This window comes from Schistocerca americana, chromosome 5 (genome assembly GCF_021461395.2).
Source record: "Schistocerca americana isolate TAMUIC-IGC-003095 chromosome 5, iqSchAmer2.1, whole genome shotgun sequence".
Lineage (NCBI taxonomy): Eukaryota > Metazoa > Arthropoda > Insecta > Orthoptera > Acrididae > Schistocerca > Schistocerca americana.
The window spans coordinates 103100610-103244788 of record NC_060123.1 but is presented as its reverse complement, the minus strand read 5'-3'; the positions used below and the strand labels follow the sequence as shown (position 1 = coordinate 103244788).

The window sequence follows — 144179 nt, the reverse complement described above, 5'->3', positions numbered from 1 at the left end:
GTCGGACGCTGTGGAGAGCGATCTTGATAAGGGCCCGAAGCAGCTCTCCATTACCGCGAGCTTCGCCATTCACAAGGATCATTTGGGTGCATTATGCAAACTTCTACTCAGACGTGGAGCTCTTACTCTCACAGACACGTGAATGAGGCTCAGAGTTGGTCTGAGAGATAAGACAGACTTCGAGACAGACATTAGCCAGTCCGCCGTAACTACGCCTACCATGAGTACCCTGTTGCTTACGTACCTTGCAACCCTGTTTTCCAACAGCTGTAGCGCGGAAACTGTACGTTTACGGATATGGACTCTTACTAAAAATAAATCCGACTCCTAGAAGTTTGAAATGGGAATTTCCCAACGTCTGGTATAAAGTAAATGGGATATTCGCCATAGAATTCCTCCTGATTTCAACTTTTTCTTAATAAACAGTTTTTCAGCTTGCGATTGACATAAGCGGCTGCCACGTCCCGCCTGCTCTAAACATTTGATTTAACCGAGAACATTTGATTCTTTGTAAGGTACCAGCTATAGCCACTTCCCTTCAAATAATTCGCACTGTCTAAAATGGTTCCACTATCACTCTCCTCTAGCCTAACCAATAAATTCTTATCATTCCTGGTATCGTTTCCTTCATTATAAATCAGTGGGTACACACTAACTTTGTTACTGTGTACTAACGAAGATACGCCTTTCATATGTACGTAAATTTAAAACAAAGTGTTGGCTCTATCTGATTTCTGCGGCCCAGTTTCCCCCAATTTCTTATGTCACGACTACTTCTCATCTTCTTCGTCTATTCCCTCTCTTCTCCTTCACTTTCGTTTCCTCTTCTTCCTTACTAAAATATTCTTCTACCTAGAAACCACCTGCTTCTCTCTCGCTCTTTTCATCTTCTAATCTACATTGGTCCTCGTCATCTATATTTTCTTAGCATCTACTGCCACCTCTTCGCTCTCCACAATGAGACTTCTGATTTCGCAATATTGGCATCTTACCTCTATCCACCCTCCAGAAAAACAAGTTCCCCACCTTCCTCAGCACATTCCTTTCTCACGTGTTTCTCCTGTCCCTTATCAGCTACTGTGTCTCCTCGCAAACTACTTTATCTCTCCCTCAACTACCCTCTCCTTTTGCAACCTCTTCTTCTCTTTCCTGTTTATTGACTTCTCCAGTTTCTTTCTGATCCCAATCTTCAGCTCATTTTCGCTTTAGTGCTTTTTCTGATATATTGATTTCTTCAACTTCTCTCCTTTCCGATTCCTCATTGTGTCCGAATAGTTTCTCTCCTTCTTCCTCCTGCCCATCCTCCTCGCACTCATTTGCGTCAATTTATTTTTGTTCCTCAGATCACTCCCAGTTCCATCGTTTGTTTTCCTTCCATCACTTTCAGTCATGGACTGATTCTATGTCCTCTCCTCGTGTAATCAGGACTTTCATTATTCTAGGTGAAAATTCTTCTGTCGTTACAGCTATACTCTTCGCCTTTTTCTTTTCTTCTCCCATCATTACATATTTTGCCTGTTAATCTTCTCGTTGAACAACTGAGCTCTTCTAATTTGCTTCCAGACTTACTTCCTCAATCACTTCCTTGTTTTGTTTCTTCTGTCTTCTCCTGTGTATCCCCTAAAATTCACGTCTCTAATCAATCATTTTGTCATTGATTTACACGTAGGTGGCCATAGTTGTCAAGTTCCATTCAGCTTGGAATAACCTAGTTCCCTTACGTATTTCCTCTTTCCGTAACTGCCTTGTTTCTTTTCTTCTTTCATCTCTTCTTCTTTCTCTTGTTTTCTCCTTTCACACTTATTGTTTCCTAAAATGTCCAATTTAAGGATAGATCATCCCACAAGGGTTGCCATAAGGGTCAAATTCTATACAATCTGTCCCCTGTGCCAAATAACTGCATGTAGTGTCACCTAGGTCAGTATTTACGCTGATTATTTTGCCCCGCTGGATTGGTTCTCATGTTTCCTTAAAACTTTTTAAACTACCTGGAAAATAGTGTCCACAGTCCTTCTTTCGTTGGAGCATGCTGGCAAATAATTATTGTAATTTCTTCTTGGCATGTGGCGATTATTGATCCTGATCGTCGATTCACATATGTGTGGACTAACACACACGAACTCTTTCTTTCAAATGCTTTAACTGAATGCCTGGTTTGTGTCCATCGAACCTATAGCCCACCTGGACAGTTCAGTGATATTGCTAGACACACCTAAAGCAATTCTTTCAGCTAAACTAGATTGCTCCTGTATTGTAAATGTCATACGTCTACAGCCATCTTGTCTCTTCCTACTCATATTTATTTTCTTAACTTAGCCAAGATATTTGTTTTGTAAGTTTCAGTACTCAGTTTATGTACATTTCCTAGCAACGAAAGAGTGTCCTTATAGAAGCTGCAATACCTAATTTCCCTAAATAAAAAGCAATAATCATCAAGTTACTAAAATAACTACAACACGGCACCCGAAAGACTCTGGTATGAAAGAAATATTCGCTTCAGAGTGTACTTGATGTACAACTAGTTATTTTATGCACACATTTATTTTACGAAGTGAGAATAGAGCATCTCTTACATTATTATCGGTTGACGGCACTATGTGTGTAGCACATGGGAAGTACTACTACTACTACTACTACTACTAATAATAATAATAATAGCAATAATTATATTTATAATAAAAATAACAGCAGCAATAACAAAGGATGTACTAATCATAGTACATAGTAAAGATCACTACATCTTAAAAATACTGATCACACATAGTAATTACTACACGATATTTCAGAAAGTTCAATCCTCTTATCACTGCTTGAGGTAACTGTTCTTTAAGTTTGAAATTATTTCTAAGAAAATGTAAAACAGCAACATAAGATACATAAATATCGGGAGAACTTGTTCATTGGCCTCGAGAAGAATAATAAAGAACAGGGAAAATATAGGTAAGGTTACGAGATGAAACGCAGGAAAGAAAACACGCATGTATCGGGATGAGAGAGCATTGGTAGCTTTGAAAATGTGGCAGCAATTCAGGTTAGCTAGTGGGTGCTAGGAAGTCAGCTCAGACATTCTAAAAGGGAAGCGACGCTGAAGATAATGGGTAAAATGATCGTAAAAACAGTCGTAGGCTGTAGACTAGTATTTACACTCAACTTATTATAAGACTTCTGAATCAACCCACCACTATGGAGAGAAACGATTTTTATAACAGATAAAAATTCAATCTACACTCCTGGAAATGGAAAAATGAACACATTGACACCGGTGTGTCAGACCCACCATACTTGCTCCGGACACTGCGAGAGGGCTGTACAAGCAATGATCACACGCACGGCACAGCGGACACACCAGGAACCGCGGTGTTGGCCGTCGAATGGCGCTAGCTGCGCAGCATTTGTGCACCGCCGCCGTCAGTCTCAGCCAGTTTGCCGTGGCATACGGAGCTCCATCGCAGTCTTTAACACTGGGAGCATGCCGCGACAGCGTGGACGTGAACCGTATGTGCAGTTGACGGACTTTGAGCGAGGGCGTATAGTGGGCATGCGGGAGGCCGGGTGGACGTACCGCCGAATTGCTCAACACGTGGGGCGTGAGGTCTCCACAGTACATCGATGTTGTCGCCAGTGGTCGGCGGAAGGTGCACGTGCCCGTCGACCTGGGACCGGACCGCAGCGACGCACGGATGCACGCCAAGACCGTAGGATCCTACGCAGTGCCGTAGGGGACCGCACCGCCACTCCCCAGAAAATTAGGGACACTGTTGCTCCTGGGGTATCGGCGAGGACCATTCGCAACCGTCTCCATGAAGCTGGGCTACGGTCCCGCACACCGTTAGGCCGTCTTCCGCTCACGCCCCAACATCGTGCAGCCCGCCTCCAGTGGTGTCGCGACAGGCGTGAATGGAGGGACGAATGGAGACGTGTCGTCTTCAGCGATGAAAGTCGCTTCTGCCTTGGTGCCAATGATGGTCGTATGCGTGTTTGGCGCCGTGCAGGTGAGCGCCACAATCAGGACTGCATACGACCGAGTCACACAGGGCCAACACCCGGCATCATGGTGTGGGGAGCGATCTCCTACACTGGCCGTACACCACTGGTGATCGTTGAGGGGACACTGAATAGTGCACGGTACATCCAAACCGTCATCGAATCCATCGTTCTACCATTCCTAGACCGGCAAGGGAACTTGCTGTTCCAACAGGACAATGCACGTCCGCATGTATCCCGTGCCACCCAACGTGCTCTAGAAGGCTTAAGTCAACTACCCTGGCCAGCAAGATCTCCGGATCTGTCCCCCATTGAGCATGTTTGGGACTGGATGAAGCGTCGTCTCACGCGGTCTGCACGTCCAGCACGAACGCTGGTCCAACTGAGGCGCCAGGTGGAAATGGCATGGCAAGCCGTTCCACAGGACTACATCCAGCATCTCTACGATCGTCTCCATGGGAGAATAGCAGCCTGCATTGCCGCAAAAGGTGGATATACACTGTACTAGTGCCGACATTGTGCATGCTCTGTTGCCTGTGTCTATGTGCCTGTGGTTCTGTCAGTGTGATCATGTGATGTATCTGACCCCAGGAATGTGTCAATAAAGTTTCCCCTTCCTGGGACAATGAATTCACGGTGTTCTTATTTCAATTTCCAGGAGTGTATTTCCAAATGCAAAATAATACGTGGGGAGCTGTCAGTGGTTGCTTGGGGAGTGGAAGGACTGGGCAGTGGGTGCTGCAACTCTACAACACATTAAAAAACAATATAAAAAATCACAACAACACAGTAAGCAAAACAGGTAGCTTGATGGGCTATAGTTGGCCCAGTCCCCAGGGAGACGATGACGCGAAAGAAGTGCCATATCATTGTAAGAGGTACGGAGTTTAGCGAGTCTGCCGGTGGTTACCCCAGTTCACTACTATCAGCACCACGTCATCACGATAAGCCGGTGCTTAACATACAAAGGTTTCAACTATAATCTAGTATTGAAATTAAAAATTGAAATAACTTCTCCTAACCTTGTCAGTGCATGCTTCATTGTATTAATGTTGGCATTGTAAGGTCTCAGAAGATGAAATGAATACATTAAGCAAAATATACGAACATAAGAAAAAATAAGTTTCTCTAAATAACAAAAGCTCAAAGCTATAAATTAGTTAGAATATGCAAAAGTATGTCACAATGAAAACTTACAAGTTTCAGCGTGATCAGAGCAATATTTTAGCCAAAATCGGTGTTTCTACAAAAAAACTACAGACGCTAGGTATGAGACTCACAAAGATGAAAATTCCTGTGTGGTCTCTCTATGATATAAAACCATTAACTATGTGACTCCAATAAGCTTCTTTTATTAGTTTGAAGTTACTTAGTAAAAACCAAATTTAGATCCAAGACGTCAGTATTCATGATAGATTAAGTACAATTTGTAATAGAAATTTCGATTACAATAATACCACAATACAGCCGTAGGGAACTTCAAAAACGTATTGTAAATAACTATGAATATAAGGGACATTGAAGAGGCAGTTCAAAGGTCATGTTACACTGTCGGTTCCGTTCTAAAAATAATATCATATAATTTTATTCAAATGGTTATGTGGCACAAAGCTAGGACGGTGACGCCCCTCCCCTTTACAAATCAATTAATACATAATAAAAGTTCATAAAAAGCGAGATGGAGCCAAATATACACCAACTGTTTAAGGCAAACATTTTACCTATGGTAAGCAAAGCGAACTTAGGAGGGCGAATACTACACGAGAAAGCCCAGTTAACGTTTTCCACGCAATAATGATTTAAATAACGGTCTTAAAATCTTATTAATTACAGAGAAAAAGAACGAAACTTTTCAGCAAACGTACACATAGAGAAACTGAGCTGTACTGTTTATGCAGGCATTGACTATATGAACATTTGAAACCACCACGGGGCTAACCGAACAGCACATAGAGCCGCAGCTGAAAACAAAACGATATTCCCACTCAAGTAGATGGCTGAGCGTCCTCATTTCAGTCAAGTTGCTACAATGCAGCCTCGAAACCGCGATTTTAAAATAAATGCCAATACGTTCTAACCCAGGACAATCTTTTGAAGGGAATTTTGCCTGTGGTAATGGAATCTCATAGGAGTTGTAACCATCCTCTCAAGGAAGACGGTTCCCTCCTCTGTACGCTACTTTTCATACGGCATCCTCGACTGACGGGATCTGTGATCAGATTCAGACATATTTCGGGGCGCAAGTGTTATAGGCCGTGCTCCAACAACGTGTGCTACAGTCCTGAGCGTGTCCGACGACCCGGTAAGAAAAAATGCTAGCTCGGCTCCTAAAGCTCATCAGCTGAGTATGCTCTAGTCCAGACTGCCCAGTTTCGCGGTCTGCATTCAAGCTAAGAGACGTCGTTGTGCGGCATGCACGGCTCCTAGCGACAAACCCTAACGGGAGTAAAATCTGAGGAATCCGGCAGCGTGGCGCGAACTATCGATCTTCACAGAACGGGTCGCTGAGTTGTTTTAGATAATATAGTTAGTTTCATCCGTAGGTCTGTGTGCGCCACGGAGAAGGAAAAAGGTATTGCATTTAGCAACGGTTCAGCCGAGATACAGGGGTTAGAGTATGTTGTATTCGGACGATAAGAGGTATTTAATACGTGCGGAGAGCTTCTGAGAGGACACCAGCAAATACGAAACCGATGAAGATGACACAATGTGTGGAAATCACCTCACACCCTACCCAATACTATAAGAAAGGCTGACGTGACCAGACTCGTTGTTAAAAAAATACACTTATGAACGTAAACACTGTGCTACGTGGCGTCGTTGCGGGCATGTGACGCTGTAAGCAACATGAAGGGAGCAGAGAATAACGAGGAATAATTCTAGCGACGATACGGGCTGTAAGTTCTGAAATCCACTGCCGTAACCTACTCTGAAAAAGGACAGACTGTTTGGGCCCGGCAGCTGGGATCGAGCATCTCGCAGACGTCCGAATTGCTCAACTGTTCGTGTGCTAATGTCGTGAGCATCTACGGAAAGTGATGAGACCTCAGATAGGCGGCAACGTGTTCGGTGTCGATGCCCCACCATACTGAGTTCCTAGGCTCTTCCTACTGAATAAAGCAGGTCAGTTGGGGATCTGTGGAAGACCTGACAACGGTGTATATTGATGATGCAGACAAAAATTTGTTGCACGTGTTGAACAGGGGGCCCTGCAACAGAAGACCCCTACATGTCCCATGGTGTCGGTGCGACGTCGTCAGTTTAGGTTACAGTGGGCACGGTATCATCGAGATTGGACCCTGAGTCAATGGAAACGTGCCATCTGCTGCGAAGAACCACTGTCTCGTTATTCCAGGTCGAAAGTCATGGACAAATGTGAAACAGGAGAATGGCTGCTCGGAATATAATCTGCGCCACGGACATAGGTCTTTGCTAGCATTATTTTGCTGTGGGTGTACTTACCTAGATTCCATGTGATCTGTATAATAAAATACTTCTCCATAACGTTTGTGGAACACCTGTCGTTATTGCAGATCACCTGCATCCCTGCCGGCCGGGGTGGCCGAGCGGTTCTAGGCACTACAGTCTGGAACCGAGCCACCGCTACAGACGCAGGATCGAATCCTGCCTCGGGCATGGATTAGTATGATGTCCTTAGGTTGGTTAGGTTTAAGTAGTTCTACGTTCTAGGGCACTGATGACCTTAGAAGTTAAGTCCCGTTGTGCTCAGAGCCATTTGAACCATTTTTGAACCTGCATCCCTTGTTACTTGTTGTCTCTCTCGATTATGATGGCAACTCCTAAATGGGTAACTATGTGGCACAAGGTCAGGATCGTACTACAGCTACTTGAGGAGTATGATAGTGAACTCACATAGACGTCGCCAAATAGGGCAGATATGAAGCGGATGGATAAGTTTCAAACTCTTTCGTATCCCTGCTCGACATCCGAAACCCACAGACCAGTAATTTGCAGGATTTGTGCGACCTGTGGTTTGACATCTGGAGCCTCACACCTCTGAAACCAACAAACTTGTCACATAGATGTAACGTAAAATTGCTGCGGTATTAATTCCTAGAGGTGAAATAACATGCTATTAGACAGGAGATTATTATGTTTCGACTCGTTAATGTATCTTAAGCAATGATTCATACCTAGCTTGACACGTCAGGAGATTTCACTACTTATGCCGTACTGAAATACACTCCTGGAAATTGAAATAAGAACACCGTGAATTCATTGTCCCAGGAAGGGGAAACTTTATTGACACATTCCTGGGGTCAGATACATCACATGATCACACTGACAGAACCACAGGCACATATACACAGGCAACAGAGCATGCACAATGTCGGCACTAGTACAGTGTATATCCACCTTTCGCAGCAATGCAGGCTGCTATTCTCCCATGGAGAAGATCGTAGAGATGCTGGATGTAGTCCTGTGGAACGGCTTGCCATGCCATTTCCACCTGGCGGCTCAGTTGGACCAGCGTTCGTGCTGGACGTGCAGACCGCGTGAGACGACGCTTCATCCAGTCCCAAACATGCTCAATGGGGGACAGATCCGGAGATCTTGCTGGCCAGGGTAGTTGACGTACACCTTCTAGAGCACGTTGGGTGGCACGGGATACATGCGGACGTGCGTTGTCCTGTTGGAACAGCAAGTTCCCTTGCCGGTCAAGGAATGGTAGAACGATGGATTCGATGACGGTTTGGATGTACCGTGCACTATTCAGTGTCCCCTCGACGATCACCAGTGGTGTACGGCCAGTGTAGGAGATCGCTCCCCACACCATGATGCCGGGTGTTGGCCCTGTGTGCCTCGGTCGTATGCAGTCCTGATTGTGGCGCTCACCTGCACGGCGCCAAACACGCATACGACCATCATTGGCACCAAGGCAGAAGCGACTCTCATCGCTGAAGACGACACGTCTCCATTCGTCCCTCCATTCACGCCTGTCGAGACACCACTGGAGGCGGGCTGCACGATGTTGGGGCGTGAGCGGAAGACGGCCTAACGGTGTGCGGGACCGTAGCCCAGCTTCATGGAGACGGTTGCGAATGGTCCTCGCCGATACCCCAGGAGCAACAGTGTCCCTAATTTGCTGGGAAGTGGCGGTGCGGTCCCCTACGGCACTGCGTAGGATCCTACGGTCTTGGCGTGCATCCGTGCGTCGCTGCGGTCCGGTCCCAGGTCGACGGGCACGTGCACCTTTCGCCGACCACTGGCGACAACATCGATGTACTGTGGAGACCTCACGCCCCACGTGCTGAGCAATTCGGCGGTACGTCCACCCGGCCTCCCGCATGCCCACTATACGCCCTCGCTCAAAGTCCGTCATCTGCACATACGGTTCACGTCCACGCTGTCGCGGCATGCTACCAGTGTTAAAGACTGCGATGGAGCTCCGTATGCCACGGCAAACTGGCTGACACTGACGGCGGCGGTGCACAAATGCTGCGCAGCTAGCGCCATTCGACGGCCAACACCGCGGTTCCTGGTGTGTCCGCTGTGCCGTGCGTGTGATCATTGCTTGACACTGACGGCGGCGGTGCACAAATGCTGCGCAGCTAGCGCCATTCGACGGCCAACACCGCGGTTCCTGGTGTGTCCGCTGTGCCGTGCGTGTGATCATTGCTTGTACAGCCCTCTCGCAGTGTCCGGAGCAAGTATGGTGGGTCTGACACACCGGTGTCAATGTGTTCTTTTTTCCATTTCCAGGAGTGTATTTCACAGGAGTGAAACCTCGGCAGAACTAAATATTGGACCAGTTTTATTTTTGATGGAAGTATTTTTCTTACTATTTCAGCTGGATGTAGGCAATAACTTGATCATTTACATGCTGTGACTCTTTTCTCCGAGTTACGTATTCCAGTATAAGCCTGAGATCGTGTTCTTTGATGGAGCTTTAGGATGCAGTCAAGGGGCATAGAAGGAATCACAGTTCTACATTTCCACGTACATGGAAACTCTGCAAATTACATTTAAGTGCCTGGCAGAGGGCTCATCGAGGCACCTCCACAATAATTCTCTGTTATTCAAATCCCGAACAGAGGGCGAAGGAAGGATACCTACATCTTTCCGTGCGTGCTCGGATTTCCCTTATTTTATTATGACTATCGTTTCTTCCTATGTAGGTCGGCCTCAACAAAATAATTTCCCTTTCAGAGGAGAAAGTGGGTGATTGAAATTTCGTGACAAGATTTCGATGCAACACATAACGTCTTTGTTGTAATGATTTACACTCCAAACTCTGTGTCACGACCGTGACACTCTATCTCCTATTTCTTGATAATATGAAACGTATTGCTCTTCTTGAGCTTTCTCGATGTACTCCGTTAATCCTGTCTGATAAGGGCCCCACACCACGCAGCAGTACTCCAAAAGAGGACGGACAAGCGTAATGTAGGCACTCTCGTTAGAAGATCTGTTACATTTTCTAAGTATTCTGCCTATAAAACGCAGTCTTTTGTTTGACTTCCCCACAACATTGTCTATGAGCTCTTCCAAATTTGTCGTGTAAGCGAAGCTGAACGGATTCCTTTCAGGACTCATGTGGATGACGCCACACTTTTAATCATTTAGGGTCAATTGCCAATCTCCTCACTATATATCTTTTATAAATCGTTTTGCAATTTCTTTTGATCTTTTGTTGAATTTACTAGACGATAAACTACAGCATCATCTGCAAACGGTCTAAGAAGGCTGCTCAGATTTTCTCCTAAATTGTTTATACCGATAAAGTACACTAGATTGCCTACTTGCGGAACGCCAGAAAGTACTTTTGTCTTACTCGATGACCTTCCGTCAGTTACATCGAACTGTGACTTTTGTGACGGGAAAGTACGAACCCAGTCGCATAACGGAGAGGCTATTCAATAGGAATGCAATTTCACTACAAGCCGCTTGTGAGGTACAGTGTGAAATGAAACACGAGATGAATTTGAAATTCCTTATCAACTTTGGGTTTGAGATGAGGATCAGCTCTCACCTCTCAGAATTAAGTATAAGATATATGGTTCGTGTCCAATGTGATACCGAATAGAAAATTTCAGTCGTAGCTGATAAAGCCACACCAATTTTCTTAGTACTAACTCTTATATGTAACTTAATGTCATCAGGATAAAACAGTGGCTAGAAGAACATTGTACAGATGAAATGTCAGTCATATGCAGTGAGAAAGCAGAGGACCGTTGACCAAACCCTGAAGAAACCTCGAGATCTCATGTCTCCGTGACGACTTATATTTTTAAGGTAACTGTCGACCTGCAGCACTGCACTGCTCTAGAGGTTCAAATGTTTCATTTTCATAAGTGATATATAGAAATCAAGAACATCCATAGCCTTGCTGAAATCAAGCAGTGTCGCACTGGTCACGTCAGACTCGTTCATGGCATTTTTATGGTCATCAGTCAGATTCATGCAGTCTCTCGGCTATGCTGATTCGCGATACATGATTGATGTTTAACATGGACGTCATGTTTTAATGTAATCAGTCGGATATTCATGGGCAGTGTTCTTCAAGGCTTTAGAAGCTACAGGTTAGCTACGAGTCTCAGAACGTATCTTTGTGGAGTTACTTTCGGTCATATATGTCCCAGCTCTGCATTACACCAGTCACGCCTAGTAATAATACAGGGTGTTTCTCTGAAAAGTCATCTGAGTCTAGGACTACTTCCTCTATAACGAGAATAAAAGTGCACTATTTTTGCTTTTAACAGTGGTCTGCTACTTAATGACTCTCTCACAGGGATAAATTCGCTAGTGGAACACAGTTTTACGGGGACACAGTGAGGAAATTTGGAGCTAAGCATCGTGGAGTAGTGCCGTATGGTTGAGACCTGTAGCGTCCACTTAAATCGGTCAGGGGTCACATCATACGCTGCAAAATCAGAAGCCGCAAATTACGTGTCTGACTGTGTGTCGACTACACAGAAGATTTATTTTTGCATAGGTAACTCCCCATCCAGTATAGACAGTTGGATGAAACGGTTAATGTCCTTCTGATTAACTATACAAAGCATTCGCAACAAAGTCCCACAGATTGATGCATTCCTAAGGAGTAGTTAATACTTGGCACAGAGTGCTGTATGTGATTGTATATTGACAGTATAAAGATTTTTGAGGGAACTTTAAGCGGAGAAATAGGCAAATTGTAAATGGAAGTGGTGTATTTGTCGTTCTAGGTGAGAAACTAAACTATATTTTGAAGCTGCATCCCTGGGTGTTTCAGCAGTCGCTCAGTATAGGTACAAATGGCTCTAAGCACTATGGGACTTAAGATCTGAGGTCATCAGTCCCGTAGGACTTAGAACTACTTAACCTAACTCACCTAAGGACAACACACACAACCGTGCCCAAGGCAGGATTCGAACCAGCGACCGTAGCGGTCGCGCGGTTCCAGACTGAAGCGCTCAGTATTGGCGGTGGGCATAAACACTGGGAAAACTGTAGGAAAGTGTAGGACACTGCATATAGGACACTAGTACGGCACATTGTTGAACGCTGTTCACATGATCGAGAAAAACACCAGGTCGGTTTCAGGATAGACATCGAAGCAATTCAGAAGCGAGCTGCTGTCTTTATTACTGGTATGTTGGAACAGCAGATAGATATTATGGAAATGCTTCGGGAACGCAAATGGGAATCACTGGAGGAAGGCATCGTTCTTTTCGAGGAGCGCTATAGCGAAATTTTAGAGAACTGGCATTTGAGGCTGACTGCAGAATGATTCTGCTACCACCAACGTATAATTGCCGTAAGTATGATGAAGATAACATTGGAGAGGCTGGAAAGGTTAAGGCTCGTACAGAAGCGTATAGGGGTGTGTTTTAGGTGCGTCGTTGTTCATGACCTGGCAGACAGTATTAATGGTATTCTCATTCTTTCTGCAGATGATTCAGTTTTCTGTGCAATATGACAATATCTGCATAAATACACATTCAGATTTTGCTAAGATTTATAAGCTCAGATGATTGGTAACTTTATTTAAATATAAGACTGTGGACTTCACAAATCGCAGAAAAGTTATACCATATCTCTACAACGTTAGTGGGTCACAAAGGGAGTGGGTTTGCTGTCCATTCACGTAAGAGCAACTCTATCACTGAACTATTCACACTAACACACTCTCTGCTCTGCCTTCCTATTCATAACGAATCCTACGCCGGTTATACCATTTTCTGCTGCTGTTAATATTATCCTACACTCATAAGACCAGAAATCCTTGTATTCTTTCGATTTCACTTCACTGATCACTACTAATCTACATTGAGCCGTTGCATTTCCATTTTCGAATTTTTCTAGCTTCCCTACCACGTTCAAGCTTCTGACAGTCCACGCACAGACTCGTAGAAAGCTATCCTTTCGTTGAGGGTGACTTCTTGTGCCGAAAGTATTTGGCCCCCAACGCTGTTTCTTAATCAAAATTAAAGCGGTGGTGAGAGGTTTCTAACCTGCGAACGGTGGGGTTTTTGTTACGAATCAAAGACGCTGTCCCTAATCCACGAGAACTGTTGATGCTATGTTTGTATCCTCTGCCATGTGCTTCACTACTGTATCCTTTATTGTACGTTATAAGATAGCGGAACAAACACTAGTAACAGTTACTGCGGTAAAATATCTGGGAGTATGCCTACGGAACGATTTGAAGTGGAATGATGATATAAAATTAATTGTTGTTAAGGTGGGTGCCAGCTTGAGATTCATTGGGAGAGTCCATAGAGAATGTAGTCCATCAACAAAGGAGGTGGCTTACAAAACACTCGTTCCACCTATACTTGAGTATTGCTCATCAGTGTGTGTTCCGTACCAGGTCAAAGGAGATAGAGAAGATCCAAAGAAGAGCGGCGCGTTTCGTCACAGGGTTATATGGTAAGCGTGATAGCGTTATGGAGATGTTTAACAAACTCATGTGGCAGACTCTGCAAGAGAGGCGCTCTGCATCGCGGTGTAGCTTGCTGTCCAGGTTTCGAGAGGGTGCGTTTCTGGATGAGGGATCGAATATATTGCTTCCCCCTACTTATACCTCCCGAAGAGATCACTAATGTAAAATTAGAGAGATTCGAGCGCGCACGGAGGCTTTCCGGAAGTCGTTCTTCCCGCGAACCATACGCGACTGGGACAGAAAACGGAGGTAATGACAGTGGCACGTAAAGTGCCGTCCGCCACACACCGTTGGGTGACTTGCGGAGTATAAATGTCGATGTAGATTGTAGGCCCTGTTAACAGCTAAGATTTTGCTCCTAGTATCGTCCACTTTTGTCATGTCAGTTTTCACTGTTAATAATGATACACTCACTGCTTAATTTTCAGAAACGAAATAGATTACATTATTTGGCATTTAACATTTCTACACCTCCAGCAAAAGTACAGAACTTCTAATTCAACATATTTCCTCCCACGGGCTAAGATATTTTCTCACTATAAAGGTGAAACCGGAGAGAAAGAGCGGACTACAGCCATTAAGGACAGAGGAAACTCTGGAGTTGAGCCGGCGCTTTGTGTGTGGAATTTGCGCAGGTGGCGAAGTGGCGCGCTGGAGGCATCTCAGACACAGCTGCGGTCTCAGGTTGCGCGCCGTACGCTGGCCAAAGCTCCCTTTACGAGCGCCGCACAACGGTATCACCTCGCGGTAATCCCGGCACAGTGGCAGACACACGCCGCCTTTGTTTCCTGAGGCGGCGTCTCGCGGAAACTACTGCGTTGCCTGTTCTCACATTACAGCGAGCATTGGAATGCATGCGGGAGGCATCAGGTTAGGAGACAATCCATTCGATATCGCCACGCGTGTCAGCAACCGGATGTTGTTAACAAGAGATTGATCACACGAAGCTAATGTTTTTATCAGTCACCTGCACTTCTTAAAGAGGGTGTAAATTTTAAGTTGACAAACCATAATAACTCTAAAAATAAGCTACACACGAGAAAATGTGTAGAATCCAATGTTGATTATTTTCGAGGCGGGAGACCATGGCTGGTGCTAAAATTAGCCCGCCACCCCAGACCCTTGGGGGTGGGGCGGGAGGCAACTCTAAAATTTCAAATGGGAACCTCCATTTTTTATTGCCGGAATCAGACACTACATAAAAAACTACGTACATTTTGTCTTAAACGTTTGGTTAGATTCTTGGTAGCTGGAGCTGTAATTAAAGAAAATTCATGTTCTCATTTTTGCGTAGAAAATAGTTACAGATAAATAAAAAATACTTACTAACTTCGTAAATATTTATTCGCTAAAAGTAAAACTCTCCCTCTCTCCCCCATAGGGTGGGGTTTCAGGGAGAGGAATTATAGTTATAAAAATGTTGACCCTAGCCGAATCTGCTGAAAAAATTAATATTTCGGTCAACATCTGTAAAACTCTAATTTCTCTCTGTCAAACCCAACTATATGGGGAGAGTTTTAGTTTTAGCGAATTAAAATTTACGAAGTCAATACGTATTTTCTATTAACCCCTAACCATTTTCGAAGCAAAAATGGGAACATGGATTTTCTTGACTTACAGCACCAACTACCAAGATTCAAAACAAATGTTTAATGTAAATAAGTTATACACAACTGCAACCAGTCACTTTTTTTCAATAATAATGCTTTATTACATGAACCGGTTTTCGAACCTTTTCAGGTTCATCTTCAGATGGTTTCGGGAGGATCAGGGAAGTTACATCTTTACTGGTAGTAGCATTATGCTGGGTGCTGGTTCAATGGCGGAAATATGGGCCACACTTTAACGTACCGCCATGACTATAGCTTATCTGTCGATATGGATGTAAATTTGGTTTTTACTTACTGCGACAGTATAGGCGGCTTTTTTCGTATCTGTCTGCCTCCATATTGATGTCCAGAGCACTTTCACACAAACTATATTAGTTTACACTTTGACAGTGACACTTTACCAGCATCCAGTTTGCGCTTTGCAACTGTTGCTTGTAACAAAGATCTTGACAGAGAGATATGGCAGAAGCCTACTTTGTACAGAGATGCAATTTGTTGTTATTTACATGAGTTAAAGTCGATATAAGGGCAAGTATTTTAATCAGAATGGCGATAACATGAGAGCACAAGATAAAATAAATAACTACAAGAACAAATTTCAGATGATCTGGTTCACGGTTCAAAAATATCCGTAATGGATAAGCGTAACAAATGTTTAAGACAAAATATACGTAGTTTTTTATGTAGAATCTGATTCTGGCAATAAAAAAATATAGGTTCCCATTGGAAATTTTAAAGTTGCTTCCCGCCCCACTCTCAGGGGGCAGGGGTGGAGGGTTAACTTAGGCACCAACAGATGTCCCCCTCAAAAATATTGAACTTTCGATTCTACACATTTTTTGGTGTGAATTTATTCTAGTTTGTCAACTTAAAATTTACACCATGTATAAAAGGAGCATTCCGTTGAAGTCTAGCCTTTATTTCTTACTTCCTGAAATATTTTCATTTCATTTTACTTTCTCACCCAATTTACTCGTGCCTCTTGTAACGTAAAGCAAGGAAGAGGAACGAAGTCGAGTTGTTTATTTATATTTCTTATCGTTATATTCCGAAATATAAATGTAGAAGATAAAGAAGCAAATTGTAAATCAATAGTCTTAGAGGGAAAAAAACGGTTAACTGATTAAACGAAATGAGTACTGTATAAAAGGGAAACGTTTCTAGCAGTAATCTACAAGTCCTTGAAAAACGTTTCGATAGAACTGATGAAGCTTCCAGTGAGGAGAACGGAGCGGTCAGACAGCTCAACAACGACGTGCCCTGTCCAGAATTTAGAAGTTGGCAGAATATTGGATGCTGTCATATGCAAGAATGGAAATTATATTGAAGGACTGTTAGGTACTTCGTAAAATAAATTATTTTCTTCAAATTCATCATTAAAAAAAGTACAAATATGTATGAAATCTTATAGGACTTGATTGCTAAGATCATCAGTCCCTAAGCTTACACACTACTTAACCTAAATTATCCTAAGGATAAACACACACACCAATGCCCGAGGGAGGACACGAACCTCCGCCGGAACCAGCTGCACAGTCCATGACTGCAGCGCCTGAGACCGCTCGGCTAAACCCGCGCAGCAATTTTATCTTCCACTGTGCAGTAATTTCTAGAAAAGGTCGTCCTATGTCCAAGATTCAGCGAGATAAGGTACTTTGCAGTGACACATCATGTGAAAGCTAATTTCGACCTTAGAGTCTGTACAGCAATGTATTCAGCAATTGCGAAGAATTGCCGAGTTCACTAGATTAATGTGACGCTGAACCTGAAATATCTCTTACACAACATTCCACTTTCAAAGATCTATGTGTTTTAAAATTTGATAGCCAGTTAGTAGACTGTGCAGTAGCTTCCAAGACATCACCCGAATTTATGTCGAGTATATAGTCACAGTACGGAAACCTAAGATCATTTTCTTCGTGCTTCCGAGAGTTTTACTTAAGAGTTAAGGAAGCATAAATTTTTGAATAACTCTGCTGTTTCACACCTTTAACGTTTCTCTTCTTCCAGATACAAATTCCACGGTGTACGTTTAGCAAATGTAGCAACAACTACAAGACTAAAGAGGTATCTGTTTCCATAGTAGCAAGTTCCTTTCAAAGGACACTGCAGAGAAATTCACCAGCCCAAGATTGTGCTTCGTCTCTAATGACCTATTTGTTGACTGGACCGGAAACTTTAATGTTTCTTCCAGAGCCTACGAGAAACGTCTTTTGTCTTTTAGCCATCAGACTTCTGACTTCTTTGATGAGTCCCGTCACTAGTTCTTCTCCAGCGCTAACTTCTCCATTTCAGAGTAGCACTTGTATCCTACATCTTCAATTATTTGTTGGATGTATTCATATCTCTGCCGGCCCCTACAGTTTCTATCGTGTACTGCTCCTTCTAGTGCCACAGAGGTTGTTCCCAGATGTCGTAACACATATCTTATTATTCTGTCCCTTCTTCTACTCATATATTTCCATATTTTCCTTTCCTCGTTGATTCTGTGGAGAACCTCCTCGTTCTTCATGTTTTCAGTCCATCCAAGTCTCAACATTCTTCTACACCAACACATCTCAAACGCTTCCAAAATTTTTCGTTCCAGTTTTCCCACTGTTCATAATTCACTATCACATAATGTTGTTCTCGAAACGTACATTCTCGGAAGTTTATTCCTCAAATTAAGGCCTATGTTTGATATCAGTAGGCTTCCTTAACCCAATCTACTTCGCGATCACCAATTTTTATATGTTTCTGGCTATTTTCGTTTCTGCTCTGTCTCAGTAACTTTGCCTTTCTCCGGTTTTACTCTCAGTCTATGTTCTATTCTCATTAAACTGTTGATGCCGTCTAACGTACTCTGCAGGTCTTCTTAACTTACGGTCTCATACTGGCGGATCACGTTGTGTTTACGAATTTTAATATAAATAACATTACTTCACTTTGGCAGAATGAAAAAAAGAAGAACAGAAGCAATATATTCGTAGCCGAGTTCAGCCGTAGTAATTAAGTTTTATCGCTAGCCTGTAATGTGATTTAGATGTAAAAAGAAAATCTAGTAGTATACAAGCAAAAGATTCTGACATTTATGTTCAAAATAGTTCAAATGGCTCTGAGCACTATGCGGCCTAACTTCTGAGGTCATCAGTCGCCTAGAACTTAGAACTAATTAAACCTAAATAACCTACGGACATCACACACATCCATTCCCCAGGCAGGATTCGACACTGCGACCGTAGCGGTCGCTCGGTTCCAGACTGTAGCGCCTAGAACCGCACGGCCACTCCGACCGGCGGCATTTATGTCTAGCGATATTTAATGTGTTTGCGTAGTGGAAGTAATGTTACACAATAGTCACTGTGGAAAAACTTCCACAAAATGTATCAAGAAGATAGGGAGAAGAGAGACATAAACTATATATAAGGAAACCTACAATAGCTCAAATGTAATCTATAACTGAGACATAACAGTATATACGTGACTAAGAAGGGATATGTGCAGAATGGCTTTATGCACTGAAGAGGCAAAGAAATTGGTACACCTGCGTAATATCGTGTACGACCCCAGTGAGCACGCAGAAGTGCCGCAACACGACGTGGCAGTGTGCTCCCTGTCGCCGTTAGATGAGCAGCTGGCAGCAGAAAGTCGCATACTCCTAGCTCACTTATTTGTTACATAGTTTAATGCTTAATTTCTTTGCTTGTTTTTGGTCCTTGCATTGTTTAATTCATAAATTTCGGGCGTAATTTAGTATTTGAGAGTTGTAGCATCGCGTTTTAGTACCTGAATAGTGTAAATTCGCATAGTCGTCTGTATTCTGTTTTTGTTTTGAACGTCCAGTGTCGGTTGGTCACAGCCATTGTGCTCTCTGCCGCCGTTGGATAAGTAGCTGCCAGCAGAAAGTCGTATACTCCCAGCACACTTATTTGTTACATAGTTTAATTAATTTCTTTGCGTGTTTTTGGTACTTGCATTGTTTAATTCATAAATTTCGGGCGTATTATAGTATTTGAGAGTTGTGGCATCGCGTTTTAGTACCTGAATAGTGTAAAATCGCGTAGTCCCCTTCTGCCGCCGAGCAGTGTGTCAGCAGTGCGCAAGTAGCAGCATTACTGCATTTACTAGGCAATCTTGTATTTTAATAACCATTTCAATTTTGTGTCGAATTGTTTGTGCTCTCTGTAGATTAGTTCAGACGTTCTTTGCACAACAGTTTTTACCATGGATAGGGACTGCAACCTGTGTTCGGATGCAGGCTGAGTTGGCATCCCTTCGCTCCCAGCTTCAGGCAGTGTTGGCTTCGGTCACACAGCTTGAGGCTCTTGCCAATGGGCGTCACTGTGGGGGTCCGGATGGGGGTTGGTCGGGGACGGCCAGCTCGTCCCACGCATCCCCTGATCGGACTACGACTGTGTCTGCCCGGGAAACTGCCCACATTGAGGCTGATCCCTCACATGTGGTAGAGTGGGAGGTCATCTCGAGGTGTGGCAGTGGGCGAAAGACATTCTGGAGGGCTGATCGGAATGCCTCTCCAGTTTGTCTGACGAACCGGTTTCAGGCTCTGTCTCAGGCTGATACTGATCTTTGGCCGGACATGGCAGCTTGTCCTGTTCCAGAGGTTGCCTTCCGTCTGCAAGATCCGGGCGGTCGCAGAGGGTGGGCTTACTGGTAGTTGAGAGCTCCAACGTCAGGTGCGTAATGGGGCCCCTTATGGATATGGCAGCCAGAGAGGGTAAGAAAACCAATGTGCACTCTGTATGAATACCGGGGGAGTCATTCCAGATGTGTAAAGGGTCCTTCCGGATGCCATGAAGGGTACAGGGTGCCCCCATCTGCAGGTGGTCGCTCATGTTGGCACCAATGATGTATGTCGCTATGGATCGGACGAAATCCTCTCTGGCTTCCGGCGGCTATCTGATGTGGTGAAGACTGCCAGTCTCGCTAGCGGGATGAAAGCAGAGCTCACCATCTGCAGCATCGTCGACAGGACTGACTGCGGACCTTTGGTACAGAGCCGAGTGGAGGGTCTGAATCAGAGACTCAGACCGTGTGGGCTGCAGATTGCTTGACTTGCGCCATAGGGTGGTGGGGTTTCGGGTTCCGCTGTATATGTCAGGAGACCACTACACGCAGCAAGCGGCTACACGGGTAGCAGGGGTTGTATGGCGTGGACTGGGCGATTTTTTAGGTTAGATGGCCTTGAGCAAGTACAGAAAGGGCAACAGCCTCAAAGGGTGCGGGGCAAAGTCAGGACATGCGGGGACCAAGCAGCAATCGGTATTGTAATTGTAAACTGTCGAAGCTGCATTGGTAAAGTACCGGAACTTCAAGCGCTGATAGAAAGCACCGAAGCTGAAATCGTTATAGGTACAGAAAGCTGGCTGAAGCCAGAGATAAATTATGCCGAAATTTTTACAAAGGCACAGGCGGTGTTTAGAAAGGATGGATTGCATGCGACCGGTGGTGGCGTGTTTGTCGCTGTTAGTAGTAGTTTATCCTGTAGTGAAGTAGAAGTGGATAGTTCATGTGAATTATTATGGGTGGAGGCTACACTCAACAACCGAAATAGGTTAATAATTGGCTCCTTTTACCGACCTCCCGACTCAACAGCATTAGTGGCAGAACAACTGAGAGAAAATTTGGAATACATTCCACATAAATTTTCTCAGCATGTTATAGTCTTAGGTGGAGATTTCAATATACCAGATATAGACTGGGACATTCAGATGTGTATTACGGGTGGTAGGGACAGAGCATCGAGTGACATTATACTGAGTGCACTATCCGAAAATTACCTCGAGCAATTAAACAGAGAACCGACTCGTGGAGATGACATCTTGGACATACTGATAACAAACAGACCCGAACTTTTCGACTCTGTAAGTGCAGAACAGGGAATCAGTGATCATAAGACCGTTGCAGCATCTCTGAATATGGAAGTTAATAGGAATATAAAAAAAAGGGAGGAAGATTTATCTGTTTAGCAAGAGTAATAGAAGGCAGATTTCAGGCTACCTAACAGATCAAAACGAAAATTTCTATTCGGACACTGACAATGTTGAGTGTTTATGGAAAAAGTTCAAGGCAATCGTAAAATGCGTTTTAGACGGGTACGTGCCGAGTAAAACTGTGAGGGACGGGAAAAACCCACCGTGGTTCAACAAGAAAGTTAGGAAACTACTGCGAAAGCAAAGAGAGCTTCACTGCAAGTTTAAACGCAGCCAAAACCTCTCAGACAAACAGAAGCTAAAAGATGTCAAAGTTAGCGTAACGAGGGCTATGCGTGAAGCGTTCAGTAAATTCGAAAGTAAAATTCTATGTACCGACTTGACAGAAAATCCTAGGATGTTCTGGTCTTACGTTAAATCAGTAAGTGGCTCGAAACAGCATATCCAGACACTACGGGATGATGATGGCATTGAAACAGAGGATGACACGCATAAAGCTAAAATACGAAACACCTTTTTCCAAAGCTATTTCACAGAGGAAGACTGCACTGCAGTTCCTTCTCTAAATCCTCGCATGAACGAAAAAATGGCTGACATCGAAATAAGTGTCCAAGGAATAGAAAAGCAACTGGAATCACTCCACAGAGGAAAGTCCACTGGACCTGACCGGATACCAATTCGATTCTACACAGAGCACGCGAAAGAACTTGCCACCCTTCTAACAGCCGTGTACCGCAAGTCTCTTGAGGAACGGAAGGTTCCAAATGATTGGAAAAGAGCACAGGTAGTCCCAGTCTTCAAGAAGGGTCGTCGAGCAGATGCGCAAAACTATAGACCTATATCCTTGACGTCGATATGTTGTATAGAATTTTAGCACATGTTTTTTGCTCGAGTATCATGTCGTTTTTGGAAACCCAGAATCTACTCTGTAGGAATCAACATGGATTTCGGAAACAGCGATCGTGTGAGACCCAACTCGCTTTATTTGTTCATGAGACCCAGAAAATATTAGATACAGGTTCCCAGGTAGATGCTATTTTCCTTGACTTCTGGAAGGCGTTCGATACAGTTCCGCAGTGTCGCCTGATAAACAAAGTAAGAGCCTACGGAATATCAGACCAGCTGTGTGGCTGGATTGAAGAATTTTTAACAAACAGAACACAGCATGTTGTTATCAATGGAGAGACGTCTACAGACGTTAAAGTAACTTCTGGCGTGCCACAGGGGAGTGTTACGGGACCATTACTTTTCACAATATATATAAATGAACTGGTAGATAGTGTCGGAAGTTGCATGCGGCTTTTCGCGGATGATGCTGTAGTATACAGAGAAGTTGCAGCATTAGAAAATAGTAGCGAAATGCAGGAAGATCTGCAGCGGATAGGCTCTTGGTGCAGGGAGTGGCAACTGACCCTTAACATAGACAAATGTAATGTATTGCGAATACATAGAAAGAAGGATCCTTTATTGTACGATTACATTATAGCGGAACAAACACTGGTAGCAGTTACATCTGTAAAATTTCTGGTAGTATGCGTGCGGAACGATTGGAAATGGAATGATCATACAAAATTAATTGTTGGTAAGGCGAGTAACAGATTGAGATCTATTGGGAGAGTCCTTAGAAAATGTAGTCCATCAACAAAGGAGGTGGCTTACAAAACACTCGTTCGACCTATACTTGAGTATTGCTCATCAGTGTGGGATCCATACCAGATCGGGTTGACGGAAGAGACAGAGAAGATCCAAAGAAGAGCGGCGCGTTTCGTCACAGCGTTATTTGGTAACCGTGATAGAGTTACGGAGATGTTTAGCAAACTAAAGTGGCAGACTCTGCAAGAGAGGCGCTCTGTATCGCGGTGTAGCTTGCTCGCCAGGTTTCGAGAGGGTGCGTTTCTGGATGAGGTATCGAATACACTCCTGGAAATTGAAATAAGAACACCGTGAATTCATTGTCCCAGGAAGAGGAAACTTTATTGACACATTCCTGGGGTCAGATACATCACATGATCACACTGACAGAACCACAGGCACATAGACACAGGCAACAGAGCATGCACAATGTCGGCACTAGTACAGTGTATATCCACCTTTCGCAGCAATGCAGGCTGCTATTCTCCCATGGAGACGATCGTAGAGATGCTGGATGTAGTCCTGTGGAACGGCTTGCCATGCCATTTCCACCTGGCACCTCAGTTGGACCAGCGTTCGTGCTGGACGTGCAGACCGCGTGAGACGACGCTTCATCCAGTCCCAAACATGCTCAATGGGGGACAGATCCGGAGATCTTGCTCGCCAGGGTAGTTGACTTACACCTTCTAGAGCACGTTGGGTGGCACGGGATACATGCGGACGTGCATTGTCCTGTTGGAACAGCAAGTTCCCTTGCCGATCTAGGAATGGTAGAACGATGGGTTCGATGACGGTTTGGAAGTACCGTGCACTATTCAGTGTCCCCTCGACGATCACCAGTGGTGTACGGCCAGTGTAGGAGATCGCTCCCCACACCATGATGACGGGTGTTGGCCCTGTGTGCCTCGGTCGTATGCAGTCCTGATTGTGGCGCTCACCTGCGCCAAACACGCTTACGACCATCATTGGCACCAAGGCAGAAGTGACTCTCATCGCTGAAGACGACACGTCTCCATTCGTCCATCCATTCACGCCTGTCGCGACACCACTGGAGGCGGGCTGCACGATGTTGGGGCGTGAGCGGAAGACGGCGTAACGGTGTGCGGGACCGTAGCCCAGCTTCGTGGAGACGGTTGCGAATGGTCCTCGCCGATACCCCAGGAGCAACAGTGTCCCTAATTTGCTGGGAAGTGGCGGTGCGGTCCCCTACGGCACTGCGTAGGATCCTACGGTCTTGGCGTGCATCCGTGCGTCGCTGCGGTCCGGTCCCAGGTCGACGGGCACGTGCACCTTCCGCCGACCACTGGCGACAACATCGATGTACTGTGGAGACCTCACGCCCCACGTGTTGAGCAATTCGGCGGTACGTCCACCCGGCCTCCCGCATCCCCACTATACGCCCTCGCTCAAAGTCCGTCAACTGCACATACGGTTCACGTCCACGCTGTCGCGGCATGCTACCAGTGTTAAAGACTGCGGTGGAGCTCCGTATGCCACGGCAAACTGGCTGACACTGACGGCGGCAGTGCACAAATGCTGCGCAGCTAGCGCCATTCGACGGCCAACACCGCGGTTCCTGGTGTGTCCGCTGTGCCGTGCGTGTGATCATTGCTTGTACAGCCCTCTCGCAGTGTCCGGAGCAAGTATGGTAGGTCTGACACACCGGTGACAATGTGTTCTTTTTTTCCATTTCCAGGAGTGTATATTGCTTCCTCCTACTTATACCTAGCGAAGAGATCACGAATGTAAAATTAGAGAGATTCAAGCGCGCACGGAGGCTTTCAGACAGTCGTTCTTCCCGCGAACCATACGCGACTGGAACAGAATAGGGAGGTAATGATAGTGGCACGTAAAGTGCCCTCCGCCACACACCGTTGGGTGGCTTGCGGAGTATAAATGTAGATGTAGATGTAGACTAGACTAATGTCTGAAGTACTGTTGGAGGGAACTGACATCATGACCCGGCAGGACTGTCCATAAACCCGCAAGAGTAAGAGGGTCGGAAACCTCTTCTGAACAACACGTTGCAAGGGATATGCTCATTAATATTCATGTCTGGAGATTTCGGTGGCCAGCGGATTTATTTAAGCTCAGAAGAGTGTTCCAGGAGCCACTCTGTAGCAATTCTGGACATGTGGGGTGTCGCATTGTTCTGCTGGAATTACCCAAGTCCGTCGGAATGCAATTGGACATGATTCGATGCAGGTGATCAGACAGGATGCTTATGTACGTGTCACATGTCAGAGTCGTATCTAGACATATCATTGGTCCCATATCACTCCAACTGCACACGTCCTACACCATTACAGAGCCTCCACTATCTTGAACAGTGCCCTGCTGACATGCGGAATTCATGCATTCATGAGGTTGTTTCCATACCCGTACACGTCCATTCCCTCGATACAATTTGAAACGGGATTCGTCCGACCAGGCAACATGTTTCCGGTCATCAACAGTCAAAAGTCGGTGTTGACGGGCTCAAGCTAGGCGTATAACTTTGCATCCTGCAGTCATCAAGGTACAGGAGGGGGTCTTCGGCACCGAAAGCCCATATCGATGTTGTTTCGTTGAATGGTTAGCACGACGATGGCCAAGCATTGAAATCTGCAGCAATTTGCGGAATTGTTGCACTTCTGTCGCGTTGAGCGTTTCTCTTCATTCGTCGTTGGCCCCGTTGTTGTGGGATCTTTTTCAGCCACTCCGATGTCGGAGATTTGATGTTTTACCGGATTCGTGATATTCACGGTTCACTTGCGAACAGGCCATAATGGAAAATCCCCCCTTCGTCGCTACCTCGGAGATACTGTATCCCATTGCCAGTGCGCTGACCATAGTACCACGTTCAAACTCATTTAAATCTTAAAATTTTACCATTGTAGCCTCAGCATCTGATCTGACAATTGCGCCAGACACATGTCTTATATAGGCGTTTCCAACCGTAGCGAGGTAGTCTGCCTGTTTACATTTCTCTGTACTTGAATACACATGTCTATAGCAGCTTGTCTGGCGCTTCATTTTAATTTTATAAGAGAGGGGCGTTCAATAAAATTCAATACATTCTTGTCTGCCAGCTTAGTTTGAAAAAATTCGGAATTTTGCTGTGGGACATTGCGGAGGACTCCCGCTTCAGCCTCTATAGTTTCACTAAATTCCGATAGGTGGCAGCCCTACACTTAGCCTTCAACATGACATCTGTAACGGAGGTGCGTTCCATGCAGAGAGTTGCCGTAGAGATTTTTGGCGTCAAACGAGAGCATCGCGAAATTCATAGGTTCTTGCAGAATGTCTATGGAGACGTGTCAATGAACAAAAGCACAATGAATAGTTAGGCGAGGCATCTGTCATCATCATAATAAGTTCCCGCTAACCAGTCCGATCTCCAGCCCGTAACTCCTGCAACGTTTGAGCGAGGTGCTCAACTTGACGTTTCTGATGGTAGTGTTTACACACTCGTCCACTAGTTGGCGTGCTGAATGGTGTGCTCCCGCTGGGTTCCTCGGTTCCCAACAAAAGACTAAAGAAATAATGTTGCAGTGAAGGACCATTTGAGCAAAATTGCTTGGTTATTTCGAGAATAATCGTGATTATTTTCTGTCTAACATCTTTGCAGAGAATGACTCGTGGGTTCATCAATTCGAATGGGAGAAAAACTTCAATCCATGGAGAGACGCCACACCACTTCTCCTCCGAATAAAGGCTCAAAGCCCCGCCCTTATCCAATGCAGTAATGGCGACGGACTTCTGGGACTCTGGAGGGATTATTCCGTTTGATATCTTCCATCATGGTGCAGTTATCAGCTCTGAAGTATATTGTGCTCCCCTCAGGAAATTGAAGAATCACCGCAAAAATATAAGCAAACGTCTGATTCTTCATGGCAACTCAAGACCTCAGACAAGTCTCAGCACCCGAGAGGAACTTTCTAAACTTCATTGGACTGTTCTCTCATCCACCCTAATGCCCGGATCTCGTACCTTCCGATTTGAATTTGGCTCAAGAATGGACGCAATCCTTAAAATGAAAATCTATTGCCCGACGAAACCACTGCTTGAAATTAAGAGAAGTATTGATGGCGAAAGTTTTAATACTTTACTGGCTGTGAAAAAAATGGGACCTCCGTTCTGGTAGACTCTACAAACAGCTTTCAATGCTTCGCATTGATTCATTTCGTGGTCGTCTCACTGACGACGTAAAAGGTAAGATCCACAGTCTAGCCAGTGACCATGTTGTGTTACAACCAGTTACAAAAATTACGTTCAGGAACAGTATGTGAAATGGTTTCGCAATCCAAACCGTGGAATGACTCACATAGAAAAAGTACATTACTGCAGACTGCGTTTCGGCTGCCTATAAAAGCATGAAAGTACCAATGTCCGTAAAACCATGCAATAAATTCTGTACAGGGTGATCAAAAAGGCAGTATAAATTTCAAAACTTAATAAACCACGAAATAATGAAGATAGGGAGGTAAAAATTGACACACATGTTTGGAATAACATAGGATTTTATTAGAAACAAATAAAAGAAACAAAGTATTCCTAGACGCTTCAAAGATCTCTGGCGCGCGTCGTTTGGTGATGATCGTGTGCTCAGCCGCCACTTTCGTCATGCTTGGCCTCCTAGGTCCCCAGACCTCAGTCCGTGCGATTATTGGCTTTGGGGTTACCTGAAGTTGCAAGTGTATCGTGATCGACCGACATCTCTAGGGATGCTGAAAGACAACATCCGACGCCAATGTCTCACCCATAACACCGGACATGCTTTACAGTGCTGTTCGCAGCATTATTCCTCGACTACAGCTATTGTTGAGGAATGATGGTGGACATATTGTGCATTTCCTGTAAAGAACATCCTCTTTGTGTGGTCTTACTTTTTTATGCTAATTATTGCTATTCTGATCAAATGAAGCGCCATCTGTCGGACATTTTGTGACATTTTGTATTTTTTTGGTTCTAATAAAACCCCATGTCATTCCAAGCATGTGTGTCAATTTGTACCTCTCTATCGACATTATTCCGTGATTTATTCTGACTTTTTGATCACCCGGTATATGAAGTGCTCTGGACGGCAGTGAAGATGATGTACTCTGGAATGACACTGAGAAGACGTGAAAAGAGAAAAGTAATCTGTTTTTGGTGTAAACTCATCAGAGGATACCAGTAATCATGGTATTAGTGAATAATGATGGGTAACGGCTGTAATCTGCAGTGTGTTTGTTTGCGTGCCATGTAGGTGATCGTCAGACATTCTTTTTTGTTAACGATTGTGTCACTTGTGAATGAACTGTTTAACATTATTTTTGTTCTGACAAAAGATGTATACATCCATTGCTGTGTAAAATAAATCCAACCCACCGGTGGCGCGCCAACCATATTCTTTTATGATTTAATTTTTAGGACTGCGGACGTGCGTTACACTCCGTGTGCGTTGGATGCGCGCGGTTTTGATTAATGTAATTTCGTATTCATGCACACTGCTATCGCGGTAGCTACAATCATAACACGTGAAAATACGTCTTTTACGTTCCTTTCTGCTTCTGTGTGTGTGTGTGTGTGTGTGTGTGTGTGTGTGTGTTTGATTTATCGAACATTGCCTTAGAACACCGTACTAGTGGCATAAAGTTATCTCGGCAGTTCGAAATATGTACTAACATACCGCCTTTCACGAAGAATCCTGGTAGCTCTAAACTGAGATGTTATAAAGTTTTAATGCATTGTATTCTACTAATGTGATAAATATTAACGAAATTATCTGGAGGTGAGCCGAAATATAGTGCTTGCGGTCTGATGAGAACTGTGTATCAAGAATACTTCTATCTCTCTGCTGCTGTCATATAAACGCACTCTACGAGGCATAATCAGGAAACCTTACTTTTTACGGATTATGCTGTTATCGATGCACAACCGGCCCGTGACGTTTTATTTAAGCCAGTACATACATCGTTCTTTTCGGACTTCAAAATGCTTCTCCAATTTACCTTGCGGGACTATCAGTGCTAGGAGAAATCGAAGTTCTGTATAGGTTGTGAAGCAGGAGATATGTAGTGGAGTAAGTAAATGGTCCCCGCCCGGCTGGGAGTGTCCTTGTCCCCGGCACGAATCCGCCCGGTGGATTTGTGTCCATTTCCTCAGCGAATGCGGGTTGGTTCCCCTTATTCCGCCTCAGTTACACTATCTGGGCGATTGCTGCGCAAACAAGTTCTCCACGTACGCGTACAACACCATTGCTCTACCACGCAAACATGGGGGTCACTCTCGTCTGGTGTGAGACGTTCCCCGAGGGGTCCACCGGGGGCCGAACCGCGCAATAACCCTGGGTTCGGTGTGGGGCGGCGGAGGGGTGAAGTGGACCACTGCGGCTGCAGCGGGGACGGAGCCTCTCCATCGTTTCTAGGTCCCCGGTTAACATACAACATACAAGTAAATGGTGCAAGCGTGGATATGTAAAGTTAGATTCCCAGTTAGAGTCTTTGTTACAGATCTCCAGGACATTTTATAAATGTTCATTTCAGGACAAAATAACGCCTCACAAAGGTGGAGGAGTGGAATAAAGGACTCTAAAGTACGTACCGATCGAATCCAACGGTGGTTAACCATCTGCTACTTTCCGTAGCGCTTTTTATAGTAAATAGTACAGTGCATTTAATTACAACAAGCGGGCCTGAATAATCTGAGATTGCAGCCGTGTCCTCCAATCATCTTCTCTCCAAATTCTGAGTCAGAGAAGCAAAATCAAACCATTTACTACGCTAGCGGTAGTCAGGATTCGCGGATAAGGTCCACGGAGCCACCCAAATAGATATCGTTCAGAGGCGTACAACGTTCCCGTTTCTCTGGCGGGATCTGAAACAGCAATTTCTCGCTCCCTTCGGAAACGCTTTCGCCGAGCAGAGCCGGGGCTGGTGCGCGGCGGGCTAGTGAGGATTTTAGGGGCCTCGCCCGGCGAGAAATACGGCGCGGCGCGCGCTGAAACGCGCGTACACGAATTTATAGCGGCGCGGTCGTAACGCGCGGGAAACTCAGATTTATGAGAGCAGACGTGCCGTCTGGATGGCTGCGTCCGCGGCAGCCGCGGCCCTCGGCGGGCGGGCCGGCCGGCTCGGCCGTGGGTGGGCGGCGGCGATTCACTTGCACCACGCCCACCCCTGCCCGATCGGCAGGCCTCGGGATCTACGGCGCCGGCGCTTACTTGCCCTTTATCTTAACGCCTGTGCTGATGTAGGAGCTGATCCGTCGCACAATGGCTACAGATATACTGCCGAGGGAGTAATGCAGCAGGTGAAGAAAATGCCATTGTAGGCTGGATGACTGGTCCGATGCAGGTCTTTTGCACTAACACTCGGCGCATAGATCCTATCATCTCTGCGTATCGACTGCAACTTACATCCAGCTCAGTGTGCTTGTTGTATAAAAGACTGGGTATCTCGCTACGGTATCCCTCTTCCTTTCCTCTTTTTTCCTCTGGGTAGAAAATTTTCCGCATGGTTTTTAGTGGCCCGCCACGAATTACTCTCATGTGTCAACAATTCATCTCCAGCACTACCAGGATCCTCTGTTCTTGTTGCATACAATGTCTCAAACATTTTCGATCAACAAGCTGCGACATTGTCGAGAATAAAACAGTGACCCTTATATAGAATAAATTTCCTTAATTTACGTTTATGGTCACAAAAATTTTGTTCACAGATTACCCCCGCCGGGGTGGCCGAGCGGTTCTAGGCACTACAGTCTGGAACCGAGCCACCGCTACGGTCGCAGGTTCGAATCCTGCATCGGGCATGGATGTATGTGATGTCCTTAGGTTAGTTAGGTTTAAGTAGCTCTAAGTTCTAGGGGACTAATGACCTCAGAAGCTAGGTCCCATAGTGCTCAGAGCTATTTGAACCATATTTCACAGATTACCGGTTTCGGTCGATAATGACCCTCTTCAGATCTGTGTTTTATAAAAACAGTGCCTTCGTATATTGCAGACATAGTGGCATCGTCAAATGTTAAAAGCATTTAAATCGTCAAATGTTAAATGCATTTAACATTTGACGATGCAACTATGGCTGCAGTATACTAGGACACTGTTGTTATAAAACACAGATCTGAAGATGGTCATTATAGACCGAAGCCGGTAATCTGTGAACAAAAAGTTTGTGACCAATGACTTAAATTAAAGGAAATTTATGTTGGATCAAATTGAAATGGGTTATAAAAGGTTAGCAACCGATTACATTGAGACTGGGAGCTTATGGTCCTAAAGCATACTTATTGCTTTCTAGACATGCACAGCAAATGTTGCATAACAATTTAGCTGATGGTAGTTGTACAAGGAGACGACCAACCGAGTTAATACACTCCTGGAAATGGAAAAAAGAACACATTGACACCGGTGTGTCAGACCCACCATACTTGCTCCGGACACTGCGAGAGGGCTGTACAAGCAATGATCACACGCACGGCACAGCGGACACACCAGGAACCACGGTGTTGGCCGTCGAATGGCGCTAGCTGCGCAGCATTTGTGCACCGCCGCCGTCAGTGTCAGCCAGTTTGCCGTGGCATACGGAGCTCCATCGCAGTCTTTAACACTGGTAGCATGCCGCGACAGCGTGGACGTGAACCGTATGTGCAGTTGACGGACTTTGAGTGAGGGCGTATAGTGGGCATGCGGGAGGCCGGGTGGACGTACCGCCGAATTGCTCAACACGTGGGGCGTGAGGTCTCCACAGTACATCGATGTTGTCGCCAGTGGTCGGCGGAAGGTGCACGTGCCCGTCGACCTGGGACCGGACCACAGCGACGCACGGATGCACGCCAAGACCGTACGATCCTATGCAGTGCCGTAGGGGACCGCACCGCCACTTCCCAGCAAATTAGGGACACTGTTGCTCCTGGGGTATCGGCGAGGACCATTCGCAACCGTCTCCATGAAGCTGGGCTACGGTCCCGCACACCGTTAGGCCGTCTTCCGCTCACGCCCCAACATCGTGCAGCCCGCCTCCAGTGGTGTCGCGACAGGCGTGAATGGAGGGACGAATGGAGACGTGTCGTCTTCAGCAATGAGAGTCGCTTCTGCCTTGGTGCCAATGATGGTCGTATGCGTGTTTGGCGCCGTGCAGGTGAGCGCCACAATCAGGACTGCATACGACCGAGGCACACAGGGCCAACACCCGGCATCATGGTGTGGGGAGCGATCTCCTACACTGGCCGTACACCACTGGTGATCGTCGAGGGGATACTGAATAGTGCACGGTACATCCAAACCGTCATCGAACCCATCGTTCTACCATTCCTAGACCGGCAACGGAACTTACTGTTCCAACAGGACAATGCACGTCCGCATGTATCCCGTGCCACCCAACGTGCTCTAGAAGGTGTAAGTCAACTACCCTGGCGAGCAAGATCTCCGGATCTGTCCCCCATTGAGCATGTTTGGACTTTATGATGCGTCGTCTCACGCGGTCTGCACGTCCAGCACGAACGCTGGTCCAACTGAGGTGCCAGGTGGAAATGGCATGGCAAGCCGTTCCACAGGACTACATCCAGCATCTCTACGATCGTCTCCATGGGAGAATAGCAGCCTGCATTGCTGCGAAAGGTGGATATACACTGTACTAGTGCCGACATTGTGCATGCTCTGTTGCCTGTGTCTATGTGCCTGTGGTTCTGTCAGTGTGATCATGTGATGTATCTGACCCCAGGAATGTGTCAATAAAGTTTCCCCTTCCTGGGACAATGAATTCACGGTGTTCTTATTTCAATTTCCAGGAGTGTATATGGATGACGATGACGATGTTTCGCTTGGGGGGCGCTCAACTGTGTGGTCATTAGCGCCCGTACGTTCTCAATTTTTACAGGATCCAACTTTTTTACACAGAACAGTCTAGTCACTGTCACAAATGATGACTACGATGATGAAATGATGGGGACTACACAAACACCCAGTCTCCGATCAGAGAAAATCCCTAACCCGACCGGGATTCGAACCCAGGCCTGTGATCCACAGGCAGAAACTCTAGCTACTAGACCACGAGCTGCGTCCTCAATGTAAGGATGGCAATAGCGCATGAACTTCTACAGCGCTCTCTCAAAGATCCCTGATGTCTATTGCACCAGCAGGCAGGTCTGCATCCGTTTCTACACGGTTTCATACACCAAATTCTTGACGTAACCCCAGAGGGAAGGGTTGAAACTAGTGAGATCCGGCGATCACGCCGGTCAGGGGAAAGGACCTTCCCTTACAATCTAACGATAATGGTCGTGTTGTTCAGTGGTCGCGGGTGTTAGCATCAAAGTGGGCTGGTGCACCAACACACTGAAATCACATCCTTTCACGGACAACAAGGGGTACAGTTTCAAGGAACTGTAGCAGCACATCTCGCAGGAACACCAGGTAACGAGGATCAGTTAAATGAGTAGAAGCAATTAAGATTCTGTAAGGTGATCTTTTACAATGCCCGCTCATATCTTGATAGAGAATTGTTGCTGGTGGCCACTGATTTGGGTGGCATGGGGACCGTATTAACTCCAGGCATGACTGTTGCATTTATTGAAAACACCATCACGGGTGAAGAGGCCTCATCCACGAACATTAAAAACTCTGTTAATTTCGGTACTACGGCATTGCGGCGAAAAATCTATTAACAGAAGTCCGCTGGTCGCAGTAGTTGCACACGTTCTTTATAACAGGGGTGTAATAACTGTTCCACCATTAGTCTCCACGCTGTATCTTCCAAGCGTGCGTTCCACGAGAAAGTTGACCGGTGCTTGTTGCTGGGTGGTCTACCACACGATCCTTGGCGGGAACCTTACCCAGCTTCGATTCCGCCTCTCCTAAGTTGATGTCCATGGTGATTAAGTTCTTCTGTATGGAAAGACACCCATTGGGAAAGCGTTCTGTGCGCATTCGTGTTGGTTTGTCGACACTGCATCCTGCCGCACAACGCAATAAAAGCGTGTCTGCCAACTCTAGTGACGAGTAACGTTCTGTCTTTTAATACACGTCATCCACGTGCAGCTCAACATGGTCACATCTCAAGCTGTATGGTGTAATTCAAACCTGACGCCAGGGACACAAGTGTGCGCGCAGCGCAGGTTAATGCGCCAGTTCGGCCTGGCTTTCTGACCGAGCGGTTCTAGGCGCGTCACTGTGGAACCGAGTGACCGCTGCGGTAACAGGTTCGAATCCGGCTTCGGGCATGGATGTGTGTGATGTGCTTAGGTTAGTTAGATTTAAGTAGTTCTAAGTTCTAGGGGACTCATGACCTCAGATGTTAAGACCCATAGCGCTCAGAGCCATTTGAACCATTTGCATGCACCGGTTGGATGCATGCTGTAGTCTGTGATATTCGCTATTTTTGGCTTAATTAAAACAGCAAATTCAGCCAGAAGGCAAATACTTGTTTATAAAGAATGATTAATATATAATAAGGCGTCGCATGGCGACGGTGGAATTTTCTAGATAATGTAATTCGTCGTCTTTGGGCGGCAATATAAACAGAAATACGGATAGATGTGCGATCCTTCACTATTTTGTTCGCTGGAGAACAAATGTAGCCTTCAGCGCTAAAAAGACTTTTACTGTTTTTCTCGAGTAAGACGGACGCAGATTTGTGGCGGTCTGATCTAATTATTTTTACTAAATAACTAAAAACGTGTTCCGTCTAAGTTTTGAGTGAAGTGTAGGAAGAAGAACTGTTGTAACTTACCGTGACGAAGCACGAGCGACTCAAGAGGACAATGGCTATATAAAAGAGCGCTCAATGGACATGATATGGACATAAAAATCTACCGTCATTGTTGTATTAAGCTTAAGGTACGATATATGTTTTAGTTATAATAAATATTTGTTCTGGGAATACTGAATCATTCAGCAGTGCTCATTCCTATTATCTCCTCAGTATTATTTTCATTTTAATTATGCATTTTGCTAATATTACAGACACCAAGATCAGCAGTCTAATGTGCGTGTTACATTGATAAAAAGAAAACTGTTTTATCGTCTTCTTGCATCAGCTTTAATATCGAATTTCCCTTTTGTGTGATGTTACAGTTGTTTTTGCGCCCTTAAGAACTTTCTGGTCCCTTAGGAAATTGTTTTGTCATAACAATAACTTCACAACCGGGTATGATCGTATCTACGATCATGAAGTAATTAGAAAGACGATAACGCAACTTCTTAATCAATAGCACGCTAGTTGTGACTGCCTCAAGCCACGCGAAACCGCAAGTAAAAACTACTCACATCTCATAATGCAATATTTTATGACAATGGTCAATCCATGATTCTTACGCCAATTGTGATTGATAAAACAGTTAGTTAAATCTCAATTTCCAACTTTCCATTGAATAGCAACATCACTTCTATTTTGTAACATCACACTTGGCGCCCGAACAGGGACTTGACCAAAAATTAGTTCAAATTCTTGGAAAATTTTCTATGTGCTTGTGTTTATAAATGTTCTGTCGTTTCATGTACACATCGTCTCTCTGTGAGAATGACAGAAAATACGCTGGCCAATAACGCAGTTTAATTACCGAGAGAAAAGGAAAAGAAAAGAGACGCGAATTTGCAGAGACAACATAGCGGTAACCAAGCCATCAAAAAGTAAGTCAGAATTTTGCATACGCAGTGTAGTGCTTCAGTAGCAACGTTGCTTTTCCAAGTCGATCCACATCCTTTCTATCTCCTTCCCGCTATAGAAAATCTGCTTTATTTTATCTTTCAAAGTAAAATTCTTCGTAGTCTGATAATAGAAATTATTTCTCCCCATTGTTAGTATACCTGTATTGCATTTTCAACATGGTGGATAGTGTGTGCAATTTGCAGTGAAGAGCATCTTCATTCATTTGTCTGAAACGTTTAGGTTCCATCTTGTCTTCTCGCAAGATAGAATTTCATTTGTTGCTCACGCGAGAGTGGTGCTCTTAGCGGACTCACCACGTCACTGACAAACGACGAAAGCCTTGCGTAGCACGTGATTTACTAACGAAAATGGCAGATAGTAAACAGAGACAGGTGACAACAGGAGACGGGAGTGAAGACGTTAATAGTATTCCATACCCTTTACGATCGCGAACGGTAGGTTCCCGTGTGGAAACTGAACTAACCATGTCTGTAACAGGGGAAAGTGACCCTAAAGTCCAAATTCTTCCCGCTGCAGCTACAAATGACCTCGGTGCGTTAATGGAAATGCTGAAACAACAGTTTGACGCAGTAAATGAGACTATAAAAACACAAAATGAGACTGTTAACGCCCGATTAGATGCTGTAAGCGAATCAGTAAAAACACAAAATGAGACTATAAAAACACAAAATGAGACTATAAAAACACAAAATGAGACTGTTAACGCCAGATTAGATGCTGTAAGCGAATCAGTAAAAACACAAAATGAGACTGTTAACGTCCGATTAGATGCTGTAAGCGAATCATTAAAAACACAGCTAGGCACAATCAAAACAGATCTGCATAAAGAAATTACGGCTGAATTAAATACCCATTTGGGTGAGGTGCAAACTAAGATCAGTGATCAAATTCAGAAAATGCAGAAACAGGTGAAAAGTGAAATAGCTGAAGTATCTGGAACATTAAACACAAAAATTCAGGCAGCTACCAAAGAAATAAACTCAGTTAGAAATGCAGTATCTGACATTGAAGGTGTAGTGGAGGATCTGTCGAGGCAGATAGACTCAATCAATATTGAAGAACAGGTTAAGAGCACCGTGAAAGCACACACGGAGGCATTGTCGGAACACTACGGTGAATGGATAAAGGGTAAAGATATTTTTATCGAAAAGAAGGTCAGGGAGGAGCTTAGGGAGACTGTCAAGGATGTAACTTATGAAATCTTAGCTGCTCCTGGTAAGTCTGGAGACACAGTGGTTTCTGAATTGGGACAGATTCGGAGGACACTTACACGGGATCTTCCCGAGTGGAAGCAGCAAGTAGTGGACGAAGTCAGAATGCTGAGAAACTGGGTAGAAAATCCGCACACACATACGCAAACTATAGGGAACAACTCTTCAGACGGTGACGAATGTCAGTCAACTCCTTATCGTTCACCGCCTGATTACATGCAAAACAACAGTCCTGTTGAGTCCCGAGTAGGGAAACTAAATGATCCGCCCACAATTGTGAGTTTAATGCAAGAGGAAAGTGTGATTAAGCATCGCACTTTTCCTGTTTTTCATCCGCAGAAGCGAGAAATACACCCCATCGTGTTCCTAAAGAATTTTTCCGGCATATTTCCCAGGAGCTGGACAGACAGACAGCGTATTCAGTTCGTCACTGGCTTTATTTCTGGTGATGCAGCATTATGGGGAACGGAAATGGTAGACACGTGTAGGAATTATGAAGAGTTTGAGAAAATGTTCTTGGCAAAATTTTGGAGTAATGGGGTACAGCAAAGATTAAGGAAGGAGGTGTATGGTGCGGAAATTTTCAATGAGAAGCATGGAAGTCTCCGGCGATACTTTGAGAAGTATCTAGCAAAAATTAAATTCTGGGATTCTCCAATTTCTTCCAAGGACGTAATTATGATTCTCAAAAGCAAACTCCCTGTGTCTATTAGAGAGAAATTAGTAAATGTGTCCGAAGAAGACACGGATGTATTCCTTTCTGTGCTGGATTCCTTAGATTTAATTAGCGAGGATGTGCGCTCCAAGGTTGGCAGCGGCAAATTCTTCCCTGGCAGCCAGCAGAATGCATCGCACGCGGACAACAATGCGCCCAAGGAGAGAGCGAGCTACTGCGACCGCTGTTACCAACCTGCCAGCGGTTATCAAAACGCAAACGGCAATAACTTTAAATGGAAGCAGAAAACCAATTACAGTAATCAGCAGAGATACCACCCAATTTACACCCACCAGGTACAACATCAGTACGGAAACCCACCCTTTAATTCTGCGCCTGAGCAGTATGGAAATTCTCCACAAACTAGTGGTAATTTTTCAAATGGGCCAGTGTACAATCAAAGTTATAGGTCGAAAAATAGCAAGTGGCATGGGCAAGGCAGAGGCCACCCAGCACATCAGAACAACTTTTCACAGAATAGAGGACCGCGGAACAATTTTCAAATGGCACCAAATGCGAACTTTCCTTCACAAGGAAATGGTTTTGCCGGCAACCAAAAGATCGGGCGACATCAGCCTTCTCAAGTATTCTATTCACAAGTGAATGCACCCAGTGGATTTTACCCCTCTACACCGGCATTTGTACCACATAACCAGCACCAATATGAAACGGAACAAACACTTAAGGCCATGAATGACAAACGGGTTAAACATCCTGCGGAAAATTAGAGGCAGCACCTTTCAGCCTCCTAGAGGTCGCTGTCGGTTCCAGTGGGGGTACTAACGAATACTCTGATTCTGAGTATGTTAATGCGATACGGTACGACCATGAGACCGACTTACGAGATGACCTTGCACCTGACCTAGAAGCTCAAGACATTAACGACATTTATGATGAACAGGTCCAGGCTTCGATTAAGATTTCTATTGCCAACATTCCTTTCACAGCCATTGTTGATACAGGAGCAAACATCAATGTGATGTCATCACGTCTCTTCAGACAGGTGTCTTCTGTTTCAAAAGTTTTATCATTGCCGATTCAGGGCTGCTCCATATCGGGAGCGATTGGTCCATTGAAACAAAGAGTTAGTTTACAGACACAGCTCCAACTGCAGATAGCATCTGTTTTGGTTTCTTACCTCTTACTTACTGGAAATTTCCTTGTGTGAACTGTTAATGATAAGTATTGTGTTGAACAGCGCACTGACTACATGGTAACGGCTATTACATGTAAACTTTAAGTATTAAATGTTAAGTATGGAAAAATTGTTTATAGTGATGGACATGAACTGATATTTCTTCAACAAGTTGAAGCAGGAAATTGAGGTTGCACCAAGAATTTCAATTTAATTTTAAGTTAGTAATAAGAAAAAAAAGTGCTTGCGAGGCGATTGCCCGGAGCTAAATAAAATATGTAAAGGTGAGAAATGGAGGAGGATGCGTAAATAAGCACTTCTCTCAAGGTACAAGAATATTTATAGATTTATTTTTAGTAATGTAAGTACTTGAAGTTCTGTAGTAAAAGCCCAAATTACCTGCTTAAAAAAAAGGGTACATGTTCAAACAGTCCAGACAGTGGACAGGAGTAGAAGAAATAGCTTAAAGTTCAGTTAAAGCGTGCTGTTAAATGGAAAAACAAGTGGTAACCCACATGTGTTCACGCAAGGAGACAATAAGCTGTAGTAAACTAAGTTAGGTGAAATACAGTACAAAGAGAGGCAAACCATGAAGCATCAATAATGTAGCGTAAGTACTCCACGAGGCCACTAATTGCTATGAAAGTAAACTATTTCCCTGTGATCTGAGCCCAATGTAAAGAGTATATGCGGAATGTTAGCTGACGAATTGATTTCAGTAGAATCGAGGTACTAAATAACCACACAGCAAGCCACCTGTATCATAAATAAGTCCAAGTAAAGATCTTCAGAAGATCTGTAGTGTAATCTAGCGACCATTCAATACCCTAATTGAAGGATAATCTAAAGAACAGGCAATGCAGTGATATTTAAACTTAATATTGACTATAACCAGAGTAAGACGTAGAAGTAGCAAAGCATGCTGTAATGAAAGAGGTTGAAATTTATATATGTGCCTATGTTTATTACGATAATTTTATTTACATGCAGATTTTATTGCAAAAATGTCTCCTGAGACACTCCTCTTATGAAATCCATTTTCCTTGTGCCCGTTCCTTTTGATCCTGGTTCATTAACCCAGACCAAGAGTCGACTTGTAAAAGGCACGTGTGCTTCGAAGCAAAGCAGTGCTTATGAGAAATGAGACACGTAGCGTGATGAACTTCGCTAGCTTTAGTAATGTTTGTTATGGACCGGTTGCGTAAACCCAGTGAACTGTCGGTAATTCCATTCATGCGAAAAATAGTAGACACGCGTTACCCTATTTTTTTTAACAGAGAACGATTGCTGAGTACATGAAGCGAAGAGGGAGACCTATTGTTATCCAGTCTGCCCTCAAATTTATATAAAAAAAAAAAAAAAAGATTCAGCGTTAAATGCGTACTCGTTATGTAGTAGATATGCTGCGTGGCAGTAGAAAATGATCTTGGGTGCACTAAAGAATAAATGCAACGAGTGTTGCGAAGCCTGTAGTTCTCATAATGAGGAGATGAGCCCTTAAAAGAAAGTTTGAAAGAATATTTTTAGGTTCACTAGTGAAAGTAAACCTTGAGATATAAAGAGTCCATTCATAAAGCAGTTGTTCACTGGACTTAACAAAAGGAGTGACCATTAATTGTAAATATTAGCTCGTAAGTGATCTTTTGTAAATAGTAGAATATAAGTCTTTCTGTACCAATGGAGGAAACCTGCAAAATTAATTGTTTTGTAAATGAACTCTATCGGCGAAGGAACTAAGCACGAATGCTGTGTGATGATGCACACTAAAGTGCGACGTGCATAATAAAAGTAACTGTTCACTGTATATTAGTGGTAGTGTTGTACTGCAAGTGTAAAAAGAAGTCAAGGCTACGACAACAGGTGCAACGCAAAGTTCAGTGTTGTTCTAAGTGCAGCGACAGCTAAAACATTCGTCGTCACTTACCTGTGAGCCTCATGGGAGGCAGTTGACAGAGAAGTGTGGAGGCAGCTTCAGTGTCTGGCTCCTCCGATGGAAAACGCGCGCGAGGTGTTTGTATCGATGCACTCGTGTGATACGAAGTTCACAAAAAAAAAGGAGCACTCGACGACCAGCAGCTCTGTTACAGCCTGAGCGCGAACGGATACTGAGTGTTGGAGCTCACGCAACACTGTGCAGCCGCTGTGAGTGGCTGACGTGTGGGTGACGAAACAATCCAAACTTTAAACTGCTAACCGCCATGACTTCCATCGTACATACTGGAGGAAAGACATTTGTACACTTGTGTGGCTACATCTTCATATGTAAATTAAGCGATTTTCTTGTGTTGAAGTTAAGATGAGTGAGAAGTAGATTGTTAGATTACTCAGACCTTAAAGCCATTAATACCGGCACTCCTGAACACTGCTAAAATGAATTATAATCCTGTCTCTTGATGGACAAAGAAAATGAATGTGCACTATAGGAAGACCCTAAACTCCAGACCAGTCCCGATCCTTAACAAATGTATCCAGTAGCTTGTAAGTCATACTAATAATTTTCCACTTCTTCTGTTTCATATTGTAAATAAAAACCCGGGAAGCCACTTGAATTCCTGGCACCACAGTGCAATGGACAGATGTACTGCATGATGAACGCCGTAGACAGCTAACACAGAAAGTGAAAGCATCACGAAGTGTAGTGCTACGTTATTAAACTGTAATTGAACCACAATGAGTCAACAGATGCTCGAACATTGTCCACTCTAGTTTAGTGAAAATAAGCACTCACTGTACTCATGTATTAGTTGTTAAGCTCAAGAGAAAGTAATTCCTGAATTCTATCCCCTGAAGTGCGAAATGAACGTTCACTTATTGTTATAAGCAAATATGGACCAAACTTAAATATGCACATAAATGTTAATCTTGGTATTATGGAATGAAGTGACTGATGAACAAAGAATGAAAAACTTTATTTTGAAAAATGATAAATATCTGATATATGTTTATAAATGTGATTTCAATTTATGTACTTTGTACGCCAGTAACGTTATGTAAATGTCACACCAAAAATCACGAATATCTCATGAGGACATGAGGATCGAGGTAATCCTTCGGCATTCCCTCTCTCCTCATGGGAGGCAATGTGATATTCGCTATTTTTGGCTTAATTAAAACAGCAAATTCAGCCAGAAGGCAAATACTTGTTTATAAAGATTGATTAATATATAATAAGGCGTCGCATGGCGACGGTGGAATTTTCTAGATAATGTAATTCGTCGTCTTTGGGCGGCAATATAAACAGAAATACGGATAGATGTGCGATCCTTCACTATTTTGTTCGCTGGAGAACAAATGAAGCCTTCAGCGCTAAAAAGACTTTTACTGTTTTTCTCGAGTAAGACGGACGCAGATTTGTGGCGGTCTGATCTAATTATTTTTACTAAATAACTAAAAACGTGTTCCGTCTAAGTTTTGAGTGAAGTGTAGGAAGAAGAACTGTTGTAACTTACCGTGACGAAGCACGAGCGACTCAAGAGGACAATGGCTATATAAAAGAGCGCTCAATGGACATGATATGGACATAAAAATCTACCGTCATTGTTGTATTAAGCTTAAGGTACGATATATGTTTTAGTTATAATAAATATTTGTTCTGGGAATACTGAATCATTCAGCAGTGCTCATTCCTATTATCTCCTCAGTATTATTTTCATTTTAATTATGCATTTTGCTAATATTACAGACACCAAGATCAGCAGTCTAATGTGCGTGTTACATTGACAAAAAGAAAACTGTTTTATCGTCTTCTTGCATCAGCTTTAATATCGAATTTCCCTTTTGTGTGATGTTACAGTTGTTTTTGCGCCCTTAAGAACTTTCTGGTCCCTTAGGAAATTGTTTTGTCATAACAATAACTTCACAACCGGGTATGATCGTATCTACGATCATGAAGTAATTAGAAAGACGATAACGCAACTTCTTAATCAATAGCACGCTAGTTGTGACTGCCTCAAGCCACGCGAAACCGCAAGTAAAAACTATTCACATCTCATAATGCAATATTTTATGACAATGGTCAATCCATGATTCTTACGCCAATTGTGATTGATAAAACAGTTAGTTAAATCTCAATTTCCAACTTTCCATTGAATAGCAACATCACTTCTATTTTGTAACATCACAAGTCGCATGAAACATCACATGAAACGCGTACTACGAGGTGAGTCTTGCACAGTTTGTCTCTTTGGTGGTCAGGTGTGTACACTGTTTATCACTCACTGTATTACCCTGTACGCTACAGATGGCCATGATCTTTGCGAGAGTGCGGCAGAACTACATGCGTCGTTGCAATACATTCATTCAGACTGGCAGTCGTCGGTTTGAATAATTGCTGTGAACTACGTTCCTGTTATGCTATGTACGCTGTGTACGTCAGTAACAAAATAAATGTACTTTTCGGACCATTCGTTAACTGTTTTAATGTAGTCGGTTGTGGGCTCACTATCACCTTTTTCAATTTGAGACGACACGTGTGGGACACTCTGTATATCACAATCTCTGTCCTGTGCCATAGTTTTTATACTCTAGTTCCCTCTTGCGTAATGGAAGTTATTCTCTGATGTCTCAGTACACGCGCTGTTGTCTTGTTACTGATGTTCGTCGGTGTTTACAATATATAATTTGGTTCAAATGGCTCTAAGCACTATGGGACTTAAGATCTGAGGTCATCAGTCGCGTAGACTTAGAAATACTTAAACCTAACTAACCAAAGGACATCACAAACATCCATGCCCGAGGCAGGATTCGAACCTGTGACCGCAGCAGCAGCGCGGTTCCGGACTGAAGCGCCTAGAAACGCTCGTCCACATTGGCCAGCAACAACATATACTTTCTCGTCATAATTGTGCAGGGAACCTCCTCTACTACAATAGTTCATCGAAGTTTCACATCCACCTGCAACAATAAGACGCTTCGTCTCTCCTCTTTTCTCGCTTTTCCATCATTTATAATTCACTTACACACAGTGACAGTGACTTAATTTATTTTACTGAAGTGGCGTGGTTCCAGGCTGCAACCATCTGGTCACAGAGAAAAGTATAACTACAACAAAGGTAATATTGGCAATGCAATGAAAGAAATCGGACAAATACGAGTAGGACTCCAGCTCTGAGGGCTGAGTATAGACTTAATTATATATACAGGTAGTTCATCCCTAACTTCGGATAAATGTCTTGGCGAGATTCAAAATGTGACATAAACGGTCACATCTTTTAACTGCACTGACTTAGGAGATTTTAATTTTTACACTTTCAAGGGACGATAGACCTTAGTATGGGCAAAAATATTGTCTGGCTCCTTCTTTTCGTTCCGTGGAGAAATAGATCTTCTAAGAGGGACAGACAAACAGACAACAATCTCATCTCATCTCAAGCCAAGATTCTCGTTGCCTGTGACAGACAACGTTCTACCGCCGCGCTGCAAGGTGGTCGCTGAAGCATGCTCAGAGATTCCGATGACAGAGAACTGGCTGTGCTCACCAGTCCGCTGCTCAGGAACCCCGGGGTCGCCAAGCCCATATGCAGCAAACTAAAGCTGAGCACCTGACGGCTCCTCCCTCCGATTGAGGCCTATGATTGGCACAGGTGCTCAGAAATGCTCTTTTCCTCTCGATCGGTCTACAGTTTTTGTCCTATTTGTTTCATCCACAGTATTACCAAATGATTCACTCCTTCATGCTTCTCTAAGATTACATTCAATTTAATACTACTTTTAGTCGAAAAAAGCAATTTTGTTACATTACCTTCATCGGCGGTAATTTTTGTTGTTGAATTGTTTTTCGATTAAAAACGTTGTGTGACAAAATGATAGCAGCCCGAATGTAAACAACTATAATACATTTAATGAATACATCAGTTACACAACATGCCGAGTAGACGCAGTTTTTGGACAAAATGGTTCAAATGGCTTTGAGCACAATGAGACTTAACTTCTGAGGTCATCAGTCCCCTAGAACTTAGAACTACTTAAACCTAACTAACCTAAGGATATCACACACATCCATGCCCGAGGCAGGATTCGAACCTGCGACCGCAGCGGTCGCGTGGTTCCAGACTGTAGCGCCTAGAACCGGCCGGCCACTCCGACCGGCTTTTGGACAAGGGTTTCAAAACAAATACATTTGGCAAAGTATGCACCCGAGAACTACATACAGAACGTGGGTCTGCGGACCAGAATGAGGCTGTATCAAATGCGGAAAAGTCACTGAAAAACTTTCATCAGGTTTTCAGATTTGCCAGGTAGCTTGGTGGCTAAGGTGGCTTCTCGGGTTCCAGTACCGGTCTCCCTATAACAGTCGTTACTCAGGAAATATTTATCTCATTCCTTCCGTAAGGCAATGAAATTGCTTGTAGCTAAGGAAATGAAGTTTATCCCAATTTTAGAAGGACCATGCAGTCGAAATCGCAGTAGAAAGGGAATTAATTCTGTATGTCGCTAATGTTTCTTATAAGACTTTATATTCGCCACTGATTGTAGAGAGTTATTATTTTCACGATTGGAATCACGGGCTTATAGCCATTAACAAATAGTGTCCTGCAGACAGATGTGCAGGAACACTGAATTTTTCTGACATTTGCGCGTGTCACTCTCGTATTTCAGACGTAAAAATGTAATAATTCAGCAATAAACAAGCACGAGACTGTGTACATAAAGAATATAAAGTACTTAAAATACGACAAACTTTAATATCGCTAATAGGAATTCCAATGAATCACTATTCTTGTACACGGTACTCTTAACAATCTGACGACGTAAGCAGCCTCACATTCGATTGTTGCAGCTGTATTGTTACAGCTAAAAGACTCAAACTCGATGATGATATGTGTATACGTCGGAGGATTTTAATGTGTGACAGGTGCTGAAACACAGTCGTCCGCACTACATCACTTGACAATCGTCTTAAGGCTTAAATTTCAGTCGTGAAAGTAGGAACTTTCTACGGTCAACGGCGAATGTAATATCTTTTAAGAAGTTCTTCATGAGTAAGAACCCTAGACATGAGAAATTAATAAAGAAATATAGTGACAGTCATTCTAAAAGGCGAAATTCTGTATCTTTCGGCAGAAAATCACCGACTTCGTAATTTTCGTCTACTTGTTACGTTGGAGATCCTAGGAAGGCCAATCTGAAAACTTGTCAGTGTTATAGTTTACAAGTTCGCAGCTCGTTGTCTAGTAGCTATAGTTGTTGCGCCGGCCGAGGTGGCCTAGCGGTTCTAGGCGCTACAGTCTGCAACCGCGCGACCGCTACGGACGCAGGTTTGAATCCTGCCTCGGGCGTGGATGTATGTGACGTCCTTAGGTTGGTTAGGTTTAAATAGTTTTAAGCTCTAGGGGACTGACGACCTCAGAACTTAAGTCCCATAGTCCTCAGAGCTATTTGAACCATTTTTTATAGTTGCTGCCTCTGTATCAAGGAGTCCCGTGTTCGAGTCACGCCGGTATGGTGATTTTTCTCTGCCCAGGTACTGCTTGTTTGTGTCGTCCTCATCAATACATCTTCATCATCATTCGTGGCAGTGGCTAGATTGCACTGGGTACAAAAAATTAGGCTCTGTAAAAATTGAGACTTAGTACGGGCGCTGATCACTGCACAGTTGAGGGCCCCACAAACCATACATCATCATCATCATCATCATCGTATTAGCTGTGCGCTGCTCGCGGTCATGCCGTTTATTGCTTGTCATCTTGTTTTTTTGGTTCTGTCGCCTCGTGTTTTCTTTTACTTCGATTTACTGGTGTCAATTGATTGCTGGTTTGCTTGCCCGTGAGTGGCAGCAGCAGCGCTTATCGATAAGTGCACTGTCGTATCATCTCTGAAGCTACCGCTAGTAATTCCGGATCGTCGTCTGTGAGAGTTCGGTTCGGATTCAGAAGCGGTAATGTCGGGGACGGAGCACCAGTGAGGTGCGGACTGCCGTCTGGTGGTGACACACATGAACTATCCGAGGGAAGGAGACTGGAGTGGGACGACCATTGGACGGTCGTTCAGTTGGTCGTCTCATCGAGCGACGTGTATTGGGTCTTTTGACTGTTTCTGGGCCTCGTCACCTGGTCATCGTGCCGGACGTGGGTCGGTTCCTTTCATGCGCAGAGATGTCGTGGCCAATGGGCAAGAGTTACCTGTGCATGGTTGTTTCCGAGCCAGTGTGCCCGGGTCGCCGTGTCTCCGACTTCAGAACGGACATGGGGTTGGAGCTGCAGTCAGACACCCAAGACTCGCCTGATAGTTGCCGACACACGTAACTTGAGTGGGGACGATATGGGATGGTCGTTCGGTGGGTCGTCTCATCGGACGAAGTGAATTTGGTCGCCGACCGCTTGTGGAAACACTAAGTGTGAGAATTGATTTGTCCTTGTTGTTCCACAGTGATTGGTTTTACGATTGTTCCAGTTCTTGTGTAACTTTGTTTACGTGGAACTGTTCGTAGCTTCTGTGATTTCCACTGAGCAGATGAATGCTGTCTGCGTACTGGAATAGGCAGTTGGTCGGTATCGACAGAGGCATTTGATTGGCTTGTTGGTTGGTCCTTTAGCCGTCCGTAGGTCGTGTTGCAACCCGATTGTTTGGTATTACACATGGCTGCCTGTCCCACCTAAACTGTGGTTGAGTTTCTTCCCCAGGCCGACCCTTGGAACACTTACGAGCACTACTGTTGGCTGTTTGTGATTGTCATTTCATCTTGGTCACAGGTACTGTGCCACACTTTCAACCGTGTATTAATATTGTCTGTTTTATTTTTAGTATATGGCCTTCAGCCGAACTTGATAACAGCTTTAAGATTAGGTCTTCAGCCGTGTTTCGTTTAAAATTTTTTTAGCTCTGCATTTAGACCTTCAGCAGCATTTCTTTCAGAATCTGTAGCTTTAATATGTAAATCCTTGTCTGTAAGGTTTCTCCTTAAGTATCGTGCCCGCATCTCGTGGTCGTGCGGTAGCGTTCTCGCTTCCCACGCCCGGGTTCCCGGGTTCGATTCCCGGCGGGGTCAGGGATTTTCTCTGCCTCGTGATGGCTGGGTGTTGTGTGCTGTCCTTAGGTTAGTTAGGTTTAAGTAGTTCTAAGTTCTAGGGGACTGATGACCATAGATGTTAAGTCCCATAGTGCTCACAGCCATTTGAACCATTTTAAATATCGTGAATTCTTGAAATGCCCTTCAGCCGTGTTCTGTAAATGTTTATCTTAAGGTTGTCTTTAAATATTCTTGAGTAATAGCTTGGGCCTTCAGCCGACAAGATACTTCAAGTTATCTTAAGATGTTTTTCTGTTGTGCTGTGTAAAGGCTTATCTTTAATGTCTCTCTTTTATTATGAAAAGAGAATTGTTTTTAATTGCGGATTCAGCAGAAGAACTAACTAGAATTTTCCTCAATATGGCCTTTAGCCGGAATTTGTAAATGCTTGGCTTTTAAAGAGTTTCCTTAGCGGATCTGATATATTATTTCGGCCTTTAGCCGAGAAGATATTGTAATTTCACTTAAGTAAGCCCCCCCATGAACCATGGACCTTGCCATTGGTGGAGAGGCTTGCGTGCCTCAGCGATACAGATGGCCGTACCGTAGGTGCAACCAGGTGAAAGGCCAGACAAACATGTGGTTCCTGGTTCCGTAGGTGCAACCAGGTGAGAGGCCAGACAAACATGTGGTTCCTGAAGAGGGGCAGTAGCCTTTTCAGTAGTTGCAGGGGCAATAGTCTGGATGATTGACTGATCTGGCCTTGTAACATTAACCAAAACGGCCTTCCTGTGCTGGTACTGCGAACGGCTGAAAGCAAGGGGAAACTACAGCCATAATTTTTCCCGAGGACATGCAGCTTTACTGTATGATTAAATGATGATGGCGTCCTCTTGGGAAAAATATTCCGGAGGTAAAATAGTCCCCCATTCGGATCTCCGTGCGGGGACTACTCAAGAGGACGTCGTTATCAGGACAAAGAAAACTGGCGTTCTACGGATCGGAGCGTGGAATGTCAGATCCCTTAATCGGGCAGGTAGGTTAGAAAATTTAAAAAGGGAAATGGATAGGTTAGAGTTAGATATAGTGGGAATTAGTGAAGTTCGGTGGCAGGAGGAACAAGACTTTTGCTCAGGTGATTACAGGGTTATAAATACAAAATCAAATGCAGGAGTGGGTGTAATAATGAATTAAAAAATAGGAGTGCGGGTTAGCTACTGCAAACAGCGTAGTGAATGCACTATTGTGGCCAAGATAGACACAAAGCCCATGCCTACTACAGTAGTACAAGTTTATATGCTAGCTAGCTCTGCAGATGATGAAGAAATAGATGAAATGTATGACGAGATAAAAGAAATTATTCAGGTAGTGAAGGGAGACGAAAATTTAATAGTCATGGGTGACAGGAATTCGTCAGTAGGAAAAGGGAGAGAAGGAAACATAGTAGGTGAATATGGATTGGGGGGAAGAAATGAAAGAGGAAGCCGCCTTGTAGAATTTTGCACAGAGCATAACTTAATCATAGCTTACACATGGTTCAAGAATCATAAAAGAAGTTTGTATATCTGGAAGAATCCTGGAGATACTAAAAGGTATCAGATAGATTATATAATGATAAGACAGAGATTTAGGAACCAGGTTTTAAATTGTAAGACATTTCCAGGGGCAGTGTGGATTCTGACCACAATCTATTTGTTATGAACTGCAGATTGAAACAGAAGAAACTGCAAATAGGTGGGAATCTAAGGAGATGGGACCTGGATAAACTGAAAGAACCAGAGGTTGTAGAGAGTTTCAGGGAGAGCGTAAGGGAACAATTGACAGGAATGGGGGAAAGAAATACAGTAGAAGGAGAATGGGTAGCTCTGAGAGATGAAGTAGTGAAGGCAGCAGACGAACCAGTAGGTAAAAAGGTGAGGGCTAATAGAAATCCTTGGGTAACAGAAGAAATATTGAATTTAATTGATGAAAAGAGAAAATATAAAAATGCAGTAAATGAAGCAGGCAAAAAGGAATACAAACGTTTCAAAAATGAGATCGACAGGAAGTGCAAAATGGCTAAGCAGGGATGGCTAGAGGACAATTGTAAGGATGTAGAGGCTTATCTCACTACGGGTAAGATAGATACTGCATACAGGAAAATTAAAGAGACCTTTGGAGAAAAGAGAACCACTTGTATGAATATCAAGAGCTCAGATGGCAACCCAGTTCTAAGCAAAGAAGGGAAGGCAGAAAGGTGGAAGGAGTGTATAGAGGGTTTATACATGGGCGATGTACTTGAGGATAATATTATGGAAATGGAAGAGGATGTAGATGAAGATGAAATGGGAGATAAGATACTGCGTGAAGAGTTTGACAGAGCACTGAAAGACCTGAGTCGAAACAAGGCCCTGGGAGTAGACAACATTACATTAGAACTACTGATGGCCTTGGGAGAGCCAGTCCTGACAAAACTCTACCATCTGGTGAGCAAGATGTATGAGACAGGCGAAATACCCTCAGACTTCAAGAAGAATATAGTAATTCCAATCCCAAAGAAAGCAGGTGTTGACAGATCTGAAAATTGCCGAACTATCAGTTTAATAGGTCACAGCTGCAAAATACTAACGCGAATTCTTTGCAGGCGAATGGAAAAACTGGTAGAAGCGGACCTCGGAGAAGATCAGTTTGGATTCCGCAGAAATGTTGGAACACGTGAGGCAATACTAACCTTAAGACTTATCTTAGAAGAAAGATTAAGAAAAGACAAACCTACGTTTCTAGCATTTGTAGACTTGGAGAAAGCTTTTGGCAATGTTGACTGGAATACTCTCTTTCAAATTCTGAAGGTGGCAGGTATAAAATGCAGGGAGCGAAAGGCTATTTACAATTTGTACAGAAACCAGAGGGCAGTAATAAGAGTCGAGGGGCATGAAAGGGAAGCAGTGGTTGGGAAAGGAGTGAGACAGGGTTGTTGCCTCTCCCCAATGTTATTCAATCTGTATATTGAGCAAGCAGTAAAGGAAACAAAAGAAAAATTCGGAGTAGGTATTAAAATTCATGGAGAAGAAGTAAAAACTTTGAGGTTCGCCGATGACATTGTAATTCTGTCAGAGACAGCAAAGGCCTTGGAAGAGCAGTTGAACGGAATGGACAGTGTCTTGATAGGAGGATATAAGATGAACATCAACAAAAGCAAAACGAGGATAATGGAAAGTAGTCAAATTAAATCGGGTGATTTTGAGGGAATTAGATTAGGAAATGAGACACTTAAAGTAGTAAAGGAGTTTTGCTATTTAGGGAGTAAAATAACTGATGATGGTCGAAGTAGAGGGAATATAAAATGTAGACTGGCAATGGCAAGCAAATCGTTTCTGAAGAAGAGAAATTTGTTAACATCGAGTATAGATTTAAGTGTCAGGAAGTCGTTTCTGAAAGTATTTGTATGGAGTTTATCCATGTATGGAAGTGAAACATGGACGATAACTAGTTTGGACAAGAAGAGAATAGAAGCTTTCCAAATGTGGTGCTACAGAAGAATGCTGAAGATAAGGTGGGTAGATTACGTAACTAATGAGGAGGTATTGAAGAGGATTGGGGAGAAGAGAAGTTTGTGGCAAAACTTGACTAGAAGAAGGGATCGGTTGGTTGCACATGTTTTGAGGTATCGAGGGATCACAAATTTAGCATTGGAGGGCAGCATGGAGGGCAAAAATCGTAGAGGGAGACCAAGAGATGAATACACTAAGCAGATTCAGAAGGATGTAGGTTGCAGTAGGTACTGGGAGATGAAGAAGCTTGCACAGGATAGAGTAGCATGGAGAGCTGCATCAAACCAGTCTCAGGACTGAAGACCACAACAACAACAACTTAAGTAAGACCTTTAGCCGTTACTCTGTATTCTGATGTTTTATAGGAAATCATTTAAAATTATTCTGGAGAAGTTACTGCGGCCCTCAGCCGTGAACTGATGTTTGTTGTTGTAAAGAGAAAACTGTGCATTGGTTTGAGGAATAAAGTTGTGTGTGTTCCTGTATAACTGACAGTAATTGACTTTGGCCCCTTTCCACAATCTGATCCGCTCTGTCCTGCGAAACCATATTTCATCGTAGAGTTTACGAGAATATGTGCAGTTTAAAATGCAATCTTCCATTTCGTAGTCTTGTTGCTCTGCATGTAGGCCTTCAGCCGCATTTGTTTCATGTGCCTTGATCACTGCCGGTGGTCCCTGGGCAACTAATTGTTCCTTTCCAACGAGGCTAACTCTCGCATAACGCCATTTAAAGATGATTCCAACAGCGATTGCCAAATTAACAACAATGTGATAAATATTTCTCTGTTTTGCTAAATGTGTATTACTGTAATTGATGCATACGATGTAATAATAATAATAATAATAATAATAATAAGTTCATAGTCTCTCTGTAGGAAGTCTGCCGAATTGAAAACTTTTGCCCATGAAGTTCTTCCATGGGAAGTGTGAGAGATATCCCCGGTGGTTGCCATAATTTCTTTATTGGGTTCAAAACGTGTTACTAGTTATAATAGCAGTCATAGTTTTATTCATCTGTAGATTACTTTTACAAGGGTATTGGACATGCCTTGGGATTACAATTTAAGAACAACAAAAATCACATAATTCGCGTTTACATAGTTACAGGTCTAGTTTGACAAGGACGGGACAGGTGGACGGCCGACTCTTTACAGTAGGAAACATCGGCATTTCCGTCAAGTAATTTACGGAAACCACGGAAAACCGAAACCTCGATGACCGGATGATCTGTGAGGACTCCGCTCTCCCGAGTACGTGAACAATCTGTTTATAAGAGTGCTCAGGGTTCATACTGAACAATACTGTTATAAAAAGAAGCTATCTAAAATCCGAAAGGCTAGTGCTACGCCGTTCTCTCATATCTCAAGCCCAGTCATTTTTCACTGGTTTATGCTGATGTTGTTATTCTCTTTTCGGTTTCCTCCTCTTGTGGCGAAAATATTTCCAGTGAACTGGTCTGAAAGACTTCCTTACTCTTCATCAATGTTTGCTATTTTACAACTTTTTTCAGTAAAAAGATGCTCTCTCTCCTCACTTGTTCGTATCATATCCGGCAAACGAAATCGACGTTTCCACTGCGGAACCATAGGTTCCAATTATTAGTTTGATTGTTATCACATTTGTCTCATGAACTGGTTGACTAATGTTCCATCTATTGTAAGAAACTGAGGCACGATAACAGATAAATTCTTTTTAAAATCCGAATTTGTTGAAAAATCATTGTATGTAGCATTTATCGTCCATAAGACCTAATTTCAGTTATTTGTTCGCGTAAAATATGTCTCTCACTTCCGAACTGCCCACATACAGTGTCAGATTCTTCATTCAACAGTAACTGGCAGTTCCATGCCATGATGTTGCTGCAAGTTTTCGTTTATAGTTAGTAAGTAATTTTACAATATTATAAGCTACACACATCAAAAATGTTTAGCGTCACCCCTGTTCCCAGAACTCCTGAAGATAGACGTTGACTGTGAATATTGTATCACAGCCACAATCCATTTGACAGTTCATAGATGTCACTAACCCTGCCCAAAGATGTGATCAACCATGCATGAGCAGCGCCTGTTAGACGGAGGAGGCTCGACAGTCGATCAGTTCCAGTCCCTTCACTAGGAAGAACGTGCACGGCTCGTGTTGTCTATAGTTCAACCCAGCCTAGACGGTCAATACTGTGGTTCCATCGCGTCCAGATTTTTAGGTTGTGCCAGGAAGGGCTTTCAACAAGGGACGTGTCCAGGCGTCTCAGAGTGAACAAAAGCGATGTTGTTCGGACATGTAGTAGATACAGAGAGACAGGAACTCTCGATGACATGCCTCGCTCAGGCCGCCCAAGGGCTACTACTGCAGTGGATGACCGCTACCTACGGATAATGGCTCGGAAGAACCCTGACAGCAAAGCCACCATGTTGAATAATGCTTTTCGTGCAGCCACAGGACGTCAAGTTACGACTCAAACTGTGTGCAATAGGCTGCATGATGGGCAAATTCACTCCCGACGTCCATGGCGAGATCATATTTTAAAACCACGACACCATGCAACGCGGTACAGAAGCCCCAAAAACTTGCCGAATGGACCGCTGACGACTGGCATCACGCTCTCTTCACCGATGAGTATCACGTATGCCTTCAACCAGACAATCGTCGGAAACGTGTTTGGAGGCAACCCGGTTAGGTTGAACGCCGTACACACACCGTCCAGCGAGTGCAGCGAGGTGTAGGTTCCCTGCTGCTTTGGGGTCGCGTTGTGTGGGACCGACGTACGCCGCTGGTGGTCAGGGAAGGCGCCTTAACGGCTGTACGATACGTGAATGCCATCCTTCAACCAATAGTGCAACCATATTGGTGCATATTGACGAGGCATACGTCTTTTCATGGACGGCAATTCGCACCCCCATGATGCACATCTTGTGAATGACTTCTTTCAGGATAACTACATCGCTCGTCTACAGCGGCCTACATGTTCTCCAGACATGAACCCTATCATAAATGCCTGCGATGGATTTAAAAGGGCTGCTTATGGGCAATGTGAGCCACCAACCACTCTGAGGTATCGACGCCGAACCGCTGTTGAGGATTGGGACAATCTGGATCAACAGTACCTTGATGAACTTCTGGATAGTATGCCACAACGAATACAGGCATGCATTATGCAAGAAGACGTGCTGCTGGGTATTAGAGGTATCGGTGTGTGCAGCAATCTCGACCATCATGTCTGAAGGCCGCGCTGTATTGTGGTACACCATGCAATGTGTGGTTTTCATGAGCCACAAAAAGCGCAGAATAGATGCTTGTGTTGATCTCTATTCCGATTTTCTGTATAGGTTCCCGAACTCTCGGAACCGAAGTCATGCAACCCATTTTTTTAACTGTATACACACATTGACATCCTAAGTTGTAATTGGATATTCTCGAGTTCTTTCTCGCAGGTGTCGGTAATCTATTACAGATTCAAAAACAAGAAACAAGCCGTAAAATGACAGGATCTACTGTAACAAAACAATGGAGGTCCTATTTGCATTAAATTTTATCTGTCCTGCGTCAGTTATTCACTCATTACCAAATCTTAACGAAGTACAGTCATGGATTGCGTTGTTCATAGCCTAGTATTTCAGACACAGTTTCAGATGACGATGATTTCAACGTGTATGACATGAATCAACCACGTTACTGCTTTTAGTGTAGACGCTTATTTATAAATGTTTGTGCACGCAACACATTTACAATTATATCCCCAAATAAGCATACTATATGTTATAAAAGAGTCTGGTGACTCAGTTGAAGGTAGCTCTGCATCTGCATGTCTACTAATTCTTTTGCCAGAGTAAACGATATAATACTGAGGGTTATTAATCTTCATTGGGGTCATTAGTTGCCTGAGAAATGCGCACATTTACCAGTTGAATTCCCGTAGCCTCGATGGCTTTATACTTTCCTTATTTCTCACACTGGGGATGTGGCATTGACTCTCCTTATTACCAACAACAATCCCTTGATGTTCTCACTCTCATGAGAAAAACCGAGGTTGTTGATGGAGAAATATATTCACCGACATGCACAGATTTCTAGAGCCAGACGGCCGTTTTTCCGTTACGTTTTATCTTTACAGCTGCCTGCGACAGGTAAAGTATGGATCTAGGCTTCACAGAAAGAAAGGGAAATATCTATTGATTTTGTAACAATTAAAAAGATTTTTCCTCGAAGACAGGAAGTGATGTCAATATATTAAGTTATTTTGTGGTATTCTCTGTCCCACCACCAAGAATCCTAATGACTTAATATCCCGGGCCAAAAATAGTACAATAAGAGGAACTGTTGCTCCGCACAATACTAAAAGTCAAATGAAGCAATAAATTCTGAAATAAAAACTGTTGGAATAGGAATTATAAGTTTACATTTTGTCCGTAAAACATTTAAATTTGTTTGACGTATTTCGAAATCTACTTTCTTACGCACAACAAGTAACGTCAAAAGCAAATTCTTGTTGCGATTGTATCGTTGTAAATGAGGGCGGGAAGTATGAATATGGCTAGAATAAAACTGCATGTTGCAAGGACTCACCAGCAAGAATATGAGTGGCTAAATTCCCACTTTTCCACGATTGTTGCCGAGACCTGACGAACACAGGCTTTTGAACTTTTCCTTAAAAATAATGCGAATACTGAATTTTTTATTTGTGTAAGATGGGAACTCGCTGTCGTATTTCCACCGCAATTCAAATTCATCTCTTACAAGAAACTGAGAAAGAAGAATAAAAATGTTGCTACATGAAATTTAATTTCCTATTTTCAAAAAATGTATTCCGTAAACAAGTTCAGTTACTCGCTGATTCATTAAACACAGAGGTCAAAACTGGAAATTTATGGAACGTTGGTGAGATTATGAAAGCAAACGAAGATAGAAACGCCATTTCTGTTTTCTGAACTTCTTCATTAATGACATATTACGTTGTTAACAGTTAAATATTTCTATAGACCTGGTACTCCCTGTCTAACTATACAAAATTACCACTGACCTAAGAGAAACGTAGCCAGCGTAGTATTTTGGTGCTATGGGACGTTGCTGTAATAGGAAACACATTTTCTCGTGCTGGTTTTGTACTCTAGAGTCATTAAATCAATGTGTTAATCACGTCAGTTTAGAATTACTTGGATTATTCGTTCGAAATTTGGTTCAAATGGCTCTAGGCACATTGGGACTTAACATCTGAGTTCATCAGTCCACTAGACTTAGAACTACTTAAACGTAACTAACCTAAGGACATCACACATATCAATGCCTGAGGCAGGATTCGAACCTGCGACGTAGCAGCAGCGCCGTTCCGGACTTCGAAATATGCACAGGCTTGCTGCAGGTAGTTAAAACTGTTTATTCTGTAGACACTATGTCACAGAAAATTGCTTGTGGCTCGATGCCCGTGTGAAAGTCACTTGACTGGACTCAACTTCGGCAACCTACGTGTCCTTAGACTACCCTACTTATCTAACTGGGAAAAGGGTGCCTACATTAACGTGGAATCCGAAAAACATGTCACCTGGTGACTCCTCACATCGTTGATGGGTGAAGGCTAGAGCCAAATTGGAACTAAAAATATCCGAGGTCCACCCGGAATTCGATCCGGCATTTTAGCGCTATACCACGAGGCGCAAGTACACAAAATAAAAGAAAAAATTATCGTGAGACAACATTTTTAATAAAGTGAATACCCAACCATTCAAATTATTCATTAAAATGATCACTTTGGTGTCTATGCTTTGTAAATATCACACGATATCACTAGTGCTAACTGGAGCCACACCCTTAGAAAAGTAGATGGAGAACCTGACAGCACCAATTCTTTTATAGCTCGAACCACGCAGGATTTTTTTTTTTTTTTTTTTTTTTGTCGCATAAGACGGAGGCCCATTCATACCATCCGCCAAGTGCCATCTAACTTTCGTTTCAGTCGTCAACTCTAAGATTAATTTGATGCAGTTCGCTTATCAGTGTTTGTTACAAGCAGAGGCAGCCATATATAACTAGCAGACTTAAAAACACGTGAAAAGACTGAAGGCAAAACATAAGCTACCAAAATTTCTTCTTAAGCTTAAAGTTCAGAGGTTGAAGTACTGAAACTCATGTCGTTGTCATTGTCGCTTTACAGGCATTTCCTTCCTTCACGCACCACCACTCCAACCTAAATCATCAGCGAACTGCATTTTATGTTCTTTTCTTGGTCTGCTTCCCATGTTTCTCACGTCCCCGTCTAAATTTCAGATACAGACTGAAGGAGCCACTCATGTAATAATATGTGTCAAACCAAGTAATTTTTTCGATTTGGTCTATCATCTATTAGCAGCTTTTTTGCTTACCCACTCGTTCCAGGACGTCTTCACACTTAACTCGATTAATGAAACTATCTTCAACAGTCAAGCAAAGCTTCTAATCGCTTCATTTCCCTCTTCACCAGCTTTTAAGTTTCGTCTTCTTACATATACTGATGAGCCAAAACATTATGAACATCTGTTTAATAGGTTGTTTATCCGTCTTTGGAGCGGAATACATCACTGATTATGCATATCAGGGACCCGAAAGCTATTTGGTAGGTTTTTAGAGGCATGTAGCATTATATGCCTACGCACAGGTCATGTAATTCGGGTAAATGACGGTTAACGGATTGGCGTACGCGGTAATGGCGCCCGATGGCGACCCAGCGAATTTTGTCACCGATACATCAACGTGAGTTCACTATAATCCTCCTCAAACGACTGTAGCACGGCTCTAGGTCCGAGACACGGACAGTTATACTGGTGAAAAATGACATCGCCATCGGCGAAGACATCAATCATGAAGGGATACAGGTGGTTCGATTACTACCACAGGTCCCATGAAGGAGCGAGAGAATGTCACACATAGTATAATACCTCCACCACCGTTCTGCGTCCACAGCATGCAAAACGTTTCGAACTGCCGTTCACTTCGATGATTGTGTTTTTGGAGACGACCATCGACCTAGTGTAGCAAAAATTCACCCGAACATCCGCCACATTTCCATTTATCGACGATCGAATCCCGATGGTCCCATGCCCACTGCAATCGTAGTTGACGATGTCGTTGGTCCAACAAGTGAACACGTAGGGGTGGTCTGCTGCGGAGCTCAATGTTCAACAATGTACGATGAACGATGAACTCCAAAACAGTTGTCTGTGCATTAGCATTCTGCTCTTTCGGCAGAGATGCCACAGGTCACCATCTATCCCACTTTATAGAGCAGCCACCCCTCCAAACCCTAACGTCTGTGAAGAGTCGTGGACGTCCAACCATTTGGCATTAACCGCTTTAGTTATACGTGCATGACCCACTCCCAGACCCAAACTTCCTTATGTTGTCGTCCCCGCGTCACAGTATGTACTCATGCGCACATTATACAATCCCCATACAGGGGTGGACATTTTAATTGATATTCGCTGTCTGGTATCGGCAGATAAATACAATGTTCAATGTCTGTGTTGTTAACAAGAACGATGCCTCACAAGGGCGCCCCAATTGCCAAAAGCGCTCGGCAGACCTGATGGTCACCCATCCAAGTACTAGCCGAGCCCGACAGCCTTTTACGTCGGTGATATGACGGGAACTGGTGTTACCACTGCGGCAAGGCCGTTGGCTGAATTCATTTACGGCTACATGAATTTCAGAGATTACGATTCAATCTGCCCTGATGTCTTATGCCGTAGGCTTATGAAGATCCTGCAGCAGGGGCTATATAACTTTTAAAGTTATGTCATGCAGAACTGTACACCAGGCGATTCTTCATTGTCATACAATCAGGATCGTATATCATCTACCGTTATCTACCGCCTTTATCCAATGAGTGACACACTTGACAGTTGATGAACATTTTAAACGCACGCAGAGACAATGTATAGTCAGCATCCATCTATAGCCCACATGACTTCTTGGCCGGAAAAGAGCAGAGTCATTCATTCATTCACACCCACAAAACTTCCATAATATTTAAGAACGAGCTACATAAAGTAACATAACATATTAACCACTTTGTGGAATGAATGAAAGTGCGGGAGTATTTTGCCGCACTTCTCCCAGTCATATAAAGGAAGTTAAAACCGTATGGTGAGAATTCTGTGTGACTGTGGCGCCGAATGGAGCTGGCGCAGCAACAAAAGGCAATTTGAAGGGACAGAAAAGGAAAGTGTGACGAATGTAGCTCAGGAACTTGGTATCGCTAATAGCAGAGTTTCACTTGCTTGGGGAGTGATCTGAACCATAGTCATTGCTGCCTGATGAGGAGGGGGTGGTGAACAATGGTCAACTACGGTCAACTACAGAATCAGCACTACAATGTTCAAGAGCCGAGTGAACAACACATCAATTTTATCGGCCGCTAGTTGCATAGAACCGTTGACAACCTCCGTGATGGTACGCATATTGTCGTGGCATTTGTGGGATCCTTAACAACGCGAGAAGCAATATCGCAAAACCATAAAACACTCTCTTGATAGGCAGTATGTTCTACGGCTGTTTTTCCGGAAACAGTCTCGTGATGTACACAAATCCATAAACTGAATTCCGTTTTGTGGGAATATTTAACTGACACTGAAAAATATGACAAACAGCAGTTGTAGTGATTGTCGGTACATCACTATTGCCACCATACTATTGTTTTATTAATTAGTATTTTCAACGCAACGTGGAAGTGTAAAAACATTGATCTATGCCTGTCACTTTGGGAAGATACTTGTCCATGTGGACACACGTGCTGGCTTTCTATTGTTTCTCCTCTATGCCGGCGCGGTCGGGCATTGCTCTCTCGTCCTCCTCCGCATTGCCAGATACATCACGCACGTGAGTTCATTACGCTTCCTGGAGCATTGACCATTGATGTGCGAACAGCACTGGTCGGTGTAGTCTTTGGAATAATTGCCCGTCTGCTCGGTCGTTGTCCTATCGACGCCCTGACCGCTGCTGCGCAAACTTCGCTGGTCATCGGCCTTCTCGTGTTGGGCAGAAACGTGACCAATGTCACACACGTGCCGGCTTTCCTTGTTCGACTGCTGCCGCTTCCGAACATTGTGCCTACACTTCGAAGATCCATGTATGTTGCGAAGGAAAGGTCAATCGTTCTTCTTAACAACACAGAGATTGAACATCGTATTTGTCTGCCGATACCAGACAGCGATTATCTATTAAAATGTCCTCCCCTGTATGGGGATTATGTAACGTGCGTATGCGTACAGACTGTGACGCAGGGACGACGACATACGGATGTTTGGGTCTGGTCGTGGGTCATGCACGTATAACCAAAGCGGTTAAGCCGACCACCAGCGTAATGCGGGAGACCCTGATACGACACCCGGTCCGGCACAAATTTCCATTGTTGTCATTCGCTTATATAGCTAATGGTTATTCGTGTTCTCCACCAGGGATGCTTGTAACGTAAATGACTACAATGTCAGAAAAAATTGAGAATTTGTTCAGGATAAAAAGTTTACGAATTGAGCAAGTCAATAACGCTTTGGTGAAACTTCGGCAAGCAGTTATTCGACTTAGCAATGAGACAGCTGTAAGATTTCCGTGCCAAATTCTGTCCAAGTGGTGCGTTAGATCGTCGATTTCCTGATCAGGATGCAGGGCTTCTCACAATACTGCAAACTTTCTCATTTGGGGGGGGAGGGGTTGGGGGGGGAGGTGGAGATGAGGAGATCGTGCGACTTCGTTGCCTAAGGCAGTGTTTGCTGAACGTAAAGAAAAGCAGTTGAAACCCTCGTCGTGTGGAGACGGGAGTTCAGGTTTGCTTGCCACGAAAGGTAAAAGACCACTGAGATGTACTGGTGCCGCAAAAGACAACATAAGGTGCCCTTCTAAGAAATGAAACAGCGCCACACCATCACTCCAGGTTGTCGGGGCACGTTGCAGGTGACAGCAGGTAGGTATGCCATCACGGTCAGTGCCATCTCTAGACACGTCTTCGATGGTCGTCAGGTTTTCCTGTAGTACACCGTCTTCGAACTGAGCCTCGACTACCATCAAAATAGTGTCTGTAAATGCACGACCAGAGGTGGTATATCAACACTACAATCACTTAACATTCGCACCGACAGAGGGGGCTGACGCGGTGGTCTCGCGGTTCTAGGCGCGCAGTCCGGAACCGTGCGACTGCTACGGTCGCAGGTTCGAGTCCTGCCTCCGGCATGGATGTGTGTGATGTCCTTAGGTTAGTTAGGTTTAAATAGTTCTAAGTTCTAGGGGACTGATGACCACAGCAGTTGAGTCCCATAGTGCTCAGAGCCATTTGAACATTTTTCAGTGGGGGCTGATAATATGAAGAGCCATTTAATTTCATAACAGGACACAATGCACAAACAACTGGGATAATGAAGCACTAAAGAATGAAGTAATACGCTTCAAGTTCACGAAAGCCATAGAAACTACAATAATGACTAGCTTAGTAGGCTGTTCAGCCGAATAGGAACTGACCACTAAAAGGGTCAGTCACAGAAAGTCACAGAAGCTGAAAAGCAAAGTATAGGTACAAAGTCGTGTAACGCCGGAAATGCATGTCCTCCTATTTCCATCTGTTGTACTATAATTTTTTTCCTTATTTTGTTACCTAAAGATATAAAATTTCTGTGTCTTTATATATTGTAAGTGTTTTACTATTTGTATATATATATTTATGCATTTATGCCGATGTATAATTGGTTTGTTTTGTATACATTATTTGTATTTTTACGCTGGGTCTGACCTAGGGAAAAGTATGCTATCGAACGATTACATCGATAGGTCGTGTGGAGAACCAAAGTGTTTAGGATCTTTGGGAGTGTTAACTCTGCCGCGTGGAGCGCGGGCAGAGCAGAGAGAGTCTGGCTGGGGTAGGGCGGTGGAGCAGGTGTGTTGTGTGACGCTCCTGCGAGTTGCTGCGCTTTCGGGGTTTGGCAGCATTTAATTGCCCTCGACTTGCTATGACAGTTTCTGACACGGTGTTGCGGACGGGAAGCATTAGCTGGCGCACATCAGGAGCCCGTTTCGCCTGGTGACCGTGTCGAGAAGAAGGCGCGCCAACATCCAGCTTCTGCAACAGCGACGGCCGACAATGAGTGACTGCCGCCGCCTCCCCGATAGATGGCTTCAAACCTTCAATCAGCCAACAAGGAAGACTGGAAGCACGTAAAGTTTTAGAACTGTATGGCAGACCTCAGCTTTTGAAATTGTTGCATCACAAAAATACAGAAACTTAGCATGAACCTTTGTTGCTCATTGTCCCAATTGCGTTACCTGGCTGGGTCCCTTCCTTTTCTGGAATGAACCCGACTGTCGTTGAAATTCAAATGCCAGCATTAAAGTAATACCATTCCATTTCACTGCTTTAATTTCAAAGTTCAGTTAAAGTATTCATAGCTGGCTACAATATTTGGATTACGTAAGCAGAAATTAAGAGTGAGAGTTTTGTTACCATATTTTAGCTCACCTGTGACTGCAGCTCGGCTTGGTACGTACTAAATTTTACATTGTTAATTGTTCAGAATCATTTAATTCAAGTTCAAAGTTAAATCTCTTATTTCTAAATTGCGTAGATTCAAGTAGCTTTTGAAATGATTGTTGAGGTAGTCCAAGACTAACCTTATTTTACTGAATTTCGTAGTGCTTCAGAAACAAAGTTCACTATTAAATCCAGTCACTAAATTATCTTTCAATTTTTCCAGTTTTATTAATTCTTTTGCTAACTTAAGTCAGAGTGTAGCGAAATGTATTACTTCTGACAAACTTTCAGTTTTCACACAACACCTGTCAACCTTCAGTTGCCACGCTTTTAGTCCTAATTATATGTGCTATAACCTTTCTTTTTCTGTTATTATAGTAGTTGTCCATAGGACTGGCGACCGTAATTTTCCCCAAATCTCAAATATCTAATTAACGCCAATTAATTGCTGATGTGACGACCGCACATTTACTCTCTTTATTAATTTTACTCCTTTCCCAAATTAATTGCCACCTATTTAATTTGAATTTTTCCTTTCATTTAGATGTAACCCTATCCTCCATCTTTACCGACAGATTAACTTCGGTGACGATTTCTTTTTCGCAAATTTTCATTAGGTACACGCGGTTTAATTTTTCACTCTCATTAAGGTCGATAAGTGAGGGGGAGTTTACAGACAGTAAATGTGGAGAAACCATGATTAACTTAAGAAATACATGAATTGATCGATGAAGGATGGACATACAAAAATGTTAAGGGAAATACAGGAACACATGAATACAATACACTTAGGAATGAAAGAAATAGAAGATGCAGGGACACTAAAGCGAAATGGCTCCATGAAAATTGTCAAGATATAGAAAAATATAGGATTTTCACAGGACTGACTCAACACATAGTAAATTCAAAACTACATTAGGTGACATTAAAAGCAAGGATGGTAACCTTAACAGAACAGCGGGAGTTCCACTGTTAAATACGGAGGAGAGAAAGGATACATGGAAAGAGTACATTATATGGCTCTATAAGAGGAAAGACTCGTCTCACGATGTGTTATAAAAAAGAAACAGGGACGATATAGAAAAGATAGCGGATCCTGTATTAAAATCAAAATTTCAAAGAGGTTTATAGAACTTAAGATAAAATCAGGCGGGATGGATAGATAATATTCGACCATTTCTAACGTCATTGGGAAACGTGACAACGATACGACTATTCACTTTGATGTATAGGACATACACTGAAGAGCCAAAGAAACTGATACACCTGCCTAATGTCGTGTAGGGGTCCCGCGAGCATTCAGAAGTGCGCAACACGATATGGCATGGACTCGACTAATGTCTGAAGTACTTCTGAAGGGAAATGACAGCATGAATTCTGCAAGGCTGTCCATAAATCCATGAGAGTACGAGGGGGTGGAGGTCTCTTCTGAACAGCACATTGCAAGACGTCCTAGATATGCTCAATAATGTTCATGTCTGCTGTTTTTTGGCGGTCAGAGGAAGTGGTTAAACTCAAAAGAGTGTTCCTAGAGCCACTCTGTAGCAGTTTTGTATGTCTGGGGTGTCGCATTATTCTGCTGGAATTACCCAAAGCCGTCGTAATGCTCAAAGGACATGAATGAATGCAGGTGCTCAGACAGGATGCTTACGTATGTGTCACCTGTCAGAGTCGTAGCTACAGGTCTCAGGCGTCCCATATCAATCCATTTGCACACGTCCCGCACCACTATAGAACCTCCACCAGCTTGAACAATAACGTGCTGACATGCAACGTCCATGGATTCTTGAGGTACATACGTCCGCTCGACGCAGTTTGGCTCTAAGCATTATGGGACTTAACTTCTTTGGTCATCAGTCCCCTGTAACTTAGAACTACTTAAACCTAACTAACCTAAGGACATCACACACATCCATGCCCGTGGCTGGATTCGAACCTGCGACCGTAGCGGTAGCGCGGTTCCAGACTGTAACGCCTAGAATCGGTCGGCCACCCCGGCCCGCTCGACGCAGTTTGAAACGAGACTCGTCCGACCAGGCAAAATGCTTCCAGTCATCAACAGTCCTTTGTCGGTGTTAAAGGGCCCAGACGAGGCATGTCGCGCAGTCGTCATAGATACACCAGTGTGCCTTCGGCTCCGAAAGCTCATATCGATGAATGGTTCGTACTTCAGTCACGTTGAACGATTCTCTTAGTCGTGGTTGGTCCCGTTCTTGCTGAATCTTTTTCCGGCAGTAGTGATGTCGGAGAATTGATGTTTTACCAGATTCCTGACATTCTTATAGCAGACAGGCAGGCAGAACGTATGCAAGTGCTGGTGAGTTCTTGTACACGCTGCTGGGAAACAACTGTACCACTCGTGAAAACGGTGTTCAGTGGCTCAAGGGTGTAATGTGTACATACTGAGGGTTTTTACTGTTAAAGATTCACTAATCGCCGTCTTAGGGTATCAGATGGTGTTCAGGAGCCTATCTGTACGCAATTTAATTTTATTCTTTAGTAGTAACAGTGTTATTCTGCAGGCAGTAATTGTGGTGAGTTTAGAGATGAACAGTGTAACGTTCATCATCCGGTACAACCACGTCCCACCGAAGAGTACAAACTCCTGTTGAACAATATCAGCCATTTGGACAGGGTCACTTTGCCGTCTATAGTAAGCTAGCTGAACGCATCGATGGATTGCTGCACATGTTGGGCAGCTGTATCAGTGCTGTGTCACTGTTTTCAACGCTAGTCGTTAGAACATTCCCACACCGGTAGTACAGACACATATCAAGATCGACGCATTGTTCGAACGGTGGAAGCCTACCGGACATCATCCAGGCCCGAAATGCAGGCACAAGCTCCACCTGCTCTTTCGTCAGGGACCACTGCAAATGTCCAGTCTACTACGGTTATCACAATGTCGTCATGCATCTGATGGGAAACAGTTGACTGGAGATTGGAACGGCGTCCTGTTGCCATCAGAGACGAAAATAGGGTGTGTCTGTATGCGAGTGATGGACACAGAAGCACGTGCCGTACATCTGATGAGATGCCTTTTCCAAAGTGCATTCGCTCAAGAGATATAGGTCCCATTCGATACTTCATCATGGGGATCATCTGGTACAACTCGTGGTCACATTTGTTGTATCTGCATGGTACAGTAACCTAGGCAGACTATTATCCCCGTGCTTTTTCCCCAGGACGATTCACGTATACTTATGACTGCTGCCACGCAACTTGCTCTTCGTTATAAGCAGAAACTGCCCTGGCCAGCAAAATAACCAGAGCTCTCGCCAACTAGTAGGAAACATGACGACAGCTGGGCGAGACGGCGCAATGGTTAGCATACTGTACTCGCATTCGGGAGGACGACGGTTCAAATTCAAGACCGGCCATCCAACTTACGTTTTCCGTGATTTCTATAAAGCACTTCGCGCAAATTCCGGGATGGTTACTTCGAAAACGCACAGCCGATTTTCTTCCCTATGCTTTCCTAATGCGATGACCCCGCTGTTTTGTCCCCTCCTCAGAATTAACCAACCAGTCAATGGTGACAACGGAATGTAATTGTTCTTCAGGGCCTGCAGGAACCATTGCTTAATTGCCAGAAGAGGAGGAAGATGCTTGGAACTTTCTATCGCCCGATGCCCTTTGGGACCTTTGTTATTGTTTGCATGGGAGAATACACGCCAGAAGGGGTTACAGGTACACTGTGTGTTGATGCGACAATTTGTGCATTCTTTAAAGTGACAAGTGTCTTCCATCTCGCCTGAATTTGTTATCATATATTCATAAATAATTCATTACCTGTCACCTCACTTGTCTTGTCAACAAAACGACCTTGTCCTTGATGCTGCTGCATTTTTTGCGGCACTGTAACCTTATTTAGTGTATGCCCACTGATCTCTGCTTGTGGCACCGTTGAGTGTTAATTTATGCTCTCCAACACAAACGTAACCCAACGCTCAGCTGGTGGGCGACCTCAATTGTCTCTAAAGCAACCACAGAAATGCACCCTTAGTGAAAAGAGGTTAGATTATTTCTAAAACAATCACAGATTCAGAGTAGGTAAGAAATCTCATCTCTTACTGGTTACTGATTCATTCCAGTTTCCCACACGAATACTCCCATATTCGCTCTTTTGCTTTCTGACTAATACGGTAATATTGTGCAAGATCGCAGTGATGGCAGTAGGTTTACTGTCGCCCTCTTTACCGCGGTTGCGAACTGTAAATTGGTTACATGTACTGTATTCATATATTTTGTTGATTGTTATGAAGCGGTAATTACGTTACAAGACTGGAACACGACTTTGCATCCCTTCTGCTAAACAGTTGTTCGACATCTTTCTTTCTCCTCTCATTCTATGAAGAATACTTCATCTAACGTCATGTCACTTCAGTTAAGTTTATCCATCATTGCCTCACACTTTCTTAAGAAATAATCTACGTGAAGCTCGTTTACTATGAAACAATGCCAAGAATTAAGGATAGTACAAATGGCTCTTAGTACTATGCGACGGAATGTGCGCTGATATGCAACTTCCTGGCATATTAAAACTCTATGCCAGACCGAGACTCGAACTCGGGAACTTTGCCTTTCGCGGGCAAGTGCTCTACCAACTCAGCTACCCAAGCACGACTCACGCCCCGTCCCCACAGCTTTACTTCTGACAGTACCTCGTCTCCTACCTTCCAAACTCCGCTGCAGAGCGAAAATCTCGTTCTGGAAACATCCCCCAGGCTGTGGCTAAGCCATGTCTCCGCAATATCCTTTCTTTCAGGAGTGCTAGTTCTGCAAGTTTCGCAGGAGAGCTTGTGTGAAGTTTGGAAGGTAGGAGACGAGGTACTGGCAGAAGCAAAGCTGTGGGGACGGGGTGTGAGTCGTGCTTGGTAGCTCAGTTGGTAGAGCACTTGCCCGCGAAAGGCAAAGGTCCCGACTTCGAGTCTCTGTCTGGCACACAGTTTTAATCTGCCAAGGAGTTTTATATCAGCGCACACTCCGCTGCAGAGTAAAAATCACATTCTGGAAAGTAAGGTTTGTCAGTGTAGTCTTTGGTGAACACTAGTGATAGTATCTGATGAACTTTGCGCACTTTCTTGAAGAGAATTTGAAGTAACTGGTAACTAAACTGCGTTCCTTTGCCTTACTTTCAGCAAACAAATACCACAGCTATGTATGGGATAACTCCAGGCATTCTTATGAAATTATGGTAGGATTTTTGTTGTCGTCTTGTAACACCACAGTAAGATATTATGTAATTTTTTGCTTCTGATTATTTATGCTTCGCATAACGTGTATTTTCTTTCATATGTGTTCTTTGATATTTTGTTCTATATTTTCTTTTTACTGACTAATAGCTTTGGGTTATTCAGAAAGGAATGATTTAGGTCAAATAATTTTGTATTGATTTGTTAATATAGGTAATTGCAATGTTTGCTTAAAAATGTTTACTTGCTACTTTGTACTTCTGATCCACACTTAGGACTCTTGGTTCATGTTCTGATAAAAGATGGAGTGGACATGCTCTAAAACGGAAGTTATTTAGCCCACGCAAATAGCGGTTGGTGCGATTAAAAAGGTGGACATGAGAGGCAGTCGGAGACCAGCTATCGTACAGTTGACAGCTAGTGATTGGGAGGTGGATTGTGCAGGTGCCGAGTGAGGCTTTTAGTGCTAGGATGTATTACGCCGAAGCTTCGGTTGGATGAATGGATTTAATACAATTCACTGTGGCCTGAAAGGATTATAAAACCTGATGATCGACACCATGAAGGAAATAATAGAGCATTTCGATTCCGACGGCAAGTCCATCTGCCATCATGTAATCGCCACCAACATTGCGCAATCACTGTAAGAGAGAGGAGGAATCATGGATTTGTAAAGTAATGGATCAGCACATTTATTATGTGCAAATTCAAGGTAACTCATACCAAATATTATGTACCTACCTTGATTTTTTACCTATCATAACGCCTATCAGGATCCCCTCCTTTATCAAAAGAAGAAAAACAATTATCTGATTACATTAGTTCAAAATTGAGTGAAATTGGTTATCTAAAAATATTTTGTATGTCCATCCTTTTAGCAGGAGGTCTCTGGGACGACGGCCGATTACTGCCGTGGCAAAAAATAAAAATACCTACAGCCGTCCTTATGATTTTAATTTATCTTGTAGCTACCAGTTTCAACGCTTCATTGCGTCATATTCAGGTTTTCTTTGTTGTGGTAGAGGTTGATAAGACCCTCATGCATAACCCATCAGTTGCCAGAATTACTGGATACGCAGATAATGCGTCAGCACTCCAACCATATTTCATCCACACTGAAGGTAAAGTTGCTACGAATAACCTTATCCATGAATACAGTTACTTCTTTGCTTTAAAGAAAAGTGTGAATATTACTGCAAATGAAATTTAATTGAATTTGTGCTGCGTAGAAAATATCTGACAAAATAAGGCTAGACCCAGGCCCAATTTCGAGTTTACTCAGGTTTGACAAAGTATTTAAAATTTATGAGTGTAAGAGTGTCTTTTGTGTTTGTGAGTACAGGCTTATTTTACAATAACTGTTAGTATCCACTTTACCAATTTTTTGCTTGTGATTGGGTTCGTTGCACTTTCGTAAGAAACTAATTTTTTTCTATAAAAGAAATGTTACCCATTTCTATGCCTAATTAGGCTGGCGACCGTATTTTATTTCATTTCAGCAAGTTTGATTAGTTAACCATAGGACTAACTCTGTGGTCATAGGTGACCCCAATCATCTTTACTATCGATAAAATAATATTTCTATTTCCTGTAAAAATCCAGACTTTTACCACACAGTATTGTAGTTCTCTCACAAAAATTTTTAGAGCGCTTGACGCAACATTTAAATCAATAATTAACAAAAACTACTGTTGGGGTCAATTATGACCCCAGATAGATTATATGTAACATTCATAGAATGTATAGATTATCAACTATCAATCTCTTTCTTAGGTATTTTGAGTTGGTAACACTGAATTCAGGTGTTATTCAGGTGTTACTCAGAAGTAACCTCAAACTGGAAGTTCGTTCGTACGTTTGTTGTACGTTTGTTGTTGCACTGTAATTTCAGCATGAATGGAATACGTTTTGCTCCTGCCTATGGTGTAGAACAAGCTATGGAAGACTTATTTCGTAGCAGTAGTGATTCAGAAGGTAGTGACGCCGAAGATGATGGAACAGAGACACAGGTAGACCAAAGTGATGAAATTTGTTTACATGAATTAGAAGAAAATGATATTCTTGTTGAAAATGATGACAGTGGAGAAGATGAAAGTTCTGTACTGGTAAGCAGGGGTCGGGATATTTCATGGAGTACAAAAGAACCATTAATTCGCAGATTTCCAATCCGCAACATACAGCGATTTTAAGCAGGTATTCCTAGTACAGTTAGTGTTAGCTCAGCTGTTGACTGTTTCAGGCAGTTTATTACTAATGAATTGCTGGATATAATAGTTCAGTTCACAAATCAACGAGGAAATGAATTGAAAGTGTCTGGAAAATTAGTTGACTGGCGTGATACAGACAGATGCGAGCTTCTTTCATTTTTAGGCTTGCTGATTCTGTATGGCGTACGGAAGAGCCGGGGGAAACCTATTGACGAATTTAGGGACTCTGAATATGGCACTCCCCTATTCCGTCCTACAATGTCGAGGGGGCGATATCAGGACATTCTGCGTTCACTTCGTTTTGACGACCGCATCAGAAGACTTGAAAGGAAAGAGAGGACTGGAAATAAGGCTGAAGCTGTACAGGAAATATTTGTTTTGTTTCCGTGCAATGTCAAACATCATTTATACCTTCCAGCAACATTACTGTTGATGAACATCTTTGCGTATACAGAGGTCGGTGCTGTTTCAAGGTCTACATCCCATCAAAGCCAGGAACGTATGGCATCAAGATATGGTGCGCAGTAGACTGTGAACATGGTTGTCTGACAAATCTTCAAATGTACACTGGAAGGAGTGGTGATGTGAGAGAAGTGAATCAAGGCAAGAAAGTGGTCTTAGATTTAGTGCGTCATCTGGCTGGCAGTGGTAGGATTATTACCACTGACATCTTTTCACGAGCTATGACCTTGGCCAAGAATTGTTGAAAATGAAGTTGACACTTGTAGTTACTCTACGTTCTACAAGAAAAGAAGTCCCAAAAGAGTTTTTGCCTTCGAAAACTAGGGAAGAATGCACTACAGATTTGCATACAGTGGTAAAACCCTATTATTTTCGTATGTTCCAAAAATAAATAAGGCTGTGCTACTCCTGTCAACACAACATCAATCATTTGAAGTGCCCAAAGAAAACAACTTGAAACGAAAACCAGAAGTAGTGTTATATTACAACCAGGTTTTGACACGCTATATCAAATGAGCTCTTACTATTCTGCGAAAAAGGGTACAAAACGTTGGCCATTAGCAGAGTTTTATGATCTTGTCGATCTAGCTGCACTCAATGCCTACGGACTCTTCTGTGTTGCTGTTGAAAAAACATAGAGACGTCTTTTTCTAATGAAGTTGGCCAAAGAAATGGCAAAGCCCCAAGTGGAACGTCGTTTGAGTTTAACACAAGCAAGGAACAAGGATATTATTAGCAGTATCAAACGGTGTGGATTTGATGATCTGTTAGACAATGGACATCCAGACGTAATACCCGACAATTAGAAGAGAAAGCGAGGCAGTTGCTCCATTTGCCCCGGATCAAAGGACACAAAATACGGTTCAACATGCAAAAAGTGTAACAAATTTGTTTGCAAGGAACATTCTGAAATAGTTACTACTTGCAAAATATGTGCAGATGACTATGGTACGGATTCCGGTTAGAATTATGTTTCCTGTTGAGTTGTTCATCATATTTTCTGTAAATTTGAAGCCATTGTGAAACATTTATAAGTGAAACAAATTATGACTTATTGTAATATTGTAACTTCTGATATGTAATTACTCTGCCATATGTAATTTAATTCTACTATGTACATACCTGTTAAGAAAGCTGTGAAATGTGTCTAAATAATAAATAAAATGTAAACAAACAGTATTAAACGACAGTACGTTTTCCTCTGAATGATTAGTACACACAGTCAATTATATATTGATTGGGGTCAAGTATGACCCCAGATGGAGTACTAGGGAAATTTTAGCAGAGTGAGTCCTAGGGTTAAAACAGTTTCTAAATAGGGTCAGTTACCTTCAGTATGTTTACGTAATTTCCATTTCATGTCCGATAAGCAAAACCCTTTAGGCATTTCACGGTCAATCTTGCAAAAGTCCTCACAGAGGGTAATATTATACTGCATCTAAATACCATAATTAGTTACACATATAGTATCAGTACACAAACGGTGCAGGCAGTTAGTGTTATAGTCTGTAAGATGGTCAAGCGTCTAGTTGAGCCGACATCGGAAATTTTTTCGAAATAAACTAAAGCTTTCATTCTTAACTTCATTGTAAAAGCTTTACATCCATGTGTGTAGAGGTATACACAGTATCTATGTAACATTGAATGGATCTTTTTTTACGTACTTTGTAGCCCAGCGTGTATTTAAATTCATCCCAACTTTCGAGATTCATTCATGTATATGTCATAATCGTGATTTCGTATTAATCTGTTCGAAATACGCTGTAGCATGTTTAATGTTTTCTGCTAATTTCATAATCGGAATCACCGAATGGTGTTCGTATCTGTTGTTTAATACCATTGTAAGCATAAACAGCAGGAACACAGAAATCGGAAATTCTCTCTGAACTTCTACTGGTGGTGACATTGGGGCTTTAAAGAAATTCGTGGACATTAAATGGCATGAGATATGTGACACGTATTCAACTCTAACGCCAGAAAATAAAGCATAAACATAAATTGATCTAAATCGTATACCGTGCCGCAGCGGCTTCCACATAATTCACGAAATAATTCATGGGATACGAGCTTTGTATTGTTACAGAGTCAAGGGCGGGACGCTGTCCCGCTTAAATATAACGAAGCTGTGTTCCTGACCAAAACCCGGGGACAGGGCACGACAAATGATGTCAGTCGACCACCTGCAAAAACAAAGGAGAAAAAAGTCGCCGGCTAGTGCCTAGCGCTGAGTGAAATATGAGATGCGACCCCATTCATCTGCGGGGCCCAGAAGGATTTAGAACGGGCTTGGCGCAGAAAATACTTTACGCCACGTCATGTCATGGAGATGCCGGCCCGCGTTGACGAGGTGCGGCTAGGCCATGGACCAGCAAAAAAAGGAAATAAAAAGCCTACCAAAGTAGTGCCGTAAAAAAAAAGAGCTCTGGCGGAAAGGCGAGCAACCGCCCCCCCCCCCCCTCCCCGCAAAAAAGGTGAACTTTTCGGCGACCTGTCAGGCTCATTTTATCCTCTGCAGTGGCAGTCCCTTTCACAGAACAATCGCGCTCAAATAAAAGCGAGAAGACTGCATGTGGGTCTGGGGCCCGCTGTGCCGCAACGTGAACACTGCAATTTTGACAAGGCATAAACATTTCATTGAATGTAGCATTTCGATACGTGGTATTGCGCACTCCTCAACGGTCCTTTAGTTAAAACCCCATTTCAACCTACTGACATACGTTAGCGCATTTTCGTACCGACACGGCTGTGAATATGGTTCTTTATTGTTCTACACTTTGATAGGCCTGAGATTTTAATCGTTGTCATTTTCGCAGATAAGCTAGCATAAAATTGTGGAGTGGCAACACGAGTGGGAGGATTGGAAAATAGGAAGGACGGAAAATGACGATCGATATTTGCAAAGTGTGAAAACACGCAATCATATCAAATTACGGTCGGACTACGGTATGAAAACTAATGTGTACCGTATCCAAGTCTGAGTTAGCTGCCACAGCAGCAATCCTATACGAAGTTAGGAATATGACTGAGCCTGACACATTGTGCACAGTTTGGATACGAGAACTTGAACGTAAAAGAGATCGGTAATGTATATTTGTAGCGTTCTTTCATTTTAATATAGTTTTTACTTGCTTGGAAAGACATTCGCTAATGTACAACCAGAAGCAACTGAATATCATCTGAAAAATAGCATTTGTCAGATTCCCCACAGTTTAGCAGTCCAACCAACAGGAACATAAATTTTCATCAATGCGTTACCGCTACATACAGACACGCTAAAGACACAATACCATAGCATATATATATATATATATATATATATATATATATATATATATATATATATATATATATCGCCATTATTTACTTCAGTGCACCAACAAAATGTTCCTCTTAATGCTTACACGAAAGCAACCTAACTTGCGTCATGTATAGGATTACAGTTTGTATCAAATTCCCTTGTGACACTTATATCGATCAGAAGTAGGTTTATATTATGTAACTGTGTATCCGCCGACGTGGAGTGTGTCTTCTTTGTTATTTATAAGTGACAAGTTACTTGTGACAAGAAAATTAGAGTTTTGTAATACACTCCTGGAAATGGAAAAAAGAACACATTGACACCGGTGTGTCAGACCCACCATACTTGCTCCGGACACTGCGAGAGGGCTGTACAAGCAATGATCACACGCACGGCACAGCGGACGCACCAGGAACCGCGGTGTTGGCCGTCGAATGGCGCTAGCTGCGCAGCATTTCTGCACCGCCGCCGTCAGTGTCAGCCAGTTTGCCGTGGGATACGGAGCTCCATCGCAGTCTTTAACACTGGTAGCATGCCGCGACAGCGTGGACGTGAACCGTATGTGCAGTTGACGGACTTTGAGCGAGGGCGTATAGTGGGCATGCGGGAGGCCGGGTGGACGTACCGCCGAATTGCTCAACACGTGGGGCGTGAGGTTTCCACAGTACATCGATGTTGTCGCCAGTGGTCGGCGGAAGGTGCACGTGCCCGTCGACCTGGGACCGGACCGCAGCGACGCACGGATGCACGCCAAGACCGTAGGATCCTACGCAGTGCCGTAGGGGACCGCACCGCCACTTCCCAGCAAATTAGGGACACTGTTGCTCATGGGGTATCGGCGAGGACCATTCGCAACCGTCTCCATGAAGCTGGGCTACGGTCCCGCACACCGTTAGGCCGTCTTCCGCTCACGCCCCAACATCGTGCAGCCCGCCTCCAGTGGTGTCGCGACAGGCGTGAATGGAGGGACGAATGGAGACGTGTCGTCTTCAGCGATGAGAGTCGCTTCTGCCTTGGTGCCAATGATGGTCGTATGCGTGTTTGGCGCCGTGCAGGTGAGCGCCACAATCAGGACTGCATACGACCGAGGCACACAGGGCCAACACCCGGCATCATGGTGTGGGGAGCGATCTCCTACACTGGCCGTACACCACTGATGATCGTCGAGGGGACACTGAATAGTGCACGGTACATCCAAACCGTCATCGAACCCATCGTTCTACCATTCCTAGACCGGCAAGGGAACTTGCTGTTCCAACAGGACAATGCACGTCCGCATGTATCCCGTGCCACCCAACGTGCTCTAGAAGGTGTAAGTCAACTACCCTGGCCAGCAAGATCTCCGGATCTGTCCCCCATTGAGCATGTTTGGGACTGGATGAAGCGTCGTCTCACGCGGTCTGCACGTCCAGCACGAACGCTGGTCCAACTGAGGCGCCAGGTGGAAATGGCATGGCAAGCCGTTCCACAGGACTACATCCAGCATCTCTACGATCGTCTCCATGGGAGAATAGCAGCCTGCATTGCTGCGAAAGGTGGATATACACTGTACTAGTGCTGACATTGTGCATGCTCTGTTGCCTGTGTCTATGTGCCTGTGGTTCTGTCAGTGTGATCATGTGATGTATCTGACCCCAGGAATGTGTCAATAAAGTTTCCCCTTCCTGGGACAATGAATTCACGGTGTTCTTATTTCAATTTCCAGGAGTGTATATTCATGGGAAAAGCAAAATCATTTGTTAAAATAATAATTTTTTATAATAAGTGTATGTTTACAAAATAAAGACAGTGTTTATTAAAAGCTGGTTCATGCTAAGGGAACGTATATTTGTTATATATAAAAGATGTAGTAAAGTCCCTCTGCAACGGAAGTGGCATGGAATGATGTAATAGGTGCTTTTTTCGGTTGAACTGGGCGGCTCCTCGGTGTGAACGGTATACAGTACGTGGCTAGCCGTAGCACGGTACCCTTCGACGGTGCCCAGAGGGTCATTTGGGAGCTGATTTGCCAAGAACTTTGCCTCGGATGCGGATCTGGCAATTATTTGATAGTCTCAGCAAAAAGGAATGTCTCTAATACGTTGAAAGCTGACGCCAAGAAGAAATTTTGTAGAGAATTCGATCATCAAGAGCCGTCCGTACAGTTAGCCGCCATGTCGCTTGACACCTAAATTTCGCCATTGCTTTACTAACTTCGTACATCCAGCTATGTACTTGGGTAGGGACCCGTTAATTTGCATGTGTGGTTTTAATAATAATGTAAATGCTATAAATCTGTGTCCTGATCACGAACCTATGCAGGGTCCTCACGTAAGTGCTACCAAAACGGAGTATCCTGTTTTAAATAAACAGTTCCGGCATTCAAGTGTTTCAAAGTGGTTTTCATGACAAACGTAAAAAGAGTAGTAAAAGTTGAAGATAAAACCACAAAAGTGAAGTTACATAGGATTTGGTTAAACTACTCTCAGTTTATTGCAAAGTACAATTTTGCAAAGAATACAGTGCCAGACTGTGCGAATGTTATTGCCCAAAATACCTTCTTCACAGGCGATAAAAAAGTGCAAATAAGTTAATCTCATTTTAAACATAGTATAGCCTTAATTTCTATCATGAATGTTTCCATTTTTGAAACCAATGAAGCTCAGTGTTAAATTTTTTTGTCCTGCAAAGTGAATTATGAACTGCTACAAGCTTTGCTCGAATTAGGTTTTTTTCCTGAAATAATCATAGAGTTTGATTAGTCACACTATACCAGTTTATGGGTCCTCACCATGTTCTTCACGTATTGGACAGGTAATTGGACTATTACTGCTGCCAAGGAAAGCTGATATATGCAGAAGATTATAAACAGTGTATTTATGATATTACTTTTATTTATTCGTGTTTTTTTGATGTCAGTTAAGATAGAAGCCCCTGATGTTCAAATTTAGTTCTGCACTTCATGTAGTAAAATTTCAGCATTGGTTTAAGTAAAGATCTTTAGCATAGATGTTATTAGTATGAGTTTGGTGCTTCCCATAATTACTAGTGTATCCTGTGCGCTATTCAAAGGGAAATATCAACGAAAGTTACTTTAATAACCAGTGTCAATTTTCTGAAACATACATTTCCAGACTAAAGTGCCTAATTTGGCTGGCGACCATTCATGTTTTATTCATATGTGATTTTTACGACTTTCATTAACTCCCAAGGTTACAGTCCGTTTGGTTTTTATGTTAATTTCACCATATTCAAAATTATAGTCCAATACCTTTGTCCATTAGATACACGCATGGTGAAAAATCGAAATCCTCTCAGAGGGTAACCTTAGTTAGTTTCATGGTACGATTGTGCATCATACGTGGCAAGTTAGCGTTATACCTTCAGGTAGCTTTCCATTTCACGTCGCAGAAATGTGACGTCCAAACAGTGTAATACAGTTGGCTGATTGTTTAAAATTTTCAGTATACTTTTTTTCTGAGTCATCAGTCTTCTGACTCGTTTGATGAGGCCAACCTCGAATTCCTGTCCCCAGCCAATTTTTTCGTCTTCAGTTATTTGCTAGATGTATTAAAATCTCTGTCTTCCTCTAAAGATTTTACCCTCCACAGTTTCCTACAGTGAAATGAAAAATATTCTCTGATATCTTAGTTGATGTCCTGTCATCATGTCCCTTCTATCTGGCAGAGTTTTCCATATATTCCCTCCCTCACCCTTTTCTGTGGAGAACCTCCACATTCCTTACACCATCTGCTCTCTTAATATTCAGCATTCGTCTGTAGACCACTTCTCAATTTCTTCGATTCTCTTCTGTTTAACTTTTCCCACAGTCCATGTTTCACTACAATACAATGCTGTGCTCGAAAGGTACATTCTCAGAAACTTCTTCCTAAAATTAAACCCTTTGTTTGGTACTTACTTCTCTTTCCCAGGGAAGCCCTCTTTGCCAGCGTTAATTTGCCTTTTTTTTTTTTTTTTACCTCCTAGCTCCATTCATCATGGGTTAGTTTGCTGCCTAGGTAGCATAATTCCTTAATTTCGACTATTTTGTGATTCCCTGTTCTGGTGTTAAGTTTCTCACTGCCGACATTTCCGCAATTTCTCATTTCTTTCGTCTCTCTTCGAGTTACTCTCTATCCATAATCTGTATTCATTGGACTGTTCAGTAGATCCTTTAATTCTTCTTCATTTTCACCGCTTGTTGGAAAGTCACCCGTGAATGGTATTATTTATATCCTTGCAACTTGAATTTTGATTCCACTCTTTAACCTCTTTTTTATTTCAGTCATTGCTTCTTCGATGCACAGATTGAACAGCAGGGTAGGAAGACTACACCCCTGTCCCTTTTTAATTCGAGAACTTCGTTCCTGGTCTTCCACTCTTATTATTCCCTCATGGTTTTTGTCATTTTGTACATCGTCCGTCTTTCCCTGTATCTTACCCCCACTTTTCTCAGAATTTCGAACACCTTGCTCCATTTGACACTGTCGTAAGGTTTTTCCAGGCCGACAAATCATATAAAGGTGTCTTATTTTTCCTTCATTCTTGTTTACATTGTCAACCGCAACGGAACTACATCTCTTGTGCCTTTACTTTTCCTAAAACCAAACTGATCACCATCCAACAAAATATCAATTTTATTTTCCGTTCTTCTGAATATTATTACTATCAGAAACATGGATGCAACTGCAGTTAAGCTACTGTTCTATAATTATCGCTATTATCGGCTCTTGATATCTTTGGAATTGTGTGCATGATATTTCTTTGTCGGCCGCGGTGGCCGAGCGGTTCTAGGCGCTTCAGTTCGGAACCGCAGTGCTGCTACGGTTGCAGGTTCGAATCCTGCCTCGGGCATGGATTTGCGTGATGTCCTTCGGATAGTCAGGTTTAAATAGTTCTAAGTGTAGGAGAGTGATGACCTAAGACGTGAAGTCCCTTAATGCTCAGAGCCATTTGAAACATTTGGTACTTCTCCCAAAAACTGATGGTATATCGCCAGCGTATTACACTATAATAGTCCGTAAAGAAATTCTTGTTATCTTTCCATTTCACTTCACTGACATCCGCTATATCTAGATAGAACCTCTGCATTTCCGTTTTCTGATTTTTTAGCTTCCCTACCACGTTCAAACTTCTGACAATCCTCGCCCCTTTTGTCGATTATTACATATTTCTCTCGTGGTCGTTTCCCTCTTGGCAATCACCTGCTGTAGATCCGAATTGAGGGCTAGTCTGGAATCTTTTACCAATGGAGAGATCATCACGAAAGTTCTTCAATTGTAGGTCATATGTCCTGTCGACGCAGGTATGTGTGTTTAATTCGATAGTTTTCAATGGCTTCTGCACCCAAATGCCGTTGACCCTGCTGATTCTTCCGCCTTTAGGGGCAGTTTCCCAACCCCAGGGCAAGAGAGTGCCCTGAAACTCTGTGCGTTCCTCCACCCTCTTTGACAAGGCATATGGCTGAGTGAGGGTGACTTCTTATGTCGAATGTCTTCGACTGCCATTGGTGATATTTTTATTCAAAATTAAAGCGGTAGAGGTTTTGGAACCTGGAATCGAGGACGTGTTGATTACTAATCAATGACGTTAACCTTAGGCTGTGGAGCACAATTTTAAAAATCTTATGTTTCCAATCATGCAATCCATCATGCTCCCGACTGACTGCAAAGCTGGCAGCCATATGTCTGTCGATTCAGTGAGAGAATGTGGAGCAAGCTCATGGTGGTTGCCCACAAGATTCACCATGCATCAGAAGAAATCATAGCTCAGTTCTACGATTCATGACGTGCTGCTGTGGAGGTGGAAGAAGAAACGCATAAAGTAGTAGGCATTGAACGGCAATCGTACTTAAGAACCTTCATATACTCTGCTATATGTAAGAGTATATCCCTTAAGAAAACATACCAAAAAGTGTGTTATTTCTGTAAGACTTGCTACATGCTAATGTAACGTACAGTCTTCGCCATGTCTGAGTGTACGAAATCCCCTCGTCATAAGAGCCGCGCAGTAACCGATTGGTCCCACGTGATACCGAAACATGGAAGCTGAAGAGAAATGGTTCCCTACTTCCTATATGCGCCTCAACTGTTGTACAATGTTATTGCGGGATGACTAACATTGATGGGTCGCTGTTAACACATCCTGAGTGTATTCACTTTGATCACCTGTATACAGGGTAAGTCACCTAACATTACCGCTGGATATATTTCGTAAACCACATCAAATTTCTGACGAACCGATTCTACAGACCGAACGTGACGAGTGGGGCTAGTGTAATTGGTTAATACAAACCATACAAAAATGCACGGAAGTATGTTTTTTAACACAAAACTACGTTTTTTTTAAATGGAACTCCGTTAGTTTTGTTAGCACATCTGAACATATAAACATATAAGTAATCAATGCCGTTTGTTGCATTGTAAAATGTTAATCACATCCGGAGATATTGTAACCTAAAGTTGACGCTTGAGGACCACTCCTCCGCTGTTCGATCGTGTGTATCGGAGAGCACCGAATTACGTAGGGATCCAAAGGGAACGGTGGTGGACCTTAGGTACAGAAGAGACTGGAACAGCACATTACGTCCACATACTAACACCTTTTTATTGGTCTTTTTCACTGACGCACATGTACATTACCATGAGGGGTGAGGTACACGTACACATGTGGTTTCTGTTTTCAGTTACGGAGTGGAATAGAGTGTGTCCCGACATCTCAGGCCAATAGATGTTCAATGTGGTGGTCATAATTTGCTGCACACAATTGCAATCTCTGGCGTAATGAATGTCGTACACGCCGCAGTGCATCTGGTGTAATGTCGCCGCAGGCTGCCACAATACGCTGTTTCATATCCTCTGGGGTTGTAGGCACATCACGGTACACATTCTCCTTTAACGTACCCCACAGAAAGAAGTCCTGAGGTGTAAGATCAGGAGAATGGGCTGGTCAATTTATGCGTCCTCCACGTCCTATGAAACGCCCGTCGAGCATCCTGTCAAGGGTCAGCCTAGTGTTAATTGCGGAATGTGCAGGTGCACCATCATGCTGATACCACATACGTCGACGCGTTTCCAGTGGGACATTTTCGAGCCAAGTTGGCAGATCATTCTGTAGAAACGCGATGTATGTTGCAGCTGTCGGAGGTTTCAAGCGTCAACTTTAGGTTACAATATCTCTGGATGTAATTAACATTTTACAATACAACAAACGGCACTGGTTAAGTATTTGTTTATATGTTCAGATCTGCTAACAAAACTAACGTGGTTCCATTAAAAAACATAGGTTTGTGTTAAAAAACATACTTCCGTGCATATTTGTATGATTTGTATTAAACAATTACACTAGCCCGTCTCCTCACGTTCAGTCTGTGGAATCAGTTCGTCAGTATTTGATGTGGGGTACGAAATATATCCAGCGGTAACGTTAGGTGACTCACCCTGTATATTTTAAAAACCCCATTCCATCCCATAAACCAGCTATTACAGAGGACTATACATGACGACAAACTATCCTAGCAGACATTTAGAGAAAGCGCCATAACACTGGAAAACAGGAATCAAGATAAGGAACTATAAGGGGTGTTCAAAAAGTAACGAGAAGATCTTAATTTTACGGACTTCATACATCTGACTGTCTCTTTTTTATTTTATTAGTACACATGTTCCTGATGTATGCTCGTTTTTGCTGCTGTTTTGAATATTTACTTTATTGTTGACAGTCGAAAAGGTTGTATGCGTTTTCGAGTGCTCGGCTCCTTTACCTTCCGAAAAGATGGGTCAAAGAACTTGCATTACGTTATACTTGAAAAATGGATTAAAATGTAACACAGCATTTTCAAATTGACTGTGGCTTTTGGCGAATCTAGTATCAGGATGGAAGCAGAAGAGCAGAAGAAGAAGAAGACAAAGGAAAAGGATTTTGTAAGCAAATAGCGCACTTCAAACGCATGTAGAAAATAAACTATCGCTAAATCACCGTAATTCACAGTTTTTACAATTTCTAAGATACAGTTCAATAAAACGTGATGTTCTGATCACACAGAATGTGCATATGATTAGAAAGGTTAAAATTTCTAGGTTTTTAGAAAGATTGTAAAACGTCAAGAAAAGCCCATGTTCAGGATCTTGTTCAAAGATTTATTGTTACCAATTTTAGTATTAGAGCAGTATCTGATGTAAGTGTTAGTTCGACACGAAAAGTAGTCTGCTTTGCTTGTTTTCGTTCGCTTGTGAGATACGGTATTATATTTTGGGGCAACTCTTTCCATTTTCGAATGGGGATTCTGGCTAAGAAGCAGATGGTTCGGACAGTAAATGGTGTAAGTTCGCGACCCGCTTGTCAATCTCTGTTCATTAGTCTGAGTATTCTGACATTTGCGTCACAGTGTATATCTTCTCTAATGTCGTTTCCTGTTAAAAATATCAGCTTATTCTCAAGAACATGCAGCTTAAACTCAATACTAAGCACAAATCCAAGTTGCATTTGGTCACACATCTTTGACTCTTTTGTAAGGCCTGCAGTATTCTGCTGCATCAGTTTTCAATAAGCTACCACAAGAACTCGAAAATCTTAGCAGTAATCCATGTGCATTCGGATGAAAGCTGAAGAGTTTCTGTTTGCATCTTGTCTTCTATTCTGTCGAGGAGTTCCTTGAAAAATTAGGCTCATTCCTGTGTTACAATGTTGATTGCGTTTATATAAACGTAAAGCTAGTCGTTTTTTTAGAATTCATACACTTTTTATTTTGTCTATTATTACTTTGCTGTTATAAATTCATGCGCTGACACGTTCCACGTCCATGGAGACTTCATCCTCGATTTGAGTCTGCGGAAATAGATGCGTAAAATGAGAAGAAGAGGCTGTAGAAGAATAAGAATGATACGCTATTACTGATTTTATTAACAACCACAATGAGTTAAAATATTTGACTTCAGCAAGGCTGTAGAAGAATAAGAATGATACGCTATTACTGATTTTATTAACAACCACAATGAGTTAAAATATTTGACTTCAGCAAGGGTAAAGTGCTGCAGGCTGGAAAACACCATACTCGTTTAGCTGAGCATGCAGTACTGGTTGTAAAGAAGGAATCTGAAAGAAGGCCTGTTCTATTGAGTCTAATATTCTTCAAATTTTCCATCACAAGCAATTATTCAGCGAAAGAGGCACAAATGCATGCCGTAATATTACCTATGACTAAAGCAGTAGGCGAAACAACATCCCAAATAGGTGAGTAAATATCCCAAAAAGTTATAAATATAGAATTATTACTCGTTCTGCTTTAGTTGATGAAAACAACCCGGGGAAATGGAAGGTGTATGCTATGATGACTCAAACGAAGTCATAGAACGACTACGACGAATCACAGCATCAGTTGTCGCAGTGAACACATCTCACGGATTTGAAATCGTATCAGATGTTACAGAGCTTCGAGAGGATATATCACTGAGTAACTACGGAGGGAGCTGTCCACAAATTCCACAAACCTGCGAGCAAAACGTTCTATCATCGATAAGGATATGGATGATTTATGGTAGGCTTACGTCGTAGAAGTCAATTAATGTTCTCAAATAGAGTTCTTAAATATGTTTTAATGGTTACGGATACATATTCCATATTTTCCTCGGCCCTGCCTGTGAAGGTGAAGACTAGTGTAATATTTCTGGCTTGTTCAGCGATCATATTAGGCTCCAGAAAGCTGTTCCCAGGCAGTGGAGATGCAAGAAGCATAGAGATGACGCAATGTGGGATGAGGTATCGGTGACAGATGTTAGATTCGGTACCATTTCAGTGAGAAAGACCACCTGCATGATCCTGCTGCTCTGTGATTGGCTGCTGTGTTCAGCGGTAGGGCCCCCAAACGTTAAAATTTAGTTGCTATTATTAATTAAACGTGTCATCCAAATTACTTCATTTTTTTAAATAAACATCTCTCAACACCCAGTTATCAATCATTCATTTCAAAATTATTAAAATCAAATTATTACTGAAACAAAAGACTGTCGATATTACTGCCGATGCACTTCGGTGGCGTTCGGGTCACGCCTTGCTGTCTTGGCGCGCGAAGTGTCTCGGGCGGTCCGGCTCTCCAGTTCTGACCGTTCCAGTAAACAGACATGTTGTCTGTTATAGCAGTATTTGTTTTATGCAATTTTATTTACTACAGTTCCAACCGTCGCTAGGTACAGACATGTTGTCTGTAATAGTAGTATTTGATTCATGTAATTTTATTCTCCCGTTCTGACGGTTCCAGTAGACAGACATGTTGTCTGTGGCAGGATGTATTTCATGTTATTTTAGACAGATATAATGACTGTGGAAAGATATGTTCAATACGTTGTGATCAAGAATAGTTTCTCGTGTCTACATCAATAAAAACACGTTATCTGCAGTAATGCAGAGGAGGTAAAGAAGGATGAAAGTATTAACACTATCTCACATTTATTCCTTTTTCTTGTCGTACTAGGTTAGAGGTTGCACACTTGTTTCAACATTTGCTGTAGATGAGGATGAATTGATGTGCTGACAACCTTCAGTCTCACCATAGGAGCGAAATTTACAACAGGCATTTCGAGTAGGTAATAGAACGAAACGGAGTAAACCACTGCTAGACGTTCTCCCACGTGGTTGCGAATATTGTGGAATTTTTGAGCAGGACAATAAAACCCATATGTGCATTAGATCCAATCTTTCAGGGTTATAGAAAAGGATACACATTCTGCCTCGAATAACAGAGCAGTATAATCAGGCTGTAAACACCACAATAAACAGGAGGCCAACTGGCGTTCGTGATAATGAGCTTCTAACTACAGTACACAACTGTATTAAGATGGTGTACGCACATAAAAAGAAATTTAACGTAGGTGATTAGGTACAAGTTTCGAAATACAAAACTATGTAAAGTTTTACCTACTGAACTGTTGAACAGAGATATTTTCACTTTCCAGAGAGGCAGCGGATAAACCCAAGAACTGACATATTACAGGGTTGTGACAGTGAACAGTTTGCCAAATGCTTTTACGTACAGGAATTACAGAAATACTGTGAATCGACAACATTTGGGTGAATCTTTACTATTTGGTATACTAAAAGAATAGATATACTATACTAAAAGAATACATAAACCTCAAACTATGTGATGGTTTGACATGAGTGGTGTTAAGTGCATCAGTAGAGATTGGGTATTACCGATACACTACTCGGAAAGAATACATGGAAAATGTTGAGGGCAGGCTAACCAAAGACTGCGTTTCATTGGTAGGACACTTAGAAAATGCAACAGATCTACTAAAGAGACTGCCTACACTACACCTGTCCGTCCTCTTTTAGAATACTGCTGAGCTGTGTGGGATCTTTACCTAATAGGATCGACGGATTACATCGAAAAGTGGTGGTGCTGGAGGGTGGGATGTTTCTGGCTGACACTAAGAATCCAAATTGTAAGCTATTTCCTATGAGTTACAATGGGAGCGCTTGGGGCAGGGAGTGCTTCATGTACACCATGCATGTCATAGGCTGCCGCTGGTGTACACTTGGGGACGAGAAGGGTGGTGGCCCCTTTCCACTCCCCTCCCCTCCCTTCCTTTGCTTTGGCCCATGTCTGGATGTCACGATTCCTAATATGGCCGTGGAGGTAAGGAATTCATGATGCTGCTGCCAGGGAAACGTATTATGCACAGCTCTGTCAGTTGTAATACGACACCACGGGTGGTGACATAAGCTGCATTAGCGTTTTTGGCCAGAAAACCCGTTGCCACACTACTCATGGCATAGCTTTCTTCCGGTACAGTAACTATTTCTTCGCACATAATCTGTACTGTAGAAAATTCCACATTCTTGCACAACACTAGGGAAGAAAGGAATGCCATGTGTATGTGGCACGTATAGAGCATAAATGGCTAAATGAACACGACACAAGAATGAACATCGCTAAATACGCCTAACATGAATAGGCGAAACACGTCTGCTACTCAAGAATAAGTTTTACTTGAAAAAGACGGACGTTTACATTTCTTTACGATAAAACGTAATTGCAGTTATTATTGACAACTGTGAAAGGTTGATGTAAATAATATATTAATTTCACATATTATTCAATAAAAAATGCGTTTTCATTAGTATTTCTGCAACAGGAGGGAAAAACAGCAGCTTCACACAGATAGTTCTAAATATAACTGTAAAGCATTTGCTTCATCTAAATTATTCAGGAAATTTATTTATACATTTAACCAGTTTATCATTTGTGTCTATCTCTCCTAAGTATTATGATGACGACTCAAATAATATTTACATTTCAAAATATACCCGTGTTGGAGAGGGAACCTATTTACTGTAATAAAAGAATAACAACACTATGAAATTTTCATTTCGAAGAGGGGTGTACAGTGATATGAAAAACCCTGGCGGATTAAACAGTATGCCAGACTGGATCCTTGTCGTTCGCGAGAACGTGCTCTACCGACTGAGCTACCCAAGCACGACTCACCAGCCGCATTCACAACTTCACTTTCACTAGTAACTCTTCTTCTGCCTTCGAAAGCTCACAGATGTTCTCCTACGAAACTTGCAAGACTAGAACTCGCGGAAGAAAGGATGTTGCTGAGACATGGCCCGGCAACATCTTGGGTGATATTTCCAGAATGAAATTTTCACTTTACAGCTAGGTGTGCATTGACATGTATCTTACTGGCAGATTAAAACTGTGTGCCGGACTGAGGCTCAAACTCGGCACCTTTGCTTTTGGAGGTAAGTGCTATAACGCCTGGTCCAGAGTTTGTGTCTCAGTGTGGTACACAGTCTTAATTTGCCAGGAAGTTTCAACACACAAATCAATATCTTGTAGCAGCTATACACAAGCGGACGGCTCTAATTCTTAATATAAGCTTTACTTCTGATTTCTACAGGTCTAATTTATTTTGTCTATTTTATTTTATTTTATTTTACATGTCCAGTACTTTGGTATACAAAATAATTAAAATGCGACATGACTGATAAAAGTATTTTACAGTAACACAAGGTACAGAAAGTAATTAAATAATGCAGCAAGATTTATATGATTTTTTACTGAATGGACCGCAACCTCCCGAAATCTGCGGTTTTTATGGCCTTATGTCGTGCTGTATAGACATCTTCTGTGCTGCAAGTATTGCGAAGGTTGCTGCAGACCAGGGTATGTGTGTCCTGTAAGTCACCACATTCACATATTTCCTCCTCAGTGGTGTAGCCCCACTTCCTTTACTCTTTGCTTAATTTAAATGCTGCGAACAGATTCAAAGGCCACTTTATAAATAAGCTATACACGAATATGTCACTTCCTGGCAGATTAAAACTGTGTGCCCGACCGAGACTCGAACTCGGGACCTTTGCCTTTCGCGGACAAGTGCTCTACCATCTGAGCTACCGAAGCACGACTCACGCCCGGTACTCACAGTTTTATTTCTGCCAGTACCTCGTCTCCTACCTCCCAAACTTTACAGAAGCTATATACGAATACTTTGGTTTTCTGATCGTCAAAATTAGTCAATTCATGACAGTTTCTATGACAGACTGAATTTCCCAGTTTCGTTGGTTCTGTCAAAAGCGAATTCTTCAAAAGAATATATACGTAACACGAATCGATAATCTCATCACTGTACTCGTTTCTTTATAAGTGTTGATTACCTAGAGACAAAATACCATTTTACGTAGCAGAATATAGAAATGATATAAAAAAACTCATGGTGCCATTGTAACTGTTTCATTGCACCTGCAGACACATATACACATGAAATTAACTAAAAGTCCAGCACTTTTATTTCCTGTACGGGTTAAGGTATCTGAATGTAATTTACGTCAAATGATGCCGTGTAGAGGGGCACGTAAATTCCTTGTATAAATGATGAGCACTCTTAAATACTGTATCAGTGTAGATATAGAGGAGATTTTTTTTTATGTAACGATCTACTAATGGGATTAAAAACATGTGGAAAAACACGTATAATATTTCAATAGTTCTTAATTTGAGCTTTCGGATTTTTCAGAAAAAATGTGAAAAATGTGCCAAAATGGTAAGTAAGGTGTCTCGAACCGACTACTGCAGGGTAAAATTCGACAAGTTTAGTTATCCTTCAAGGGTCCGCTGTTATATGAAGCTAGAAGGTAGACGTAAGCTGCTAAGATGAAACGTAATTCTTGTTTGCCTTATTATATAGGAGTCAAGGTTGGCTATGATTGTGGTAAAATTAACTTCATACAAACTACTAGCGTGAGCGGATCGGAATGGGTTCAGAAGAACTGTTTCAAGTGAGAATATGTACACGTGTTCAAGTGAACAGCTACTATGAGAACAAGTAAACAGTCCGAACGCCCGATACTACTGCGAAGACTGACATCAGAGACCTATGTCAGTGTTTACACCGCAATAACTGATGCCACACGCCTTGTTCTTCAGTATGAGCAAATTTGTCCCATATTTATGAGAAAAGTGGTAACCATTGACATCAAGTCATAAATAATGTAGCAACCCCTCGCGGAAACATAATTTAATGTTGCAAATCACACTTGACTTCATGATCCAAATCTGGCAAGGACAGTACTTCTACTTATGGCATGTTTCGGTTAGAAAAACGCTCCGATGACGATTGATATCCGTCGAAATCGATTTGCAACAAGACTGCTTGCTACATTCTTTATAATTGTATATTCCACGGTCGCTGCACAGAAAGGGAACTTTATGGAGCCCAACATTCAACCAGTGTTACGTTGCCACACTCTGAGTCAATTTTATAAATCTTTATATTCATTTTAGTTTATGGTAAATGATGTTATGGAAGCACACACAAAGCACAAGCTGCCAGCAGATAATTAATAATAATTTTTTCAGAACTGAAACTATCTCTACAATTACACAAAATTTCTATTGTGAAGTCTCACACAACCCAGTTCCGGCGTCTCAGCGCCATCTTCACGTGCAGTTGTAAATTTAAAAGGAAATCATATGTAAGGACAAGAAGACGTATGAAATAGTTACCAGTAATACAAAAGCAAATGAGGTCAAAACAGTATAGACAACAATAAAGACGTCTAAAGTCAGTGGACACTGTACAGGTCAAAGTTAAAAGGCAACACAACTGCCGTAAATCGTTCATCAGAGGGAGTATGAAAAAGTGACCACACTGAAACCACCTTTCAGCTATCCAAGCAGCTGGTATGATGTAGAGTCTAAATAAATCCAAATAGAGCCGTTATGGGGACTATACAGGAGGTTAAAACAGAGCAGCACTGTCATAGACAGCCAGAATGCAGATTGACATAACTACAAAAACAAAATCATATTCAAGTGTCCGTATCGCAGCAAGTATTCGTCTGAAAAACGACGCGGCTGCAACGTCTGCCATATGCTTACTGCCGTTGCCATTGCTAACAGACAAGCAACACTAATTGAAATAACTGAAAAAAAAAGATTGTGGGACGTACGACTAACGTATCCGTTAGGACAGTGAGACGAAATCTGGCGTTAATGGGCTATGCCAGCAGATGACCGGCTTCAGTGCCTTTGATATCAGCACGACATCGCCAGCAGTGTCTCCTCTGGACTCGGACCATACCGATTGGACTCTAAACGACTGGAAAACTCTAACGTGCTCAGATGAGTGCTAATTTCACTTGGTAAGAACCAATAGTAGGGTTTGAGTGAGGCACAGACGCCACGAAGTCGTGGACCCAGCTTGTCAACAAGGCACTGTGAAAGCTGTTCGTGGCTCCATAATGGTGTGGACTGTTTTTACACGCTATCGACTGGGTACTTCGGTCCAACTTAACCGATCATTGACTGGAAATGGTCATGTTCGGCTGCCTGAAGAGAATTTGCAGCCATTCATTGTCTTCATGTTCCCAAGCGACGATATCATGTCACCAGGCGATAATTGTTCGCGAATGGATTGAAAAACATTCGTCCCAATTGGAGAGAATTATTTGGCCATCCAGAGCGTCTGACGTGAATCCCACCGAACACTGATGGGACATAATCGATGTCAGTTCGTGCACAACATGCTGCAGTAGCAACACTTTCGCACTTATGGGCGGCTATTGAGTCATCGTGGTTCAGTATTTCTACAGGGGTCTTCCAGCGACTTGTGTAGTCCGCACCACGTCTTGTTGTCACACTACACAGAGAAAAGGAGATCCAACAAGATATGTGAAAATATCTTATAGCTTTTGTCACCTCAGCGCATAGTTAACGCACTTAAAGGAAACATTCTTTACTGAACATCCCCAATCTAGAGACAAAATTGTGATACACAGGAGATAAATGGAAGTGGTAATTGTCAGCTGAGCAAGTTGGGACAAAGACCAGCTGGCCGACATATATAAGGCTCCGAACTGTCGAACACTCGCCATTAATTTTATTGTTGACTATCCACAGACTGGTTTCGATCATTTGGTTCCTTTGCATGACAATCGTATTGTGTTCAACGTTTATTGTAATCCAAGCCGGACTGACACGCTGACACGTAACTCCTCCGTGGTGTTAACTTTAAATGATGGTTGGAGAGACCACAACACAGTCACAGGTAGTCTGCATAGCCCAGTTATGTTGGCCACTGATCTATCATGTAGAAGGGTGGTGTTAACCTCTTTAGCATCAGCTAAGGCCTGAAGATGGTGCACTGAGCACCGAAACGGCAGCCATATAACAAATCACATCTTAAGGACGGCTGTAGGTGTTTCATGTTCTTACATAAATGAACGGCCAAAGCCACCCAGATATACTGTCACCTTCGTCATCAAAAGCAGTAGGGATTGGCATGTGGTCAGCACACCCGACTCCCGACCTTGGAGCCGCTACATCTCAATCAGACAGCTTCTCAACTGGCCTCTCGAGGCTGGTTGGACCCCAGTCCAGTTCTACCAACAATGGAAAATCCCTGGCAGTACCAGGAATTGAGCCTGCGTCTGCTTTATGAGGATATGTTGCGTCAACCATTCATCTGCAGAGGGTCACAGTTTTGAAAGTGCTCCCATTTCCAACGACTCCACAACTTCACCGAATCCCTATCCACAGTTGACAAACTTCTTCATCCTGGAGCCATGAGCTAGATACAAAGACACACAAATGAATCTTCCAAATCCTGTTCTCAATCCTACCACTAACAAAGATGCGTCGTGTGTAATGATCACCTCAGTGTCGACTGTAAAAATCCTCTCACACGACCTCATTATAAATCCCACCATTTTTTTCACTTCCTGTCCAACATGTAATACCTGTAACTAGCCCATCTCACCTGTTCCCGAAAATGCAGAGCCCGACCTCCACATTCAAAAAGTGACTTCGAATCAAACAGACTCTCAGCTTTCTCCACCTTAACAAAGCATACTGCCCACCTCCCACAGATAAAACATCAGTCATTTTTTGAACATAGCTTTTCAAATTATCCACTTCTTCGAGAGGCCACACATCCTACAAAAAATTTCCCTTGTTGCCCAGGCTGTTTGCCACCTAAGCACTCAGGACACCTATTCCTAAAACCCAGCCAACTTTCATTTCATCCATCTTGACACCATTGTGTAAAACCGTCGCAGCCATCCCCTCCACTATACCTTCTCTCCCCCTAAACATAGTATGAAAGCAGTATAATATCCTATTTCACAGTATCCTCCCCTCTTCAGCCAAATAACTTATCTTCAAGCTCACCATATCTCAACACCAAATCGATACTTTCGTCCTGAAGGAAATCCTCCTCCAACCCCATCATACTCCTTGTAGTTCACCACACGTCCTCTATCAAGCTATATCCCACACTCTGTGACCTGTGCCATTCTCTTTATCTGACCCTGTTATCCAGTCCCATATAATTTCCTCATTTACATAGACCATACATTTTCGACCTATATTATAGCTGCTGCTCTTAACATCCATATCCGCTCCTGCATTGAACTCCAGTGCTGTCGTCGATCCATACTGAAATAGCCCCTCTCCCACAGCATACATACCCTGAAAGCTTTTCCACTCCTGATATTATCCTCTCATCTCCTAACGTCCTCGGGCGCAGTCCTTGAACCGGTGTCCCATTGACCATTCCCTACACAACATTCACTAGCCATGTACCCACTCTTCCTGCGTTTCCCTAACACAACCAGGATACCACAGAATTCATGGCTACCTAAACTGGAAGCAATCCTTTATCCTTCTAACACCACTATGACATCCACTGTGCTGCCACTTTGCTCCAAGATATCTTGTCAAATTTCATAACTCACCAAAGTCCGACAAACCAAATTATCCCCACTATATGACACCTCTCCACTAGTTCTCCTCTTCCACCTCTGTGAATCCCACCTCTTACACCGATCCTGCCTGCAGACCCATGACCTAGACACACTTGCCCGATACTGGAAGGCATTTTTCTGCCCAACTAGCAGCAATCATGTTACCTCATACGTCCTACCTTAAAACTTTTTTGGATTCATTAGTGTTGCCAAAGGTTTTGTCGCGGCATATAACGAATTCCTCTCCTGTGCCAACTTCTTCACCTCAGAGTTGCACTTTCAGCCAAGCAAAATAAACTATCCTGCATTGTATCCTTGTAGCACCTTTATTATCCTTGATGACCTCAACCTCCATTGCTACTTGTTCCAGACAGTTCATGAACGCACCAGTAACTCCCGGCTCTGTTTCCTAACTTCAGTACCTTGACAACATTCTACTGACAGAACTCAGTAACCAAATAACGACATAAAACACTCAACAGATAATCGATAACAAACTCAACACTGCTTCCACTAACGACATCTGAAGGAATGCTCCCTCTCCTTCCTGGAAATCCCAGCTATCCTTTACAATGCACTTGAGGTTCTATTCCAAGCAGAGGAAAGCCTCTCGAATCTTAGACTTCTTCAAATCGAATGAACTGGCCTTTGACATCTCCTCCTACCGTCCCATCACTCTGTGTTTCACACGGTTTTCCGCCTAATGGAGCAACCAGCGGAACTTCAGAATATACTCTACCAAAACCCAGGCAATAGTTATGGGCCGAATAACCGGAACATTCATCGCCCACAACTCTTACCTTACCAGGTAACTAATACCGTAAAATACCACAACTAAAAATTGGTCATCGATTAACATGGAAGCCCCAGATGCTAACGATGCAACAGAATTCACACAATAGTCTAAAACTATGAATTCAGCGAATATACACCCTTTCATATTCTACACACCTATGAATGTTTTATGCAACCAATCCTCTGCAGTGCAAATATGGCATGAACTTACACTCCACCCTGTTTTTGTCATGGTCTACAAATCCTCGAACACCAATCATTCCCCCCAGGCTTTCGGATCTGCCTACCCTTAGCCTCCCCTACCCGAATCATCTAACATAAAATCCCCCAACCTACTCTTTCACCTTGAACACCTCCAAGTATCCTGCCTATACTCTGCACCAACTACACGCTAGTATTCCTCATACTCTCTGATCCTGGTAGTGTACCATCTATCTACCACCACAATCCCCCAACACTACACCTACACACTTTTCATGTCCTCTCCCAACGAAACTTTAATCGTCTCCCTTTACCCGACCATGAAATCCGCCTTGGTACATACCTTTTCCTACCAGATCTAGGTGAACTCACCACTCCGCCCCCTGTAAGGCCTCACACCCTCACAAGTCCACCCACATATTATGGCTTGGTTCGGAACTAAGTCACTCTTCAGTCTCCCAAATCGCTCCTCCAAATATTTACCACAGAAATCCCTTCATACTCGTTACCCCAAATGCTATGATTACCTGAACGCAGTATTGCTGGCAATCTTCATTCACTCTTTGCTTTCACTCCTCTGTGTATCTATTTCAGTCAAGGAAAACATCATCTTTCAATCTTTTAACAACTGTTACTGTCAATATGTCTTTTCTATTTGTGGGAAACACTAATTTCTTATTCATGTGAGTATATATGTAACTAATCATGAACACAACCTTTTATCTGTTCACTTATGCAACAGCCCTATTGTCTTTGTACTGCCTAAAACATAAATTTTTCTATCGCTATGTAGAATATTGTACTATGTTTTAAGACTTTTAATATCATTTGACTAAAGTTCAGTGTACTGTGTTGGTTGAAAGCCCATTCCCAGCCCATATGGGCTAGAGACCAGAAATCCATCAATCTGAAGATGATCTTAACGATCGAAAGCGGTCACTAAATAAAGCAAACACTAGCCACCATAGACAGTTTAGGTTTCAACATATTATACCTTCTGTTTACCGATTTACTCCTTCGGCCAATTTCTGAGTGACTGCCGCAGTCTTTTTTTGGATTTTTTTTAAGGAAACTTCATGATTTGGTGATTCAGCGTCCCAATAACGATGAGTGTTGCTAAATTTGTAAGTCCCTCTAAGTACCTCATTGCTATAACAAAATTTCCTCCGGTGAAGAGGACTGATACACACTGCAAATTACGTGAATAAGTACGTAAATACCCACTAATTGCCTTGTTCATCTCTCGGTTCGTACACAAACGCGTCCTTCTTTTCCTCCGAGAGGCGTTTCTTTTCCACGCGCCACATGTTCCTTCGGTCTGCAGCTTTTTCTCCTCAGGGACAGAATCGATTAGCAATTCGTTCGGTTCCGCCTATCACTTTCTTCGAACCCATCTGCATCTCTTTGACAAACCAGCACTTTATTTTCCACATAGTCGTCATAAAATTTTCATGGACTGCAGGCGCCCATTCGATATCGGAGAACTCTGCGAGTATATCTGCTTCTTGCGTCATCTCACTTCATCCTACACACGAGTGGTTCACCCACACACAACGTCACTCATGGCTATCACTTCACTGTGGATGGAGATTGAACCATACAGAGATAAAGTTAATATTTATTCAGTACTTGTCTTATACATGATATAGGACGTTACCCTTTCCATTTAGGGCACGTTCTGCAGTCAACATTTTGTATATATTTAATTACTTATAACAAATATTGTTGGCATCGTTTCTAAAAAATAATTTGTGACTCCAAATATGAAAAAATAAATGAAAAATTAAAAATCAAAGAAATACAGAGAAAAATATGTAATTTTCTCAACAAAACTTTATTATTGTAATAAATCGAATAGAGGCTTTACCTTCTTCTTGATCCTAGAGTACCATAAAAAATAATTTCGTTTGAATAAGTATAACAATATGATAAATATAGCGATCTTCATTGTCGGATATCAAGGTCTGAGGTCCGTGGTCAATGGTTCTCCTGTACGTCACCTGCATTATATATTCTGGATTCCTGATACTGACATATATTCTTACGGAATAAGATCAGAATTTACCGATGAATGATATAGGACGATGTTAAAGTCTGGAGAAAGTACTGTTTCATGTTTTATCCGAAGATTGGGCTAATTTCTTGTAGTGGGATTTGGTACATTCAACATGGTAGACTCGGAGTAAATCAGATAAAGGTATCGGACTGGTTCTGAGAGTACGTGACAGCGCTGTTAAAGTGAAATGCGGCCTGTGTTGTCAGGTTTACTTGGTTAGGGTCAATTGCGATGAAACGGATTATGTCTTCTGTGATGTTGGTAGGAGATATCATGATAGAACGATCACTGGACACTTGTTTTATTGGGCGGCGATTCCGCTTCTTACTTGTAGACTTAGGAGGGATTACTAAGTTACACGAACTATGTAATGGTCGGGACAAGGTATTACAGCACATTGTTTGAGGATGTCACAGGCATGACATGGCGTTATGGTGAGTGTCTGTTGTTGTGAGTTAACCGGTAACACAGTTTCGGCAACATCATTCTTGGAATAGGTATGCAGAGGATACAACATGGCGCCTATATATAGCTCTGTATGGGCGGCACAAGTAACTAAGCAATCGTAGTACAAACAGGATTCATATAATACACGGGGTACTTGTTTACTACTTTCACATAGGTCGCGAAATGCAAAACCACAGTGATGAATCAGAAATGTTTCATTTGCAACAGCTTTCGACGTCTTCCAGTTTCTTACGTACGTGGGCACAGCTCTGATTTTGACAGTCATGATAACACTGTGCCATGTTCCAAATACCCTCGTCATAGAAGGCAGCCGCCTGTGCTATTCGCAAATTCTCTGCGCTGTTCCGCGTCCCATAATCGGTGCCAAAATTTTGTCTCCGTAACCAGTGGTCCATGTCAGGAGGAAGCCGAGCCTGTACCGTATGGCGGGTGATCAAACACTTCCAATAGAAATTTTATGCGGGATCTTCTTTATTGTCCCTGTAGTGTGTGATCGAGAATTGACATGAACATGGAAATACATGACAGTTACGTAATGTGGGCTGCATAAAATAAAGCGAAATTTCTCAGCAGGCATTCACACTCTGAAGATCCAAAGAAACTGGTACACCTGCCTGATACTGTGTAGGGCCAAGTAAGGATTCAGAAGTGCCACAACACGACATGACGTGGACTCGACTAATGTCTGAAGTAGTGCAGGAGGTAACTGACGCTATAAATCATACGGAACTTGCAGATGTGACGGAGTGGTTCTCGGCGCTTCAGTCCGGAACAATGCTGCTGCTACGGTCGCAGGTTCGAATCCTGCCTTGGGCATGCATGTCTGTGATATCCTTAGGCTAGTTAGGTTTAGGCGACTGATGACCTCGGATGTTAAGTCCCATAGTGCTCAGAACCATCTGAATCCTACAGAGCTGTCCATAAATCCGTAAGAGTACGAGGGGGAGGGGGGGGGGGGAGGAAGATCTCTTCTGAAAAGCACGTTGCAAGACATCCAAGATATGCTCAATAGTGGTCGTGACTGGGGAGTTTGGTGACCATCGGGAGTGTTTAACTTCAGAAGAGTGTTCCTGGAGCCAATCTGTAGCAGTTGTGTAGATGTGTGGAGTCGTATTGTCCTGTTGAAATTGCCCCAGTCCGTTGGAAAGCAAAATAGGCATGGATGTAGGTGGTCAGACAGGATGCTAACATATGTGTCACCTGTCTGAGTCGTATCTGGACGTATCACTCCAACTGCACATGCCCCTCACCATTACAGAGCCTTCACTAGCTTGGACAGTCCCCTGGTGACATGCAGAACCCATTGATTCATGAGGTTCTCTCCATATCCGTACACGCGCGTCCGCTTGATACAATCTGAAACGAGATTCGCCCGACCAGGGAACATGTTTCCAGTCATCAGTAGAATTGGCGGGCCCAGGCGAGGCATAAATCTTTATGTCGCACATTGATCAAGGGTACACGAGTGGGACTTCGGCTCCGAAAGCCCATATCGATGATGTTTCGTTTAATGGTTCGCGCACTGACACTTGTTGATGGCACAGAATTGAAATATGCAGCAATTTGCAGAAGGAATGAACTTCCGTCAAGTTGAACGAAGCTCTCCAGTCGTCATTTGTCCCGTTCTTGCAGGATCCTTTTCCGGCCGCAGTGATGTCAGAGATTTGATGTTTTACCGCATTCCTGATATTCATTGTACACTCGTGAAATGGTCGTACGGAAGAATCCCCAATTCATCGCGCTCTCGGAGATGCTGTCTCCCTTCGCTGATGCGCCGACTATAACGCCAATTTGAAACTCACTTAAATCTTGATTACCTGCCACTGTAGCTGCAGAAACCGATCTAACAACCGCGCGAGACACTTGTTGTCTTATATAGGCGTTGTCAATCGCAGCACCGTATTCTGCCTGTTTACATATCACTTTGTTTCAATATGCATCATCAGTGTATTTGGCGGGAGATGCTATTTTGTAGGCATCTTTACACAGTGACTGTGCGCTCAGAAATGAAATGAGCGAAGTGTCGCAATCCTCGTGAGTATTAGTGAATGTTACCAACGCATCTGTGGATAACTTCATCAGGTTTTGCAGTTGTTTCCGTTTCGTGACCCATCGGACCTTGATAAATGTGTGGCTCTCGATTGTAAGTGAGGAATGGTGGATCGACTGATGTTGAGAATGCACGGAGGTGAAAAGTCATGGAACGATGTTTTTTAAACTCTCTTGTGCGGAAATCAGCAACTTTGGACTCGATGGTCATTTAATATTTCCATGGGACAAATCGGATGTGTTGGGCTGTAAAGATGTTGGTGCTTTCAAATGATAAGTTTCCGAAAGAAATCTCGACGGTTTTCACTGTTAAAACTATTAATTCATAAAATCAGCGTTTGCAGTTTCGGGCCTTAGGCTTTTCATCTATGACAAAGGATAACTGAAATAGCTCTGTGTGATAGTGAAAACTGGTTCCAAAATGACAAAAAATGAAATATACCGAAGGATGAGAGTTGAGGAATCTTAAGCCACGTCAGATAAAAGGAGTGATGCATATCAGAACAAAAGGAATGAATTGGTGTGACAATGTAGAAAAACAACAAATCACTGTGCTTTGAGAATAAGTATCACTAAACCACGCACACAGACGTGTGTTTTATGGATATCTCTTACGACGTTGTGTCCATTGCGAGCTGTCCCACACACTACGTGCGTGGTATTAAATTTTTTAATACTTACGAGAATGATACATCAACAACCATTGAGCAAAGCTAAGAGCTGAAGGAAATGACGTCTTTCATTAAAAGTATTAATAAGCTGTTCCACCTCATCATGAGATTCTTTTTAACAATTAGTTAGCCCTCCTCACCCTAAACCTGACACTGCATAGCAACAAATTCTACTGCAACCTCCTGCTGGAAAGGGCTAGCAAATGGTTCAAATGGCTCTGAGCACTATGGGACTTAACATCTATGGTCATCAGTCCCCTAGAACTTAGAACTACTTAAACCTAACTAACTTAAGGACAGCACACAACACCCAGCCATCACGAGGCAGGGAAAATCCCTGACCCCGCCGGGAATCGAACCCGGGAACCCGGGCGTGGGAAGCGAGAACGCTACCGCACGACCACGAGATGCGGGCTAAAGGGCTAGCAACTATGGAGGATTCATAGGGTGTGAATCTTCCATGTTTTCCATGGGCCTAGGAGGGTACGTTCCTTACAATTTCATGTTGCTCACTGTACTTCTATTGGACGCCACATCTGTAACTTACGTGTCTCTAGACTACCGCAGTTACACGGCGGGGAAAATCGGACCTGTATGGCACAAAATACGAAAGCATCTGAAACATTATGGTCTAGAGGCACATTGTCAAAGCCAGCTGTACAATAGACTGCACGGTAGGTAGGGCTGGTGACCGAATGAGTTACCAGCGGCGATGGTTCATGCTTGGGTACAAGGAATCGTTAGTAATGGATAAGTTATCATAATTTCGGGTACTGCTGGTGTCTCCTGGTCCAAGCCCGGACGGCCTCCGTCTCATAACACGCCAAAGTCGTCATGACAGAGGCCAACATGTTTTTAAAATCAACTCCTTTGGATAGCTTTTGGATCTATATGTGATTTACGCATTCTGTTGTAAGCTGATACCACACAAAATGTTATTTATACGGGTTTCCTTACACCAAGAGAAAAGGAGCGAGGTGTTACATTAGCTAACTCAATAAATTTTTGTTCTCAACGAGCAATGTTCTAAGACTTGTCAGGCCATCCAGATTTAGATTTTTATGGCTCCCAAGTATCAATTAAATGGAATGCTAGTATGTCTCCCACGAACAGGACACAACCAATCTACAAATTTCTCCTCTCACCAAGACCCATGCATGATCCACGGGTCGGAAGTACATAGCACAGTCAGCGCTAAACAGCGCTAAATTCGAACAAATCAAAGATGTTCGAAATTGTACCATCTGTTGTTATTTCGTCTACGAAGGCTGATGGTTGTATATAGCACAGCCCAGTGATAGCATTTCAGTCTGTCGCAACTACGATTTAGTTTCAGTTTCGCTGTTTATTAAACCAACTAGCCAATCATTTACCCTCAGTACCCACACTGAGCAACGTTACGGACTTTCCTACCAAGAAAAATACGATGTGGTTCCTGGGAATAGAAATCCTGTCTCCAAAACTCCACTACAAGCGATTTCTAAGGCGACTACATTATTTGAAATCTACTAAGAGAAAATTTTTAAGAGATACTGAACCAAGTGCTGTTTAGTCGTGAATATCAACAGAAAAATACATACTGAATTTTGAATAACAAGTAAATCAGTAGAGCAAAAACGAATAGTTCTTATTCAACCTTAAATATTGAATTGTTGTACCAAGAAGTAACGAAAGAATCCACAAATATGAAAACTGCATTTTTATTAGTAGGAGAAACAACTTTAGAAGGCTTTGACGCTGATCAAAAATTTCACGACGCAATGCTTTCAGATACTCTGGAGCGTCTTTGTTGTACATTAGCACAAGTACAGATGGAGTTAATAACAGAACAGCAGAAAGACAAATGCCGGCCGCGGTGGTCTAGCGGTTCTAAGCGCTCAGTCCGGAACCGCGCGACTGCTACGGTCGCAGGTTCGAATCCTGCCTCGGGCATGGATGTGTGTGATGTCCTTAGGTTAGTTAGGTTTAAGTAGTTCTAAGTTCTAGGGGACTGATGACCACAGATGTTAAGTCCCATAGTGTTCAGAGCCATTTGAACCATTTTTTTTGAAGAAAGATAACAGAACAAGATAGCTCTGTTTCATGAGTAACAATGAACCAAAATGATGGAACTCCTCTATTTTTCCCTTGTGAGACTAGCGATGCATTACGTTGCAGAGACATAACTGAATAAGAGACAGGGCAGACAACTAGCAGTGGAGAGGGACTTCAGTAGAATGTGTAGCGATATCGAGGATGGACCAAATAAAGAATACAAGAATAAGATACTCTAGGTCTGCGAGGAATAATAGATACAATAGAAATAGAGATGATGAAGTGAGTCTGCCGTCGAGAAAGAATGGAAGACAAAAGATGAGCAGAGCAAATATGGATATAGTCTTCTCAGGGCAGAACGGAAACGACGCCTTCCCTGAATACAGCTGAACAATAGGCACATGATTCCTGAAAGTATTTTGACTGAATAGAAAGGGACTATAGTCAATTGAATTCGGAAGAGGCGGCAGCAATGGCGTACCTACGTAGTTTGGCATCCGGTACGGAAATTTAAGTTGTCCCATCCCCAATACACTATCCCTACCTCCGCCATACGCATAAGAACGGAAAATAATTTTGGAGGTAAAGCAAATTTTGATGCATGTGGTTAAATAAGCAAACTATAATATTAATAGTCTTGTAAACAGTTTTAATAATTGTAAACAAACGATTTATATGCATTTTATTAATAGCATAATTCAATTGTTTATGAAGTAGCAGAACAAATAACTAAATATCTTCACAGTGTTAGGTGACTTGAACATGTAGCTTAGAATCTCTTCCTTCCAACAGTTTATGCTGCAGATTTTTTACTTCTGTCTTAAAATGGACCTTGAACCCCTTTTTTTGATCGAAAATATTGTCATACAATTGTCTTTGACAGATAGTGAACCTACAGAAATTCATTATTACTTTGAGCTTTAAAACGTTCCTTTCACACGACACCAACGAAACACTCAAATTACGAAATACCTCAAATCCAAAATGATGTTTGGGAACAGATTTGTAAAACTAATGTTTATCCACTAACGGTAGGAATCGTACGTTTGGGCATGGCTGATATCTTCTAAGACAGTACTCCACAAACACAAACAATGCACAAATGAAAAATCACACAGTGCAGGGTTTGTGCGGCTCCTCTGCTTTCTACGGCTTCCAAAGAATCTGGCAGTTCCTTAGTGGCGTCAATAATCTTTTTGAAGACCGAAAAACATGTTTAATAGCTTCTTAGCGAGCACTGAGTCATATCTTAAAGTCTCTTAATTCTAACTCCAACAATTTTGAGAAGGATCGCCCAGCTATGGGTAGAAGCTAAGTAAAACATGCTACCAACATTCTAAGGGTAAAAGAAGTCAGACATAGGGAACTGTTGCAAAAGCGTGTAATTCGCACAGACTGGGGGAGCCGTTTGCACAGCGTACAAAGAATGCGCTACAATAAAGTTCAGAATTTCTCCGTTGATCTTCTGAATGCACTGCAGTCATTATAGAACCACTTGTCATCGGCAGATTGTTATGTTCGGAGTATCCCGTTCAATAACATGGAAAATATATTTCCAGTGTACTCAAAATAACCTAAAAATTACTTCTTCACGCATTCTTGTATGCCTTCTGTGTGAAAGTAAAGGAAGGTTTCTCGAGCTATAGAAAGTTTCAGAAACGGCAAAAGATAGCTCTCTCAGGTCACTTTTATCCGAAAGTGCTTATGGAAAGAGCGTCGCATCTAAAAACGTGCCATCGCAGCTACATGATTTAGTAAGTGTAAAAAACCGTATCTGTCTTCAAAAATTAAAGAATACCGGATATTGGAGGAAAGTATAGTTAATATACTTAATATATCTGCATACATTCAGTTACACATTTCGCGGAAATTTTTTTTCTTTTTTTTTATTGTTTTCAATTCAGGAGAAGCTGAACCGACTATCTCCCCCCCCCTTCCGCCACCCTGCCCCCTCCTCCCCCGCCATCCACTCCCACCCCTTGGCAGATCACTCGACTGTGGCTGTGAATGAAGCTCGCAATATGATCACGATCATGTGACTAAAATTCTGTGTTCCTTTATTAAGACGTATACAATACTTTAGTCAGCGATAATAATGCCTCTCTTCAGGAAAGACAAGAAAATGTTTCATTATTCTAGTATTTCACTTAACAACAGGCTGTAGACCAGGGGTTCCCAATCAAGGGATAATTACCCAATGAGGGGTAAAAGGAAATTTTCTAAGGGGAGAAAACAAAGGAATTCGACTGTGTGACGGCTACGAAACTAAATTATTTTCTTAAAAATCATTATTATCATCAGTATTTCGTAAAACTGTAATGCTGATTAGTAAGTTCCAAGCCTTTATCTTTTTGCAAATACGAGCATTAACGAGTGACACAATTAGGTTGAGGTTAAAGCTTATGAAACAAGCGTATGAACACCTTCAAGTCACATAGCCCATTTTTTACACACAAACATTTTACTTTGTGCCATGCATCTATGACAGCAAAAATGAGATGTATACATCACATATGCATACATTCGGTGGCAGGAGGAACAAGACTTCTGGTCAGGTGAATACAGGGTCATAAATACAAAATCAAATAGGGGTAATGCAGGAGTAGGTTTAATAATGAATAAAAAATAGTAGTGCGGGTAAGCTACTACAAACAGCATAGTGAACGTATTATAGAGGCCAAGATAGGCACGAAGCCCATGCCTACTACAGTAGTACAAGATTATATGCCATATAGCTCTGCAGATGACGAAGAAATTGGAGAAATGTATGATGTGATAAAAGAAATAATTTAGGTAGTGAAAGGAGACGAAAATTTAATAGTCATGCGTGACTGGAATTCGACAGTAGGAAAAGGGAGAGAAGGAAACATAGTAGGTGAATATGGATTGGGGCTGAGAAATGAAAGCGGAAGCCGTCTGTTAGAATTTTGCACAGAGCATAACTTAATCATAGCTAACACTTGGTTCAGGAATCATAAAAGAAGGTTGTAAACATGGAAGAATCCTGGAGATAGTAAAAGGTATCAGATAGATTATATAATGGTAAGACAGAGATTTAGGAACCAGGTTTTAAATTGTAGGACATTTCCAGGGGCAGATGTGGGGGGCAGATGTGGACTCTGACCACAATCTATTGGTTATGAACTGCAGATTAAAACTGAAGAAATTGCAAAAAGGTGGGAATTTAAGGAGATGGGACCTGGATAAACTAAGTAAACCAGAGGTTGTACAGAGTTTTAGGGACACCATAAGGGAACAATTGACAGGAATGGGGGAAAGAAATACATTAGAAGACGAATGAGTAGCTCTGAGGGATGAAGTAGTGAAGTCAGCAGAGGATCAAGTAGGTAAAAAGACGAGGGCTAGTAGAAATCCTTGGGTAACATAAGAAATATTGAATTTAATTGATGAAAGGAGAAAATATAAAAATGCAGTATATGAAGCAGGCAAAAAGGAATACAAACGTCTCAAATATGAGAACTACAGGAAGTGCAAAATGTCTAAGCAGGCATGGCTAAAGGACAAATGTAACGATGTAGAGGCTTATCTCACTAGCGGTAAGATATATACAGCCTACAGGAAAATTAAAGCGACCTTTGGAGTAAAGAGAGCCACCTGTATGACTATCAAGAGCTCAGATGGAAACCCAGTTCTAAGCAAAAAGGGGAAAGCGGAATGGTGGAAAGAGTATATAGAGGGTCTATACAAGGGCGATGTACTTGAGGACAAATTTATGGAAATGGAAGAGGATGTAGATGAAGATGAAATGGGAGATAAGATACTGAGTGAAGAGTTTGACAGAGCACTGAAAGACCTGAGTCGAAACAAGGCCCCGGGAGTAGACAACATTCCATTAGAACTACTGACGGCCTTGGGAGAGCCGGTGCTGACAAAACTCTATCATCTGATGAGCAAGATGTACGAGACAGGCGAATTACCCTCAGACTTCAAGAAGAATATAATAATTCCAATCCCAAGGAAAGCAGGTGTTGACAGATGTGAAAATTACCGAACTAACAGTTTAATATGACACAGCTGCAAATTACTAACGCGAATTCTTTACAGACGATTGGAAAAACTGGTAGAAGCCGACCTCGAGGAAGATCAGTTCGGATTCCGTAGAAATGTTGGATCACCTGAGGCAAAACTGACCTTACGACTTATCTTAGAAGAAAGTTTAAGGAAAGGCAAAGCATTTGTAGACTTAGAGAATGCTTTTGACAATGTTGACAATGTTGACTGGAATACTCTCTTTCAAATTCTGAAGGTGGCAGGGGTAAAATACAGGGAGCGAATGGGTATTTACAATTTGTACAGAAACCAGATGGCAATTATAAGAGTAGAGGGACACGAAAGGGAAGCAGTGGTTGGGAAGGGAGTGACACAGGGTTGTAGCCTCTCCCCGATGTTATTCAATCTGTATATTGAGCAAGCAGTAAAGGAAACAAAAGAAAAATTGGAGTAGGTATTAAAATCCAGGGAGAAGAAATAAAACTTTGAGGTTCGCCGATGACATTGTAATTCTGTCAGAGACAGCAAAGGACTTGGAAGAGCAGTTGAACGGAATGGACGGTGTCTTGAAAGGAGGATATTAAGATGAACATCAACAAAAGCAAAAGCAAAACGAGGTAGTCGAATTAAGTCGGGTGATGCTGAGGGAATTAGATTCTGAAATGAGGCACTTAAAGCAGTAAAGGAGTTTTGCTATTTGGGGAGCAAAATAACTGATGATGGTCGAAGTAGAGAGGATATAAAACGTAGATTGGCAATGGCAAGGAAAGCGTTTCTGAAGAAGAGAAATTTCTTAACATCGAGTATAGATTTAAGTGTCAGGAAGTCGTTTCTGAAAGTATTTGTGTGGAGTGTAGCCATGTATGGAAGTGTAACGTGGACAATAAATAGTTTGGACAAGAAGAGAGTAGAAGCTTTCGAAATGTGGTGCTACAGAAGAATGTTGAAGATTAGGTGGGTAGATCACGTAACTAATGAGGAGGTATTGAATAGGATTGGGGAGAAGAGAAGTTTGTGGCACAACTTGACTAGAAGAAGGGATCGATTGGTAGGACATGTTCTGAGGCATCAAGGGATCACAAATTTAGCCTTGGTGGGCAGCGTGGAGGGTAAAAATCGTAGAGGGAGACCAAGAGATGAATACACTAAGTAGATTCAGAAGGATGTAGGTTGTAGTAGGTACTTGGAGATGAAGGAGCTTGCACAGGATAGATCAGCACTGAGAGCCGCATCGAACCAGTCTCAGGACTGAAGACCACAACAACAACAACAACACTTCACATAGTCTTTAATTCCTGATCAAAATGCCTTTTATGAGTTGTGGGTAGATCGCGCAGTGGACTACAAATTGCTTCGTTATTCACTTATCAACAGATAATCCATCTAACTATGGTACGACACAACAGTAACTACTTGATGGTTATGTTATGTTAACCCACGACCTAGAAACGACGGAGAGGGTCCGACCCCGCCGCACCCGCAGTGGTCCGCAACCCCACGACGACTACCGCAGTCCACTTCACACCTCCGCCGCCCCACACCGGACCGAGAGTTATTGTGCTGTTCGGCTCCTGGTGCCTCCCACCCCAAGGGAACGTCTCAGATCAGACGAGTGTAGCCCCTATGTTTGCGAGGTAGAGTAATGGTGGTGTACCGCGTACGTGGAGAACTTGTTTGCGCAGCAATCGCCGACATGGTGTAGCTGAGGAGAAATAAGGGGAACCAGCCCGCATACGCCGAGGCAGATGAAAAACCGCCTAAAAACCACCCACAGACTGGCCGGCTCATCTGACCTCGACACAAATCCGCCGGGTGGATTCGGGCCGGGGACCAGGTGCTCCTTCCCACCCGGAAATCCGTGTGTTAGACCGCACGGCCAACCGGGCAGGCACATGATGGTTGCTAAATTGTTGTAGGGCCTATACAGAGTTAAAATTATTTGTAGCAGTGGTCAGCCATAACGCATTGGCAAAGTGAGGTTTTCCAATTTCTACCTGTTCAGAAGTAAGAAGTCCAGAGAAGCCCAGCAATGAAGCAATTTAGAAACAGTAAATGAAGCGCACAAATTTTAATTCGGTTGCTTTTAAATAGGGGTGCGGAATATGGGTGCAGGAAGAGCTGCTAGGTAGAGTGTTTCAGAGGAAGTATATTTTGCAACAAAAGTCTCTCCATAACGTGGATTTCTCAAATCGAAATGAAACAACAGACCATTATAATTCGAATGATTATTCAGTTTGAACAGATGAATCGTAACAAATCTCATATTTTTAAATCGAAATTAAACTGCTACAGACTACATGTTCTTCACGGGTAAGCTGCCGGCAGCACACCCGTGAAGAGGATAAACATGTGAGACGCCGGGAAAATCTACGAAATGCTTCTAGAATTGTTCAGTATGCAGTGAGTAAGACGTAATTCCCCTTATTATTCGTAAATAGTTTAAGATATTAAATAAACTTTTCCGAAAATTACGGTACAAGACGTAATTATTTGTACGCTTAGTGTTATTAATTTTCGTATCAGCAGATATATCGAAGCAAGTAATGACATACAGGTGGTACAGTGATAAGCCGAAGGGTGTTCGGATCTCCCCAGAGCTTTACTGTGTTCGAGATGACGTAAGAAAATCCCTGACTGCTAGCAGCCCTCTTGTCAGCTTTCAAATCCGAAGCGCTAACGGCAGCAGGCGAAAACAGTAGCCATCTACGGAACTATGACAACACTCAGACGTTAAGATGGAGAGTTTAAAAAATCGCGTTACTTTGTTGGTTGAGGTACTAGCACGAAACCGTCTCGCCCATCTCGCTGCAATATCAGGGATCAATTTACGTCGACTCAACTACAGTCATGGCCCTACTGCAACTGGTATGACCTGGTCTTCCTCCCACCTCTCAGCTGACTTATCCACGAGGACCTACAGATTAGCGTGAACGTAGAACACGGCGCGATTTGGGATTTTTCACACTAATAACCATTTCCAGAGGTGAGAGATAAGTTAACGGATATCAGAACCTACGACTTGCCTACGTTCGAACGCCTGATCTTTCGTTCCATTAGTTTTGAATTAGAGCAGTATATGATGCTTTTTCCTGTTCACAGTAAAATTACTGCAAAAGTGTTTCAGATGTATACTAAAAATTAAAAGCAAAGCTACTTCCACCAGTTTTAACACAGCCAAGCAAGAATCGCATACCAGGTTTCATAATATTTGCTAGCAATTTCCCAAGATTTTTCATTGGTATGGCAGAGTTAATAGATAATTTCTCACTTACCGGCCTGCAGTGACAGTCAAACAGTGGACACAACTGCGTGCATAATTTTTCTGTTTCGAATGAGATACATGAAACGTTTCGCCCTCGGGACGAAATAGTTTGCTGTGATTTCTATAAAAGTAGTTTCCCAAGTTCTCCATCCTCTAAATGCAGCGTTTACCTCTGCCCAGATTGACAATGCGGTAATTTCTAAGATTGATTGCCTATCAAACTCGCGGGGTGCAAACTATACATATCGTACGTGCGATTGTAAATCGATCATGCGACTCTGGTGGCGGGCGTTATGATCAATTATTTGTGATCGTCATTTTTATTTGTTTTCCGTTGTTCCCCTAGTTGCTCTAAATTACGTATCTCCGCAAATTATTTGTGAGTTGCTAGGGAAACCCAGACGATTTATGTCGGTAGTGAGTGGGATGTCTGGTGTTCCTGACGTTTCTTCGGCGGATTCTCTCATATGGAAATTATCTAATTCAGTGCTCATCCAGTTCAGAAAATTGTTTGACATTCTGTCGCAAATATGTAGTACTGCCGGACGAGGAAAGTAGCGACTGTGTAGTCTGTGGTGGTACAAAGTGTGTAAAACTTCGTTAGAGGAGTTTAGATGCTGATATACCGTTACAATTTCATTACGGGCAGTGCGGATAACGAACGAGAATCAGGAAGAATACATGGTTAGACTCTTCCAAATTATACACCCAGACAAGCGTAATTATTCTATCTAGCTGGATTCGACACTATACCTTTCAAGACACTATACCTTTCAAGCAACAGCATCGGAAACTGACTTATTTGCTAATACCGTGTGCGACTGTTTCGGGTTTTGCAGAGAAATGTATTATGTGGTAGTGACGAACGACAGTGTACTAATTGGTGGACCGAGTAAAGTTTTTGAAGTGGACGAATCGCACTTAGCAAAAAGTAAGAACTAGAGAGGACGACCTTTAAAGTCTGACATCGATCATAGTAGGGTACCCAGTGGAGTAGAACGAAAGTCCTCGAAGTGTTTCGTTGTCAGACTATTGTCCAGAGACAAGGTCACTTTAGTGCGTCTGATAAAGCACTTTATACTATCTTGTAGTAAAGTCACTATAGGCGGGTCTCGGTCCTACAAGACACTCAAAGCAGGATTCGACCACGAGTTCATCTACCTCTCTGCAGACTTCGTGTCTTCGGATGACCCAAGTGTGCACATGCAGAACATCAAGCGGCTATGGAAATCTGTGAAATCTTCCATTAAAAGACAAGGGCGTCCAGGACAAGGAGACGAAATATACTAGTTTCAGGACATCTATTTCCACAACTTGCGTTTGCAGGGAAAAGTTGACGCATCTGACACTCTACACATATTCTTCCGTGATATTGGCAGATTTTATCCAGGCTATGGCAAAAAGGGAGTACACATCACATGGACTTTCACATGACTACAACAGCGACGACGAGTAAGGTAAATCGTCTCTTTCGTAATCACAGGTATTTTTATAACGCTCCTCTTTTATCGTTGCTGTAGTGACCACCGTAAACATACTCATAACGCCCGCCACCAGAGTCGCATGATTGATTTACGATCGCACGTTCGATATGTATCGTTTGCACTCCGCGACTTCGATAGGCAATCATTCTTGGAAATTACCGACAACGTTACCAAGACAACGCCACAACTACGATACCGCGAACGGCCCGTGTTCGTTGGGTGACGCCTTCGCAGAATTTACTGATTACAGTTCTAACAGCCGGCCGAAGTGGCCGTGCGGTTAAAGGCGCTGCAGTCTGGAACCGCAAGACCGCTACGGTCGCAGGTTCGAATCCTGCCTCGGGCATGGATGTTTGTGATGTCCTTAGGTTAGTTAGGTTTAACTAGTTCTAAGTTCTAGGGGACTAATGACCTCAGCAGTTGAGTCCCATAGTGCTCAGAGCCATTTGAACCAAGCCAAGTTCTAACGCCAGCTGTGACCACACGTTGTTATCATGCACTTCGTTGGAGGAAGCTTATAAAAGGGCGAAATCAGCCTGATGATGTTCTTTTATGTTGAAACCGAATATTTTGAACCGTTCTTGCCTACTCTGACAGTCGGGTATTCAATTAACTGCGAAGTGTCTCTGTTGTACTCTCTGGGTTGATCTAGAGACATCCGTGTGTCCTCCTCGCAGTGTCGCAACTAGGTTACAGTTACAATGCGAACGTTTGACAGCTTACACGTGGGACTGCCATTAACCTCTGAAGAATGCTATGGGTTTATGCTAAATGTTACAGGGGGTCCATTGCTCATGCTGAGATTGGAGGTGGAGAAGTGGAGGGGTTATGATGTCCTGTATAAAAGAAGGGTCAAATAACGGACCCGAACATTTTTCTCTTTTTCGCGTCATCAATCTTTTCACTGGTATGATGCGGCCCGCCACGAATTCCTCTCCTGTGCCAACCTCTTCATCTCAGAGTAACAACTGCAACCTATGTCCTCAATTATTTGCAGGATGTATTCCGATCTCTGTCTTCCTCTACAGTTTTTGCCCTCTACAGCTCTCTCTAGTACCACGTAAGTCATTCCATGACTCTTAACAGAAGTCCTTCATTTCCTCTACGATTCTGTGGAGAACATCCTCATTCCTTACCTTATCAGTCCACCGAATTTTCAACATTTTTCTGTAGCAACACATCTCAGATGCTTCGATTCTGTTCTGTTCCGGTTTTCCCACATTCCAAGTTTCGCTACCATACAATGTTGTGCTCCAAAGGTACATTCTCAGAAAATTCTTAATTAAATGAAGACTTATGTTTGATACTAGTAGCTTTCTCTTGGCCAGGAATGCCCGTTCTGGCAGTGCTAGTGTACTTTTGATGTCCTTGCTACAACCGTCGTAAGTTATTTTGCTGCCTAGGTAACATAATTCCTTAATTTCATCACCTTTGTGACCATCAATGCTGATATTAAATTTCTCGCTGTTCTCATTTCTGCAACTTCTTATTACTTTCGTCTTCCTTCGATTTACTGTCAATCCATATTCTGTACTCATTAGATTGTTCATTCCATTCATTGTATCATGTAAATATTCTTCACTGTCTCTCATAGCAAGTCGTCAGCGAATCGTATCGTTGATATTCTTTCACGATGATTTCAGTTCCACTCCTGAACTTTTCTTTTATTTCCATCATTGCTTCTTCGGTGTACAGATTAGAGATTACGGGCGAAAGACTACATCCCGGTTTTACACCCTTTTTAATCCGAGCGTTTCGTTCTTAGTCGTTCATTCTTATCCCGTCTGGGCTCCTGTGCCAATTGTATGTTACCCGTTTTTCCCTGCAGCTTACCCTTATTTCTCTCAAAATTTCGAACATATTGCACTACTTTACGTTTTCGAACGCTTTTTTCAGTTCGGCATATCCAATGAACGTGTTTTTCTTTAGTCTTCCTTCCATTACCAACCGCTACGTTAGAATGGCCTCTCGGGTGCCTTTACCCATTCTAAAGTCAGACTGATCGTCGTTTAGAACATCCTCAATTTTCTTTTCCATTCTTCTGTATTTTATCCTGTCAGCAAATTGGACGCATGAACTGTTAAGCTGATTGTGCGATAATTCTCCCACTTGTGTGGATGATTTTTTTCAAATGTAAGATGACATGTCACAGACTCATACATTCTACTCTGGAACCTGAAGAGTCGATTTGTTACCATTTCCCCCAATGATTTCAGAAATTCTTATGGAATTTTATCTTCCCCTTCTGCCTTATTTGATCAGGTTCTTGAAAGCTCTCTTAAATTCTGATTCTAATATCGTATCCCCTATCTCTTCTAAATCGACTCCTGTTTTTCTTCTATCGCATCAGACAAATCTTCCTCCACCTATCCAGCCTTTCCTCTGAACCCGGTACGCCTGCCTAATATCGGAAGGACCCCCGCGAGCACGCAGAAGTGACGCAACACGACGTGGCATGGACTCGACTAATGTCTGGAGTAGTGCTGAATGGGAATTGGCTCCATGAGTCCTTCATGGCTGTCCATAAATCCGCAAGACTACGACGGGTTGAACATCTCTTCTGCGCAGCACATTGCAAGGCATCCCAGATATGCTCAATAATGTTCATGTCTGTGAAGCTTGGTGTCCAGTGGAAGTGTTTAAACTCAGAAGACTGTTCCTGGAGCCACTCTGAAGCATTTCTGGACTTGTGTGGAGTCGCATGGTCCTGCTGGACTTGCTGAGGTCCGTCGGAAAGTGCAGGTGATCAGACAGGAGGCGTACGTATGTGTTACCTGTCAGAATCGTATCTAGATGTATCAGGGGTCCCATATCACTCAAACTGCACTTAATCCGTACCATTACAGTGCCTCCAACCGCTTCGGCACACCCCTGCTGACTTGGAGGTTCCATGGATTCATAATGTTGTCACCATACCCGTACACGTCCATCCGCTCTATACAATTTGAAACGAGACTCGACCGACCAGGTAACATATTTCCAGTCATCAACAGTCCAATTTAGGCGATGACAGAGCCAGGCGAGGCGTAAAGCTTTGTGTCATGCAGTCATCAAGGTAACACGAGTAGTCATTCGGCTACCAAAACCCATATCGATGATGTTTCGTTGAATGCTTCGCAGGCTGACACTTGTTGATGGCACAGTATTGAAATTTGCAGTAATTTGCTGAAGGAAGTGCAATTTGTACTTCTGTCGCCTTGAACGATTCTCTGCGGTCGCCGTTGGTTCCGTTCTTGCAGGATCTTTATACGGCCACAGCGATGTCGGATATTTGATGTTTTACAGCATTCTTGATTTTCACAATACACTCTTGAAATGGTCGTACAGGAAAATCCCCACTTAAGTGCTACCTCGTAGATGCGCCGACTGTAATACTACATTCAAACTGATTTAGATCTTGATAACCTGCCATTGTAGCAGCAGTAACCATTCTACCACGTGCGCCAGACACTTGTATAGTCGTTGCCGACCCCAGCGCCGCATTCTGCCTGTTTACATATCTCTGTATTTTAAAACGTATGCCTATACCAGTTTATTTGTCGCTTCAGTGTATATACTGAGTCAGCCCTTCCGACATTCATTTCTTTCTCGGTTTCTTCACATTTTTCATGGAGCCATTTTCTCCTCGCTTCCCTGCACTTCCTATCTATTTCATTCCCCAGCGACTTGTATTTCTGCATTCCTGTATTTCCCTAAACATTGTTGTACTTCTTTCATTAATCGACCAACTAAAGTATTTATTCTGTTACGCGTGGTTTCTTCGCAGTTATCTTCTTTGTACCTACATTTTTCTTTCCAGAATGTGTGATTGCCCTTTTTAGAGATGTCCATTCCTCTTCAACTGTACTGCCCACTGCACCATTCCTTATTATTGTATTTATAGCCTTAGAGAATTTCAAGCGTTTCTCGTCGTCTCATAGTACTTCCGCATCCCACATTTTTTCGTATTGATTCTTCCTGATGAATCTCTTGAACTTCAGCCGACACTTCGTCACTTCTGTTTTGTGATCTGGGTCTATGCTCCTGGGTATGTCTTACAATCCAGTATCTGATTTCAGAATGTCTATCTGACCATGATGTAATCCGGCTGAAATGTACCCGTATCAACCAGTCTTTTCCAAGTATATCGCCTCCTCTTGTGATTTCTGAACAAAGAACTGTTACTAGCTGTAATTTATTACATAGATCAATGTCTTTCCCCTCTCTCATTCATTGTCCGAAGCCCATATTGTCCTGTAAGATTTTCTTCTACTTCTTCTCCTATAGCAGCATTCCAGTCCCCCATGACTATTCGATTTTCATCTTCCTTTACGTACAGTATTACGCTTTCAATGCCCTCATATACTTTCTCTATCTCTTCATCTTTAGCTTGCGGTGTCGGCGTGTATACCTGAACTAACATTGTTGATGCCATTAGGTGCCGATTCTGATAAGAACAATCCAGTCACTGAGTTGTTCGCAGTAACACTCTCTCTGCCCTACCTTTCCATTCATAAGAAACCCTATTTCCTTTATGCCATTTTCTGCTGCTGTTGATATTACAGTATACTCATCTGACCAGAAATCCTGTCTTCTTTCCATTTCACTTCACTGACCCTATACTATATCTAGGCTAGGCCTTTGCATTTCTGTTCTGATTTTCTAGCTTCCCCACCACATTCAAGCTGACATTCCACGCCCCGAGTCGTAGAACGATATCTTTTTGTTGATTATTCAGTCTTTGTCATGGTAACCTCCCTCCACCTCCCTTGGCAGTCCCCTACCGGAAACTCTTCCAGACTCTTTCGCCAATGGAACGATCACTTTCTTAACTACAGACCACATGTCCTGTGTATACGTATTATCTGTCTTTAATGCAGTGGTTTCCATTGCCTTCTGCTTCCTCATGGCGTTGATCATTGGCGATTATTCCTCCTTTAGGGGCAGTTTCCCTCCTCAAGGACAAGACACTGGCCTGAACTTTTCTGTCAGCTCTTCCGTACAAAACGAAAGTTATCTTGGCAGGGTCATACACAACGAATGGGGATGTGACTCCACAGTGAAAGTTATTACTTAAGGTGATTATATAAAAATGATGATTTGATTGAGAATGTAAGCAAAATTTAGTTTACTGACAACATTTATTTTCCCAAAAATAAAAACGAGGACAGGCATAATTAAAGTTAAGCAAATTATGGTAGAATATCGTAAACAGTTAAGAGGTGGCTCAAGACCACAATGGACAAGGATCCTGGATAGCAAAAGTGAGTCAAGTAATCTGGTGCTAAAAATGTCTATACCACAAACTGAAATGTTCTGACGCTGAGCAGACTTTGATCGATGACCTACAGAAGTCTCGATAGGTGCAGCTGAGAGCAAGTGGCGAATGGGATTGTACGTCTAGACAAGTCGGAGCGGCAGCACTTTACCCTGTGTGCTTCGTGGAGCGTTGTAACTTGGAGCTGGTGAGTCGTGTGTGGAAGAGGTGAGGAGTAAGGCAGCACCTGTGAATCGATTGCGGCCACGAATGAAATGCAAAATCTCACGATACAGTGATCAGGCAGACAGATCGCAATCTCCTCTCTACCAGAGCTCAGAAATCACAGTTGATTTCAGTGTGTGTGACACCCGTTCGCTGTTCGTACCAAGGACCAGTGTTGGTCACTTATACGACAGCGCGCACAAGGATGTCAAACGACAAGACTAGAAAACCGAAAACGAATAAGTGTGACCTCGGCAAACGAGTAGTACGAGACGTTGAAGTCACACTGTCAGTACTCTAAGAACTTCACGACAGGCTCCCCAGTCTGACTACTCACACGTGAAATCAGTCTTAGGACAGGTTCCAGGCACCAACCACACATGCCACAGTTTCGACCGGAAGTTACTTCCTGACTGATGTCCAGAACCCGAGTGTCTAGCACCTCTCCAAATAAAAACAGTTCCCGATTCTTCAGCAAAGTGTACAAACGACACCGCCTTTATCCCGTCTTGAGCCCATCACAAGGCTTTAAAGGCGCTAAATCTCCCCTCCTACAAGACAGCACAAAATCATGTCGAATCAGTGCAAGAGTTAAATAACCTAGGTCCCTGAAAAAAAAAGAAACCGCCAATTACTTGCCTTTTTAAGTTTTTTCGAGGAGAGAAAATGTTTTTCTCCTAAGTCGCGTCACTTCCTGTGCCAACAAGCGAACAGATACAATCTTAAAGATCTTTATCTAAATCATCTGTGCTTTGGAGCCAGTTAGTCCTACCTATGAGGTGTAATAAAGATTCTACCTCTCAACATTTCTCAGACGCCTGAGTTTCTTCTATGACCGAGGCGGCCGATGGAAGTGGGTCCAGGCCTATTTGCAGTATCGGCAAACACCAAAACTTGTAAATTTTTATTGGGCGTGACACAGCACACAATGCCTGTTCTACGACTCCACTGTGTAGACGCGTCCCTTCAGTCCGTCGCCCCCAGTCCAGCCTTCGGCTGGCGCCAATGCAGGTATAGCTCGGCATTGTCCTGCAGGAGACCGTCTCGACTAGGGTGTGCTCTGTCTGCCCTGTACAGTCGTGAGCCTGTCCGGCGAGATTTACTGAGGGATGGTCTCAACGCCACTTGCTTTCAGCTTCCAACATGCCGTTTCTATGAACTAAGAACAATAAAAATACCTCATGCTTTTAGCGCCCTACCAGGCTCCATCAAGTCCTGCTCAGGCCGTTAACTTTCTAGAATCTAGCTCAAGTGACGTAACTTTGTAACAAAACATTTATGAAAAACAGGTGAGAGAGTAACTTGTCCTCTCTCATGTTGATTATGTGGAACACAGGAGACTGACTGGTAGCCAACATCTTCTGTATGTTTATATACAATTGATCGTTTTCGTAGCAATAAAATTTAATATCACATTCATATAATCTAAGGGAATGCTCATTTATTGTAGTGTCTGAGTTGCACATTTTTATTGAATTTTATATTTCAATCACTCAGGATCATCTGTGGATCCAAGAGTTGCTGACGGAACCACTTAGATCTGAAGGTAATCCTGAGCGATCGAAGCCTGTAATCTAATTAACAATCTGCAAATGAAACGGAAAAGTAAATGATAATTGTCTTAATTGTAAATACAGCTGATGTTTCTCACAAAAAGACTATGTAAGCTGTAGTGACATTTATGTAATGTAAAACGATTTGTATGCTATACCTAACTTCTACATATTGCAGAACAGTAATGCAATTTCCCAAACTAAAACTTGCTAACACTGTCCTATTTTCGATAGCTAGTTGCTACAGCCTGGGGATTATCTTGTCTACTTCCTGTGATAAGATTTGTATTAATACCTAAATGGACGCAAAATACCAATTATTACTTTTCTGACATATAACCAGTTCCTCATGGTGGCTCTGTGGTACCGATAATATGTATAAAGTTGTCTACAGTATGTGAAACTACTTAGAAACTGTTTCATCTAAACATTTATACACATGGAGGCCAACAATTTTAAGACACATTGTAATGATTGTGCCGTGCAGATACATGCTGCAATGCATGATAGAAATGAAAAATAACAGATACTAACATCTAGATTCAAGCATTCTTCCCAACACCAGTAACTATTTTTGTGGAAAATAGCTTTCGTAAATGAATGGCAGCCTCCATGCTCTAGCCATTTGCATATGTAAATAATGTGGGGGTTTAATAACAGCACACTCAAACGGCCACTCTTGGAAGTCATATTCAGCAATGGAAATATTCTGTGGGAAAACCCGCAACCCCAGCGTTACCAGACTGGCAAATACCGACGAAAGAGGAAGAGATGAAAGATAGGGAACAGAATTAACAGGAGACGTAAAAAAGCAGCAACTTCATCTCGGCTCTCTGGCATTTATCCGAGAGCGTAGGAAGAACTGAAATACAGAACGCAATGGTTTCTGAGGGAATGTGTGTCTTTAAGCGTTTGTTATAAAATACGGACCAAGTGGTTTTCATTTACAACTGTCATCAGAAAGCGCAGAGGAAAGAAAGAAAAATCAGGAATCATGTCTATACTAGTCCAAATGAACTCTATAAAACTCACAGCTCATGCAATAGCTCTTGGAGAAAAGATTTGTGAACGTCGCAAGCGATTCTAACAAAAATGTTCTTAGATAAAGCGATCAGACCTGTCTTTTGTGATTCGCCGTGGAATAACCAATTACAGCGTGAGCGCTTATAAGCGTTAACTGAGTTATTCTTGAGGGGATTCTCGATTTACGAAACGAAATTCACCCAATAAACCGTCTTGGCATTTGTGTAGAATTCGCTTCTACTTATGGCTTTCTTTCTGTTCTCCGTCGGAATCGCTAACCAGTGAACAGACGCTGCACCAACTGAAGACTCAGTTAGCATTTTTGTAGTTTCTGTATGGTCAGCTGAATATACTCTTGTATAATATGTAGGAACATTATACTATCATTTACAACAGTGAGAGGCCATTCACAGGTGTTCTAGCCATACTTTCACCCACAATTCAAAGCTTCCATACGTATGAATCCAAAAACGGTAATTGAATTCCGATGTTTGGCCACGAAAAATAATTGTCGATGTGTTAAGTAGAGTGAATGTGACATGTGAACTGCCCATAGCAAGAAAATCGTACGTGAAAAGAGAAATTTTTCAAAATCGAAAATAACTCTGAAGTTTGGAAGTCTTTTCAGAAGTTATTTGTCTGGATGATAGACAGTTCAGACAGAAGATAGTACAATCTTGTGATGAGGAATGCTACAGGAGAATGCTGAAGACTGAATAGGCCTGTTGGATGACATAGTTGATCGAATTTGGAAAAAAGAAAACGGAGCGTTGTGTCACAACTCGATTAAATGCAGTCATCAATTGTTAGTTCACATCCCAAGACATCAGGGAATAGTTAATGAGGTAACGGAGATAAGTGTTAAGGTTAAAAATTGAGGAAAGAGAAGAGGCTTGACTATAGGAAACAGGTTACAATGGATGGAGGCTGCATTTCTAGAGTTACAATAATGACAAAACCACAAAACCAGTTACGAGCGTTCTGAAGACTGAACGCCTCCATACACTCAGAAGCCTGCGATATTTCTATGTTGCTGTTGACAGCAGCACTGTTTGATATGACACGAAACACACTGACAGAACAAAAATCACAACACGAAGACCGACTTGTTCGACATGAAAGTTCCTAGGCGTGTTCCTACTCCTCACAGATAATGTCTATTCAATGTTCGTGCCGGTTGCTCAAGAGGGACGCCAGTAGCTCCATTACCAGGATGCAAATAAGATTAGTGATGGTCACGAGCGTTATTTACCTTTGAGACTGGATTCTTTGTGTTGATGTTTGTCAAGAATGTCTTCAAGGTGACAAAGAGGCCATTATCAACAACTCACTGAGTTTTGACGAGATCGAGTAATGGGGCTACGAGGAGCTGGATGTTCCTTCTGCGATTCCACAACAAGACTTCACAAGAATGTGGCCACTGTACTTGAATGATGGCAGCGATGGTCACGACAATGTGCGGCCGCAAGAAACCCAGGCTCCAGACAGCCACGTGACACTACTGAGAGCGAAGACCATCGTGTTCGGCGTATTGGCCTGTCACGTCGTAATGAGTCCTCAGCGGCAATTTCAGCAACAGTAGTCACCATAGTGACAAGACGAACTTTTACAAGTCTGTTACTTCAAGGTCAGCTCCGAACCAAACGCCCTGGAGGGTGCATTTCACTGACTCCAAAACCACTGCCATTTGCGAGGTCAGTGGTGTCAAGCGAGAGCTCACTGGAGGGCACGGTGAAAGTCTATTGTATTTTCTTATGGAAATTGGTTCAGCCTCGGTGCCAGTAATGGCCGTGAGTTGGCTAGGAGTAGACCGGTGGAGGACTTGCAACCAATCTGTCTCCATGCTAAACACACTGCACTTACACTAGGAGTTACGGTAGGTGCGCGGTTTCATACGACAGCAGAAGCACCCTTGTTCTTATTCCAAGCACCCTGACTGCAAATTCCTACATGAAACGTGTGATTCGACCTGCTGTCCTGCCATTCAAGAACAACAATCCATGGGATGTTTTCCATCACGATAGCGCAAGCCCGCGTAACGCAGCCGTAACCGAGCATGCTCCACAGACTGACGGCGTGTTACCTTGGCCTGGTCGATCACAAAAGCTGACTCAAATCGAGCGCACGCGGGACAACATCGGACGAGAACTCCAGCGTCATCCACAAACAGCATTAACCGTCCCTGTATTCACCGACCAAGAACAACAGGAATGGAACTCCGTCCACAAACTGACATCCGGCACCTGTGCAACATAATGCATGCACCATTTCTTGCTTACATTCAGGATTCTGGCGATTACACCTGTTATTAATGTACCAGCATTAGACATTTGCAATGGCTTATCTTGTGCTTAAGTTAACCTGTGGTCTTGCAATATTAATCACTTGACCGGCCGATGTGGCCTAGCGGTTCTAGGCGCTTCAGTCTGGAACCGCGCAACCGCTACGGTCGCAGGTTCGAATCCTGCTTCGGGCATGGATGTGTGTGATATCCTTAGGTTAGTAAGGCTTAAGTAATTCTAATTTCTACGGGACTGATGACCTCAGATGTTAAGTCCCATAGTGGTCAGAGTCATTTGAACCATTTACTAATCACATGAATATGTTTCCAAGACAATTTTTTTCCCGAAATTTCACTAGTATACATTAATTATTTTTTGTTGTTGTGATTTTTTGCTACAGTGCAAATCACACTCAGTAAACCATGCACTGTGATATTCGTTACGAACGTCTAATGTGTATAAACCTGCAACATTCCTGCAAAAGTATCGTAAGTGCTCGTAAATAAGCTTAATATAGTTAATAAAGAAACGACGTAATTGAATCTCCTGGTGAAAGTATTTTGTTAGTGCCATTGAGGAACATGCATTGTTCCTATAACATATTGTTGGAAGTGGAGGGCTATATAGAGCATTGAGAAATTATTTTTCTTGCGCTTGAAATGTTGCGGCAGCACTGGAAACCATAATCTTAAGCCTAAATCAGTAACATTGTGTGATATGGACGGACGAGATAATCAATTCTAAAAATGAAGTGACACACAAAATACGTTCACTGAAGAACTATAATGGCTTCTGTAACAGAGGGCTACAGGGTTAGAGGGACTTTTGAAAAGCCGCGGAGCCCGTGACCTACCTATGATAGTATGTGAAGCGACAGTGTAATCATAAGTGGTGTTTAGTCCCAACAACTGACGTAATGATAGTCGAAACTGAGGCCGTATAGTAAACCCTCAGTATCGTGAACTGAGAATTACAGGACGAAACCTCTTGTTGTTCTATTGCATTGTTCATAAGGATCACTCGAAGATGTATCATAATTACCTCCGAGAAAATGTCAGTTTACTGTTGCGTATGTTCGCTAATTACGCACTAGTTCACTAGTAGGAAGAACAGTGAACCATCTAACGATATAGTTATAGAATCTAAACGATAAAAATCGTACACTATACATTATTCGAAACAGCATGCGTATCAATGATCGTTGCTTAGCTGTGGCAACATCGGTCCCCATGTGAGAAAGAGTAATATCACAAGAAGACTAGTGACTAGTGGCAGCTAAGTGCAAAACCAAAAAAACCTGAAAACAGCTACTGAGAATATCAGTGCTTAAATTTGTGCCTCAGGAAAATGGGCACAGAATATTGTGTGAAAGCTTAATCCAAGAGGTCCTGGTTAGACATCCTGGACTTATTAACCCTATAATAACAGGAAGCCTACCTTAATTAAGCAGATATTGGACAAATAAAAATTTCTTCCCAACAGCAAAGAATCTAGACCAATAGAAGCTCATTGCATGTTTTCAATATGACTGTCAATTGCTAGTCCTCTGCAGGTCTTCATGCGGTGCAGTTTTCTGGAACAGATAATTCGTACATGCTAAAGCACAATCAGCTTTGTGACCAAAGTGGCATGAAATCGAAATCCCTCAAGCATTTCCTCAGGCATCTGCTTCAGGTGCACTTTTAGGGTGATCGCATTTTAATCATCGACGATGAAGTTGTAAAAACCTAAATGAATCTTTAAAAATCAGGAAAATAGACACCGTCCGCCTTAGTTGGGAGGGGGGGGGGGGGGGGGGGAGGAAGTTGGAAGTTCTTAGTATGTCGGAGTAGAACGCGGCGTATCGAGCTTCCATTCTGGGAAATGACAGTGATTTTCGTCGATGGGAAGGCCGAAAAGTGGTGCACGCAGCCTCACTTATACCTCTCACGGAGATACTTGAGCGACAAAGAGAGGCTCCAGCGTGCGTAGAGCTCTGACTCATCACAGGTAATGGTCTACTGAGAACCAGCTCTCACACTGTACAATAAGTGTATGTTGCGGTGTTCGTCTGAAAAGCCGCGCGGGGTAGCCGCGCGGTCAAACGTGTCTTGTCACGGTCCGGGTGGCTCGCCCCGTCGGAGGTTCGAGTCCTCCTTCGGGCATGGGTGCATGTGTCGTCCTTAGCGTAGGTTAGTTGAAGTTAGATTAAGTAATGTGTAAGCTTAGGGACCAATGACCTCGGTAGTTTGGTCCCATAAGACCTTACCTCCAATTTCCAAATTTCGTCTGAAAACAGCCAGCCTTTGCGTGTGTCAATGCATTTTCCTGCATTTCATTACCTCCAGTATAACTGATGCAACAGTAACATAGTTTAACATGTTTATATCCGCGTTATCGGGACTTGAAGCAAACTATTAACTGTGAAATCTAGCTTCTTTCATTTTCGTAATTAGATGTATATATGTGTACCACGAGTTAACAGGAATAGTTAGCTGACACTGAATGTGAACTTTGAAGTCGGAAAATTTCCAAAAAGATTCAGTCTACTACATGCAGTGCATGTACTCTCATGTGTATGTGCGACCTTACCGCGTAGTCAAATTTAACTTGCACCACAATTTAAATTGGCGCTGTAGTTTGAAATACGTCTCCTTTTCTCCTCGATACATTTCATTGTAAAAAGACTTGCAGTACGGAGGGCGAACCCCGAAACGATATCCCGGCCAATAAATGCCATACGATCATTTCATTGATACATTTGTGAGATGTGCGGTTGAGCAATTTTGCTTACCCTTGAGCTGCTACAGATTATATCCCTTGTGGCCTAGAGTGACACAAACGTCTCAATAGTCTCAATAAGATCAAATGGATCAACAGAAAACAATGTCATGCAAAAAATAACGACGTATATGATGAAATGATCGGGGATCTACCAATTGAGCATCAAAATATCGTGTACCGTACCCACATGTATGTATTGATAATCAGGTCTATCAAGCAACGAAAATAAGCTAAGGTTCACTATAACAATTTGATTTATTGCTAAATGACACAAAAATGTGTTATGCATTAAATCAGAAAACAACCAATTATCAAACGAACAAGGGATTATTGGAAACAAGTATAATGGTTTGGCACAGGTGGGTGGATACACAATAGAAGCTATATAAAACTGTATTTGCACATATGACCAATGATTGCGGAATAAGTTAATCAGTTAAAGAAAAGCGGGAACAAACATCAATACTCTTGCTCAAGCGCATTTTGGGTACAGTTAACTGGCTGTGAAAATCAGATCAGCAAAACGAAACCCTGATGCAAAACAAATAAGTTCTCACCCACCTCGTCTCGGCGGATGCAAGTACGGAACACACCTTACGACTCTAAGGATGTACAAAGGCACAGGATGACTGTAGTCATTGCTGATAATTGTAAATTCAGCCCAGACATCTGAGTTCAGCTCAAAGTGTGATGCACATCGCTCTGCTATGGTAATGTGAAGTGCACACACCAAGCAGTGCAAAGAAGAGTTTTTTCGATATCCTCTATAAAACTTGGCTGGTTCTACCAGCAGCGGAATTTCACCAGCCAGTTGCGACAGACCTTACAAGTTCTTACCAATGATAATTTAATATACTTGCTATGAGATTCCATACACTTACAGATTTTGCCGTGGTAAACCAATAAAGTATATGTATACCTTGGAGCACGATGTAAATGTCTAACAGATTTCTAGTTACAGGCAATGAGAAGGTGTCCACACAAGCACGCTTTGCACCTCCCCCTCCTCCTCCCCCCCCCCCCCCCACTACTACAAGAATAGTAGCTATGAGCCAAACAGAAATCACCTTATTAAATTTTGGACTTTATTCCAGGTGGCCTCCTCCAGGCCTAGTGGCTTTTCCACACTAACACCCTCATGTTTTGTCTTTTCCTTCAGAACCTTCTGTTCGCTAAAAGGAATAATCCTTTTTTTTAGTCCACAATGAAGCTTTATTAAGGCCGAGCCGCACTCGTTAGTGACTCCTGATGTGCTCATTCGGGAGACCAGTCTTCCCTGTGATTGCATGCTCAAGATATTGGGTTTCAGATAACCCCTTAGTGACTAGTCTTTCGCCCGCCAGTCAGTAGCCCCAGGCTGCAGTACACTACAAGTCTACTTCACAAAACAAATAGGAAAAGAGACAGACCTAATTAGAACCAAAATCATTGTCACTTATTATTGCTTGCAGTTTTCAGGAATAATTTGTGATTTTATTTAATTTATATATACGAAGTTCCCCAGAAAGTAATGCATCGCATTTTTTTCTCAGCTTTTGGGTTTAGCTGATATTTGTGGTCGTTCTTCCGATTTCCTGTTGTGAGCTGAACTCGCTCATTTGTATTCTGCAAAGAGGCTGTGCTTAGCCGATTTTCTGGACACATATTCGTGATTTGTAGCGTAAGCGGGTTTTAATTCGGATTTCAGTTTCATTTTCTTGTCTACTTGCCACGCAGCGGTGCTGTGTTGTTTCTACAAGCAAGCCCCTGCTTTCCGTCACATCAGTCTGTAAATTTTCAGTCGGCGCATTACTTATTCGGCGATTGCTATACTTCTTTAATTTACTGGTATCTCGCATTTTATCTGAATAGTGTTCAAGGCACTTGCTCTTAAAATTTACTATAACCTACCGGTCTGGCATATTTTCTATTCAATGCTCGCCAGCCTTTTTTGATTAGTAGTGGTTATGGTATTTTATTACAGCGGTACTTGACACTATCATTGCTTGTCAAATCTGTTTTATCCATTGGTATTTTACATTTTATTGGAATGGTATTAAATGCTGCTTTTACGTGAGTGTTACCGGCAAGGTTAGCCATTATTTGATGCTTTATTTATCGAAGCCATGAGCAAACTCAGAAAGAGGTCTTATTCTATGCTTTGTCCGATCCAGCCGATTCTAGTGAGTCCACATTACTTAACACTTGCTGCTTACGAGCTAGCCGACGATGTAATAATTATCTTTTGATTTGTTTAAATGCCCTTCCTGCCCAGCGGGCTTAGTAGAATCCGTCTCTATATGTGGTTGACTGCAGCCACTGTTTGCTTTCCTGTAGCGTCTCAAACTAATGATTTGCCTCACATTGGTGTATTTTTCGATTGTAATTAATTTAATGTAACACCTTCCTTCTAAATCTCGCTTAAATAAATTAGAGAATACGTGCAATGGCGATTTATAGTGTAACCTAAACCTCTCTGCGTTTATAAGCCTCATAACCTGCCTACCCGTGAATGTGTGTTCAGACGCAAGTTTAAGATAGTTCAAAATAGTTGCTAATGGATTTCTTATGTAGCAAGCATATTTCACGTTAACCCGGAAGCAACTTCACCAATTTTAAGGTTTGTCTGTTTTGTGGCGGCGTTCGTAGCGACAAGCAATGCGCTGTAGAAACGGCTTACGAAGTCACCGCCACACTTTTAATAGCGGGCCGACCGGTCCGCTGGAACAGTGAACAGAAAGATGAAAACCCAAACACTGAGTAAATAAAAGTCGGTACTTATCTTTATTAACGAAGATACAGAAACAGTAGGGAACTCCGTGTCTACAGAAATCTGTCCAGTTCGAGTCGGAGCGGCTAGGTCAGCGTCGGCTGACGACAAACAACAACTCTGCTGCGATGAACACACAACTGACTAGCAAGTACACAATTCGGTGGCGAGTATACAACTGAGCGGCGAATACAGAACTGTCCTAGCGCTCGCGACTCCAGCGCTTAAGAACCCAGAAGCCAGCGGTGGCGCGCGCAGACTTGCGGCGATTTCCTGTCTCGCTGGCGCTGCTTATGCGGACGGCGTCCGGACTTTGATGCTGCCAACCTTTTGGCAGCGGGCTTGGGTGGCATTACTGGCTAGGATACAACACTCCTCCCCCCCAAATCGCCGCACCGTCGTTGAATAATGACGTGGCGAGCGTCGACGGCGGGGGAGGGGTCTGGCCGCAGGCGTAGCAGAAGAGACCGGGGCGGAGACTGTTGTCGGTGGCAGTCCCCGGTCCACACCCCAGCATTGGCTGCGCGGGGCCTCGGGAAACACCGACTGAAAACCGAGGTCAGGGTGCACGCCTGTGACCACGGGCGCAGCTTCTGGTACTGGACGCGACGAGGCGTCGGGACCCACGAAGAGAGGCAGCGTCTCCTGACGCTGCGTCGACGGCTGCTGAGTGGGCGCCGGACAAGGCGCTGCGGGGTCAGGCTCCTTGGGGGTGCCCAAGGAAAGCGGCTGCAGGACAGGCTGCACAGCCACCGCTTGGGAAGGCGGCCCGGCTGAGGGGTCGACGTCCATCAGCTCCGAAGGCGGTGGCGACTGAAGAGGGACCGCAGGCTCCGGAGCGACCACCTGGGGCGCTCCCGGATGAAGCTGCGCGGGAGGCATCAACGGGACGGGCTGTCGGCGTGGTAGCGGCGACGGCTGCTGCTGCTGCTGCCCTGGGGGCGGCAGCGAAGTCGGAAGGCGCGGCTGGAACCCTCCGCGGACCAAATCTGTGGACAAAGAACGAGCGGCAGAATCCGGGCGGCCAGCGCGGCGCAACTGGTTATGATGCCTCCTGTGCACCCCAGTAGCACCTTGAACAGTATAAAAACCGCGACTCTGGACACTTATCACGGTACCACGTTCCCAACGACGGCGACCGTGATAAACTCTGAAAAAAACGGCGTCGTTGCGCTGAAAACGCGTGCGATGCTCAGAAGCGGCGGGTCGATCCGGGGGGTGCAACAACCGTAGTAGGGTGCGATGACGACGGCCATGGAGAAGCTCCGCAGGCGAAGGGCCGTCGCGTGGCGTGGTCCGGCACGACGACAGGAACGTGATGAGGGCCTGCTGACGAGAGTGCGTAGCACGAAGGCGGTCCATATGATCCTTGAATGTGCGTACAAAACGTTCCGCTGCACTATTCGATTGAGGGTGGAACGGCGGAGTAAGAACATGGCGAATGCCATTGGCAGAACAAAAACTTTCAAATTCAGCAGATGTAAATTGTGGACCATTGTCAGACACTAAAACTTCTGGAAGACCCTCAATACAAAAAAATTTAAGTCAACGCCTGTATAGTTTGTGCAGACGTTGTAGACTGCGTGGGCACAACAAACGGAAAATTGCTAAATGCATCTATCACGATGAGCCAACGAGAATTCCAATATGGACCAGCGAAATCAATATGTACTCGCTGCCAGGGACCGGCAGGGCGTGCCCACTCAAAATAGCGTTGAGGCGGAGCAGCTTGGTGTTCGGCACATGTCGAACAATCTGTAGACATCTGCGTAATCTGCTTATCAATGCCGATCCATGTACAATGACGGCGGGCAAGCTGCTTGGTGCGGACCACTCCCCAATGACCTTGATGCAACAAGTCGAGGACCTTGGATTGGAGCACTTGGGGAACCACTACACGAAGCTGGTCATTCTCGGTGCGTAACAGCAAAACTCCGTGCGAAACAGACAACAGATGACGTTGCGGATAATAGCGACGAACCACAGGATCCGATATGTCCTTTGCCTTGGACGGCCAACCACGTTGAACAAAACATAATAGTAAACTCAGATGAGGATCCGTAGCTGTCTCACGTGCCACCGGACGATAATCAATCGGAAAATCCCGGAGGGATTGATGCTCATCGGCGTCAATCTGATGGCAAGAGTCGTCAGAGGAATCGAAGACATCATCCGCAGCAATCGGCAATCTAGAAAGCGCGTCAGCGTTTGCATGCTGAGCTGTAGGGCGATACAGTATCTCATACTGGTATTGTGATAACAAAAGAGCCCAACGTTGTAGTCTCTGAGCTGTCCGCTGAGGAACTGGTTTAGACGGATGAAACAGTGACGTCAGGGGCTTGTGATCTGTTACTAAATAGAATGGTCTATCATAGAGGTAGTGATGGAATTTTGTGACACCGAACACAATAGCCAACGCTTCCTTGTCCAATTGGCTATATTTACACTGAGCTTTGTTTCGCAATTTAGATGCGAATGCAATAGGACGTTCGGTGTTACCGACTCGGTGAGACAACACAGCACCGAGGCCGAAAGAAGAGGCATCACAAGCTAACACCAGAGGCTTATTAGGGTCGTAATGGACCAGACAACGATCATTTAATAAAGCCTCTTTAAGCTGCTGAAAGGCTGATTGGCAATCAGTTGACCACACAAACGGAACATTCTTACGGCGGAGACGATGCAACGGTGCAGCAATCTGTGATGCATTAGGTATAAACCTAATATAATATGTCAATTTGCCAAGAACTGCTTGCAATTCATTCAGATTGCGAGGGGCGAGCAAATCACGAATAGCTGCTAAATGTGACTGGGAGGGATGAATGCCTTGAGCATTAATAACATGTCCCAGATACTCCATCTCCGTAAGGAAAAATGAACATATATCGATATTGCAACGTAGGCCAGCCTGAGACAACACTGTAAACAAACACTCCAAATTACGGAAATGTTCAGCAGGCGTCCGACCGGACACAACAATATCGTCTAAATAGTTGCAACACGATGTCACATTAGCCAGAAGTTGTGACAAAAAACGCTGAAAAACATCTGGAGCTGACGCACAACCAAAAGGCAAACGCAGAAAACGGAACAACCCCAACGACGTGTTTATGACAAAATACTGTAGTGATTGCTCGTCGAGGGGCAATTGCAAATATGCTTCACGGAGATCAATTTTGGAAAAGAAACGAGCTTCCCCTAACTTATCCATCAGCTCGTCCGGTCTAGGCAAAGGAAAAGAATCAATGACAGTCTGAGGATTAACTGTCGACTTAAAATCAGCACACAAACGTAACTTGCCAGACGGTTTCTTTATAATAACTAAGGGAGAAGCCCACTGGCTCGCTGAAACGGGTTGAATAACACCGTTGTTTTGCCAACGACGAAGTTCATCTTCTACAGGTGCCCGGAGGGCGTGAGGCACTGGACGAGCACGACAAAATCGAGGCTGAGCATTATCTTTTAACGTAATATGAGCGGCAAAGTTCGCAGCACAACCTAGTTCGTCTTTAAATATGTCACTGTATCGTTTACACAAATCGGTTATGCTGTATTGAGGAACAACAGAATTAAGTTGCAACACATTGTCTTGGATAGACAGGCCAAAAAAGTCAAAACAGTCTAATCCGAAAATGTTTACACTGTCTGTAGCACGGAGCACTGTGAATGAAACTGTTTTTGTATTGCCACGGAATGTGGCTGGCACGATACATACACCTAACACAGGAATTTGTTCTCCACTATAAGTAGCCAAAGAATGTTTTGCCGCTGAAAGTTTAGGGCGGCCGATAGCCGCATACGTAGCACTATTTATGAGAGTCACAGACGCACTAGTGTCTAATTGAAAATTGAAGGTCTTATCCTGGATGCGTAGCTTCACAAATAGTTTATTACACTGTCTCTGGATCGGTGCAGTGGAGGCGGAAGACACAAAATCAGCGCGTTTAGCGCGCGTTCGCTTCGTACGACAACTCGTGGGTTGGGCGGGTGGAAGAATAACTCCCGCTTCACTTGCAGTCTGTACATTACTTTTTACAGCGTTTGAATTACGCTTGGGTCGCATAGCAGAGGGCTGGGTGGGTGGCTTATTGCGAACAAGTTTATTACCCACACGAACCGTGGAAGAGTCTTTAAACGCGACCTTCTGGGCGGGCTGGCTTTGAAGAACATGAATATCCGTGGGCTGGGCAGCACTAGAATTGTTCTTGCGTTTACGCAAACAAACAGTCTGGATGTGTCCTTTCCTTTGACAAAAGTGACAAACCGCGTTTCTTAACGGGCAACGTTCACGAGGATGAGCAAGAAGCGTCCGGACTTTGATGCTGCCAACCTTTTGGCAGCGGGATCGGGTGGCATTACTGGCTAGGATACAACAGTCTGCATGACCATCGACCGCCAAATCTGTTATCCTGTATAACTCTTGAAAGCCACTAAAGTTGCTTGTAGGAAAATTCTGTGCTGTTACGATTGGTCAATGTTGCTGTATTATGGTCTCTGAGAGCGAGCCACTGCATTCCTTAATGAAATTTGCTGGTAAAATTACGCTACATGAAATGACTTTGTAGTGTTAGACATTTATTTGGGATCGTAAGCCGTTTGTGCAGCTGCTAAGTGTAATTATTTGTCTAATCAATCGACTTTCTTGGCCCATATTTACCTGTTGGTAACTCTGCTGCAACCACTTTATACTTTAAACAATTTTGGCTTCACCATGGCAGGCATTTAGCATTGGGCCTTAAGCCATTTGTGCAGTTGCTAAATATAGTTATCTGCTTGATCTTTTGGTGTTTTTGAACGGTTATTGTCTGTTAACGACCAACGTAATAACACAATCATAATGGGTGATCAAAAAGTTATCGTTTGAGGCCGTTGGTGTGACGTATATGACACATGCTCAGTTCTGAGTATATAATAATCGACAAGTAGTCAAGGGGTTAGTGTGGCTTTCGAAAGAAAACAAAATTTTTTGATCGCCCCCTTTCAACAAGTTGGTTGCGGCAGCTTAATAGTTGAAATTATCCTCATTTGTTTTATTTTGGACCGTCGAAGTCGGGCGGTCGTTGTATTTCTTTCATAATTATCATCTGATTCCCATGTATTTCAAGGACTCTGTTTTAAGTGGACATTTTTCCACTGTAAAGAGTTTGATTCTGATAATAAATTTCTGTTAAAGTCTACTTTATTTTCTTGCCCCAATACCTCACCACTTCCCAACCGGCTCCGTACCGCTTTAGTGACGGCTGTATACATGATGTTGTCAAAGACATCTTCCTTGCCAGAACGACATAAAGGTCAGGTCAGTCAGTCTGTTGTAGCCTGTAGAGGAGCAATCGGGACCTTCCGTGGTGAAAGCGGAGGCGGATCATGGCGACTAGAAAATTTATGTTGTACATATCACGATATTAGCACTGTCGTCTAGTGTTTCTTGATAGTATAGCTACGTAGTGTCTTCCCCTTTTTTGATACTATGGCCACCTTTTTGTGTTCCACACTATTCCACATGATCATATCTGTTAGTCCCACGGTGGATGACAATCTTAACGAGAGCGTAGACAGTTTCATGCCCCCTTTATGCACAGCATAGACATTCCCTTGTAAGAACGCTGTATATCTTCGATATGGTCTAAAATCTGGTAGATCAAGTAGCTGATGGACATGATTCCGTATGAGCAGCAGAGCTGATCGCAAGTCTGTCATAATAATGATTGCATCTTTATCCAAGTCGTCTACGTACTTCAGTTCCTTCTAGTATAGCAATGAGCTCCACTGTAAATATCGAGGCTTACGGAGGAAGTAGGAATTGGCCAATGCGTCGTGTCTCCGTCATGAAACTCGCCTACATCGCCATTTGAAATACATTACCCATCTATGTAGAGACGATGCGCATGTTCCTGTTCAATTCAGAAGTCCTTTAAGAGATCCGAGCACATGTTACGTGGCATGGTGGATCCGTTAGCATATCTAAACCTATTGTTGTATTCTTGTAATCTATCAAGAAACAGCTACATTGCGAAACTGCTGCAGTTCGGTGACACGGAGATGAAATATCACTAAAGATATTTGCTGGTGACTGAAGTTTCTATATAAATCAGTGTCTCTTAATAAAGTGTTTCTCCGTCGAAACCTAAATCATCAAAAATAAGTAGATCTTTGGAGCCAGTTTACCGCCATATGAGTTCGAGTGAAAACTACGTAGCTTCAACAAGAGGAGTCATTATACGATTTGACCGTAGAGCAGCTGAGCACCACTTGATTGCTTTATCGGACATCTGTCAGACGTATGTAGAGCACGCATGGTGTGTGATAGTGTCTCCAAAATTGGTAGGTGGACCCAAGTGGCCGCTTACAGCACCTCCCACTTGGGTGCTAGAAAAATGTTAGGTGATGAGAAGCAAATGTCCACTGCCGCGGGATGTTGTCCTGGCCTGGTCGATTTAGTAAATGGTCCTCCACTTCCGCTACTGGTCTTTTAGTTCCGTCAGTTTGTGTCTTATCTCTAGCTCGACGATGGGGATTGAGCTCACCTATTATCATCTGCGAATGTTAAACAACACCAACCAAATGAAGGAATTGCTCACGAGAAATATTCCTATCCGGTGCTGAGTGTACTCTTTAATAGTAACAACCTAGAATTACTTCCAGAAGTCCTTGAATTCCATCGTACTGCATCAACAATTCTTGCACAGAGAGCAAGATTTAGGGGCGTGTATTCATTTAAATATTTAACTAATACAGCTGCACCCCACTGCGCTCATCGCAGTCTCTTCGCAGTGCATGTCAGCCCGAAACTGAAATATGCTGAGTTAGATTTAACTTTGTCCCTGCAAGATCGCAGCCAGAAAAAGCTTGCCTTCTGAAGAAGCTTAGCGAACTGTCTTTATTTGGTTTCAGCGGAAGCACGTTCCACTATAGGTTGCGACTACTAGTTTTAATCATTGGGACTGCGAATGAAGCGAGCGACGAAAGATTGAGTTCTTTGATACCCGTGTCAAATGTATAGGGCGCAAGCAGTACCATCGTGGTTACTTGACGACATATCAGTAGTATGATGTCACAAGTTAACAATTTATCACAGACGGACACACTGTCAGGTAATTCAGTAGTGTGACGGGAAAGATTCGTTACAAATGGGTGTGACGTAATGCTGACTCGGCAGCCAGTGATTTTGATGTGCCGTAGCAAGATGCGTTCATGCTGGCCGCGGTGGTCTAGCGGTTCTAGGCGCTCAGTCCGGAACCGCGCGACTGCTACGGTCGCAGGTTCGAATCCTGCCCCGGGCATGGATGTGTGTGATGTCCTTAGGTTAGTTAGGTTTAAGTAGTTCTAAGTTCTAGGGGACTGATGACCACAGATGTTAAGTCCCATAGTGCTCAGAGCCAAGATGCGTCCTCCCTGGTAGCTGATGTTCCTCCCTACGTGGAGGAATTTGCGATCTGGGCATATCTGAATGCCGCTGCATGTGTTCTGCAGGTCATTAAAGATGCTATGTCTCCTATTGTTGCAGAAGGTGTGACGTGCGTTGCTCCTTCCACTGAAACATCAGTAGCAACCTCCGTAAATTGAACATGCGGTAGTTCAACATGCGGTAGTTACTTTCAGAAGTAATGAGTGTTGTTCCTAATTCTCGTATTAAATGCAGGGTATTGCACCGCCTGTGTGTAGCCTTGGTTCTGGCACTGATTGATTGCCACTTGTGGTGGAATCTCATCCACAGCCGTGATCTATCTAATGTCTGCCCACTTCTTAAATTTTCGGCAATGGCTGTCGGTTGAACCATGATTTCGAGGACAGTGGACATCTCTTCGGAAAGTACTCTCACCGACAGATACTTCATGTGGGTAGCCACATTTTGAGTAACACTAGGGCACGTTATATTGAGAGCTACTATGGTTGCACGTTCAACACCTGTAGCGTTGGAGGAAGAACTGGACAGGTGATTATACTGGGCAACATGTCGTGATTAGTGCAACGTACTGTAAAAGAAGTGCTCGGAAATTTAAAACACAGAGAAGAATAGGATGGACTTTTACACTCAGAGAATCTTTTACAATCGCACCAAAAAGTATTTGCACAGTTACATTTTAGTGGTTGTAGGCTAAACGAAACTTATATTTCAGAACAGAACCCAGACACGTGCCACCTTACATTACATAGGTTACTAATATATCCAAATCACCTGTCCGTAAAGTAACATACAGTGTTATGAAAATAAACATCGCTCTTCTGCATTGAAAAATAGTATTGACACACGTGTATGAATCTGACAGTGTGTTCGTTTTCTTCATTGATGTTAACCTTCTAATAGCTAGTTTGCATCCCTTTAGCATCTATAACAGCACGTAAATGCCTAGGAATTCTTTGTATTGAATTCCGGGTGAAATCAGGGGTAATTTTCGACCATTCCTCGAGGAGCACTTTCTCCAAGTCGTTTTCACCGGTCCAACGCCTTTTTCTGACTTGTGTGTCAAGATGAGCCCAGAGGTCCTCAGTGGGGCTCAAATCAGGGCTCTGAGGCGGTGCTAGAACCCTTCTGGGGGTATTGTAGAGTAACCACTCCTGGGTTTTCATGAGCGTACGTTTTGGGTCGTTGTCTTGGTGGAAATGAAACACCTCATTAGGGCCCAATGTTTGTGCACTGACATGTAAATTACCTCGCAACACGTCGACGTATCTATGATCCATTGCACCGTGGATTACAGCTTGATTTCCAACGCCGGACGCCGCCAAACAGCCCCAGACTAAGATACCACTCCCACCGTGTTTGACTGTCGGATGCATGTGTTTCATGTCGAGGTGTGTATTCGGCTTGCGCTAAACTTTCTTTCTTGCATCAGATTCGAACACATTCAACTTCGATTCGTCGCGAAATATCACAATGTTCCAAAACTTCACCGGATTGCTGATGTAGTCCTTGGCAAACTGCAGGCGTTTCTGCCGGTTAATTTCCGATATCTATGGCTTTTTCCTGGGATAACGTCCGTGCATTTAAGCCTCATTCAACACATTTCGTATAGTTTGAAACTAACCGTCTTGTATGAGTCTGAACAACGTCAGCAATAGTTGCTGCACTTGTAGCAGGTTCCTTCGTAGCAAATGCGATGATACGGCGACGCCCTCGGGTTGTAAGCACTTTTGGGCGTCCGGGACGACACTTATTCACTGTTGTTCCAGTCTCTTTATATTTATGAATGATGGCTCGTACCGTGGTGTAGCTAATAGACACCTGTGCTCCGATATGTCGATAGCTTCTCCTTTGTGAATGGAGCAATACCACTCTCTCACGCAACGCCACTGAATGTTCCTTTTCCTTCGGCCCCATGCTGACCACCATCGCGCAATAGAGCATCATACTAGCGACTGGGCCGTCAACAACACGCAGTGTCTATTGCGTCAGCAGATGATGTTCCGGTACCTGAAAACCCAGCAATATACCGAGAAGCCACTCTCTGTGCCAATACTTTTTGTGTGCAAAGGAGATACATTTTGGCCCTTAACACTGCATTTCTTTATTAATGGTAGGCACTTTGGGCAGAACTGTAATTTCTGGTAGGTGATGTAGCACGTACATGTGCTGTGTACCGCACGTGTGCCAATACTTCTTGGTGCGATTGTATGTACCATTTAAATGCTTTGCATTTCATGTGGTACTTCCTCTTCGCTAAGTGAGATATCAACATACCTTGTAATCCCTCATTTCTTTAACACTTTTTGGGATTTATGGCTCTAAATTTCTTTGTGCGGTCACGTACTTTATTCGCCGTCAATCCTGAAAATTTTTCAATTGGTAGACGATTTTCTCCCGCTTTGTAAATATCAATTATGTGTTATTTGCCTATCGAATATTATTTTCCCTGTGATCACTGTGTGTTAAGTTACCAACTGATTTTTTTGGTACTTTCCACAATAATTACAAACAATCCATTTAAGTATAATTATATCTGATGTTCATGCTACAAAGGTTAAAGACTAGTCCGCTTTTCTACAATCCTCCTTAAATATTGATCACTTATTCTGAGTTACTTGGAGGCCCCAGGATTTGAAACTGTTGCATTGTGTGAAGAACAGATGTCATCCAAAGCTTAACTCGCAATGTTTTGATTAGTTTTGACACGAATCGTTTTAACGCGCACAAATTCACATATGCTTAGTTTGCTAGTACCAGCATGCCAGCAGTCTGTGGAATGTTTTCTTGTGCCATAAGAACGACCTCTAGTAGTGGTCTATTTTGTGTCTAGTATTGAATCACTGTGTCCATCCCCGCCGGATGTGAATGATTCTCGCGAAGGGTAGTATTAATGATCTACCCGGTGTCCGGGGGATCATCGATGACAAGGAAAGTAGTCTACCACATCGTTTGTTTGCATTATTTATCTGTAATGCTAACACAGACACTTGGAAGAATACAGAGCACCAGTTTCCGTCCGTTAAACGTAAACAACTTAAGACCGCGTGGAGCGCAATGGTTAATACTTCCCGTCTCGCCGCGCGGAGTGGCCATGTCACTGATTGCGCGCCCCCTCCCGCCGGAGGTTCGACTCCTCCCTCGGGCATGGGTGTGTGTGTGTTGTTCTTAGCATCAGTTAGTTTAAGTAGTCTGTAAGACTAGAAGCCGATGACCTCAACTGTTTGGTCCATTAGGAATTCACACACTGTAGAACTGTCGTCCCAACTCCACTACAGACAACAGTAAACTAAGGATAAAAATTCACAAAGTAGTTGGTATAGCACAAATTATAGTTGCATAACAGCGCAAGGTGTAAGGAGTTGCTACTTTACAGTTTACGCAAGAAAGCTATCTGTCCACAAAGATGTGAGTGTCAAGAAAGAGTCTTTCACACGGCAGAGGAATGTGCACTCTTTTGAAACGTCCTGACGAAATAAAATTGTGTGCCGGCTCGGAAATCTGACAGAGAACGTTGCCTTTCGTGTACAATAAAGATGCAACTCTTGGCCCGCATCTCGTGGTCGTGCGGTAGCGTTCTCGCTTCCCACGCCCGGGTTCCCGGGTTCGATTCCCGGCGGGGTCAGGGATTTTCTCTGCCTCGTGATGGCTGGGTGTTGTGTGCTGTCCTTAGGTTAGTTAATTTTAAGTAGTTCTAAGTTCTGGGGGACTTATGACCACAGCAGTTGAGTCCCATAGTGCTCAGAGCCATTTGAACCATTTTTTGCAACTCTTGACCTGACTCCACCGAATCGAAATGTTCCAGGTTTGAGACCAATGGGAGAACAAACTTTTGATCTGCCACAAAGTTTCATTTAAGGAAGCAAATTTGCATATTAGTAACTAAAATGTTGTAAACACAAAATATTTATATAGGGTTGAAGTCGAAGGAATATTTCATTAGTTATAAATTATTAGATAGATCAGAGAAGTGTCACTTGCTTTCTTTCAAGATAAATCATTTAAGGAAGTTATTTGATTCTGAGATGCGGGAAACCATACATCAGTTGATGCTTGTTAAAACATTTCTTTAACATATATTGTTAAAATCTCACGAAAAAACACTGATTTGTCTCCTTTTATTATGTTTCCCTTATAATTTCTGTCAGGGTTTTCAGTAGTTTTTAGAAATTATCAATATCTTTAAGGTCGTTTTGTAGCTTTTACATTACTTTGGTTTTAGTAAAGTAACTTTTGAAATTATTTAGTCTTAGTAAGTCTTACAGTATTCGCCGTAATTTCATTATTTAGTATACAACGGTTCTGTTGATATATGACGTATGCTGCATTTATTTTATCTATTTATTCCGGATAATGTAACGGCTCTCAGGCATCGTTTTAGAAAAGAACTACTGTAACCTACTCGCCAGTATCCCGCACCATATCGACACTCTGCACTACTTCTCGATTGCCCTCCCTCGGTGCACTGCGCAGCATTAGGTTTCCTCAACACTTGGCCGTGTACTACACCTACATTCGCTGTTCAAGTGTCATCAGACCGTTGGGAGACGAACTGTTTCAGTGGTCTAATACTAAACGAACTATGCGGGTATTTCAGTATTTTTTTATTTATTTACGTGCCTCACGTTTTTGGTACTATTAATTACCTGTTGATACATGTTGTACCTGAACATGTGATTACAAGATAACGAAATCGATAGTGGATTATCTTGGAATAAGGGGTTGTCAACTGCTAACACGGTTTCCAGAAGTTTCTTCGAACAGTTTAACGAAACTTTTTACAGAAATGTTCTATAATCTTAAGAAAGTACAAAAACTTTTGGTGGAACAGTTTGTTTCATGCCTAAGTTTACAGTTTGCCCCTTGTAATTGTAAATTAAAGATCTTATAGTAGTATTGCAGCAGGTGGAGTTTTATGTTAAGAGAGAAATTAAATCAACCACTGCAGACTGAATAAAATAATGAACCTGCATTAGTGGCTGCTGAAGGGCCGTTGTGTAGACACAATACCTGATCTTGGGATGTTTTCAATAAAATAAATACCCACAGCCGCAATTTTATTAATTCTCTTCTGGGGCTTCTGGTTCTGGTGTATCATAGGCACCATCTTCAGGCCCATGTATAAATCGACAAAATCGAGCTCAAAATAGACAAGAAATATAACATGCGACATCAGTTGTCATTTCCGAAAGTAAGTTAACCATATTCATAAGTTAGTAAAAAGTGTAAGACCAAAGATCAAAAGTATCAATGTGGTAAACTGAAATTCATGCAAACATTGGTCACAGAAGTGTCATCTGCACATCAACTGTATTAATAAAAACCGCTTAAAATACAAATCTAACATAATATTATTAAATAAAGTAAAAGTTCTCATATTATGGTATTTAGAAAAGCCCTCAATCAAAAAAATTTGCTGAGTCGTGTTCTACAAACAATGGTATAATATACAGTGGTCGTACTGTGACGAATCAACCTGAAGACAGAGACCCTCTCTCAGGATATAAATTCTGAAAAATAGGAACCTTCAATAATGAATGCGTAAACATAATAAAGTTATAAAGAGTACTAACCCTACCAGTGTACCTGAAATGTGAAGAAATGCTATAAAAATAGTTAAAAAGACTAGAAAACCAGAAATGATCCACCCAATTAGATCAAAGTAGGAACCTAAGATCGAAAATGTAATTTGTTTCTATATGTAGCCGTGATTCACATGTATTATTACATGTCCATCACTGAGACCGAAAACTTAAATTTCAGAAATATAACAAGAGGTATAAGCACTAGTAAATAAAACAACAAGTCGTCTACAAAAGTAAGCTCTTAAGCTGTGTATACTGCTGTAGTTGCGCAAAAGACCTAGTGAACTGGCGCTGTGGATGGCGCACTGGATTCGTATTCAGGAGGACTACGGTTCAAACCCGCGTCCGGCAATCTTGATTTTTCTCGCGATTTCCCAAAATCGCTTCGGGCAGATGCCAGATCTTTCCTTTGAGAGGGCGCGGCTGAATTCCTTCGTTATTCTGCCCTAGAACCGATGACCTCTCTGTTTGGTCCCCTTCCCCCTAACCAACCAATAAACCAAGCTCAGACGACGTGAATACTAAAGCTAAGTCAACCCTTACAGTAGCTATTCCAATATAATGTGATTTGAAAATTATTGTAATAAAGACCTTGCCACTCGGTATATGTTGTAATAACATAGAATAAAATAATTTATGAGGAAAAATGACACGTTAAAGTAGTGGGAACAGATCCTCAACAAAATACGAGTGTACGGACAAAGGACCACTAGAGACTTAATAATATAAACAACACAGTGTGTGAACCAACATCTGTCGAATTGTAGAAACGCTGCTCAAACGTTAAGAATTCATTGTTTTGGTTTCCTGCTTATCAGTATCTATATACTGAGACAGATTCTCTGTCTTCAGGACGTTTCGTTACTGTATATGATAACATTGTTTGTACAACATGAGTCAGCGTAATTTTTCAATGAAGGTTCTCATAACTACCACAATATGAGAACTTTTACATTGTTTCATAATATTATGTTAGCATTGTGATTTATACGGCTTTATTAATACAGTTTGTGCAGTTTGTGGATATGAGACAACTGTGTGAAGAACTTTTGTGTGTCATGGGTTTCAGTTATCATATTGAGACCTTTAACTTCTGTTCTTATACTTCCTTCTAATGCATATGTATGATGAATTTTTTAAAATATTGACTACTGACGTTGCATATCAGATTCGTTGCCTGTTTTAATCTTCATTTTGTAGATGGTGCACGGTCCTGAAGATCGTGTCAATGAGGCACTGAAATTGGTAGTCCAGTAAAGTTATTAATAAAATTAAGGCTATGGGTATTTGCTTCCTTCAATTCTTTGACCAAACGCAGTCCCGTTCAATTTACACAAGATGTAGCCACAAGATCTTGGGATGCCTTTTTAGCGTTTGCGCTCGGGGAATTATCACACTCCCATAGTGTTTGGGAGCGTTGCCGGCGGCTATTGGGGCACGGATACTGCGCTTCACGCACCATTAATGCTTCAGCCGGACGGCCGGGGTCCCCCATGGACAGACAAGCCTGTTCCAGGGGCGGCCAGGGCTGCACCGTGAACCGTCAGCGCCAAATCAATCGCGGGCGACCGCTGCAGGAGACCGCGTCGTGTTGCGTCGCGTTGGAAATTAATTTCAGCGCGTAAAATGTAATCGTGCTCTAAATTTAGGTCTTCAGCTAGGTTTCATTACACGTGTCGTACACGTGGATGGGTATGCCACGGGTCGAACAGAAACATTCACAGTCAGCAGGACAGTAAAACACACATACTCACAGACACACACACACACACACACACACACACACACTCACACTCACACATAAACAGCCAAAATTGATGGAGAACCTGAGATAGGCATTCAGTGGTGCATTTTGCAGGCAAATGCAGAGGTACTACATGACTAAGGGTTGTTATTACAATGAAACGAATATTTGATCAGTCATCAAAGTGAACTGTGGTATTAAGCGTATCTGGAACAGATTTGACAGCTTCTCCCGACGTATCTCATGACGGGAACGTTCATAGGTGAACGACGGGATGTCAGTGTCCAACGGGCACGATATTTCGGCAAGCGACCATGCATAGATACAAGCTCACTGATGTTTCTCAACTTCACGAAACCACAACGATAGTACTGCAAGAGTAATATAATGCAAACTCGGCAAGAGAATAAAAAGTAAACGTCAGTCTGAACATACACACGAGAAGCAAAGAATTACGCAAAAAACAGAGTTCTTGAATCAGGCCCTGCAATGGAAAATTATGTAAGATGACATTAATAGTTTCACGAATCTAAAGGCAGTTCATTGCAATAACAATCTTAAAAAATATATTGACTTTAAACAGAAAAATCCTATGTACTGACATGTGTGGCAGTTTCTTAGATCAACAGGAAATAGATTTAGAATCTATTTCGTCTTCCCTTACCACAGTAAGAGACTAGAAGCTGACAGTATGTAATCTTTTTATCATGGACATAGATTCATCATGTAGTTGCAGCATGCAAGCTGTGTGCAGAGAGCGGCGTGGAAGGACACCAACGAAGATGACTCTCCTATTTTCCTTGTATAGAAACAGAATGGCGAGAATAACGCTCACCACAATGACTTACCCTCTGTACCCAAGATTAGTGAGTGATCACAGTTTATAACACTAACTGCCTACGCATGTTAGCTATCAGTTACCAAATTTGGTTTCCTGTGCACTATGTCCAAACAGAACAAATAGTCTTGTCATGGTCGCCACGTATAACATTAACTGCCTACGCGTGATTGCTATCAAATACCAAATTTGGTGTACTACGCACTATGGTGTGGGCGCTGCACTTTCATTACATTCACTTCTTTCATGTGAATGATTGTCTGGAAACCAACAGCTGCAGGTGTTCATTGCAGTTAATAATAATAATAATAATAATAATAATAATAATTATTATTATTATTATTATTATTATCATTATTATTAATATCTTTTTTCCTTTCTCAGACCTTAGGTCTGGTTAAAAACGGAAAGTGACGCGGTCCTTGATCAAGCGTGACTTCTTTTAACTGTACGGTATATGTTACATTGCATTTAGGAACTTTCGGGTAATTGAACATGTATCAATAATTACAGATTTCTGTAGTTGTATATATACGTTTGGATGTAGCTGTATTGCGTTGATGTACTGTTGGATATTGTGTGGTATGGCTCCTGTAGTTGATAGTATAATTGGTATAATCTCAACTTTATCCTGATGCCACATGTCCTTGACTTCCTCAGTCAGTTGGATGTATGTTTCAATTTTTTCTCCTGTTTTCTTCTGTATATTTGTTGTATTGGGTATGGATATTTCGATTAGTTGTGTTAATTTCTTATTTTTATTGGTGAGTATGATGTCAGGTTTGTTATGTGGTGTTGATTTATCTGTTATAATGGTTCTGTTCCAGTATAATTTGTATTCGTCATTCTCCAGTACATCTTGTGGTGGATACTTGTATGTGGGAACGTGTTGTTTTATTAGTTTATGTTGTATGGCAAGTTGTTGATGTATTATTTTTGCTACATTGTCATGTCTTCTGGGGTATTCTGTATTTGCTAGCATTGTACATCCGCTTGTGATGTGATCTACTGTTTCTATTTGGTGTTTGCAAAGTCTGCATTTATCTGTTGTGGTACTGGGATCTTTAATAATATGTTTGCTGTAATATCTGGGGTTTATTGTTTGATCCTGTATTGCAATCATGAATCCTTCTGTCTCAATGTATATATTGCTTTTCTTAGCCATGTGTTGGATGCGTCTTGATCGACGTGTGGCTGTGTTAGATGATACGGGTGCTTGCCATGTAGTGTTTTCTTTTTCCAATTTACTTTCTTCGTATCTGTTGATGTTATGTGATCTAAAGGGTTGTAGAAGTGGTTATGAAATTGGAATGGTGTAGCCAATGTACTTATATGAGTGATTGTTTTGTGTATTTTGCTAGTTTCTGCTCGTTCTATAAAGAATTTTCTTAAATTGTCTACCTGTCCATAATGTAGGTTTATTATGCCGATAAATCCCCTTCCTCCTCCCTTTCTGCTTAATGTGATTCTTTCTGTTGCTGAATGTATGTGATGTATTCTATGTTTGTGGCATTGTGATCGTGTAAGTGTATTGAGTGCTTCTAGGTCTGTGTTATTCCATTTCACTACTCCAAATGAGTAGGTTAATATTGGTATTTATAGCTTTTGTCTTGCTTCTTGCTGTCAATTATGTTTTCAGTACTTTTGTTAGTCTTGGTCTATATTTTTCTTTTGGTTCATCTTTAATATTTGTATTACATATTCCTATTTTTTGTCTGTATCCTAGATATTTATAGTCATATGTTTTTCCATCGCTTCTATGGAGTTGGTGTGGTTATCCAACATGTAATCTTCTTGTTTAGTGTGTTTTCCCTTAACTATGCTATTTTTCTTGCATTTGTCTGTTCAAAAAGCCGTATTTATATCATTGCTGAGTACTTCTGTTATCTTTCGTAATTGGTTGAGTTGTTGATTTGTTGCTGCCAGTAGTTTTAGATCATCCATGTATAGCAAATGTGTGATTTTGTGTGGGTATGTTCCAGTAATATTATATCCATAATTTGTATTATTTTGCATGTTGGATAGTGGTTTTAGGGCAAGACAGAACCAGAAAGGACTTAATGAGTCTCCTTGGTATATTCCACACTTAATCTGTATTGGCTGTGATGTGATATTATTTTAATTTCTTTGGATATTAAGTGTGGTTATCTAATTTTTCATTACTATGTTTAGGAACTGTATCAATTTAGGATCTACTTTGTATATTTCCAATATCTGTAGCTACCATGGGTGGGGTACACTATCAAAAGCTTATTGGTAATCAATGTAAGCATAGTGCAGCGACATTTGATTAATTTTAGCTTGATATGTCACCTCTGCATCTATTATCAGTTGATCTTTACATCCTCATGCTCCTTTGCAACAGCCTTTTTGTTCTTCATTTATAATTTTGTTCAGTGTTGTATGTGTGATTAATTTCTGTGTAGTGACTGAAGTTCATATTTTGTATATTGTTGGTAGGCACGTTATGGGGCGATATTCAGCTGGGTTTGCTGTGTCTGCTTGATCTTTACGTTTCAGATAGATTATTCCATGTGTAAGTGTATCAGGGATTGTGTATGGGTGTGCAATGTAACTGTTAAATAATTTAGTTGGATGTGAATGTGTTGAGATGAACTTCTTCAGCCAGAAATTTGAAATTTTATTTTTTCCAGGGGCTTTCCAGTTGTGCGTAAAATTAAATGCTCAGGTGACTTCATGTTGCAAAATTATCAATTCAGGCATTTGTGGTATCATCCTGTATGTTTCTGTTTCTGCTTGTATCCACCATGCATGTCTATTATGTTGTACCAGGTTTGACCATATGTTGACCCAAAAGTGTTCCATGCCTGTTATGTTTGGTGGATTGTCTATTTTAATGTGGGTGTTATCTATTGTCTGGTAAAATTTATTTTGGTTTGTGTTGAATTTTTGGTTCTGTTTCCTTCTAATTTCACTTTTTTTGTATCTTCTAAGTCGTTTGGCCAATGCTTGTAATTTCTGCTTCTTTTCACCTAATTGCTCTATCGCTTCTTGCTGTGATATTTTACCTAACCTTTTTCGTTTTTTTTCTGATATTTAATTTCTTATAAATTGTGTTAGCTGTCCAATGTCTTTTCTCTGTTTTTATATTCTGATCTGTAGCCTGTGTTGCCATGCTGGTTTTGTGGGTTTCTTCTCTGTGTTGATTGGTCCTGATCTCTGCCTAGTGTGTATATTTAGTGTAGTGAGTGCTCCTACATAAACCAGTAGATGTAACTCTTCCATAGTTGTATTTTCTTTTATTTTGTTGTGTATGATTGTGTTGATAGTTGTTATTGTTGTTTCAGCTTGTGGGTTATTTGGTGGTCTATGCAAGAATGGTCTAATGTCTGTATTTGTGTCTTTGTATTCTATATATGTCAACTGAAATTTATCTTCTATATCTAACATGTGTGTCACTTCATGTTCTATTTGTGCTTGTTCTGGTGGCTGTCTTAAGATTTCGTTTTCCTCTGATTGTTTAATTGATGCATATTCTTTCTTTGTTTGCTCTGGGATGTTTATTATTATTATTATTATTATTTTACCAGTTACAGTAGCGCCGCAGATCACTTCTCTTTTCCATGCTTAAGGCATTGTCATATTGGCATGTCAAAGCATTTTAGCGTCAATCCTGTGATGTATCCGATGACGCCACCGCTGTG

At 42.8% G+C, this 144179-nt stretch overlaps 1 protein-coding gene across 1 annotated transcript; it reads right to left on the bottom strand.

Annotated features, from left to right (window-relative positions):
* Nucleotides 1-87550: 87550 nt before the first annotated feature.
* On the bottom strand, nt 87551-134276 carry LOC124616221 (vegetative cell wall protein gp1-like). The gene is made up of 3 exons (XM_047144524.1): nt 134228-134276; nt 125532-125934; nt 87551-87581 (listed from the first exon to the last, which is right to left on the bottom strand). The coding sequence occupies exons 1-3, from the start codon at nt 134274-134276 to the stop codon at nt 87551-87553; spliced, it is 483 nt and encodes a 160-aa protein (XP_047000480.1).
* Between the last annotated feature and the right edge of the window lie 9903 nt (nt 134277-144179).

Excerpts from the sequence above, each read along its gene's own strand:
- LOC124616221 (XM_047144524.1), bottom strand. The coding sequence starts at position 134,276 with ATGGTGGTCAGCATGGGGCCGAAGGAAAAGGAACATTCAGTGGCGTTG. Across the intron at positions 125,935-134,227 it reads GGAACATTCAGTGGCGTTGC|ATTTGGTCCGCGGAGGGTTC; the intron begins GTGAGAGAGTGG and ends CTTTGTCCACAG. Across the intron at positions 87,582-125,531 it reads CGTCCAGTACCAGAAGCTGC|GTGCAATGAAACAGTTACAA; the intron begins GCCCGTGGTCAC and ends ATGTGTCTGCAG.